This window comes from Megascapheus bottae, chromosome 9 (genome assembly GCF_031878675.1).
Source record: "Megascapheus bottae isolate mThoBot1 chromosome 9, mThoBot2.hap1, whole genome shotgun sequence".
Lineage (NCBI taxonomy): Eukaryota > Metazoa > Chordata > Mammalia > Rodentia > Geomyidae > Megascapheus > Megascapheus bottae.
Window position 1 is genome coordinate 53,698,948 of NC_143517.1, and position 121,896 is coordinate 53,820,843.

At 38.0% G+C, this 121,896-nt stretch overlaps 3 protein-coding genes across 4 annotated transcripts in view; 2 read left to right on the forward strand and 1 right to left on the reverse strand.

Moving 5' to 3' along the window:
• The window catches only part of Col14a1 (collagen type XIV alpha 1 chain), a 182,287-nt gene extending 151,732 nt beyond the window's left edge, over positions 1 to 30,555 (forward strand). The window contains exons 41-48 of the mRNA XM_090339326.1: positions 2,720 to 2,773; positions 3,487 to 3,558; positions 9,664 to 9,699; positions 10,614 to 10,680; positions 13,523 to 13,711; positions 26,924 to 27,001; positions 27,585 to 27,740; positions 29,740 to 30,555. Of these exons, the coding sequence (XP_090195452.1) occupies positions 2,720 to 2,773; positions 3,487 to 3,558; positions 9,664 to 9,699; positions 10,614 to 10,680; positions 13,523 to 13,711; positions 26,924 to 27,001; positions 27,585 to 27,740; positions 29,740 to 29,819 (732 nt within the window). The 3' untranslated portion in view covers positions 29,820 to 30,555. The remainder of the gene's footprint in view (positions 1 to 2,719; positions 2,774 to 3,486; positions 3,559 to 9,663; positions 9,700 to 10,613; positions 10,681 to 13,522; positions 13,712 to 26,923; positions 27,002 to 27,584; positions 27,741 to 29,739) is intronic.
• An 11,182-nt stretch (positions 30,556 to 41,737) lies between these two features.
• Positions 41,738 to 68,965, reverse strand: Mrpl13 (mitochondrial ribosomal protein L13). Its single transcript, XM_090339327.1, has 7 exons — positions 68,872 to 68,965; positions 67,695 to 67,818; positions 59,535 to 59,628; positions 56,133 to 56,193; positions 52,311 to 52,397; positions 49,554 to 49,675; positions 41,738 to 42,194 (listed from the first exon to the last, which is right to left on the reverse strand). The coding sequence occupies exons 1-7, from the start codon at positions 68,896 to 68,898 to the stop codon at positions 42,173 to 42,175; spliced, it is 537 nt and encodes a 178-aa protein (XP_090195453.1). The 5' UTR covers positions 68,899 to 68,965; the 3' UTR covers positions 41,738 to 42,172.
• Positions 68,966 to 69,229: 264 nt separating this feature from the next.
• On the forward strand, positions 69,230 to 121,579 carry Mtbp (MDM2 binding protein). 2 transcript variants are annotated; one of them, XM_090339328.1, is made up of 22 exons: positions 69,230 to 69,386; positions 70,460 to 70,540; positions 71,729 to 71,802; positions 71,882 to 72,033; positions 73,978 to 74,036; positions 76,410 to 76,554; positions 77,646 to 77,763; positions 79,647 to 79,781; positions 82,062 to 82,156; positions 84,654 to 84,726; positions 85,803 to 85,920; positions 94,253 to 94,426; positions 96,500 to 96,604; positions 100,362 to 100,523; positions 105,362 to 105,479; positions 110,220 to 110,375; positions 114,221 to 114,316; positions 117,481 to 117,762; positions 119,623 to 119,875; positions 120,464 to 120,577; positions 120,900 to 120,965; positions 121,490 to 121,579. In XM_090339328.1, exons 1-22 carry the CDS (start codon positions 69,269 to 69,271, stop codon positions 121,526 to 121,528), a joined length of 2,733 nt encoding a protein of 910 aa, XP_090195454.1. In that variant the 5' UTR covers positions 69,230 to 69,268; the 3' UTR covers positions 121,529 to 121,579. The 2 variants fall into 2 exon arrangements, with proteins under 2 accessions (XP_090195454.1, XP_090195455.1); XM_090339329.1 differs by lacking the exon at positions 114,221 to 114,316.
• Positions 121,580 to 121,896: the final 317 nt, after the last annotated feature.

A 121,896-nucleotide genomic window follows, 5' to 3' on the forward strand; every position in this document is an offset into this window, starting at 1 on the left:
TTGCCTGTCCTGGGCTTGAGCTCAGGACCTGAGCACTGTCCTTGGAATTTCCCAAGGCTAGAGCTCTACCACTTGAGCCTCAACACCATTTCCAGCTTTTTTTCTGTGTATGTGGCACTGAGAAATCCAACCGAGGTCTTCTTCCATGCTAGACAAGCACTCAACCACTAGGCCAAACTCCCGGCTGCCTTATTCTCTTTGGACTGGATAAATTAATTCTGTGTAGTGGCAGCACAGGGGGTTGAATTCAGGATTTTATAGTCCACCATGCTACTCACTCCCCAGGGCAGATCTGAAGAGTTCTCAGGTCTTTCACATGATCTGGTTTTTTTTTTTTTATGCTCTCGTCTTCTTAGACATGCTACATTTAAACTCCCTTTAATTTCTTTCAACAGTCATCAGTATTAATTTATGTTGTTCAAGTAGTAGGTACAAGGAAGATTTGTGTGTGTGTGTGTGTGTGTGAGAGAGAGAGAGAGAGAGAGAGAGAGAGAGAGAGAGAGAGAGAGAGAGAGAGAGAGAGAGAGAGAGGAACTTGATTTTTGAGACCAAGTCTCCTCAAGTATCTCTGGCTGGGCTGAAACTCACAATCCTCCTGCCTCAGTCTCTCTAGTGCTGGATTTACAGATATACATCACAACATTTGGCTCTGTTTTTTGACTGAAGTAGAAAAACAAATCCATCGTAAAACGATTGTGATACTCGCTTATATATGAGCATCAGATATCAGGCTAAAAATCCAAGTCACTTAATGCAGTGCACCTCAATTCAATGAAATGTTATAACATAAAATAATGAAATGGAAATAAAATCTTATTACTGTTCACATTCCAGTACTGTAGCAAGAGTGGGTGGAGAAGTAGGGACAGCTAATCTCTATCCCATGTAGTCCTTTCTGAACTCAGGGTCTTTATGTCTTGGAACACTTATCTTCAACATGTGGCCTCTAACGTGGCTGCAAAACGGGGAAAGAAAGTGGAGAATCATCCATAGAAAAGTGTCATAAGCCAAGACTGGAACTGGCTTCTTTCTTTGGCTAGAACATAAGGTTATGTGTCTCCTACCTAATTATGATGAAACCTGCAAAATGTAGTTAATAAGCAATGGACCCACGTTTTGGTTTAGGACTCATTAGAGTTCTGAGGCTGAGAGCATGACGAAAGGTCTATGCCCACTAGTACTTTTCCTACCCATCTACCTCGCATCCTCAGGTGACCCCTCTCATTCTTTCCCTCTGCCCACATATCACATATCCACCCAACCTCACCTTTACCATCTTTTCCTTGACCCCTGTGGGGGGAGGAAGATTATGTGAATGTGGATAGGGCTCCCTAAGAAGATGGATTTTTAAATATGCAAAAGTGGCAAACGTATCCAAAAAGGATCCAGAGAGGTTACAAGACAGTTGGGCCAGGTAGCTAGGAGTTTGTTGTGATGAGAAAGAATGATTCCCATAAGAGACAGATCCCTATGCAGTGACAGTCTGTTTGCCCTTGTAATAAGGGCTCGTGTTTTCACAGAATTTTATGAACTTGTAAAATTTAGATTGTAAGTCCCCTGTCATATTAACTGCTTTGGAAGTGCAATCCAGCTTTGATGAAGAGCTGTAGCTATTTAAGAATTAAGTTATTCCAGCATTACCTTTTTTCTTTTTTTTGCCAGTCCTGGGCTTGGGCTCAGGGCCTGAGCACTGTCCCTGGATTTTCTCAAGGCTAGGGCTCTACTACTTGAGCCACAGCACCACTTCTGGCTTTTTGCTATGTATATGGTACGAACAATCGAACCCAGGTCTTCATGCATGCTAGGCAAGCACTCTACCACTAGGCCAAACTCCCGGCCCCCAGCATTACCTTTTTTTACACTCAAATGAAAATAACATATATACATAACCAATAACTTGGGAAGATATTTTCATGAAGAACATTATTTGCTGTCTTACATTCTTCTGACATGAAATCGGAAGCAAGCATGTCCCTATTTATTTTTTTGCCAGTCCTGGGCTCCTGGGCTTCAGCTCAGGGCCTGAGCACTGTCCTTGGAATTTCTCAAGGCTAGAGCTCTACCACTTGAGCCTCAGCACCACTTCCAGCTTTTTTCTATGTGTGTGGTATCAAGGAATCGAACCCAAGTCTTCGTGCATGCAAGTCAAGCACACTACCACTAGGCCAAACTCCCGGCCCCAGTGTCCCTATTTTTAAGTCCATGATTACAGACTTAATGAACCCAAGTAAAAAATCATTACAGGACAAAACTCCCGTCAACCCCACATTTCCCTCCAACCTGACCCCCAGAGGCTTGCACAGTTTCAGATACTACCACTCTTCTAACACAGCATGGTCCCAATAGAAGTCTTTCCTTGCCTTAGTCTCTCAGGTTATGAAGGGTAGTAGTACATTTTTTTTTCTTTTTGGTCCAGCCATTAATTAAAAAGGATAGGTTCTCTTTCTGGTTTGTTATGTTTTACTTAATAAAACATTTTCTGGAAACAAATTCCCGCTTGTATTTGGAAGTGCCATTTCTTACACCTCAAATTCTTACATTGGATAATTTAATGGAACCAATAGATACAAAAGGCTTGCCAAGGACAATTCTCATAGAGAGTTTAAAAGCAATGAATCCTCAGTAGTCCAGACCAAATGGCAGGACTTACTCCCAGTCCCCAAATACTGAAAACCATGTAAAGCAACCACTTACTTGATATTCTTTTATTATTCTCCAGGGATTTCCTGGAAAGGATGGTTCCTCAGGCCCCCCAGGACCACCAGGCCCAATTGTAAGTAATTCCAGAAATTACTCAGGTAACATTTCATTTCTCTTGGGATTTCTTCCATCAGACCTTTTACTTATCAATTTTTTTTGCTGTGGTATAATGACTTGTCCCTTGATATAGAGCCTCCCAAAATCCCTTTAAAATATTTCAAATGGATGAATTATTCTATTTTGTGTTTTGGAGTCATGGTGCCTTAGATTACCTGCATTAATTTAGATTGGGGGGGGACACAGGGCCAGGGCACTCTTCCTTCGTATTTTTTGTTGTTGTTTGTCTGTTTGTTTGTTTTCACAAAGCTGATGTTTTACCACTTGAGCCACATTTCCAATGATGGCTTTTTTTTGCTGATGAATTACAGATACGTCTCATAGACTTTTCTGCCCAGGCTAGATTTGAACCATGATCCTCAGATCTCAGCTTCCTGGGTAGCTAGGATTACCAGCCTGAGCTATGAGTACCTGGCTCTCATTTAGTTTTTATTAAGCATAAGGAAAGCTTGAATTCTATAGAACCACACCTGACCAATAGTTCAGAGACTAAAAATTGTCTTCCCATTTTTGGTAGTGAGGAACAAGAATGAGCAATGCATCCCAAAGTCCTGGTGGTGAGGCCGAGAGGTACTATACTGGTATATTTGTTATCCCGACTTGAAAGCTGGCTGTCATCCATGAGGATGTTGAGTGTTCACTTTTCTTCATTTCTTTCCTTTGTTTTAGGGAATTCCTGGAGCTCCTGGGGTTCCCGGGATCACGGGTAGCATGGGACCTCAAGGTGCTCTGGGACCCCCTGTGAGTATGACTCATGAAGCCTGGCATGTCCTGTCTCCATGTCATTTATCTGTTCACATTTACCAGCATCTCTGCTGGTGAGAAGCTTGTATTCAGTACTGACTCTGTGGGATTCCGAAACAGCCGGGATACAGATGATGGCCATGGAATGGCTGATGCCAGATGGTTGTCGTCATATCTGGCTCATACAGGTTTCCAGGGCTTGTTATTCTGTATTTCCCTAAGTTAACTCATTATTGTCCTACAAGGATGAGGACAAGAGGCATCAAACAAGCCCGTGGCCCCCTAAGATAAAATACAAGGCTTAACGAGAGTGGTGATAGAATTGTTTTAATTTACTAAATTCTACCAGATTGACCAAATTTCTCATGAAAACACACACTGACATCTAAGTGAGCCATAGTGCAAGTGAAAGCCAATGACTAGAACTCGTTTTTCAGACTGTGGTTTAAGTAGGATCAAAGAGAGCAGGAATGGGTAAGACGGGACAAACCAGTGAGATATCAATACTTCAATAAGCATGACAACCTCATTTACCCACTGGCTCTTTTGTGCTTCCATGTTAGACTAAATATTAGGCACTTGGGAATATCAATGCATCCTCCCCCCAATTAAGCACTTGATGATGTTATTTTTGTTAGAAATCAGCAGAAACAAAAAAGAAGAAGACCTTGATGGTGTCATGACATCAGGTCATTGACACTTTTTATTGGTGGCAGAAACCATTTGGTCTATCGATGCTGGGTAGGGCACCATTTGATTTGGGGATTTCCCTGGCAGAGCAAGCTGTTCTCTGCACTGTCCAGCCCAGGTTTTTCTCTATGTCTGGGCTGCCAGCTCCCCCACACCTGCAAGCTGCCAGGCTGGCACAAAGCAGATTCCATGTCATGGTGCTTAAGGCCTGATTGATTTCCCATGGATGTCTGTCTAGGAAGATGAGGGAGAGAAACCAAGAGGGACAGATTGTACCACTGAAAATAGCAACAACTTTCCTACAACTGGAGCCAGAAACACTTGTTTTCCTGCACTCTGCTGCCAGCTGCCAGCTTCTCAGGGATGAATGTGCCTGGCTGCTGTTGAGGTCCTAATTCCTACCTGAGTTTCAGTCCCTCCCCTGACGTGGAGCAATGTATGGTAAGGACTGGAAGGAAGCGGGAAGTCCCTGCTGGGGCTAAGCATTTAGCCTGACCTGAATTCAGCTTAGGTGGATCCTGTCTACATCATTTATAGAGCCCTATTTTCTAGATGTTGTCCACACATGGTCCCTCCCTCCTAACCAGGGGAGTAAATCTTTAGTTCCCTGAATTGATTCATTGAAAATAGGTAATATGTAAGTACAATATGTACTAGAATACAACGGGAAGGGCTTGGGAGGAGTTTTAATGATTTACATGAGAAGGTGTATCAAAACACAGTGTGAAATGTCTTCAGGGAAAGAAATGGAAACTGCTATGAAAGGGGGGGTGGTAAGGGAGGAAGAATGGAGGGACTGGAGAGAGGAAGGAAAGAGTGAGAGAAGAGGGACAGAGAAAAGAGAGAGAGACAGGGGAGAGACATCCCTCTAAGCTGGCTGAGGCAGGGAATATAACAGCCTTGGAAGGGTACAGTACAGCAATGAAATCTTGAACTACAGATGAAATTAGTACCACAGAGACAGGAAGACGACATGGCCTAGGTAGGGATTGTGCAAAACAGGACAAACACAGTGTACATGTGTGTATTTTACTGTCTTTCGACTCTTTCTCTAGCTTCTTCACAGTTACCATGCTTTTACTTCAGGCCCTTCTCAGTTCCCGTGAAGGTACTCTTTAATTGGGCCCTAAGACTCTGTTTTAACCCTGGTCTGGTCCAGTCGTTAGCTGTTGGACTTCCTTTGTGTGTGTGTGTGTGTGTGTGTGTGTGTGTGTGTGTGTGTGTGTGTGTGTGTGTGTGAACTGATCCTGGGGCTATCCTGGACTTTTTTTTTTTGCCAGTCCTGGGCCTGAGCACTGTTCTTAGGCTTTCTCAAGGCTAGAGCTCTGCCCTTTGAGCCATAGCATCACGTCTGGCTTTTTTCTATGTATGTGGTACTGAGGAATCAAACCTGGGTCTTCGTACATGTTACGCTAGCACTCTACCACTTGAGCCATAGCTTCCCTTCTAGCTTTTTGGAAATAAAAGTTTCATTGGCTTTGAACTATGATCATCAGATCTCAGCCTCCTGAGTGCCCTCTATGCTGGACAACTTTTCGCATAATTCTGTGTCCTTCTGTGGTTTGAGTTGCCCTAGTAGAGATCCTCATCTTCAGATGGTGGGGTCTCTGTCACATGTTCACAAGTGTTCAAGGCCATTCTCCATGCCCCTAACCTTCTTCTGCATCCTGGTCTCGCATCATCACCCACAAATGATTTAAAGCTCTTCTAGTGTAGGCTATTATATTCCATACCCTTTTCCATTTGGGCATGCTTTGGTGCCTGTTTGGGTGGCATTGTCCTCCAGTCGCTCCTGGTGTGCTTCAAGCTAAAACCGAATACCTCTCATGTAAAGCCATCCTTATGTCCACAGGCTGTCAAGTATGTCTTCAGGTTGTTGATGTCTGGCTCTCCAATGGCTCCTTGAAGACGGAATTTGATCATGCTTATGTTTGTATTGCTACATTTCAGCCCAGTATCTGATACATAGAGTACTGTAGATGTATTTGTGTGTGTGTGTGTGTGTGTGAGAGAGAGAGAGAGAGAGAGAGAGAGAGAGAGAGAGAGAGAGAGAGAGAGAGATATGAGACAGAGACAGAGACAGAGACAGAGACAGAGACAGACAGACAGACAGACAGACAGACAGACAGACAGACAGACAGAAGGGAGGAGGAAAGGAGAAAGGGAAGAAAAAAGAAGGAAACGAGGGAAAGGAAGCTGGTCTTGTGATTAGACTGATGACTGGAATAGGAGAAGGCTAGTTTTACAGATTGGGAACCAGGTGACCTGAAAACCTCTGAAGACAGCTTAAGAGATGTGGCGTTTGTTTAGCAAGTATCTTTAGTGCGCAGGAGTTGGCCCAGGAGCTCATGCCCCTCCCTTTCGGCACTAAAGTTCTGTGAATCTATGAATGCAGCTACTGTATTTCCTTTTCTTTACATTTCAAGTGTTCCTAAAATTAAAGAAAATAGGTGGCACTTTTTCCTACCTTCACATACAGGGACTGTGTGTTTTACATCAAAGTGTACTTTAGTGTAGTTATGGGCCTTCACTTGCTCAGGAATTTTTATTTTATTTTACTTTGAAAAAAAATCAAAGGAAAGATGGCAGAGTAGTTTCTTGCTACACTGATATTTCATTACAAAGATCTTTCATTAAGGCTGCTTAGCATGTCCTTAACTACTTAATAATGAACATCTTGAAATGGAGTATGAGGAATTTCAGGCCCAATTAAGCACATCAATCTCAGCACTCTAGAAAGAGCCAGTAGCAGGCAGGCTGTCCACTAACTGCAGTGCAATCAGGCTTGCACTAGAAATTCCTTTCTTCAAATGTGAAGCATTTTCAAACAAACCACTATAATACTTGATAGTAATGGAAATGCCCCAAGGCAGAAATAAAGTGTTTAAGAGAAAATAGATTTTTAAATAATTCAAAATAATTAAAATCTCACTGAATTACTAATTCGGTTTGGGGAATAGTATATAGAAAGATGTACTTTCTTTCCTTCCTTCCTACCCCCATCTCCCTTCCTCCTTCCCTTTCCCTATCCTCCCTTCCATTCCTTTCTCTCTTCCTCTCTCCCTCCCTTCCCTCTTTGTCAGAACTGGGAATTAAACTCCGGGTCTTATGCTAACAAGCACTCTATCACCCGAGCCACACCCCAGGTCCTTTTGGCTTTTAGTTAGTGTTAAGATAGAGTCTCACATTTTGCCTGGACTGATATCAGGCCACTGACTTTCCCCTTTTGAATTGCTGGGATTACAAGGATGCCCCATCGTGCCTAGCTTATTTGTTGTAATTGGGGAAAATATGATGTTTACTGGACTGGGAGGTAATAATCAGCAGGTATGTGAAGCATTGTCCTTGTTCCACCATCAGTAGAGTATCCTGACAGTGCACAGATGCTGGAGCCACAGTCCTGTGTGTCATCTTCCTGTCTGATGGGAGCAAATACTGTCCCATAGGGATTTTGTAAGGAATACTTGAATTACTCTTGCACGAGTGATAAAAGCATATGATGTGCTATCACGCAAGGCTGTTAACTTGAGTTAACATATCAAATGTATCCAGAACAAGGGTTGGGCCATGGTAAAAGCAATTTAAATACTACTTATAACTTAAGTGCAGAATGTTCATGTATTTGCTGATTTTTGCTTTTATTTTGGACATCATGCTTGATAAGCTATTTCTGTTAAAGTTTTATCGAATGATAATGGAAGAATCTCTTATTTCCAGTGGGACCTGCAGGGAAGACACCTCTGTCTCTTTAGAGAATTGTCTATTCGTGAAATCTAAGGCATAAGGGAAGATGTCTGTTCAGAGAGACAGCCACCCAAAATAAATTGTTGCCAAAGGAATTTAAATCAATAGTTGTTCTATTAGTGTAGGTACTTGCTACAAGATATCTGAGGCATTTTTTTCTAGTCTTTTTTCAAAGTACTTGACATGAAACACAAGTGGGATAATTATGCAGACTTGAAGTAATAGCTAGCCATACAGTGCATGTGTTTGAACTGCTGCCATATCTCAGACCCAGAAATGTATAAGCAAGACAGACTTGGTTTTTTGGAACCGTATTTCAGGAAGATTCTGTTTTCTCTGTAGAGACTGAAATCATGGGTATTTTTGTTGTTGTTGTTGTTTAAGGGTACTGAGATTTGAACTCAGGGCTTTATACTTGCTAGTTATTAGCTCTATAACTTGAACTTGAGCCTGTTATTTTTGAAGTAGAGTCTTGCTTTATGTCTGGGCCTGGGACAACAAATGTGTACCCGGATAATAGCTGAAATGGACACTCACAAATATTTATGCCTGGCTGGCCTCAAACTGTGATCCCATGATCTCTGCCTTCCAAATAACTATGGTTACAGTTTATAGTGACTCAAACTATGGTCACTTTGCTTGTTTATTTATTTATGTATTTATGTATGTATTTACGGTGCCAGTCCCGCGGCTTGAAATCAGGGCCTGGGTACTGTCCCTGAGCTTCCTTTTGCTCAAGGCTGACACTCTATCACTCAAGCTACCATATCTGACAATTGTAGTTTAGTGGGGATAAGAATCTCACCTACTTTCCTGTCCTGGCTGGCTTTAAACTGTGATCTTCCTACTTCAGACTTCCAAACAGCTGTGGTGGAAGCAATCTTTACCTCCAATAGCTACAAATACTACATGTTATAGCAGCCCTTTCTTCCTTTCCCCTCCCCCCGACACTTGAAATTAGCTGAGATTTTTTCAGTTTGGATAACTTCTAATAAAGCACACTTGGGGAAAGTTACTGAGTTGGGATTGGTGCCATTAAGATTGATGTTACAATGAGGAGTCGTATGACATGTGAAGAGAGGAATGGTGGGCAAATAAAGTTATAAACTCAATGTACATATATGAAAGTGGAATGAAGGGTTTTAGAGGTCTTGTGGGGTTGAGATAGGAATAACGGAAGGGGTGCATTGATCAGGACTCATTCTTCTCATAATTGACATGTGGGACTGGAACCCCTTTGTACACTACTTAAAGACAATCTTAAAACTTAAAAACATTTTTCTAGTCAGAAGACATTTGTAAAGTTAGTTGTGGAATATTGGTAAAATCCAGTAGAATTTTAGTATTTAGTATAGAAACTTGTGAAGGCCTATTTGGTGAAAACAGTTTACAGTGGAATATACTGCTATTTCCAATTTCATAGCCAAAAAATAAGAAAAGAAAGCCCTATATGTACATGAAGAGGCTGAAGGAATAAATGTTTAAAGGAGCAATTTATCCTTGGTTGGGATTACAGTGTGCTGCCACACTTGGTTTGTATAACTGTTTCTTTGTTTGTTTGTTTTTTTATCAAAGCTGAGAAAGATTTCTTCAATAAGAAAAAAATGTACTACCATTACTGGAGCCAAGCACAACATCCTAAGTAACTCACTTTTTGCACTTTTACAGGGTGTTCCTGGAGCAAAGGGAGAACGAGGTGAACGAGTAAGTCTGGGCATGTTTTCTGGCTGCACAGAAGCCATGGCATTAGCTTGGTAGAAGGTAGCCACTCATCACCACAGTCATTCATTATCATCACACAATCCCCTCTCCTACCCTGTCCCTTGCTCACCTGATCAGACCTTCAGAGCTATTTTCCAGTTACACATCTCCCGCCATCTTGTTCAATGACTTTGGGTTCCGTTCTTCAGAACAAAAGGGAAAAGAGACAGACTTCTAGCACTCACAAAGTGGATTTGATAATTCAGTTATATAGTGGATGCAAATGAGTTTCAGTAAGAACCACATAGTAGCATGAGGTTGGTGTCTTCCTGATGTTGAATATCAACACTCAGGGAGACAAGGGATAGACAGAACCAATGAACTAGCCAGCCCTAAAACTGAAATCCATGTATTTTAGGTATCTTCTCTTTGCTTAAGTAAATGGCACAGCTTCTAATAGAATCCTAAAAATGAGTCTGAGGCTCAGCCAGTTACCTCAGAAACGTTCTGAAGAATGTGGTTAATGTCAGTTATAAAACGAGTCTAGCAGTTTTACCTTGAGCTCTTAGTATTAGATGAACCACTGCTTGAGAAAGCACTGTACTTTATAAACTCTAAGGAACTATAAATGCCTCATTTGTGTATATATATATATATGTATATATATATATAGGTTTGTTTCAAAGCTATTTTTTTTTCGAATCTGGGATCTTAGTTGCTTACTTTATAAATCTAATATAGACTCTGATGCCCCGTACCATGTATACACTTTTTTCTCCTCCTCTGTAGGCATCCTGGTTGTTGGCCTATCCTGTGGCTAAGAGCTCAGAGCCCTGCTGATTGCAGTGAGTCAGGTCCTGGCTGTGTGGCTGTGCTGAGCTGTGCTTGACTGGCTGATATCTTTCTTTCTCCTCTAGGGTGATCTGCAGTCTCAGGCCATGGTGAGGGCAGTGGCACGTCAAGTGTGTGAGCAGCTCATCCAGAGTAAGTGCGTTGCAGTCACCGTAGAAGTGACACATGGTGACTGGCCTTTCCTATGACCACAGTGACAAAGGAGGTCACCCCTGATCCTTCATAAATTTTTTACCAGTAATCCATCCAGCACAGCCATAACAGATTATTCCCCAGCTCTAGATCAGTGGTACAGAAGCCAAACTCTTCTGTCCCCAGCCCAAGGACAATAGATTTGCTCAGATCAAATCTGTTCTATCTTTTCCCTTCCAATAAATAGGCTATTCTCTTAAGTGTTCAGCACTTCAACTACCAAGATGCATCTCAGAAACTACCTTCAAAAAGATCCTTCAAGATATTAATTTCTACTAATTCATAAGGTTTAAATCTTGTCCAGTTTTTCATTTATTTTGTTTTGGTAATCCTAAGGTCTTTCCTTTTATTCCTTAGGCTTAGGCCAAAATATATACAGAGAAAAAAAGGAGAAGGGGAGAGAGAGAAAAAGTGAGAAAGGGAGGGAGAGAGAGAGAGAAAGGAAGAGACAGAGAGGAGGGAGGGGAAGAGAGAAATCGGGTCAATGTGATACTTAATATGGCATGTATAATGTTGGGCATGTGGCATTGTGCCAAAAATTATACTAGACTTTGATACAACACCTGTTACACTTTTCATTTTATACCTGATCAGCATTGCATTTCAATTATTGATACCTTCCTATTTATACTATGTCCATCTATTTGCACATTTGCCACTGTCTGCTGATGCGTTTTGCCTCACTAATGTAGCCAGAGGATTATTAGGGTGGATCCTTCTCTTTTCCCGTAATTTGGTCAGTTCTAAAAGAACTGAGGCCAAGTAAAGGCAAAATATTCCTCTCAAATGCATCCAGCCTTTGTCCTGCTCAGCAGCCATCCATCCTCTGCTCTGCTAATGCCCTTCCCCTTCCAGCCTGACATTTGCAGAGTCATTCCCTTATCAGATTCAGGGTTACAGTTATTTTAACCCAGGAAGTTTGGGAGTCAAGCCAAGGGAGTCCAACATGTGTCTAAGAAGACTCTCTTGGCCTGGTCCAAAAGTCCCACCTGCAGTTCTGAGATAGACCCTACCCTGGGGGAGGTATGAAAATCTCAAACTTGCAAGAGTTTTCATTAAGATGAAAACATCAGAGCAAAAAAGGTCAAAGCTACAGACACAGCAGTCCTCCTCCTTAATGATTAATGTTATCTAATGTAATATGCAAAATAAATGTACATGAAGAATTTACCATTTTTATGAACTGTTTCAGTTTAGTGCCAAAATAGGATATTTGAAAACAATGACTTATGGAACTAAGGAATGATTCAAGTAGTAGAATTATTTGCCTAGCAAATCTGAGGCCCTAAATTAAACCCCAGTAGAGCCATTTAAAAACAACAGCAATAGCAACAATACATTACCAGAGGGAAGATTTGTATCCCAAATTGCTTCACAGATTTGTCATTTCAAATGAACAATGTAAATGATTCTGAGTGATTAGTATTAGAAGAAAGCACAAAGGGTTCAATGTTCCTATGACTAATACTGCCTATGAGAAGAGTTCAACAGTGTTCACTGTCTTGTTCCACTAGCAAATGAAAACCTTGAGTAAGTGAATGACTGTTTAGAGCATCCCCTAAAACAGAGCATTCAAAATTTAGCTTTTGCCCTTAGTAATTCTCAGACATTTGTGAGAAAGTTCTAAGTAATCAAGTCAGTGAGTTAGAGCCTAACTGGCATCTTAGGAAATCAGGAGGCCTTGTCTGTTGGTGTGGAAGAAAAGGAAATTAAAGACATTGTACAAAGTTGTCCGGCTGTTAGCTCAACTGTTTTCCTTACCATTGCTCTGGTTTTCCACTGCACTCTTTATTCCTCAGGCCTGCACACAGAACTTGAACCATTAGTTTAGATACTATTCCTTACCAGCTTGGCCATCTGGTTTATAATTCTTAGTTGATCAAAATAATGCTAAAAAGGATTAGAAAGGAAACTCTGATGCTAAGGTGAGCACAGCTGGGACAGTAATGAAGGACAGCCTTCTGCCAAAGGCAGAGCTGAAATAACTCCTCTGTCCAAAAAGCCATAGACAACGTTCTAGTCCCACACTTAAGGAAAGAAAATATTTTAGGACTACCTCCTAAATGTAGTTACAATTTTCATTTAGATTTAAATATCTGGGAGGGAATAAATAATAGCCATCTAGAAAATTCTATTTATGTGAAGAATATTGCACCTCTATTGGTGCTGAAAAAATATTAAAGACATTTATTTATTACCAAGTAGCAAATATTTTATAAATCTATACTTATAATTACTAACATATATTCTTTCTGGCTTAAGTTGAATTATGGGAGATAGTGCCATAATTTTTATTTTATAAAGCCAGTGGAAGTTTCTACAGCTGAAACCCTATGAAGGTTACTTTAAAAAAAAAAAATCTTGTAACTGAGTGGAGACAGGGCAATTGTCTGGGGATTTGTGAGCAAAAGGGTGGAGCAGACTTTGTGGGTTGGAAGAAAGACAACTAACAGGAAAGGAAATTGCAGGAGAAAGGCAGCTGTGTGAGGTTTTCGGGGTCAGATAAACGTTGGGGGGTGAAGATAAAATTTATGATTTCTGCTCAGCGATGTTTATCGCTGTGCTGACGTTCGCTGCGCAATGCCGAACCCATGAGATGCGACTGGAATCCAAGCCAGGCGTTCATCTCGCCCTAAGTGAAACAGAAAATATTCAAGGCTGGAAATCGGTGTGTCTCCACGGGCTGGGCTTTTGGCCATTGGTGGATATTGAACACGGCTTTCTGGAATAACAATCTGGACTTCCCTTCATTGATCGGACTGTTCTTTGCATGTTTCCACAGGTCACATGGCTAGGTACACAGCCATCCTCAACCAGATTCCCAGCCATTCCTCACCTACCAGGACCATCCAAGGGCCTCCGGGGGAGCCGGGGAGACCAGGTTCGCCTGGAACTCCAGGTGAACAGGGACCCCCAGGTGCACCGGGCTTCCCAGGAAGTGCAGGTGTGCCCGGGACCCCAGGAGAACGAGGTAAGCCAGGAGAGTCTTGATGAAACTCTCCAATGGAGAAGACAGGGCGGCAGTGCAGGGCCGTGGTGCTATAAAATCAAATGAGGGGCCAAAATGGATTCTACCCCCTACTCTGTACTTTGGTTTCCTCCTTATTTGTCCCCATGATTGGAAAAAAAATATATTGAGCAGTGTGCAGCAGAAGTCACGCCTGCCTAAAGGCTCCGACTCGTGTGTAAGAGGCCTTGAACTAACATAAAACAGATGTCCCAGCTGTGCAATGATGGCTCAAGGCCTCTTACACATAAGTTAGAGCTATTCAGGAGGCTGAGATCTGAGGATTTTGGTTCAATACAGCCTGAGCAGGAAAGTTCATCAGACCTTTATCTGTAATTAACTGGCACAAATCCTGGAGACTGGAGCTGTGGTTCAAGTGGTAGAGTTCCAGTCTTGAATGAAAAAAAAAACAACAACTAAGGGCCAGTCCTAGGCCTGAGTACCAGCACACACACACACACACACACACACACACACACACACACACACACACACGCGCGCGCGCGTGCACGAGCACACATGCACACACTCTTCCTATAATGCAAATTGATTTTAAAGAAAGGGTTTAATTGGAAGAGTTAGAAAATGGTGCACTCCTCTGGACAGAAGTGTCTTCACATGAATCAAAGCTCTGTATGTATGTATAGATATGTGTGTGTGTGTGTGTGTGTGTGTGTATGTGTGTACACTGTACACAGAATGAGCAGCAGTTGAATAGTTTCATGGGCCCAGGTTTTCACTTTCCTAGACAGACCCTACTAAGTCTTTCTTCTGTGATCTATTGATCTTCCAAGCATTGTATAAATCATTGATGATTCCTTTGCTTGAATTTCACCTAATGTCAAAAGTGAACCAAGATCGGTCATTGCAAAAGCAGCAAAAGAGATTTGAGAATTTGTGGTGATGTATTAATCATGAAGACAATGACAGGGAAAAGAGACAAGTGACAAAAGTATGGCCTAAGACACGATTTTCAGAATGTAGACCCAGGGTAGCTAACTTAGTACCTATCTGCCCTTTTTTTTGAACTTGGGGTATAGATGTAGACCCCAAAGGCAGCATTTCGTGTTGATTCCTGAGCCATGCCAGCAGTATATTTCTGCCCATTCTGAAAATACATACTGCTTTCTTCCTTTGGAAATATCCTTTTCATTCGTTGTCTTATATTCAGAGTTTAATCTAATTCCTGTCTCATGAATTAAGGTTTGGATTTTTTTTTGGTCTTGTGGCTTGACTCAGGACCTTGATGCTATTCCTGAGCTTTTTTGCTCAAGTCTAGTGCTCTACCACTTGATCCACAGCTCCACTTCTGGATTTTCTTTAGTAATTAATTGGAGAGCTGAGTCTTCCTTGTTTTCCTGCCTAGTCTTTGAACATCAATCCTCACATTTTAGCCTCCTGAATAGAATAACTAGGATTACAGGTGTGAACCACTGGTACCTGGCTCCTGAGTGAAGTTTTTATTAGCCACTGCAAACCACAGGTATCTCTGTCCTGGACATCTGATGCTTTCAGCGTCTCTTTCTCTCATGTGATATACTCCAGATGTTAGTGAACAGCCACATGTCTGCTTTGTAATTGGTAGACACTCACCGGTGGTTGTATGGATTGGGATCCAGTTAGGATTTTTCTTTCTGGATGTCCTCTGGGTGTCAGCAGCCATAGAGAAAAAAGTCATTTCCTCACAACTTTGCAGCACTCTGTGAGCCTGGGAAGTGGCCACCTCTGTTAGCAGAGCCTGCTCCATGGCGCCAGGCAGGGAAGCTGTCCACTCAGGACTCACAGAGCCAGAGCCTGAGTCACTCCAAGCAAATCACAAGTTGTCTCTGCTCTTTTTTTGGAAGCCCTAGGCTCTGTTCTTGCCAAACTGAGTCCTTCTGCCTTGCAACATTATTTGAGTAGTTAAATGACAGAAAAATACCACCTAAGAATTCTAAAAAACAAAGGGGGGTCCCAGGCAACCATTAAAAATATGAACTTTCTGATGTAAGAATCAATGTTAATAAATCCTTTAATAAAAGAAACGTGAACTTTCAAGATATAAATGTCTTACATGCATGGAAATGTGTATTCCCTAAGAGTAGAAAGCAATGCCTTGTGTCTCATAAATACAAAGGGGGGGAGAGAAAGAGAGCGAGAGAGAGAGAGAGAGAGAGAGCGAGAGAGAGAGAAAGAGAGAGCGAAAGAGAGAGAGAGAAGAGAGAGAGAGAGAGAGAGAGAGAGAGAGAGAGAGAGAGAGAGAGAGAGAGAGAGAGAAAATGAGAGAACAGTAAGAGGGTCTGAGTGATTCCCAGGAGAAGGGAATGCTTGGAGATTAGCAGATTGCAGTTTATCATCATTTCCAGCAGTGTTTCAGGGTTCATTTTTGTAAGATGGGCACTGAGATTCTCTTCTTGCTCTTGTCATCTATGTACCCCAGGAAAAATAAAGAGGGAAATGATACTGTATAACAATAGACTTTTGTCACTAAAGTCTTTAGTCATCTGTTCTCTGATCCTCCTGTTTTTATATAAAAGGATAAGTATAAGAGAATGAGGCCAAAAGAAGATCAATGTCAGGACTAGAAATAAGAGCTAAACACCACTAGACACTATTAAATTTTTTCTGCTGTTTAAACTGATTATTTTGATACTGTGTAAGACAGGCTTAAAAGAGACATTGAATTATAAGGAGCAAAACTAATTGTTATGAGCAAGCACCAACAGAAACTATGGAAGAAGGATTAAAAACAATATAGCTTAGCACTTAAAGGAGCCTTACTTTCTATCCAGACTTCCTGACTCTACAGATTTAGGATGTCAATTGCCTTGGCTAATTTTTTTTTTATCAGAACTTGTTTCATCCAGTGTCTCTGTTATTGTTTCCTAAAATTAACCAAGACAGCAATGAGTTTTATTATTTACTAAAATGTGTTTATTTATTTAATTGAAAAGAACCAGAAATTTTTTTCTGGTTTATGTCTTTGTATAACTCTTTCAGTTTCTATGATTCTTCCAAAATCATTGCATCAGAGCCATCAGCCACCTAAACACTTTTATTTATATTTTGTCAATCTACAACAGCTGGAATTCATATCTGGTTTGTGTTATAAGTCAGAAAATATTTATTGAATACAGGGTTTATGTAAGGCTTTTTGGCTAAACTGTATATGAGGCAACACAATTATCTGTGACTTTCACTTATTAGGCACCAAATGCATCTGCCAATATTGTATTCAAACCTGTACACATGCTGTTTTTTTTTTCTTTCAAATGCTGTATTTTTTTCAACAGTAAATTCCAGTTATTTGGTGCTAAGCATTCATGGTGTATTTTTTAAAATCACATTTTCTCCAATGTTACTGAGATTGTACAAATGAAAGTAACCACTTAATTTCTGGCGGGCAATTTGAGACATGTCACATTGTTAAAAATGAACATCTTCTTTTTAGCAGTCTCATTTCCAATGTCATATCCTAAGGAAAAAAGTATAAGAAGTTTTGATAACCTTCAGTCTTAATTACTAACATATACAGCCTTTAAAATGAGACATTTTGTGAGATTGCAACAGGTTGTCAAGTCACATGCTGTTTTATTTGGAAAAAATAGATTTGTTTAAAGAAGCAATGGGACGTGTGACTGAAGGTGCCAGGTGAGAGACAGAAAATGCCCAGTGCATTCATTATGTAGAAAGAAAATGGTGTCAGGATTTAATCAAGGCCTTTGCTAAGAAAAGGTGTTAGAAGTGATTAAGCCACTAGTGTATTTCTGTTGCATATATATTAGGTTCATGAAACTGCTACACAATGAGGATTACCTCCATTTTGGGGTGAGAAAAACGGAAGTTTATCTAGATTGTGAATTGTTCAAAGTTACACAGTAGAACAAGGAGACTAGGTGCTGAGTGCAAATTGGCATGATTCCTGGACTGCAATATCTGGGGAGCCCATTCTATTCTATTTTACTTTTTGTACTGAGAGCCATCAAATTCAGAACGTTGTACCTGCTATGCTAACCAGAATGACTAGGGGGCTGAGTTCATACTATTTACCTTCTCCCACACCCTGAACTCCTTAGCCTAGGGCATCTGTAACTTCAAATGTCACAGTGAAGCTAGGTGATCTGTTAGGTGAACATAAAGGAACCTTTTGTAAGGTTACACACTTTGACAGGCTATGTCATAGGTACCTAAATATAACTAGGGGAATTACCTATGTGACAGATGGTTGTAGATCTAGGTGTACAATTAAAGAAGTTATTCTCCTATGACTTTGGGGGCAAAGAGAGGAGAAAGCTAGAATGGTGCAATTTATGCTTGCTACACACCTGATATTTTAGATGAGAAACCATTGATGCCTCTGGAGCCTCTCAATTTGGGATACTAAATTAGCTAGCTTCAGCATAATGGGATGGAAAAAATGTGGTTTGGAAATTCATAGGAAATTATGGGAATGGGTAATCAATGTTATGTAAATGAATATAAATGCTATCCATCAAAAGAACCCACCCTGCCCCAGCAAATGTAAGAAGAACTAGACTTATACTTGGTCTGAGAAATGACTGTAGAGACCATACACTCTGTCCTACCCTGACCCTTATTTATATCTCTAACCTTAATGGTGTGAGATGGCAAGGGTGACACATCTAGAAAGAAAAGAGAGACCCAATTTAAAGAGAAAAGTAGGGTTCTGGTGTTTCATATTCCTCTGGTCTAATGAAGATAAATTTGGCAGAATACTTTGGTAGAAATTAGTCTAAATGCAGAGTAGCTCAGAGCCAGGACTATTGGAGTGGTGAGAAGCAATTCTATGAAACTTCTGGTTTATTGCTGGAAAAAAAATGAGCTCAGTGGGACAGATCAGTTTGATGAAAGGTAAAGCATGATGCAGAACCATGATTTGCTGCTTGGCACTTAAGTATATCTAAATCTTTCTGTGATTTTGTATTACAATTGAGATTCAATTATATCTTATCCCCTGCCTCTCATTTCTTGGGTGACAGTGTATTTTCTTTTCTCATTCAATAACCAGTGGCTTAAAGTCCAAGGTAAATTGCTTTCAAGTCAAACCTTTGAAGGTTTGATGGGCTGTTTTTTCTACTGTGCATCTATCTTAGTTGTTGACAATGACAGTTCTTTCCTTTATTCTTTCCCCATTACAGAGTGACGCTATGCAATCATGGTGGCTGCTGAAGTCTCTTTTATTAGTACTCTATTACTCTATAACAAATTACCTTAAAACTCAGCGAACATAGATGGCTTATATAAGAGTTTATTAGAGTTTAGTTTGAGCCAATCATGAAATTGAGATGTCAGGCAAGGCTGCTGTCAGTGGGAGTTTTGTTTGGAGTTGGAGGATCTGTTTCCAGGAAAACTTGTTTTCCCCTGAGAGTATAGGCAGGACTTTCAAGCCCTGGCTGCGTACTGACAGGAGGGCTCCATTTCTTACCGTGGAACTCTCATGGCCACTTGCTTTTAGAGACAGTGACCACAGCCAGTGAATTAGACATTATAAAGCTGTTGAATCTTGTCTCGGGAGTCACAAGCTTTTGCTTCAGGGGTTATGAAGTTCTTCACCCACTCAAACACAGGGGGATTTGAATTTGTATGTCCAACACCACTCTCCTCTAAGTGAATCTCAGACACGATGCTTCCGTCCCTGACAGTGGCTCTTCTGCGGTGTGACTTCCAGGACCCTGAGATTTGAAAGGCTTGAGAAGGACAACCAACACATTGTTTGTCTGTCTTTACCATCTATCTGTAGAATTCTCTGCTGCAGTCTTTCAGATCATTGCGATGTAATGTGTCCATCCAGGTATCAGTGTTTCTTGGTCAGAGCCGCCCTTTGCATCTTGCTCTCCAGCCCCATACTTCATTTCTCATTTCCTTTTCCATTTGCAACAGAAGCCAATATAATTGTTTCCATAGCTTAAAAACATTAAAAACCTTAGGTATCCTGGTAGCTTATGCCTATATACATTGGTAGCTCATACCTGTAATTCTAGCTACATAGAAAGCTGAGGTCTCAGGATCATGGTTCAAGGGCAATTTGGGCAGAAGAGTCTGTGAGACTCTTTTCTTCAATTAACCAGCAAAAAGCTGGAAGTAGAAATGTGTGTCAATGGCAGAGCACGAGCCTTGAGCAAAAAAAAAAAAATCTCAGGTATAGTGTGCCAGCGTGACACAAAACCCATCACCACCACAACGACAAAAATACACAAACCAAAATGCTTAGAGGATGAGTAGACTAGCTCTGAATAAATATGCAATAAATCAATCATGTCTGAGTTTGAGTTAGAGGAGAATGATAGCTGAAATATATACTCACAGAATATTTGACAGCCACCCCCCCCAATGTATAGACCAGCTGTTCTCTATCCTACTTCATTAGTGCCTCACACATGCCATTCAATATCCAGGTAGACTTCCTCACACTGGAGTTGTAATGATTTACCAGCTCATAATCCTATCTGAAATGGCTACTTTGTCTCTAAAAGTCAAATTTAATGAGCATTTTTTATATTATGCAGAGTACCTGAAATATAATACTTATTTCCTAAATCATACATGATTATGGTGTTGATTTGCTCTTGGCTAGCTTTGTAACTGTCATTACTCATTCACCCCAGGGCCACATTAAAAGTCAAAGCCTGTGTGGTTATGGTGCCTCAGTCCTGAGATTTCGCATTAATAGCACATTCCTGAGTTAACAATGTAAGCATTTTCTTTCAAGTTGTCCTCTGGTGCAGAGTTAGTCAGAAAGTAGATTAAGTAGATTTGGAGCATCTGATGTGGGAAAAATCATTTGGATACATCCAGGTTCCCCCTTGTACCCTGTTGTCCTTCAGGAGCAAGGCTTTTCACAGAGGTCCCCTCTGCAGTCTAGAGAAGCATGGCTGATGCTGCTTTTGTCGATTTCCTATCTGCAGTCAGACATCCTGGAAAGCCTCTGTCTCTCCATGGATACATTCATTCCATGCTTTCTACTTCTGTCATGGCTCTTCTCACTCTTTACTATAACCTCGTTCTCTCTGTGTGTTTTCCCCTACTCTGTGGCAACGTGCTATGAACAGGCAGTGTGAATATGAGTCTGGATTCTTAATTCATTTCTATCTTCTTTTGTCTCTCTTCCTGTTTTCTTTATAAGTGACTTAGTTGTGTGATACTGTGAATCAGTACCCAACCCATTCTGGAGATGATCAGCTTATGAGAGGCACTGGCACAAATTAGAGGATATGAAGAAGGCAAAAGGCCAGAAACTCCTGCCCTCAGTGCTACCACATTCTCCTCTCCAGCTCCACTGATGGCCAAACCCTTCTGCAGTTCTTGATTCCACTGGCCAACCTCTCTATTTCTAGATCCTACTGGCAGGCTCTAGGCTTTAGGTTCCCCTCATACAAAGTTATCATATTGTTCTTACATTCCTATGGGTGTTAGTGGCTTCCTACTGTTGCTAATTTAGGTGTTGCATCTTTGTTTGACTCTAGACATTTCTGTGGCCCATCTAAGTATGTGAAATTCTCTCTGCCATAGAGATCTAGAGTGATTTATATGATTAAACCCTGAATAATAGAGACAGAGTAGATGGCCAGTTGTTAACATGAGAAAAGTAATAAAAAGAGGGATCATTATTTACTTAAAGTAACTTGATTTTTCTATCTGGGACACCTCCACACAGGGAAATGTAAAGACCAAATGTAGAAATAGCAGAACCTGGCAAAGTACCTAGAATATTTGTTGAATTGAGTCTAATTACTCTGCTGTCTTTAACCAGGTATTAAGTACTTTTTACCTGGTATCATGTATTTAAGCACACATTAAAGTAGCAACAGACGATGCTTGGAATTGATTGCCAGCATTTCCCAGGCAACAGACAAATATAACACAGCTGAAAGCTTTGCTCCACCGTCTCGGTGACTTTCTTGGTACAATGACAATGAAAGCATTCCCCAGGCCTTGCATATCTGCCTGGGCATAAATCCTGGGAGTTCTTCAAAGGGCCTGGACCCGGGAAGAAGTGACTGTGTTCCGTGGAGCAGCATGGGAGTCCAGCCTGGAGTGCTTGATGTGGCCAGGCAGCCAGAGGAATGAGCAAAATCTTCCTACATGGAAGCCAACAAGCCAAAGAAAATAGGAAACAGACACCAAAGAGCCAGCCTCAGGACATGTAGTGTGAGCAAAAGAAATCCTCTTGAATACAGTTCCAATATAGCTTATAAGGAAAGGCCAGTAGCAAAGGTAGCTGAGAAAGTGTGATAAGTGTAATCTAATCACCCAGTGTGGAGGCAGAGAACAAGCCAAAGCCTGTTGGCAGTTGGTCAGGAAGACAAGAAACACAGCCCACAGGTCCTGTATAGGGTATAAGACAGTGAAAACAGGTTAAACATAGAGATTTCTATACTAATGAATGCTAATTGAACTTAGCATTCATCCAATTGTTGGGCAGATGTTTTAAAAATTATTTTAATAGTGCATATTAATTATACAGAACAGCAAGTATTTTTTTAGGTATACCATAACTTTGATCATATCCACTCTTCCTTATCTTTCCTATTTTCTCGTCTGACTACTTTCTTGGGGACTTCATTTGTGGCTTGCTCTGGAGACACCATGAAGAATTCAGCTAAGCAGATCCATGCTTTGGTGAATCAGTAAATATTAGAGGATAGTGTTAGGAGCTGTCTGAAACAGTGCCAAATGAGACTCTAAGGGATGAGTGAAAAATAACAAATGTGGACTGTAATGGGAGATGTTGGTAGGGGAGGGAAGAGAGAGGGAGGAGAGGATATGCATTAAGCAAGCAGGGGATATATTTGAAATCTCTAGACTTAATGCTTAACTCTGCTGTAAAGCTAAAATGACTCTAATTATTAGAAAAAATTATGAGGTCAGACAAAGTCAGAAAGAAAGAAGATTTCAAAGAAGACAAGAAGAAAGGGAATGAGTGAGAAAGGGAAAGAGTGAGAAAAAGGGAACGGGAGGAGATATCGCTCTTATAAATCCTAAATATTTTGGTAATTTCACAGGAAACAATATTTTAATCTTTATTGAGTTGTATTTTTTGATATGTCAGCTCTTTATCTTACTTACATAAATGACAAAACAGCAGAACTTTTAATCTCAGTGGAACCAATTATATTTATTTTCAAAAGGCACTAAAAGTAGACACTCCACACCAGGAATTTGGTATTAACAAACAGTGTTCACATAATTCAGGAGTGGGAAAGTTCAGCCTAAGGACTTCTGTCTGCTGAGTCTTCAGAGGCTCTGTTGCTTATAAGGTGCAACAGGGGTGTTTGTCTGGACATTCATTTGTTCAACCTTCCATGTTTACTGAACCTCCTCCCTATCTACCATGAGATTCTTTTTGGGTCTAATGCTAACTAAAGAGATCAATACGAAATTATCTTTTAATTCAGAGTTTGGGTCAGGTTGATATGAGAATAAATAATGCAGTAGGGTATTTGGTACCAAGGGAGACACAGATACCTTGGGAGGAAAAAAAAAACATTAATTCATTTATTTATTCCTTTGTAAGTGTTCGTTGTGTGGCTCAAGTAGTAGACTGCCAGACCTACATAGAAAAAGCTAAGGGACAACATCTAGGCCCTGACGTTCAAGGCTTAGAATCAATGTCTGTCTGTCTGTCTCTCCCCCCCAATCAACTTTTAGGACATTAAAGGGTCTAAGTTTACATTTTAATTTCAATTCTCATGATTTAATATGATCCTTTTCACTTGAAAGAACAGACAGAGACAGGGACAAAGATACATACAGAGACAGAGGGATAGAAAAAGATACAAGGAAAGAATGAAATTTATAGCTATGTTTAGTGATGGCTATGAATATTCCTTTGGTGTGAGAACCGGATATGTGCACAGGGGAAAATATTAATATGTCAGGCTACAGATCGTTTAGAATGTATCGTAGCTTCATTTGGTCTTCCTCATGAATCAGCCAAAGATAGGAAGATAGGTTCAAAACTTTAGCACTTTTCTGGATGGCCCTTATGGATGCGCTTAGAGAAAGTCAGGCAGAGTCGGTGGCGCAGTCGGGTCATTCTGATGAGGTCGTGAGAGGTCTCTGAGTCACCTCAAATTAATCAGCAACAGCTTGGAATTAGTCATCAGTATATTTTATTATTTTCTGGTTCTTTCAAAATTAGTGATTCCCTGTTGGGGAAGTAATATGAATTTTAACAGATGAAGAATTTGGGCCAAAGTTTCAGCTATATGTAAGGGAGCAGAGACCACCCATCAGCTAAGAAGAACAGACCCTAAGGCTGGGCTCAATAGCTTTGTCCATAATCATAGCAGCTTGGGAAGTAGAGCTTGAGAGGATCTGAGTTCAAAGCCAGCCTGGGAAAAAGGATTAGCACTAACACTCCCTCAAATGTTGGGCTAGCACTCTGGTGTATGACTGTGATGTCAGCTACTTAGGAGGTGGAAAGACAAAAGTCCAGGGCAGCGTGAGCAAAAAAAAAAAAATGTAAGATTGTTCCTGAAAATTAAGCTACAGCCACAAAAGGGCTGGAGGTATGGTTCAAATATTAGAGTATCAGCCTGCCAAGCATAAGGCTGTGAATTTAAACCCTGGTGTTCAAATAACAACAGTCAACCATACCGATGATAATAATTACTAATAAAAAAGAAGCCAGCTTCAAGGAGCTCTGAAGGGAATATCCAATAGATAGGTTGTTTTTCTGTCTCAATAACTCGATGAGCAACTGAGCATTAAATAATGACTAGTGTGAGTGAATCATATACCTGCCAAACTCAGGAGATTATATTTCTACTTTTGAGAAATCACTGTCTTCCTTATGGGCTCCTAAAAGGCTGACCTGTGCCCTAGTCTAACACAGGAGCAGTGGTCTTCGGGGAGCTTTCATAGTATCAGCAATGCTCCATGCAGTAAACTGGGGGTACCTGGGGGGCACACTGGTGTTTAAGCTACATGGGCTCACTCCTAGCCAGAAAGAGCACTTGCTATTTTAAAGATGCCCTGTAGTCTGGACCTTAGTAGGTAATTATTAGGAGCAATTCACACTGTGAGGAGAATCATTACACATGTAGTATTAAAAAACAACAGCAATAACAACAAAGTTCCCCAAACCTGTTACCTACTACTGCTTATTTTACCATCTGCCTCCAGAACAAGTATATCACATTTTTTTCCTCTTAGAACTTAGAAACAATGAGATCAAAATGATTATTTTCAAGTGTCAGGATTCTTGCTCATTGTGAAGTTCTAATTTATTTGTGAATAGGTATTACACTTATTGTAAGGGAAAATTATTTTCAATTTAGATTGTTTATAAATATTTACATACATGCCACCTACCAAATAGACTATTCTATATTTATAATTTCTTCTAGACTTTGCCAATTTGACATATTTTTAGTAGGTATGAATTAACAGAGATACAATATTACATTGAGCTGTTTCAAAGAGTTATTACTTCACCCCCCCAAAAAAAATATAGCAGGATTTTTTCCCTTTTTAAATTTACTTTGTTGTTATTATAGAAGTGATATACAGAGGAATTACAAATTACATGTGTCAGGTAACAAGTACATTTCCTTTCATAACTACAGTGCCTTCTGTTCCCTCATTCTCTCCCAGCCCCTCCCTCCCCATTTCCACCCATGAGTTCTACAGCTTACTTTTTCACCTTCCTTCCCTTGAGTTCTGTGCCTTACCACCTCCCCGCAAAGATATGCATGTAAATACATCATATATATGATAAAGAAGACAGAATGATTAAAAACTAAAAAAAGAAAAATAAGTCTTTTGTTTCCATACCATGGAGTTCATTTAAGTATGAATATTATTTTATATAAACATGAAGAGGCACGTAGGCATTGCATCTTTGCAGTTGTCTCCTAAGACTATTATCCTCTTTTAGTCACACTGTATGTGAGTATCTAGAATCCTATATAATTTGTCATAGCTGGGCTGGGAGTTTGGTCTAGTTGTAGAGTGCTTGCCTAGCATGTACAAAGCCCCAGATTCGATTCCTCAGTACCATATATATATATATACACAGAAAAAGCCAGAAGTGGTGTTATGGCTTAAGTGGTAGAGCACTAGCCTTGAGAAAGCACAAGGACAGTGCCCAGGCCCTGAATTCAAGCCCCAGGACTGGCAATTTTTTTTTTAATTTGTTAAATCCCAGTACATTATAGATCTAATTCCCGCCTATCAGAGCATGCGCCATGGGTCTGTCAGACAGCAGGATTTTCTAGGATGTTATCCAGAACACCCTGTGGAATCTAACATCATCTAGTCTTCAGTTAAGGCTGGGGCTCAGTACAGGTGTTCCCCCTGTCCAGTGATCTCAAGATAGGATTTATTTGAATGATGAGGTGTTGAAGTATGTATCAGGTTCTTTTTTTATAATTTTCCTGTGAACATGTATAGTTTGTTAATAGTACCATAAATTATTTGGAATTAGAGTTCTGTTTGATGGAAAAGAAGCTCAAGCAGGTTTAGATTTTTATGGGGCTGAATCAGCCAAATCAAGCACAGGCTTTCCTGAAGCTTCCAAGTTTTTAAATGGAAACTCACGCTTGTCAGAACTTTGTTGCCTAATGATAATTCGTGCCTCTTGCAGATATATTACAGGGTGGACCCAAAGGAAAATGTTAAGCATGTCCACTTCAGATTTCTACTGTGCTATTTGTGGAGTGCCAGCTGCATACGTCAAGTGCCCTGATTCATGCAAAGACACCAGGCAGAGCCTGACAGGCTAACCTCCTTCAGTAGAAGGAAAAAGATAAGCATAGTTGCTGTGTTCCAAATACAAACTACATTCAGACACACAGAACTGCCTTCTGAAATGGGATTTTGCATAAGTTACTCAGGCCAGGATTAAACTCCCAAATCCCATGATACCCATAATCTTAAATCAACAACCTTCCATTATCTACGTCAGAAAGATAACTGTTAAAACCCATATAAATACCAAGTACCAGAATAGATAGAATTCTTAAGAGGATTTTTCCCTTCCTCCCTCTCACCTTCCCTTCCTCTCTACCTACCTCCTTCCTTCCTCCCTTCTTTCCTTCCTTCCTTTTTCTCTTCTCCTTCCTTCCCCTTTTCTTATCTTCCTTCTTCCTTCTCCCTCTCCTTCCCTTTTCCTCTTCTCTCCCCTTCCTTCTTCCACTTTTCTGACTTCTTTTATCTTCTTCTTTGAAACAGGTCTCACTGGTTTCAAGGGCGAGAAAGGAAACCCAGGCATTGGAACTCAAGGTCCAAGAGGCCCACCAGGACCGTCGGGTACATTTTTCTACTTAACAAGAAACTGCAGGATACCAATCATTTCAAGTACTAATATCACAGACAAGGGGAATGGCTGTTTTACATCTTTATATCTAGCTCACATGTCTAGTTCTCATCTATTCTATTGACAGGCCAGTTTATTACTAACAGTCCACCCTTGACTGCTTCAGCAAGATCTATAGATACAGAATTGGTGTCCTCCAATGCAGGCATAGAAATCAAAATGCCCAGAGCTAAACACTATCTTCAGAATTATTTATGTTAGCTCTGTTTTCATTTTCTAATAGGAGTGCCTGGGCCAGGGCGCTGTCCCTGAGCTCTTCAGCTCAAGGCTCCTGCTCTACCCCTTGAGCAACACCACCACTTTATGTTAGCTTTTTGAGAAAGCAAATGCGTTAATTACGAGATGATCTTCTACCCAGAGAATCATGTTTAGGCAAAAGACATTAATGAGTAGAGAGAGATACCTTACCCGAGTTGTGAACATGTGTAAGGCTTCTTACAGACATTAGGTTACTAGGTGGTGATCTCAAAACTCACAGCATTGTGAACAATTCTTTTTTCTGTGACTGCCTCTTAGGACCTTCAGGGGAAAGTCGTCCTGGCAGCCCTGGGCCTCCTGGCTCTCCTGGACCAAGGGGGCCACCAGGGCACTTGGGGGTACCTGGACCACAAGGTCCTTCTGGACAGCCTGGATATTGTGATCCCTCGTCATGCTCGTCCTATGGCATTGGAGGTAAGTGTCATCTTCTTATAGACCTTGAACAGTTTCTACTGTGGTTAGTACCAGATCTGGATGAGCAGTTAAGAGGAGGAGACAGCCAGGCGTGGTGGCTCAGGCCTGTAATCCTAGCTTCACAGGAGGCTGAGATCTGAGGATCAAGGTTCAAAGCCAGCCCAGGCACTAAAGTCCTAACGTCTGTAAGACTCTTATCTCCAATGAATCACCTGAAGTGGCGCTGTGGCTCAAGGGGTAGGGTTGTAGCCTTGAGCTGAAGAGCTCCAGGACAGCGCCCAGGCCCAGAGTTCAAGCCCCACTGCTGACAAAAACAAACAAACAAATAAATAAATAAGAGGAGGAGGCATTGTACAGACTCCTCACTACCTCGCATCATCCAAAAGTATCTTCTAGACAGTGAAATTCAAATAACTACACATTGAAGTCTTCCTCTAAATGGAGATCCACACCTAGTTCAACTCAGACTTCATATTGCGTCATTTGGAGGATATAGGTGGACTTTTTGGGGGGGGGGATGGAGGAGTTCCATATTGCATTACTTCTATGGTCATTGCCATAACACCCAGTGAAATGGAGTTTTATTTTTAGAGGAACCTCAGTCCATAATTAGTAAGGTCTCCACGATTCTTTCTGGGTGGCATCCTGCCCACCCCATGCATTTTAGGTAATGAAGAGTAGTCTGAAGACTGGTCTGGCTGGTCGAATCTGAAAGATTCTTCCATACATCTCCTGTGGTGGGCACGTTGGCATGTTGTTCAATGGGATCACATCGGTCCAGTTACTCTTGAAACTTAAAAAGTGACTGGGAAAGTGGCTTAGCGGTAGAGCACTTGCCTTGCATGCATGAAGCCCTGGGTTTGATTCCTCTGTACCACATATACAGAAGAAGTGGTGCTGTGGATCCAGAGGTAGAGTGATAGCCTTGAATAAAAAAAAAAAGAGCAATCAAGGACAGTGCCAAGGCCCAGAGTTCAAGTCCCGGGACTGGTAAAAACAAAACAAAAAAAACCCCAGCAGAACAACAACTTTAAAAACTAGAAAGCTAGAGGGTCGGTGATGAGTATGGGGTTAATGAATGTTTTAGTTAATGAGTTTTCCACTTCAGAAGAAATTTAACTTTAGTTGCTAGGGGAATTGGTCAAAGTTTTGCTGATGTGTTTTTCTCTGTTCATCTTTTCCCTCCCTGTTCTCTCAAATCCCTCTGTCCCTTATGAAGACCTGATTCCTTACAATGATTACCAGCAATGAGGCAAAAGTCCTTTACAGTAGTCACATTGGCCCAGGCATTGGTCTATATAGATACAGAACTGTTCTGTTCACCTCCACCACTAAGACCCTGTCCCTAACAATGGGCATTCCCCTTTCCTGCCTTCCCACCTTTAAAACTCTCACCCACCCTGGTCCAAATGAATTGATGACAGCAAATCTTAACCAAATCATCCATCCCAATTGTAATTGAAATTGACTGTTCCAGGTCAACCTGGACAGAGGTCTGTGATGATAAATTTTCTCCAGAGGCTCTGTGAAAAGTCGCCCTAATGTGCTTCTCCTCTTTCCCTCTTTCACCCCCACACAATGGGTGGTTATTCTCCTCTGCCCTTGCCCTGTCTTTCCTTCCTGCCTGGATCCCATTCCTGCCCTCTCATTCCCTTGGTGAAGGACTTCTAACATGAGTTGGTTATTAAATTTTATTTTTCTTTTATAATTCTGCGGTGTTGCCAGGGTTTCTTTTGTAAATAAAACATACACTATTTAAGCAGTTGGCTCCCATTTCACTTTCCTAACCATTTCACTCTCTTCACCTTCCTCCTCTAACTGTGAAAGCCCAGGGTGACGTGGTACAGTGGGGGAGATGCCACCAGCTTTCTACCAACACAAGGAATCTCTATAGTTTACTGACCAAATCAGTGTGTCTAAGGACCCAGGGGAGGGGAGGATATCAATTTATGGTTCCTGGGTCCTATCAAGTCCCACCCCTCCCACTTTTCCTCTTTAGCTCCCCATCCAGATGAGCCTGAATTCACCCCTGTCCACGACGAGCAAGAGGCTATGGAACTGTGGGGCTCTGGGATCTGACAGCCTCAGGACACGTTGAAGACCAAAGGCAAGACCTTGGAGGAACCATACTCAAGAAAATGTTCTGTGGTTTGTATGTTATTTGGGGAAGGAGGAGTCATTTCAACAGCTTCTGTTTCCTCCTCAGATTACTTTATTACTATAATTGTCAACCAAAAATAGTTTTTTTTTTAAAGACAATCTCCTTAATTCATGAGGGCACAGAAATGATTTCCCTTCACTGTTTTAATGACACACCAGACGACTTGTTTTTCCAGAGAAGAGTCTACTCAAAAGATAAATTGGGATAGATAAGTGGAATCTTAGGATGTTTTCTCTGAGAAGATAGATAATGACTGTGTTGGAGGGACATGGGGTCCCAGCAGCAGAAGAATGACTCTCAAAAGATCCTACCCCCAAGGAAAAGGATTATCATTGGTCAACTACCTCTTGCTTAATTGATCTGTCAAACTAAGATTCCCTTAGCAACTGGTTTCACGGGTATTTAAAAACAAGTGCTAGAAAATAATTTTTCTGGATCTAATAATTTAAAAGATAGATTTACTGATAATTTTGGCCTCCTGTCATGACTTTCCACCAGCCCATCTTTTTTTTATCAACAATTTGTTTAGTAGTATGTACGTTCCAGGCTTGCCATTCTTACCTACAGGGATTTGTTTGTACATGCACCAGATAAGTTTTCAAGGACCTGTTTTTATTGTTGGTGTTTTGTAAGCAAATAAAAGTTTTAAATGAAGTTGTGGATTCTTTTCATTGTGTTTCTAAATTTCAACTTCAACTTCTCTAGTTTTAAAGGTGTACTCACCTGGAAAACTGCAACTGCCTTTCTTTGGCTAAATACTCCAATGTTCAGCTAGAAAGGAAAAGGAAAGCTTCACAGAAAAAGGAGACAAGACAAAGTGACTGGCAGATTTTATTATTTATTTATAACACCAGACAGTGAAGGAAGGACAAATGTATGAAGACTGCTAGGTACACGTTTATCCACGACTGATCACAGAGCCCTTCTGTCTTCCAGTACTGAGAAAAGTTTGAAAGACTCTCTACAAAGACAGAAAGAGAATGTAATTGAATCAAATAGACTTTCCCTAAAACTAGAATACGACTTTCTCTTCCAAAGGAGAGCACTTAAATATTTCAGAAATACCTGAATTATATTACTTGCTGGCTGAAAAGAAAAAATAACAAAGAACTCTAATTTAAAGTCTGTTCCTTTTCCTCTGTTGCATCGCTCTGGTAAGAGCACATTTCATAAAAGTTAGGAGGGCATGATTTACAAGCAGATGCTGTATCCTTACAGGATTCAGAGAAAGCTCATAGAAACAGAGTGTCTGTTAGATGCCTAGGTTCTCTTTAAAATTACCCAAGCTTGGTTCATAGAAAAGATTTCTTTATTTACAGAATTCTACCAGTAGGTTGTATTAGTGTGACTTTAGAAAAAGAAAATAGCTCTTTGATGTAACAAGAGAAGACAGTGAACAGATAACCAAACACCATCCTTGGCCAGTTTTGACATATGAGCACTCCCCTACACCCATAGAAGCAGGAGCAAAGAGGAGAAAAACATGCACAAGATTAGTCGCTATGGGCTTACCCAGGATCCCTTAGGATCTCTGGTCCAATGAATAACTGGCAAATTTGGTTAGTCTTGCATAGCCTTGTGTCTCAGATTTCTCAGTCTGTCACATTGAATGAGAGGCTATAGAGAAAGATTTTCTGTGCATTTTAGTGTTTGGGCTCTTGCAGACAAATAGCCTGAAATGTCACTCTAAAGACTCACAGTTTGTTTTAAATTGTGAAATATAAACACCAGAACCGTAGGTTCTAGTCTATGCACATCATGCTTGAGTTGTACAAATACACAGCATTGATTTTACTTAGAGTCTTAAATTTATTTAAGCTACAGGACAGTTTCTTTAGTATAAAATGTGTCATCACTTGGATCAGCATATCAAAATTTTATTGAGCTAAATGTTCAGAATAAAAGGTATAACTCAGATTCTGGATTTGTATGTCTATAATATGTTGTCTGTAATAAAAGCTGACTTTGAAGTGCATTTTTATTGACTTGTTTATTCAGGCAAGCATAAATCTTTATTTTTTTTAAAGTTTCAATTTGTATAAAATACTCAGCTATCAAGGAGGAACATCATAAGTCTTCATCCCTTATAAATCTCTATTTTTACATTGTATCTTTTTAATGTAATAAAGCATCATTTCATAAGAAAGACATTACTTTTTGGGGAGCTCTTCAGCTCAAGGCTACCACCCTTACCCCTTGAGCCTCAGCCCCACTTTCCATTTTCTAGGGGTTAATTGGTGATAAGAGTCTCATGTTCTTTAGTGCCCAGGCTGGCTTTTAACTGCAATCCTCAGATCTCAGCCTTCTGAATAGCTAGGAATCAGGCATGTGTCACTGTGTCCGGCTGAAAGTCATTACTTTTAAGAAATTTATATCTCTTCTAAAAAAAACTCTCGATTTCTTTTGGGACTAGTCATTTTGAGTATTATTTTGTATAGAAAGAAAGAAAGAAAGAAAGGAAGAAAGAAAGAAAGAAAGAAAGAAAGAAAGAAAGAAAAGAAAAGAAAAGAAAAGAAAAGAAAGGGAAAGAGAAAGAAGGAAAGAAAAGAAATAAGAAAGAAAAGGAAGGAAGGAAAAGAAAAGAAAAAGAAAGTGTATTGGTGCTCATATCTGTAACTCCCTGCTACTCAAAAGGCTGAGATTTGACAATTGTGGTTTGAAGCCAGCCTGGGAAGGAAAGTCTATTGAGACTCTTCACTCCAATGAACCACCAAAAAGCTGGCCTTCCAGCTGTGGCTCAAATGGCAGAGCAAAAAAGCTAAGGGCCAGGAATTTAGCCTAGTCATAGAGTGCTTGCCTAGCATGTGCACAGGTCCAGGTTCGATTCCTTGGTACCACATACATAGAAAAAAGCTGGAAGGGGTGCTGTGGCTCAAGTGGTAGAATTTTAGCCTTGAGGAAAAAGTCCAAGGACAGTGTTCAGGCTCTGAGTTCAAGCCCCACCACTAGCAAAGAAACAAACAACAACAAAAAAGCCCAAATAAAAAAGCAATAAAGTTTTTAACTGAGGAGTTATCTGATCTGGTACATGTTTTAAGTTAGTAGAGGGAAAATAGTTCTCCCTTCCTGGGCTCCATTCTGTCAGTGTCATTGAGCAGTCATTAAAAGCCAAACCTACTAAAAGAACTTAGAAACTGTATCTGTTAGAAAGTTGTTACAACCATCCTTACAATCTCAGGAGCTTAGCACAATGTACATTTCTTTCTTGCACACATAGCAGGACAGCAGTCTACCTGGTCTTGGACTGATATTCTGCATGACCTCCATCTTGGAAATTTATATTAGCAACCCTTCCTTCCATGATTGCTATACTGTGAGAAAAGAGTATGAGGAGCCATAGCTTAATCTTTCAGAGGTGGCATGTGTTGGGTCCACTCATGTGGTTTTGACCTAAGAAAAACATTTTATAACACATGGAATTTCACATGTTATTGAGCTCCATCTCCACTAATTTTTTTTCCATTATACTTTGAGGATTACCAGCATTTGTGACAGATTAGTCTAGAGGTTACTAGGTTCAAACCCAAGGAAAGAAGGAAAGGAAAGAAAGGAAAAAGAGAAAGACACAAAGGGAGAGGAATGAAAGAGAGGAAAGTCCCATGTGTGGTTTAGGACAACGTCACATAAGCTGTGAAGAATATGACAATCAGAAATACTAATGAGAAACAATGAAAACATATCATTGTGGTTTTATTCCATTTGGGACACACAGTAGTTAATACTTTTTTTTCCTTTTTCCTTCCTTCTTTCCTTCCTTCCTTCCTTCCTTCCTTCCTTCCTTCCTTCCTTCCTTCCTTCCTTCCTTCCTTCCTCCCTCCCTCCCTCCCTTCCTTCTCTCCCTCTCCTTCCCTCCTTTCCTCCCCCATCTCTTCCTCCTTCCTTTTTTTCTCCCTCCTCTTTCCTCCCTGTCTTTTTCTTTCCCTCTGTCTCTGTCCCTTTCTTTCCTTGAGTTTGAACCCAGCACCTCCTGTGCTTTCTAGGCAAGCACTCTACCACTCAAACCATACCCCTACCTCTCAAATCTAGACTTTTTGGCCAAATGTATGTACTCTTAACCACTAGGCTACTCTCACAAATGTTGGTAATCCTCAAATTATAATGGTTAAAAGAAAAAGTAGTGGAGATAGAGCTCATTAATGAAGACCTTCAAGATCGGTTTTAGTTGTTTGAATTTGAGAACAGATATTGACTGCTTAATTTTCACCTAAGCACCTCAGGTGACTCATGGGCTCCCGCTGGGATTATTCATGTGGTAAAGAATGAACTGGAGGAGGTCATATCAGATTAGAAAACATAGCTGTGCTGTTTTGATGGACAGGTGGTGGAAAATGGAGGACTGGCAAGGCTGCCAGAACCAACACTGCTTACTAATTAATGGGAAGAGGAGATTAAAAAAAAAAGTCTCTGGATTCTAGTACCTTTATCACTCTGGGGATTGCAAATCTGAGACAGGTTGAAGAGTTCACTTGAGAAGATAAACTGAACATGAGGTTTAAAAGAGGCAAGTTGGAGCTTGGGGAAGAAATCAGGCTAGAGATAAATTTAGGAGCTTCAATCTTTGAGATGAAGTGTGGGTGGTGGTGGCAGGGGCGTGGGGGAGAATGTGATTACCAGAGAGAACATCATACTTTCTTCAAACTCTTTGGCTGGTTATTCATATTTATGTTTATTAAATATGCTGACATATCCAAACCAAATATTTTATTATAAACTATACCCCCAGTGAATGAGCTGCCAAACCCTTTCTGCATGTTCTCTCCTGTTTCTGTATCTTTGATGTTTTTTTGCTCTACATTGGAAAAGCCCTCCTCTGCCTTGCCTTGTGTAAGATGACAGTCATGATTCATTTGAGGCTCCTCTTCCCATGTGATGATTCTTGTAAACCCCACCACAACCATCTTGCCACCCGAGTTTCAATCCCCTTTTTGCTAATTAACTTCTGCACTCCCATATCGTGTGTGACGCTTAACAGGCTTCAGGCTGCTGGGTGTGTCCTTGACACTTGATAGCTGTTCCATAAATGTTTGCAGAATACTTCTAAGAATCTTCACATCCTGGCACAGTTTCATTATTCATCTGAGCCAAATCTCATATTCTGCTTATAGCAGGAAGTCTCTTCTCTAGGTAGAAGGCAGAAATAATGCCTTCGTAGGAACGGTCAGCTTCATAGTTTTCAAATTCAGATCTAAAGTGACATAGATGTGTGAGAAAAGAATGATTTGATAAGAGATGGTTGGGTTTTCCTACTTCCTGATGAATATGTACATAATTAGTAGCAGGTAACAGACTTTTGATGTATGGAATGGTTTGGGGATGGTCAATTTAGGCTATGATAGCCAGTCACCAAAAAGGACTGTTCAGATGCAGAATGAAGGTTGCCAAGGCATGAATCAAGAATACTTGATTTTAAAAAATTCTAATTTTGAATTTGATGTGGTGTCTGGAAATGCCGATGGAAAGGAATCATTTGTACTAGACAAGTTCAAACTCTAGAGAGCTCCTTTGCTACAATTCTGGTTCTTCCATCCTCTCTAGAATAGCAAATATATATATATATATATTTGTATATATATATATTTTTGCCAATCCTGGGCTTGAGCTCAGGATCTGAGCACTGTCCTTGGGTTTTTCCTTAAGGCTAGAACCCTACCACTTGAGCTACAGCACCACTTCTGGCTTTTTCTGTGTATGTGATACCAAGGAATTGAACCTGGATCTTCATGCATGCTACGCAAGAACTCTACCACTAGAAATTGATTTTCATTTATCTGACATAATTTCATCAGAAATTTGGGTGGAACAAAATATTCATGTAGACTATTTAAATATGAAAACACTAAGCTCCTGAACAGTGTATATGTTTACCCATTGTGTTCACTAGTCCAAACACAAAATACTTTACCATGACAAGTATTCTTAGTTAAATCTCCTGACTGTGAAGAATTTTGGCCTTTCAAATGTTAATTGCAATGCATAGCTATTAATATCTCTATAGTGATTGAAAAATATTGTGCAACAAGTGTGTCCTCTTAAAGACTGACTTATGAGACAATTACAAAAGATTTCAGGGCCAGGAGTGTGGCCTAGTGGTAGCGTGCTTGCCTAGCATGCATGAAGCCCTGAGTTTAATTCCCTGGAACCACATACACAGAAAAAGCCAGAAGTGGTGCTGTGGCTCAAGTGGCAGAGTGCTAGCTTTGAGCAAAAAGTGTCCAAGGACAGTGCCCAGACCCTGAGTTCAAGCCCCAGGACTGTCAAAAATTTTTTTTTTCAAAATCAAATGCTATATGATAAAATGATGTAATAACTCCTCAATCTGTCAAGAATGGGTTGTTGGTATTTAGAAAAATAATAGACAATAAGAATTTTGAAAGCAGAATAAAAGAAGCAGTAGACCAGACATTGTGGAATGATCTATTTGGTTAGTTGCATATACTAATGCATCCATGTGTTTGACAGTGCTCTATATCTTACTATGAATAAAAATATATGTGGGTGTGAATAACCATATTTTGTTGTTTGTAGTTTTATTTTATCTTCTTGGTTTAAAATAGTTCATTTAGTAAAAGCTCACTTTTCTTTATTGTTTAATTTTATCAGAAAGGTCATGAGCAGGGGGTCTACAGTTACACACCTAAGGTAATTTTTGTTCATTATTATCGCATCTCTCATTGTCTCCCATTTACTCCTCCCTACTCTCCTCCCCCCCAAATTTTAAGGTTCATATCCAACATAGTATCAGATGAGTATCAATGTTCATCCCTTGTCCTGCTGTTTCTGGGGTTCCCTTTCTTTTCCACACATTGAATACTGTTTTCTTTTTCTTTTTTTTTTCTTTTTGTGGGTCATGGGTCTTGAACTGGGCCTGGGCCCTGTCCCTGAGCTCTTCAGCTCAAGGCTACTGCCCTACCCTTGAGCCAAGCCCCACTTCCATTTTTCTAGAGGTTAATTGGAGATGAGTCTCAGGTCCTTTTGTGCCCGGGCTGGCTTTGAACCTTGATCCTCAGATTTCAGCCTCCTGAATAGATAGGATTACCGAAGTGAGCCATGGCACCGGCCTTTGAATAATCTTATATACAAGATACAAGGTACAGAAAACTAAGAGAAAGAAGAAAGAGAGTGAGAAAAAAATTACAGAGAGGACATAATAAGAACCTCTTGCTTCCATGTCATTACACATGCACTAAGCAATTGGGTTACTGAGATCCCCTGTTAAGATATCCTGTATATATTCTGGTTCTAACAAATGAGGGAAATCATGCAGCCTACTTTTCTTTGGATATGGATTACTTTGTTTAGTATAATTTTTTCTAAGGTTTTCCATTGGCTAATAGGGCAATTTCATTCTTTCTAAAGGAAAATGTATATATACATTTTTTTATTCAATCATCTATTGAGTGACATCTGGATTGTTTCCATATCTTAGCAGTGGTAAGTAATGCTGCAAATAACATGGTTATGGTGGTAGCTTTAGTATGGTCTTATTTGTGGTCATGTGGGTAAATGCCCAGGAATGGGATTGCTGGATCAGAGGGGAAGCTGTTTAGTTTCTTGAGGAAGTTCCATACTGAGAAACTCTCTTTATTAACCTAACTTGAAGTTTCATAAAAACCAGAGTAGTCATAATATATATTTTTAACATTCTATACTATCAAAGCAAAAAATAACACGTAAGGCAGACAAGGGAAGTCTGCTTAATGAAGATATATAGGGTCTTGCCATCTATGAAATCATGATGAAATATTCCTTTAAAAACCATGTCATAAAACTATCTGCCAGACCAACTTTCACCACAGTGTTCAAATGTGCTCAGTTACTCAGTGAGGTGCACTGGGAATTTGTTTCTGGAGTACATTTCTTTATACATTTGTGTACTATTGTATTATATGTAACACATATCTGTTATCTACAGAATGCTGTTATTTAGTTTCATTTTAACAAGCTTATTCCATAACTGGGAGAAAGTAACACAATGGAGGATATTAGATGGAAAAACAACACATTTTCACTTTACCTATTCTTCCTATATTTGTATGGCAGCTTGAACTGAGAAGTTTGGAGGCAGAAAGAATTGAGCTTTACAAACAAAATATTCTGTTATCAGATTTGGAGCCCTCAAGTGGAAGTCATGCTAACTTGATCTCTGTGGTCACTTGCTGGTATTCTTGGACGGTCGCCCAGGCTCTTCTCTATCTCTCTTCCACTCTCCAGCATGAGTAGGTCTTATCAAAAAAGCAGAGACACACCTCTGGAGACTATGAGAGAAACTAGCAAAATGTGCAAGCAGCAATAACAGCTTTGGTGAAGTTTACTTTTCTTCTTCAGAAATGTCTACCTGACTCCCCAATCTATATCTGGATATAGTTGCATGGCTAAAACATTGTATTGGGGTGCTGTGATGCAAGAGTACCCTGGCAATTACTGAGAGATCCCACATTATCATTTACTAAAATAATTCGTATAGACTTAATATAACTTACATAGAATGCCGGGGCCAGCCGGCAGCAAACCAGGGTTCGCAGATTGGGGTTCCTGAAATAGGGGGCAAGGACTAGGAAGAAATAGAAGAGAGACAGACACACCGGGTCCGGGATGTCCGCAGTCCAGGTAAAGACTGCCGCGTTTATTTTTCACTCCAGCTTCTTGCCGCGTTTATTTTTCACTCCAGCTTCTTCCCTTCTTGAGACCCAGGGCACTTCCAGGTGTTACATTCATATGGTAAATCTCAGGTCATTTAAACAGAATAAGGCCAGAAAATAATAAGACAATAAAGCCATTGTCTGATGCAAATCAAGGTACAGTTTGATTCCACTCTGGCTCCCAGCAATAGAAGATTTTACTTACCTCCATTCCTGTAGCTGAATATAGCCCCATAATGAAGTGAGACTTGGATTTAGTATCTCAAGCACCCTAGAAAACTACTCAAGCCACCTTAAGACTGGGGTAGAAATATTGGATGATGATTGACTACAGTATGGCAGCTGATATTTTGTTAACATAGATTACAGAGTTGGCAGCTTGATGCTTCCACAGTTTAGACTTCCAGGTTCAGTTTTCTGAAGAATACCATATTCACATTGCTCTCTATGAATTACTGGATGTGAGTCTACATCATGCTTGTGACAACAAATGGATAGTAAAAGAGCTGGTAATATTCTCCCGACACATCATACTAGTATTTTATTTGCACTGGGTGACTTTGCCAAAGAGTAAAAGACAGATGCTTTAATGCTGAGAATTTCCTCCAAATACCAGACTCCTTTCAGTTTGGTGATTACTAAAAAAGATGCCCAAGTGGTATCATAATTTCCAAGCGTTGAAGTAAAATGGTTTGATCCAGGTTGGTGAGCTGGAGCTTCACATGAGACTATAAAGCACAGGTCTTAGAGCAGCTAGTGGGTGTACTTTTTTAGTAAGTATTAACCTTGGATCTGAATTGTGAGGGTAGTGGAATCAGATTTAAATCCTGAAGCGAAGATCTGTTTGAAATTCAAGAGAGTCTCCTAGCCCGGATGGAGTTGTTACAAATGTGTGTCTCTTCAGAGGCTGTTTATACTGTCTCCATGTGGAAAATGTATCCTAAGGCTTGCTGGCAGCCTGCCTAATACAATCCAATCCTCAGGTGGCATTGGGCATCTGTTTGAACTGTGCCCATCTCAGATTTACATCTTCCAAGGGACAGCCCTGAGCAGTAAGAAGCCTGCAAATGACGCACTTGTCTTCTTTTAAATGTTTTGGGCAGAATAGGAGAAATAGCATTTCTCTGCAAGAGCTTATATTTGATAGGAAGGCTTCATGTCTGTGTTTGAAAGCTCAGACCTTCTTAATCACGGTTGTATCCAATTCAAACCCAGAGTTGCGGAATTTGGCAGCAGAAGGCCCCAAGGGCCCTAAGGCTTTGCAGCTTTTGACCTTGCTACCTGTTCCTCAGAAGGATTTTTTTTTTTTTAGCCAGGAGAGAGCTGAACTTAATGTTGCTCTTGGCTGAATATGATATCAATCCTCTTTCCCAAAAGTGAGGAAAATGAATCAGTCAAATACAGCATAGAAAGATGATGAAGTGCTTGCCTAGTCAGTAGCTATCTGAGGCTTAGTGGCAACTGTAATATGGGAAAAGAACCAACTGAAAGAATCTGCTAACCACAATGTACACATGGGTATTCTTTTTTTTTTTTTAAGAAAGACTCCATCTACATTAAACTTTATAAGCAAAACAAATTTCTTTTCTTAAATCGCTTTAAAAGATGGTATGATAACCAACCAATTCCAGCTTCTGGTCCAGTTTATTTTGCTCACCTTTACCACTCCAGTTTCCATTTTCTTCCAGTTTGCCTAAACTGAGGGAGATCATTTATCAATCCCAGAAATTTTAGTTGAGGTCTTACTAGGGTAAGAATTAAGAGTTAATGAAAGTCAAGGCAAAGGATACTTGTAAAGACCATCTTTAAACAACTTTATCTCATCCCTTGGGGTAAGTCCTGATTGAATTCGGGAGATATTCTGTGCCTGGTGACAAGGAATGTTGCTGACAACAATAGCAAGCGCGCAGTACCAGGCACTGCTGAGTGGCCTTGTATGGTTGGAGGGGAAGTGTGATCTTCAGGATTCTGTAAGAGGATGTGACAGATCAGTTACAGCTGGAGTCATCACTTATCCCCTTGCAGGGTATATACAGTCCTGTATAGCAAAAATCTGTGATCTCTCACCCATCTCTGTTCAAAAAGCCAGAAATAAAGCTATGGCTCAAGTGGCAGAAGGGTAGCTGTGGGCAAAAAAACTAAGGGGCAAAAAAGCTAGTGCTTAGGCCCTTAAGTTTGAATCTCATTACTGGCACCAAAACCAAACCAAAACAAAACAAACAAACAACAACAAAAAAAACAAGGATAGAGGAAAAATGAAGTTGAAGCAGAAAACTCAAAGCTTATAATTTTTCAGGTAATGCACTATAAGAAATGTTATGGCAATTATAAACATCAAACCAGACTATTGCAAATACTGAACGTTATTTATTAAGACATGAAATTGCTCAGTGGAAATATGTGGGCAGAGGAATAGTCCTGCGTTAGCTGGCAGGGTGGTGGGTGCTCTTTCATGCCACACAGAAGTTAATCATTTTGTAAATGACACAAGTAACTTGATATAGGAACTTGGCTGCAGACTGTTGCTCTGCTTTCTACTCTTCCACTAGCTTAGAACAGAAATGCATCATTGTTTTAAGTACACTCTCTCACAGGGATGTTTTGTTTGGCCCCAAATGAGACTAAATGGCTTTTTTGTTGTTATGCGGTACTGAGGCTTCAATTGAAGGCTCTAACACTTGAACCATTTCTATAGTTTTGGCTTTTTGCTAATCATACAGTCTTTCAGTTTTATATCCCACCTGGCTTTAAACCTTGACCCTCAGATTTCAGCCTCCTGACTATGTAGTATTTCAGCCGTGAGATATCAGCCAGCCCCCAGCAAGACACAATGTATTCTTGTACTACATGAGGTGAAAACACTTTGTATTTTCATGTCTCTGGAAAGCTGATGACAGAGGCCCTTGCTTCATTATTTTCAGTGTTGTCACCTATGTTGATCCATAAAGTCACATTTTCCTTTGTTCCCAAGCTTTGCAAGTTGGAATAAAGTGGAACAAACCACATAAGGCCATGGTTTGGGGATCAGAGAAGTGGTAGATCTGTTCTGCAAGGTCAGCACACACAGATGGCCAGTGCTCCCTACATTTACTTGGCATTAACTGGTGAAAAGTTGTTCAGGAACAAGGCTGACTCTGTGAGGGATTTGGTACACTATATACACATGTATTTATCAGTTTTCTTTCCGTACTGTTCTAGAGAACTGGACTGGCTATCTAGAACACAGAAATCAATGACAGCACTTTGCAAATACTTTAAAGGTTACAATGCTAAATTGGAAAGATGAGCTCAGCGGGAAGGGAGAGTAGGTAAAGTAGCCAAAAAAAGGAAACAGAGGGGAGGCTTGCTCACTGGGCATAAGAACAGGGATGCAGAACTTGAGAAAGACCCACAGTGATGGGCACTTTGGCAACTGATATCTGCGAGCTACAGACATGAAATGTGGCAATAAATAGTTAACCAACTCGGCAATTTCATTATCATTATTTATGACTTTGAGCTCAGGTTACATAAAATAAAGTATTTTATTACAATTTCCTGCCGGAGCCTTGCTGGGCACAGAAGTAGTCGTTTCATCCTTGTCCCAAAGGCAGACAAACTTCAGGAAGCAGCTTCATCACCTCACAAAATTTTTACAAACGGTAATCTTCAGGTCTGGAAGATAAAAGTAATACTTAAGTTTTCAGGAATCATGATTTCACTTTCTCTTGGCTGAGGACAAGATTTTTTGTCCTATTGAAGGCAAAAATAACTCTTCACTGAGAAATATCTATGAATAGTGCATGTAAATATTTGGTAAAAACATTCAAATCAAAGAAGAGTTAAGTAATAATTCTATATACCTTTAGAAAATATAAATATGGTACCCACTGTTTTTCATATTTTAGTAAGTTCAATTTTCATAAAGCTCTTCTCACAGAAAGGACTATTATGATCTTAAGAATTTGAAAGCTACCAAGATATGTGAAAGGGTATCAATGTATGTGAATTAATGCACCTTCTATCTGGCAAATATCATGTAACCCTTTTATTAATTACAATAAAAAAAAGAATTTGAAAGCCATATAAAATATACATTGACTTTATAAATACAAATTTTGAATAAGCAATCTCCCTGTGTTAAATTTTATTTTATTCATTTATCTTTTGAGATTGGGACAGCCAAGGCTGGCTTTGAATTCATATCCTCTTGCCTCAGCCTGTTGAATGCTGAGATTACAGGTGTACACTCAGTTGTAAATTTTCATTGTGGGGATGGGAGTTTGGCCTAGTGGTAGAGTGCTTTGCCTAGCATGCACGAAGACCGGGGTTCGATTCCTCAGTACCACATACATAGAAAAAAGCCAGAAGTGGTGCTGAGGCTCAAGTGGTAGAGCTCTAGCCTTGAGAAAGTCCAAGGACTATGCTCAGGCCCTGAACTCAAGCCCAGGACTGGCACCAAAAAAATATTTTCATTGTGATATATATGTACGCATATGTATGAATACATGACATATATATATACACACATATACCACAGGTATTTTGTCTTTTTACATACATATAGTTGTTTTTCCCATATTTATGTTTTTATAGGGTTATCATAACTACAAATCATTTCCCTTAGTAAATAGAGTATTTCCAGATACATGCTAAAGATCAAATGATGAGCAGAATCATAGCAAAAAGAAAAAGGAATTATATAAAATGTACAAAAGTAAAGTGTGCTGTTATCTTTCAATAGTGTATTGTTGCCATTAGGTTTTCAAGGAGTTTTCTACAGGAGGACGGTAACATATAACATGAACAGATAATTTTGAAACAGTTGTCAAAATATTTGATAGTTTAGAGGTCCTTCAGAAAGGAGATAGACTCTGACATCTAGCTTGAGAAAACATTTCCAGTCTGCTATTTTTTTCTCAAATTGAATACTCACGTGATACCAGATAACCCAGATCAGATGACCTAAATAGTATATTGCAACTTGAAATTGTTTAGTGTTAAACTGACAAGCACAGGCCCTGACCCAGGAAACAAGCCAGAAAGTCTTTGCCACATCAGCCATCCAGGACAACATGAAGAGAAGTTTGTCCCCGTGTTTATACGATGTCTTTCTGAATGTAAAAGCTGAAAACAGGGTCTAGGAAACAACATGATGTGATCCTTCCCAGCGGCCCCAGACCACCCATGCAATGCCTGCCATGTGACTGTGCAGACACTGCAGACCCTGGTGAAGTGACCCACGCATGCGAAGAAGCCATTTCTTCTCCCACCCCCCCCTTCCTGAACAAAGGGAGGTGGTGGTGCAATTGGAAAGAAATATGACATATGGTTCTATAAGCAGCTTCGGTAACTCCACTGGAGGAAACTGTGTCTAGTCACAGTCTCTAGCTGTCTCTCCATCAAAGGTAGTTGTTGAGTCCACAGGATGACGTACCATTGTTCTGGTGGAATTCAGAACTGGAAAGGTGGGTGAAGGGTGCCACTTTTTAGGTGTGTAGATATTGACCTTGGGAAAAGGGGGGCAAACAATGGCCCCATTTAGTTCAAAATAATTTTGGAGGATGAGAAGGGCCAGTTTGCCCTGGCAGAATGAGAAGTGAGAAGAAAGGCTGGGTTCAGGATTTTGAAAGAGGAATAACACACTGGGGAGAGGTGACTGGGAAGGGAGAGAGAAGAGGGAGAGAGAAGAGGAAGAGACAGAGGCAGGTGCTACAGAAAGACAACTATTCAAAGACAACTACTAATTTCCAGCTTCAAGAACACTGAAGATGGCAAAGTTATTTTTTCTGGATGGGAATCAGAAGACTATTTTTGAGTAGATGATAAGCTGGTAGACATTAGGGTCTGTAGTTTCAGGAAAATTGAGTGAAGTGGGGGCACATTGGTGTGTAACATTAATCCTTTCTCTCCCATCTCTCTTCTTTGTATCACATTACCCTGCTTAACACCTGACCATGGTCTGCTCTTGGGCAAAGTGGACATGTTTCAGAATAAAACACACCATCATCTGTTACAGGCCCTGGCTAGCCTTTCTGGGTCATTGTTCTTAACCTCCCTGGTCCCTCTGTATTGCCCCCGATGCTCGATAAAACTGTCACACTGAAAAAAAAAAAGAAAAAACAAAAACTGTCACACTGCAGGACTTGGTGCTTGAGATCTTCTCTGCTTGGTAAGACTTGAATCTTTTTTCTGCCTGACAAACTTGACTAACCTTCCAGATACCACCTGAAAGCACTATCTTCTGGCAAGCTCTTTATGACTTTTCCTTTCTAACCCTCACAGGCCACCTTTATCTAAGGCCATGGAAGAAACTCATGTATACTTCTATCTGAGATTTTGCAACCACACTGGCTCTCTCTTGTTCATAACACATGCTGAATGAACTAGTAGGAGGCACAAATGATAAGAACTGCTGGGAGACATTTTACTCACAACCACTTCATGAGAAACTTTTTTTTTTTTTGCCAGTCCCTAAGCTTCTATTGCTCAAGGCTAGCACTCTACCACTTGAGCCACAGCACCACTTCTGGTCTTTTCTGTGTAGGCTTTGTGCATGCTAGGCAAGCACTCTACTACTAGGCCGCACTCCTGGCCCTGAGAAAGTCATTTTTTAAAACACCACTTCACTCTCATAAATTAAGGCTGCATGTCTAAGGACACACACACAGTGAGGGAGTCGAGTGGATTTACAAATTCCCCCTTTCCTTTCTTTCTTTCTTTCTTTTTTTTTTTTTTTTTGCCAGTCCTGGGCTTGAGCTCAGGGCCTGAGCACTGTCCTTGCACTTTCCTCAAGGTTAGAGCTCTACCACTTGAGCCTCAGCACCATTTCCGGCTTTCTTCTATGTATGTGGTACCGAGGAATTTAACCCGGGTCTTCGTGCATGCTACGCAAGCACGCTACCACTAGGCCAAACTCCAGGCCTCCCCTTTCCTTTCTTTTTTCTGACAAGTAACTGGGAGCTCTGTGAGATGATCAATTTGGTCTTGGAAGGGACTGGGAAGTTCCATGGCCAATACACTGCACACTTGCGATGCTCACATAACCAATGGTGTGCTTTCACACAGAAGACAATCAATACTCCCTGGATTCAGGAGGCTCCCCGGAGGCAAGTCAGGCTTACACTAAATATGCTTCTATCTCGTTCTGTCAATGAAGCAGAAGCTGGCGCACGTATAACATATTTGTCCAGTATATTCCTTTCCACTTAGAGAGGGAGACCTAAGTAAGACATTAGCAGAAAAGGGGATAGCCCCTGTGGTTCACACCTACAACCTCAGTACTTGGGAGCCTAAGTAGGATGTGCTTTTTAAAAAAATGCCTTAAAAAATCAAGACTGAACATTTTAGAACAAATTATGACTTTTGTCCCTTTAATTACAATAAAATGGTATTGCCATTACATTCAATGAATACTTGTTAAAGTCAGAGTCTATAAAACACAGGGCCTGTACAAGGTCTGGGTTTTGTCATTTAAACAGATTGCTTTTTTGAACAGCCAGTCCAGTCCTGATCTGCTCCTATCCAAAAGAATCCTACAATGTAGAATGCCTAATCCGAGCAAAATTCAGTCCTGGAAATACTGAGGTCTATGGTTTTTGCCAATATGAACTGGTTGAAATGGATGGAAGCTGGAAAGTAGCCTGCTCTCCAAGTCCAGCTAATAACTTTTGACTGTGAAGGGGAGCAAATTAAGCTCGATCTCATGGGGAAGAATGCCACATGACCAGACCAGCATAGGATTATGGAAAATCTTACAGCTGGGCAGATCTCTGCTCTTGAGCAGATTCAGAACAAAGAAAAGAAAAATTTCTTGAGTGACTTTAAGTTTCTGATTTAAAGTGTATTTTACACAGACATAGGTGACTTTTTCTTAATATTACTTTAAGTAAAACAGAAGATTTTTTTTCTTTGTTTGGAGTAATAGTGGTTAGGTCAGAGGGTATGCACTGGGCTTAAGTCCTTATTTTCTCTTTCTCTCTCCTTCCCTCCTGCCCTCCCTCCCTCTCTTTTTCTGGGTCATGGGGCTTGAACTTGGCCTGGGCATTGTCCCTGAGCTCTTCAGCTCAAGGCTACTGCCCAAGCCCCACTTCCCATTTTCTAAGAATCTCAGGTACTTTTGTGCCCCGGCTGGCTTTGAACCTTGATTCTCAGATCTCAGCTTCTTGAGTATCTAGGATTACAAGTGTGAGCCATTGTGCCTGCCTGGCTTAAGTCCTCATTCTCTTTAAGAGTGGCTTAGTACAAGCTCATTGAATAAGATGCTTGCCAACAAAAGTCCAGGCTACTCTTCTTAGCACCAGAAATGTTCAGTTCCTGTACACATGTAAACCCTACAAATCTAATCCATTTCTTTGAAAAGACATTCCCAGATGACTTTCCCAGAAAGACATCATTCTTTCTTACCCTCACCACCCCTCCACCTCTGTTCACTGTGTACATTTCTCATAGAATATTCTATTAAGAGTAGGCCCCAGGAAGATAAGATATTCATCATAAATCTCTGTTTTTAAGCATTCATTGATGCTAACACTGAGTTCCTCTAAAAGATGAAAGTTTTGTTTGAAAACTCTCCATTCACAAGTAAGGAATTACAATGTATATCAATTCAAGTTGAGATTTCCCAACTACCTTTTAGTTTGTTTGTTTTCCCTGAGAAGCTCTGGTACAGAATTTTGTAAAACTTGAAAATAAAAAGTTTTATATGATCCAAATTAAAAAAAAATTAGTCTACACGAAAAAAAAAATTCCATTACAATCACAGCACTGTAACTTCCATGATTTGGTTTTGTGATGTGCTGGCAAAACTGCAGTCATTATAAAATATTTTTTGATACTGTTGAAGTAAGCTATCTGTCTGAAAGCTATAATCTCAGGCACGTGACCCACAAAGAAAGCAGAGTACTACAACCTTTTCTTTTTTTTTTTTGTCAGCCCTAGGACTTGAACTCAGGACCTTGGCACTGTCCTTGAGCTTTCTTAGGCTAGCGTTCTACTACCTGAGCCACAGCACCATTTCTAGCTTTTTCTATGTATGTAGTACTGAGGAATCAAACCCAGGTCTTCGTGCATGCTAGGCAAACACTCTACCACTAGGACAAACTCCTGGCCCTGCTTTTTTTCTTTTTCCCCTTTCTTAGGAAAGAAAAATTCTAAGGGCAAACCCTATGATCACCTCTTGTATAAGGCAAACACATCTATCTATTCCACCAAGAAATGTAAAACATAGCTCCATTACTATTGTCTCATAAGGTTATGTACTTGTGTAGAAGACATCAAATTACATATATAATTACATATATAAAGTAATTTAAGAAGTGAAATAACAGCCAATATCACCTATATGGGAAAATGGCTTTTAGTTTTTTAAAAATATATGGCTTGTCATAGATATTAGTTTCCTTCTTTATCTTCTACGATTATTTTAAAAAGTAATGAAGCATTTTTAGTTAGGAAAAGCAAACCTAATATGTTGAACAGAATATAACCTCTGTAAGTGATTTGCAATTGTTTATATAAAATCCCAATAATAGCTGTTTTTAATTAAAAATTAAATAAAACAATTTTGTTATCTGCTGGGTACAAAGCTTAACCTGACAATTATTATTGCCGTCTAAAAGCTCTTAACCTATAACAGAATAGCTAATATTTTACCAAAAGTTAGAAATACAGTAGTCCCAATTATTTTATAAACCAGTTAAAAAAATCAAAGCAGGCTACTTGGATGTCTATTTGCTTGTGGAGCAAGCCAGGGACATCTTTTTCAGTCAAGTCTTTGCACATTCACTATCAGGTCTGTCTTGAATAAATTCCAGCAACTACATTCCAAAGGAAGATTGCACTCTTGGCTTAGCTATTTTGGGTGGAACAAAGGCATATTTTATGTAGGTTCATCTTCCAGCAGATTTTATATATTTGTATAAAAGCAAGCTTGCATAAGCACTCTCCTTTTCAGTGCACTGTATGGCACTGTGTACCTAGCACTTATGAGAAGAACACTAGGAAGCAGAAACAACTAAAATGCTAGGCCAGTAAGGCAATGTTTTGCCACATGTGGCTATTGAAATTTGGATTTATTAGTTCTTAGTCAAAGTGGGTGCAGGGCTAGTGTTCCGTAACCACTTGTGGCCAGTGGCTACTGTATCTGAAGCTCAGGTAGAAAGCTTTCTCATCAATGTAGAAACTTGTCTGGGACAGACTGAAATAAAAGGCTTCTATTCCTTAGACAAGATTTGGTTAGGCCCAATGACTATCACATGTTTTTCATGTTGTAACAGACTAACTTGATTTGATGTCAGCTCTATTATGTGGGGAGAAGAAGATTTTGAAAGATTTATTTTAAATGACTAGTATTCCTATACCATGATACATCCTTAAATTTCAGAAAATGCATATCTACTTTATTATTTTGGCATTGGCAGCTAACATATGTTATTGTGTGACTACTTAAATGGAAAGACCATAACTTTAATAAACCATAAAGAGAAGCCTGCTGTTTAATGCTAATGCATATTCCTGCTATACAGAAATGCAGAGTAAAAAGGGTAGGAAAATCCATTCCCAGGGAAATCTCTAAAAAGCACACCAAGTAGTTCTAAGTTTCCTCAAAAGTCTCCTTTAAAATCACCATAGAAAAAACTCATTCTACTTCTATTCATATATAACAAAGATATTCAGTGATCTAATCAGTTTTTAAAAATGAAGCAGCAATTGCTTATTGAAGTAAGCATTTTGATCACACATTTTGGTTTTCCTAAGAATGATAATCTGTTGTGGATGGATGCTTGTTAGAGACATAATGCTTTGGTTAAACTGCTTTAGAGTACATTTGAGAATAGTCATGATCTATAACTGTGAGTGTTACAGATTTAAAGGCATCTTTGATAGCTCTAGTCTTTAGAAAAAGGTGTCACAGGAAAGGAATATAAACTCATTTATGTCAGCATGTCTGCAGTAATGAATTCCTTCTTCCTGTATCAGGGAATATTGAATTCCACTTTAAAGATGAACAAAAACAAGAGAAAGGACACTTACGGAGACCACAGTCTGGGGAAAGCATCTATTTCCTCCTGTGTATACTCATCCAGTCGTCTAGGCACTTTCCGTGGCTGAGGAAGCTCTTCCACTAAATTCTTAAGAATATCCTCTGGAATATCCTGTATTAAACAAATATAAGACTTAGTGTCTTTACTATATCGTTCAGGAATGAATTATTAACACTTAGGAACTAAAAATAAGTGAAAGTAACTGCTCTGTACATCACTATTAATAAAACATTAAAAAAAGGATAAAAGTATGCATAGAATGAGCAAATACCAGCTTTAATTTGTATAAACTTTTAAAACAGTTGACCAGCAATCTAAGTAATACCATTATAGCAATACACTGTAAAAGAAAAACAAAAACCCTATTTATAGAGCCAAATATGGTAGAACATGCCTTTAAAACTAGCCTTGGGGAGGTTGGGGTAGGAAGAAAGTGAGTTCAAGACCATATAGTAAGTGGTAAGACCCTGCCTCAGAAATATAAACAAACAAACAAACAAGCAACAACAACAAACTCAAAAAATTGCTTATTCCCTTTTTTGGCTGTAATCAGGTGCTGCTGGCTCACTGTCTCACTTTTTCTCCTGGTGAGTGTGCACATCTTCCCCAGGACTCGTGCACCCCGGGCCACTGCCTTTCCATTTGCCTGTCATGCTGCTGGCAGCTCCTAGAAATGGATCATGTAAACTGTGCACAGACTGGGTTGTTATCAATCTATACAAAACAAAGAGATAGGGCTGGTAGTAGATTGTATTGAGAACTATTCTAAATCTGTTTATAGTTCCCTCCTATCACTTCCACTGGGCATTTAAATAACCATGTAAAGCTGCAGATTCAGAACCAGCAGAGATGATATGTGACATGAAAGTGACAAGATTTACTTACAGAAAGGGAATATGTGATAGCTTTGTATTTATGAAAATGAATGACTCTTTCACAGTTCAAAATTTTGGAAGCCATCAGCAAAAGCCCGAGATCATTTGTAAAGACAGTTCCCAGAGCTGCTCACTCTGTGGGGACCACAGGGTCACATGGTGGCTGATAAATGTGTGCCAATCAATGGCATTCTGACAGACATGACTTTTCCAGACTTCCTTACCATTAAGAGGAATTTACAACTGATATGATTAGGCATTACACAGAACGAAAAACCCTCCTTTAGTCTGTACGCAGAAAAGGTGCCCAGAAATGTTAACTGAATGAATTTAGTGATGCTAAAAGTTCTTCACAAAGGGAGGCGTAGCCTAAGATGATCAAGCAGAGAAAAAGAATTAGTGTAAGGGCTTAGCCATTGCTTGCTTTGTTATTACTGTTTATGTAGCATTTTTTTTTTCTCTTAATGACAGGGTGTTACTATGTCTATCAGGCTAGCCTAGAATTCACTATGTGTCCTAGCTGGCCTTGAACTCATTATTCTCTGCCTATGTTGGGACTATAGGTAGGTATCACCACAATGTGCTGCATTTACAACTTTTCGTACAAATTCTAAAATCTGTAGAAGAGCTGTGAGACTACAGAGACTACTCATCAGAATATAGTGAGATCACAGTGAATACCTAAATTCCCAGTGGTTAACATGACATGTCTGTTTACTGGTTTTGTTTATTAGTATACTCTTTCTGGATGAACTGATTTGACAGTAACCTGCAAATTATTCAACCCTAATTTTTTTTTTTTTTTTTTTTTTTGGTCATAGGGCTTGAGCTTTGGGCCTGGGCACTGTCCCTGAGCAATTCAGCTCAAGGATACTGCCCTATCCCTTGAGTCACAGCGCTACTTCTAGTTTTCTAGTGGTTAATTGGAGATAAAGAGTCTCATGGACTTTTTAGTGCCCAGGCTGGCTTTGAACCATGATCCTCACATCTCAGCATCCTGAGTAGTTAGGATTATAGGCATGAGCCACTGTGCCCGGCTATCAACCCTAAAAATTTCAACAGGTATCTCCTATATATAAATATAGTCTATACATCTATGTTACAAGTGTATGCTTTACAAAGTGAACACCAATAAAATAATTTTTCATCTAATAAAAAAATAACATCCAACTTCGCAAAATTGGCATCTTTTATATAACTTTAAAACACTCACAGTTCGGTCAAGGATGACACAGTCCTTTAGTATGAAGAGTTCCTTTGCCTTCTTTTTATACAATTAGCATTTAGAAAAGATTAGGCCTATTATGCTTTAGAGTCTCCTTATATTTGGATTTTCCCAATTGTTTGCTTATGATAAAATACAGGGTTTTTTTTTTTTTGGTAGAAGCTATATGGTTTATTTTGAATTTTCAGTGTTTCAATAGCAAGTGGCAGATGATGTCACATACCAAGAGGGGATGATCTTGGGTTTGTGATAAAATAATCTCGAACTGGCTCACAGTTTGAGTCTTTATTTATGAGTTTGTCTGTTATTTTACTATTATTATCAATGTGGAAAGTGAAATGACCTGTGCAAGTGTATAAAACCCATAATAACATTGCCCCTTTTCTCAAGAAAGAGTTCCTAGTTAAAAAGACAGCAGATAATAAAATGGAAAGCACTTGAAGATTCTTGTTAGTCTAATGATGGCCTGTTTTATGGCTTAAAACAGAATGACTTATCATTTTATATATGTGCATGCTTTATATGAGTATATTTAAAAATATAAAATACAACAGAATTTGGGATAAGCCTAGCAATATGTAAGGAAGAGAAAATGTCTACTGGAACATTAGTAAAGGCATCTTTTTACTAATGATTATGGACCCACCTCATCTGGGAAAAGATGTAGCCTTTGCATCATTGTTTTCCTATGAAGGTTTTTTGGCAGCATGCCATAAATAGCCAGTTTTACAATCTGAAAAACAAATACACTTAGTAAGAAAAAGTTGACTTGGGATATAAAGAAAGTAAACAACTAGATAAGCTGACAAAAATTCCTTACTGTGGTTTAGCATGAATGTCAGAAAGAGAAATATGTGAAAGTTGACACAAAAGGAATATATGCTTGTATATTATCATTTTTTAGACTGTAAAGTATTACATAGTTTTTTTTCATTTAAAAAGAAAAGACAACAAAAACTTAAAACAATTTACCTTTGTGCTACTTTTAAATAGCCGCATAAGAAATTCTCTAGCTTTATGCAAGAAACTGTGGTTCAAATGATCTGTCATACACAGCAGAATTTAGGGTGCTTTCAACTTGTTTCTTCCTGGTTGGCAGGTTTTCAATTTATAAATTAAGACTAACTACAGCTATGAAACATACTCTGTAAGACACAAGCCTACAACAGCAGTCATGGCTGACACTGTAGGAAAACTTACCATGTGAACATTGGTAAGTATTAGTCAACATTTTGAAATGTTTCTTATGATGTGGGGAAGCAGCCATTGTATCTACTCATTTAGCAGATAAGGAAAAGGATTTAGTTAAGATAAAAAATTTCCTTAGTTTTCTGTACCTAATAAATGTAGGTGTTGGAACTCAAAGCAAGCATTGCACCCCCAGAAACAGGTACCCCATATATGCAATCCACTCTCTGTAACTTACACAGATGCCAATGCCCTTTTCCCTTCTCTATCCATTCACAAAGTGGTAATTTAACTTTTCCATGACTTATTTCTTTTATGGTTCTATGTATTGCTGAACATAATTCCATGTACAATTGGTCAAGGCCTCAGTTTTCCCCTGTGTCCCACATCTCCCGGGGTGGGGGAGGTCTTCCGGGTATATAATATATACAGATATACTGTCGGTTCTTCATGAAAGTACTGAGACTTTTGAAGTATTAAGTAGATTTATATCACTTGCACAAAAAATTCCACAAGATAATCTGACGTATACTAGAGTCAAACCACTAAAAGAAAACGTATTAACAGGACTCCATTGTAGAGGTTCCTATCTCTTTTACTCACTTATTAAATCAGTATATATCTTAGGACAGATAAAAGATAATGACATCACATATATTTTCTGTGTGAGTTCTGTATAGAATCTATGTTGTAGAGACTTAGAATTCACTTGCTACTGTCACATATACCACATTTCAAGTAGCTGAAAGCCAAGTGGCTACAGGCTATCACAGCTGGTAGGACAGAAAGAAGATTTCCATTGGACATTTCTATTGGACAGCACTGATCTAGGGACTGTTTACTTGATCCTCTTAAACGCATCCTCATAGTAAGTAAATTCTATTGATTGGATACATGGAACTTATTTTTCATGACCTTAGAAAATGTAGTATTTATCTGAATTACTATGTTGACATTTAAAAAATGTGTTCAATTAAAATGCAAACATCGTACTCAAAGTAGTGAAAGTGAGAAAATATAAAAATGTCACATACTAACAAGGAGGAAATGATAAAGGAAAAACATGTGTAGTATCATGTACACATAATCTAGTTGATATACATCAAGGATAAAGACTTCAGGAAATCCAGAAAGTAAAAAAGACAGGACAAGTATGTGTGAATTAATGTGAAAGACCTTCTTCATAGAGCCTTATTACAGGACATGTGCCATTTATTTCGCATAAAGGAATTGTATTAGGTATAAGGAGTTAACAGTGCAGGAAAACTACACTAAAATTAAAGTTTTTCTGTCTAGTTATAATATTTAAAAATATTAAAGAAAGTTATTACCTAAATATTAAGTCTATGTATTTTATGCCAAGCCTACCCTTATAATCAGATGTCTACAATAAGAAAATTCTACAATAAGTCAGATAAACCAAGTACTAAATTAGCAAATTACGTCTGTAGACACACTTGACTATTCCAAACACAACTAGAAATAAAACAACTGACCCCTTCCTTAAAAAGATAGTTTTTTCCCAAAATTAAAGTCAAAGTTAAGTTTTCTAAAATAGTAAGATCTTTTAATGAGATAATAATAAAATACATTTAACTGAAATATTTTCTGTACCTACCTCAAAGTTATAATTCATTTCAACATTTGAAATATTTCCTGCAAGGGCCATCAAATTCTAACACTGTCATCAATTCTTTATGTTAAAAAGTTGGACTATGGTGCCTCCTAGTGTACAGTTAAATTTTATGAGTAAAAATAGAAATGAATTTTACAAACTCCCTAAATATTTGTAAAGTATTAAAAGTACAATTCATTGTAATAGTTATAGTATATATTGCCAGCATTCTTTGCTATAATTTTCAATATATGTTTTGTAAATCATATTGTTAGAAAGATTACAATAACCTGTAATAGTCTAAAAATACTAGCTAGAAAGCAACATTGAATCCTATTTTCTGAACCCACTTCTGAAAATCGATATAAATAAAATCAATAGTAATGAAACCTAAACTACTACAAGAAAACAAAAGGAAGATTTAGAAATACATAGGCATATTTTCTGAGTAGGACTGCCCAGAAAGTAAACACAGGAATTAAAAAAACAAAAAACAAATAGGACTGCAGCTAGGTGCCAGTGATTCACTCCTATAATCCTAGGTACTCAGGAGGCTGAGGTCTGAGGATCACAGTTCAAAGCCAGCCCACATAGTAAAGTCCATGAGACTCTTATCTGCAACTAACTACTCAACACCAGAAATGCAGTTATGGCTCACATGGTAGAGCGCTGGCCTTAAGCAAAAGACTCAGGAACCAGGACAATGCTCAGGCCATGACTTCAAGCCCCAAGACTGGCACTTACACACAGATGCATGCAGGCACATACAACCTCCCTTCCCTCCCAACACACACAAAAAGGAAAAGGACTACATCAAATTAAAGTTTCTGCATATCAAAAGAGCCAGAATAAAGACACAATTCACAGGAGCTCAGGAGGCTGAGACCTAAGGGCTCAAACTAGTGTGATCAGAAAAGCCAAGTGGGAGTGGGAATCCTGGAGCTCAAAACCTTGTTTCAGTATTATGAAAACGAAAACAAAAAACTAGAATAAAACCTTGATCAGAGAAAGTATGTAAATTGGGAAAAGAGTAATGTAAAGAGTCCATAAGGTCTACACAACAGAAAATGACAAAGGCAAATACATATCAGAAAGTGGCTGATGTAGTCTGTATTAGGAAAAAACAGACTTGTTATAAAGATAAAGAAGGTTAGTATACATTATGCTTGACTTATTCTTCAGGAAAGATCAAAATTGTAAAATTAATCTGACTCAATTTTCAGAATATATAAAATGAAAACCAAGATTGTAATAATAATAAACTAACGTGATAATAATCAAATACTGATAAAACTTACTTAGCATGTTTATTTATATATATACATATATACATAGTCACATAGATATAAACACATACATTTGTCTCTATCTCTTCTCCAAGGTATTAAGAGTAAGTTAATCATATTCTACATAATTTACAGACGTTAAGAAATCCCAAAGGAAAGCACAAGAATTCTTCGATTAAATGTATAGCATAATAGAGTAATTTGAAAACACACATAGAACTGAATGATGAGACTAATACTTATCAAAGCTTGTGAGACATACTTAAAGTGAAGCTTTTATTACACTGAATGGCAATTACATTAGAAAAGAAAGATTATTTAAAAACCAGAGCCTAAACCCGTCTTCCCCAGATAGCAAATAAAAACTCAGTAGACTTACAGCCACTGGATCCCGTTGGTGAAGCTGAGCGGCTGTTACTTGTCTAAATCCACCGGGGTATCTGTTAAAAGAAGCAAAGATAATTAATCTGGGCATAGGCTATGGTATTGTAACTTAAACCGATCATTCTTTTTAATAAACACTTGTTTCTGAACTAAGATAATTATTAATGAATTAAGTAGTAATCCACACTTATGGAAAGGCTACCTCCTAAAATGAGCAACTACCTCATAAGTACTTTTAACTTTCTTGGTATAATTCTATTATTGTTTGCATTTTTAGTCATTCATTCATTCGTTTCACATAGGTAGCTTATTACTTCTTGATCGATAAAATAGCAATGACTCAAATATATCATGGTCACAAAATATTAAATTTGAAACATTTACAATTTGAAATATTCAAATTACAAACGGTGGAAGGGAAGGCCTAGAAAGGCTTAGATCTAGAAAAGTGGCATGCCATTTGATTCTGAAGTCAAGCTCACGTTCCAAACAGATAATGATTCTGATTTTTTTCTTCCGTTGGGGTGTGCGTATAGGTGTGTATGTCTGTGTATGTGTATTGGGGCTTGAACTCAGGGTCTTGCACAGGCACCAATTTTGTTCCAGATTGGCATTCTACTATTTGAATCATAACTTTGCTTCAGATTTAGCTAGCTGATTAGAGATAAATCTCTTGGATTTGTCTGCCTTGATTGGCTTTGAACTCTAATCTTCAGATCTCAGCTTTTCGAGTAACTAGGATTATAGGCCTGAGCCAATAGCACCTAACTCCTATTTCTTTTAATGGCTCCTAAAAGATTACTACTTTAGATTTTGCTCAAATAATAAAATATTTCCTGTGTTCATATAAAATTTTATTTTAAAACATGGATAAAATGGGATAGTACACAGTACTGAAGTAAGCTTAGTACCATGGGTGTCTTAGATCCAGGTCTAAAAACTATATTTTGCAAGTGGTTTTCCCAGTATAATAGGAGAAACTTTGTTTTATCTTTCTATACATGATTTTACTCAAAACAAGCAAAACAATACCTGCTAATTTACTTCACAATGCTGTATGAATCAAATAAGAAAACATTTGTGAAAACCAAAACACATTGATATACACAGATGTAAGGATTTTTTTGTCCTGAGAAAAGTTTCAAAATTTTAGGGAATGGAAAAAAGTAGAAATGCAAGAAAAATTTAAGGTTACATAAATGTGATTTCATCCAAGAGAATTTAAAAACATTCTAAAAATGACTAAAGGCATCAAATTTTAGGAATAAAATATAAGAAATAAAATTTAGAGATTTGCTGAGAAGGATGGTTTGTTTTCAAACTGATTTGACTTCCATGGAATTTGTTTTAGAAAATGAAATAGCCAACTAGGCTTCTATTTCTCTCTTCTCTGCATGGGAAAACTACCTTTTATGCTAAAAAAAAAAAAAGATAATTAAAAAAAATTTAAATACTGGGATGGCAAATTCTAAGGCAAAATGCCACTTATGCTATATTTTTGGAGCTTGGATTTCTTCCTGAGTATCTGGAAAGCTAATGTGGAATTCTGAGTTGGGAATGATTTGAGTAATGGAATACTCATTGATTTTTACTACTGAAAAATAACTACATTTTTCCCCTCCGCTATGAGATATCCTGGACAGAGTGGGGTAAATCGATTTAAAATACTAGCTGTGGGTTCTTGAAATTAATGAACACTTACTGAATGTCTATTGTTTGGGTACTGAGGATGCACAAATACACCAGCATCCTGTCCCCAGTCTAAAGATGATGAAATATTCTGTAGCTACAACTAAGAGTAAGCCATATTTCTAAATCATGCCAATATTTTTAGATGGCAAAGAGTGAGATGCTAACATTAACCTCCAACTCATGTAACTTTTAAAAAAATTAGAAGTGAGCATTCACAAAAACAAAGATTTTGAGATTCTAAGTCAGAAGAAATTGCAAAGGAAAATGAAGAACTAATTATACAAAGACGAAAAAGCACCATAAGGAAAATTTATAGCAAGCAAAAAATATAACAGTAGATTAATAATGGCTAAAATATTCATAGAAAATAACATGAAAAGCAGGGAATCTCATTACTGTGCAAATAAAAAAAATCAGAGTTTAAGAGAGGCTGGGTGTGGCAATGCATGTCTATAATCCCAGCTACTCAAGAGGTGGTGATCTGGAGGATTCTAGTTCCAGACCAGGCAAAGAAGTTAGTGAGCATGGTGTTTTATCCTATCTTCTCAGCTAAACAGGAGGCACCAGCAGACCAATCATAGTCCAAGGCTGTTTCTACAGAAAAACATGAGCCCTTAACAACAAAACCAGGTTGCTTTTTTTTTTTTTTTTCAAATCACGCAGTACAGTCCATGCTTATTAAGTGTAAGGCCAAGATCCAACTCCAGTTCTACCCAAATAAACCAACATTGGGGGAGAGTTCTTAACGATTATTTATAAAGACAAACTGTATCAGAACAATGGTAGATACCTCATAGAAACCATGAAAGCAGGGTCAGGAGTTTGGCCTAGAGGTAGAGTACTTGCCTAGAATGCATAAAGACCTGGGTTTGAGTTGAGGTCGGTGGTGCTGTGGCTCACTGGTAGAGCGCTAGCCTTGAGGAAAGCCTAAGGACAGTGCTCAAGCCCTGAGGTCAAGCCCCAGGACTGGAGGGGGGGGGGGGGGAAAGACACCTCAAGAGCAAGGAGAGTTCAATACATTCAACAAGGCAATCCTTTATCCTTTATTTTATTATTAAAATACAGTCCGAGACTGGAACCTGAACTTGGTACCTGCCATTCTCACTCACTGGCTTATGGTCTACCAAGTGAGTCAGGCCTCCAACCCTAAATCATCCTTCAAAATCAAGAGAGATCTTCCATCATCAACACAAACTAAAGCCCTTTTCCTTCCTTCCTTCCTTCCTTCCTTCCTTCCTTCCTTCCTTCCTTCCTTCCTTCCTTCCTTCCTTCTCTCCCTCCCTCCCCCTTCCTTCCTTCCTTCCTTCCTTCCCTCCTTCCTTCCTTCCTTCCTTCCTTCCTTCCTTTCTTTCTTTCTTTCTTTCTTCCTTTCTTTCTTTTTCTTTCTTTCTTTCTTCTAAAGCCATTTCTGACCACTAAGCCAGCAGTGTGGAAGATACATAAAGGAATACTACACACACAAGAGGAAGAGATACACAAATGGATTTACTAACTTTTTTTAGATAAACAAATACGGCCAGGTAGTATGGCAGAGTTTGGAGTTTGGTTTGCTTGAGTAAATTATACATGTGATGCGGGTAAAACCAGTACTTTCTTAAATGGCAGTATCTGAAAAATAACTTTTTACCTTGTAAATAAGAGCAACTGTGTTTTAAAATCCAAACATTTTCAGTGTCTACTTTCCTTGACAACATGATTTTCTTACCCAGTATGAGAGGAATATACTTTTTGTTCCCATTTATTTCCAGAAAATGCAATATGTCTTGTGTTCATTATGACAACATGATCCCCACAGTCACCTAGATTTAAAAAGAAATAAAGCACTTGATTAAAAAAAAAAAGCTGGGTATGGTAGCTCATACCTATAATCCTAGATATTCAGGAGGCTGAGATCTGAGGATCACAGCTTAAAGCCAGCTCAGCACTAAAGAATGTGAAATTCTGTATCTCCAATTAATCACTAGAAAACAGAAGTGGGGCTGTGGCTAAGGGGTAGAGTGGTAGCCTTGAGCTCAAGAGCTCCGGGATAGCACCCAGGCCACAGTTCAATCCCCATGATCCACCAAATAAATAAATGAATAAATAAAAATTTAAAAAAATTTGAGAAGTAGTCTTTGTTATTTATAAAGTTATCAACCTGCAAACAATATATTGGAGAAAGAAAAAGCAAGTCATAGTATAATGCAATCCTTGAATAGTTATACTTTTTAAAAATACAATACCTAAGCATAGAAAAAGTTGGCTGGCAATTTGGAAAATTCCAACATAGGAAGCTATAAGAAATTTAATAAAGATGCCAATAACAACAATACATCTTTTAGAGGCAAATGATTATTATACTCCATTCTTTACACTAATAATTCACTCTACCAAAATGGTTATACATTAGTACTCTGAAAAATCTGATAGAAATTTTCCTTTATAAACAATGGAAAAAATAGAAACATTATGTGTACAGATGTAAAAGAAAGCATGGTTTTCCAATAGGCAAATTGAAAACAAATGCTATACATTATAGTTGATTATTATTTTCTTTAAAGTAAGAGAACAATGGAACATTTACAGCTTTATGCTTGTTTAACAACTGCTAAAGGCTTTTTCCAGCCATATTTAATGAACTTTTAACTGTCATTCTCCACTATGATTATAAACATATTTGACGGAACACATGACCTCAAAAATTAAGTGCACTGTACTAATTTCCTCCAGAAAAATATTGCTAAGTGTGCTTGTGACCGTTCCTTTTTTTTTTTTTTTTTGCCAGTCCTGGGCCTGAGCTCAGGGCTTGAGCACTGTTCTTGGACTTTCTCAAGGCTAGCACTCTACCACTTGAGCCTCAGCACAACTTCCAGCTTTTTGCTATGTATGTGGGGTACCGAGGAATCGAACCTGGGTCTCCGTGCATGCTAGGCAAGCACTCTACCACGAGGCCAAACTCCCGGCCCTGTGACCATTCCTTTAAGAACAAACTTTAAAAATCGGCAAGGAGTTTTTCTTGTAAATTACTACTCATGACAAAAATCGGGCAATCTGAAATGTTTACTAAATGTCTATTTTATGAAAAGGAAAAACTTCAAAGGATTCTAGAAGTGTATTTAAAAACAAATGCTGCTGAAGATAAGAAGTATGCCTAAGTACAGTATATAAACTCTGAAGATTACATAGTAAAATTTCATGCACATTGAACTCAAACAGCAAAATGTTCAGAGACAGACCATATTCTACATGGACAAGGAAGTGGATTTTCATCACTAAAAGACAGAGAACATGGTGGTTTGAAGGAAAGATCTCAAAGCTTGCTGTCACTAAGACTCTAAAGGAATCTTCTAATATTTGGAAAAAGAAATGGCAAAGATTCCTAAAAGTGATACCTGGTGGGTTCCTAAGGCAGGTGGATTGCTAGCAGATCTCAGTTCTGCTCTTTAGGGGTTTGGTTCATCTACTTCCATAAGGAAGGACTCACAGTTTTTCTCCCTCAAAATTGCCTGGGAGAGTAGAAAGTAACATTGACTCCATATCCTCCAGATGCATGGTAATAACTGAGGCATTTCTCATCACTTATACTGGAATTCTCACTGCAATCAACTACTGAGCCACTGGTTTTGGAGATGTAGTCTCAAGGACTTTTCTGTGCAAGCTGGCTTCAGGTCTTGGTCCTGAGATCCAACCTCCTGTGTAGCTAGGATCACAAGTATAAGCCACCAGTGCTCGGCTCTACTTACAACTGCCTTATTAGCCTGCTTTCTCTATCTCTAACCTCTACTTTTTAGGACACACATGTGTGTGTGCACACACACTCGAGGCACACTCACACAACCTGAGTTTCTTTTGCTTGAGCTAGCGCTTTACTGCTGAGGCCACATCTCCATTTCTGGCCTTTTTTTTTTTTTTTTTTTTTTTTTTTTTAATGCGGGTGGGTAGGGAGGTAGTTAACTGGAAGTAAAGAGTCTCATGGACTTTCCTACCCATGATTCTTAGATCTCAGCCTGAGGCTCCTTCATCTACCTTCACTCCACTTTTATATTTTAATGAGCAAAAATAAGTCCAAGGTTAAATTTCTCATCTCAGATTGCATGGCTTGTAAGTGGCAAATGTAAAAATTTGGAACCCAACACCAATGACTTAAAAAACAAGTTCTACCCTTTCACTATAGCCGGGATGGCAAGAAGTGGTGACACTGTCATCAGATGGCACTGACTCAGATGTCCTTCCTAACACAGTATGTCTAGGTTAACTGACCACTCTGTACTTTACCACATCTCATGTACCAATCCTTTCTGAGATATTAGAAAGGGTAAATTTTTTTTCCCCTTTAATCAAGTTCCTTTAGGGGAACTCCACTTGCTTTTCCTAGATGTGTTATTCTAGGGTATTTAATTTCACTAGGAATGCCTGCATGATATAGCTTTATTTGTATCCATATATTGGAGCATCAAGTTTCAACATACCTACTGACTGGATTTTTCCAATATAAAAATCAGGGCTGGGAGTTTGGCCTAGTGGTGGAGTGCTTGCTTAGCATGCACGAAGACTGGGGTTCGATTCCTCGGTCCTACATACATAGAAAAAAGCTGGAAGTGGTGCTAAGGCTCAAGTGGTAGAGCTCTAGCATTGAGAAAGTCCAAGGACAGTGCTCATGCTTTGTGCCCAAGCCCAGGACTGGCCAAAAATAAAATAAAATAAAAAATCAGCACCTTAATTCTACAAATACAAGTAAATTTATCTTTGGATTAGAATGCTTTATTTTAGCAAGGCAATTGTATGATGTTATTTTCTACTTAAAGTTAAATCCCTTTTGGATGGGAAGCCTTTTTCTGTGAAAGGCCATTTAGGTATTTACATCTTTTAGGGCTATATAAAATGATCAAATGACAGACGGGTCCAGGTAGCAATGAGACACATTGTGTTTGTCCTTTCAAAAAGCAAATGATTTCCACCAACAGTTGTAAGGCTTGATGTGCTATATAAAGGGTAGGCTGTACAGGGCTTGACGCGGAAGAACAAAAAGACAACCTCAAGGACACATATGTGCACGCTTGCATGGGAGCATGTACGCATGCAACATGGGAAATCACCAGAAATGCATGAGAATTTGTGTGCATGTGTATCACAAGGAGATCACAGGAAAATGCTTCAGGAGAGGATTTTGAGGGCTATATAAAGGCCTGATGTTCCCTACTCCTGCCTTATATAATAAGAGTAGTATATAATGGCTAGTACTGTAACACTACTCATAGCAAAAGTGTTAAAATTATTCCTGTTGTTCACATTACACTCTTTCTGAGATAATACTGAGATTCCTTATGTAGGAAGATTTTTGAGATACCTGTGTTAAATCTGGTAGAAGTCTCAAATTCTCCCCAAATCCGATAATTCTTTTTCACTAATGAATATCCCAGTCATTATTAAACTTATTAGTGTCAAATATTCATCTTGCTGCAGGGAATATAGTAAGGAATATCACTTGATTCTTTGTTCTTTATGGAGGCTGTTGGGCAATAAAGAACCAATCAAATAAGTAAATATACAAGGTGCCAGTAGCAGGTAAAATTAGGGAAATAAAGAATGGGAGCATTATGAATTGGCATAGTGTTTTTCCATTAAGTTTTCATTTTTTTGGAATAGATTTCTAAGAGTGCAACTGCGATGCTATATGGTAAACTCATGTTTAGTTTTATGGGAAACTGCTCTCCTCTTTTCCAGTGTCTGTATCATTTTACATTTCTACTGCATGAGATGAAGACTCCAGTTCTCTGCCTTCTCATCAGCATTCACTGCCACTATTTTTTTTATTTCAGCTATTCTGGTGAAATTTCACTGTGACGTAAATTGGCATTTCTCTGTCTTATGTCAGACATCTCCTAATGCATTTTTCCCATTTCCTAATTAGATTGTGGGGATTTTCCCCCGCTAAATTTCAACAGACATCTTTACACATTCTAGATATAAGTTTTTTGTTGGCTTTCTCCTGGTCTGTATTGTATCTTTTCATTCCCCTCAGAGTCAAGCTCCTCCTTAGAAGTTCTTTATTTAAAGTCTTAAGAGTCCTTAGAAGGTAACATGGGGAGAGGAGCCGGGGGTCGTCTCATTCCTTCAAATAGTGCAGTATTGCTTTTAGATACTCAAAAGATTTGATGTCAGAAATGTTTGAAAAATAGCTATTCCAAATGAGTGATAACTAAGCTTGGCTTTGGCCTTTATTCTCATTTCCAAATTTTGGAAGGACAGATATTCAAATATCTACTTCACTATTATTTTTGGCATCCCTACCTAACTGAGACAGTGACATGTAGGTTATCATAAAATCTGAGGGTAAAGATTTATTGTGATATAACTTAATGCCAATTTTCAAATATTTACTTCAAAAAAGAGTTAAGTATTATAGATACAACCTGAAGCAAAAAAAAAAAATCTCCATCAGTGTTTTATTGAATGAAACCCTAGGAAAAAGGGGCAAGATAAACATGCAGTTTACACTGCAAAGTTAAAACAATCTGACAATCATGATTTCAAATGGACACAACTTAACTAAACAGTAAGATAGCTACTCTAGTTAGGCAACTTTATAAGAGGCATATACAAACTATAAGGCAGAATAATGGATCAGACCATAAATCTGAACTTTTCTGAATTACGATATGTTCTCATGAGTAGCATTACCCTTTAGGAACTGTAACTTTTATTACATTCCATGCAGGCGAGGACAATTATATTAGATAATATAACATTAGGGAAAAGCTCCCCTGGAGCAAATCTATTAGAAGTGAAGCCCTCTTGAAGAGCAAGTCATAATCCACAAATTAGCACTTGCTTTCTTTTGACTTATCAGTTAGAAAAATTAAACACATTAAGAAACATTCGAAGTTTCAAATTTAGGACAGTTTTAATCAAAAGCATAAAAAGAACTCTTTTTTTTAAATAAACTTATAAAATTTTTAATTGTAATTAATAGAAGGGTTACATTATATTCACTAGATAGAAAGTGAATTACTTCATAAACATTGATACCCTTTCTCATGTTTTTTGTCCCCATTTCCCTACCCTATCACTCCCATCTTGTCTTTCCCCCTTCCCTATTCTACTTCAAATACACAAATAAACATATATACAATATACCAGATAACAAGGTAAGATACTGTAACAATATGAGAAAAACTAAGGGACAGCAAAAGAGATAAGAGATAACATAGTACATTAAGAATAACAATCACTCATTATATGGTTTTGTTTCTATATCCTGGAGGTCCTTTCATTTAGCCTCATCCTATATGGCCTTATGTATCTAGGTTTTGCCCTATTGTAAACCTCTACTATACTAATTATGACAAATGAGGGAAACCATTGAGCCTGTGTTCCTTTGAGTCTGGCTTACTTCACTTAATAAAGCATAAAAGAATTCTTTAATTCTTTTTCTAATTTCCTATCATTTGCATATTCATCCACATTTTCCACAAAAATAAGCTTTGTAGGAATTAGGGGTGAACATCAGTGGCAAAGAGCTTGCTTGACATGTGTGAGGCCTGGAGTTTAATCCTTAGTATCACACACACACAGATAATGAAAAAATAAGAGAACAAAAACCCTTCTAAATGGACAGTTAATTGATTTTCTTTCTATAACACTTTACCAAGGTCCTTTGACAAATAAGGTTCAAATACACACACACATACATATATACCCAAACACACACACACACACACATATATACCCAAACACACACACACACACACACACACACACACACACACACACACACACACACACACGCTGCATGCTGATACATTATTGGCCAAGTTTTACAGGCATGCCTACAAGTATAACCATTTGTAATAATATTTTCCTGAGAAATTGTAGACGAATTTTCAAATAAACAGTTTCAGCAATTATAAGTTTGGTAAACTAATAAATGTAGAAATAAACTCTTAAAAAAAACCAGAGTGTTTGTCTAGCATGCACGATACCCTAGGTTTGATTCCTCAGTATCACATAAACAGAAAAGACTGGCTCAAATAGTAGAGTGCAAGCCTTGAGCAAAAGAAGCTCAGGGACAGTATTCAGGCCCTGAGTTCAAGCTCCAGGTCTGACAAAACAAACAAACCAAAAAACAATGTATGAAGAGATATGGAAATTGTTTTCAAGCTGCGGAATGTGGCCCAATTCAATTGAAAACTTGATTGTGGTGACATCTTGTGGCCATGAGCAGTTCTGCTGATGTAAGTTACATATTCAATATACTGAGACTAAAAAATGAACATAGTCTTTAAAAAGTAAATTTTCACAATAAACCTGGTTTCTATTATTGGAACAGATGTTCTGACAGGTGTCCACAGCAGAGTCCATATTCATTAGTACTTAGTGAGCGGTAAGATATGTGTATACTGGTGTGTAATTGAAAGGACAGATGGTAACTGCTCTACTTGGAGATGGAAATTAGGTGACTATTACAGTTCTATTTTCCCTCAAATTTTATATCATTAGCATTTCCACGGAAAGCCTTGCGAGCTACCTTGTGGAGGAAAAGCAGGGAGTGTGGCTATCAATCACCCTCCAGTGGACTGTGACTCTACTTCCTTGCTTCACCTTTCATTTTTGGTCTATTCTGTGTCATATTTCCAATTGTTTATAATGGGTGTGAGCTTCAAAATCCTCTGGTATGTAATAGACACATACACTCCTTCTCAACTTCCCAAGGCCTTCTGCCTCTATTGATAATTTTGTATGGCCCAACAAAGGATCTTATAAACATTCAAATGGCCCTTGCTTTAAAATATTCCCTAACTCTGGTATTACAGGGCTGTATAATGTTCCTAGGTCCAAGGAAATTGTGGTACACCTTAGGACAAAAATGTGTGCTGGCCAAGAGTTAAATATTAGAGAATCAGATTTCTCTCTCTTTCTCTCCCCGACCCTCCACCCACTCAATTTCTTTAAACTGAAACCCATACCAGTAAGGTTAGGTACTGACTGACTGATGAAAATGTAGCAACCAGAGGCTTAAAGGAATTTAATCCTGCATTTCCCTTAGAAGCAGTGGTTCACTGTTCCTTAATCCAGTGTTCATGATGACATTATAGAACATGACTCCTGGGAATAACAAGAACTGGCTATGCTTAATAATAATCATTGTCATTAGTTACTATTCAACTCTATACACAGACACATGCATACCTTTGTATGTTTAGTATATCTCTAAATAAAAAGGAAGGCCAAAACACAAATCAGTGGAAGCAAATGCTATTGAAAGGAAAAGGGAGTTGAAGATTAAGAACTGACATGGGACCTGGTAATGAAGTACCTCATTACCTAAGGTTAAGTTGAACTCCTTACTCTTCCAGATTAAAAACAAACTCTTCTGTTTTAGAAAAAGATACAAAAAGGACAAATCTGTTCATTTGAAACAGTGAACTATACCTAGGTAGCTTTCCACATACTGGGAAAGGAGTTTTTAGAAAAGATAACATGATTTATTTTCAAAGGCTCTATTCACATCCATGAAATAATGTGTACTATGTGTAAAAAAAAAAAAGCATGTTCAATTTATTATTAATTTGCACATGTGTGAAAATGTCATAATAAAACCCAATAAAGGGCCGGGAGTTTGGCCTAGTGGTTAAAGTGCTTGCCTAGCATGCATGAAGACCCGGGTTCGATTCCTAGGTACCACACACATAGAAAAAAGCCAGAAGTGGTGCTGAGGCTCAAGTGGTAGAGCTCTAGCCTTGAGAAAGTCCAAGGACAGTGCTCAGGCCCTGAGCTCAAGCCCAGGACTGGCAAAAAAAAAAAAAAAAACCCAATAAAACAATAAAAAAGATTCTATCAGAGGTTGAAAAACTATAGATGCCAATGACAAGTGTAATGTACTTACTCAGTTGATGGTACATGGGTTTATGCAATCCCTGAAGTTTTACTGATGCCACGGCAGCAAGTTTGCCAGGAGGCTGCATCTTCCCATCTAAAAGATACCACATCCGAGAAAAAGTGGCCCATTGCTTGAAAACAAAAAAGAATACAAAAATTTAGATGTATAGTCCATCATATGTACATTTAGTTTTATACTGAGAGTAGGTCAGTGTTCCTGAAGACAATTCAGGAACTGAGTTCTAGGGGAGAGTTAAATAAAATCATGTGGGCAAGAAAGTTTGGCCGAAATTGAACGTATTTGACTTTTAAATTACCTTTTAATTACATATCTTTAGGTTGCTTCAAACATAGGACACTGTATTTATATTTAGTATTTATCTGAAATGTAAAAAAACAACAACAAAAAACCAACCTATAAAGATCTGGACTGAATGCTCTTATTAGTACTAAATTCGTTACTTTTACTGAAAACAAACAAACAAAAAAACTTCTTCCATAAAAAATACAAATGCAGGGCTGGGAGTTTGGCCTAGTGGTAGAGTGCTTGCCTAGCATGCACACATTAAAAAAAAAAAAAGTGACACTGTGGTGCAAGTGGCAGACCATTCGTCTTGAAAAAAGCCCAATGACAGTGCTCAGGCCCTGAGCACAAGGCCAGGACTGGAAAAATAAAAAAATAAAAAAAAAATTACAAATGCATGGCCACAATGTGAAAGGACTGTAACATATTTTAAGTGTTAGCTCTCACTTCCTGTATTTGCCTTGTCCCAGGGGACACACAAGGCTGCAGGACGTATACTTGAGGTGGCCCTGGGCCAAGTCATGTTGAACTACCAAATCCAAAACCAACTCCTACTCTTCACTGCTTCGTAAATCCTTAGAATACGCTCTTCCGGCTGTTCAATTTTTTTTTTTAAGATAACCTTCAAGCAAACCCTCGTTTCTTCTTTAATGTAGACCAACAGTAAGTCCTTTGAGATAGTCTACTGGTTAAAAAAAAAAAAAAATCCCTGACCACTTTGCAAACGTTGGCGGGGTCTGACCGGTTCAGTCGCATGTCTAGCCTGGTTGACCGCAAATAACCTTTCTGATTCTGCCCTCCGCAGACCCCCATCTCTGAAACAATGTATTCCCCATCCACCAGCAACGGTGTTCCCCCGAAAACAAGGCCCCAAGCTCACCTGGTGGGCCTTGGAGAAACTCGACATGGTCCTGCCTTCCTCACCGGCAGGGCGGGACCCTGCGTTTCCGGAAGTCCAGCCAGGTGTCACCCATTTCAGGCGCCGGGCAGGAAATGCATGAGTGGAGCTCAACAGTTCCTAGCCTGTCACGCTCTCGCGGCTTCTCCTCCTTCTCTGGACTCCCTTCGAGTCCTCCTGAGGCTCGGTTAGCAATTCCATCGTGAGAGGAGAGAAAGAGAGCAGTCATGGAGATAAGCGTTCTCTAGTGTCACCCCCTGAAAGTGTATGGGAAACCGACGGGGAGGAGGAGGGGAGGGGGTCACCATTTCCAGAGGCTCCAAGCGGAAGGCGGCCGGAAGTGGCCGGAGCGCGGCTGTGTTTGAGACCCGCGGGGAAGATGGATCGCTATCTGTTGCTGGTCATCTGGGGCGAGGGCAAGGTTCCCGCGGCCGCCGGTGGGCAGACCGAGCGGGGACCCGAGGGGTCTTCGGCGGAGGGCTTCGAGAAGCCTCCCGGTGAGTGCTGTGCGGGGAGGACGGAAGAGAAAAGGCGGGAAGTGCGTGCCGGGAGACGGGGAGCCGCTGGGGCCGAGGCCGGGTCTCCGGAGCGGGCTGCGGGTCGGGGGGTCTCGGGAGGCTCCGGCTCTCTTCCGGGGTAAGCGCCGGGAACCAGTTATCCCGGGGAAATGGCCACCGACGAGTTGTTCCCAGCCCTAGAAAAGTTAACTGGCCTTGTTTGTTTGTTTTTTGGAGGCAGTTAATTGGAGATGAGCGTCTCGTAGGCCGCCCTGCCCAGGGTGGCATCGAACTGTGACCCCTCAGATCTCACCCTCCCGGAGTAACTGGGATTTATAGGCGGGAGTCACGTGCCCGGTGTCATTTTTTTTCTGTTTTTTTTTATGTTTCCCGCGTTCCCAAGGCAGGTGATACAGAAAAGGGACAAGATACATAAAGGTCTTGCCGGCGAATACTTTACATGTTAGTAAGAGACATCTAATTTAAAAAAAATAAATAATACGTTTAAAATATATATATATATATATTTCCAGTCCTGGGCTTGAGCTCAGGGCCTGAGCACTGTCCTTGGTCTTTCTCAAGGCTAGATCTACCACTTGAGCCTCAGCACCACTTCCGGCTTTTTTTCTATAGGTGGTACCGAGAAATCGAACCCGGGTCTTCATGCATGCTAGGCAAGCACTTTAACCACTAGGCCAAACTCCCGGCCCCTTAAAATATATTTTTAAATCCATATTGAATTTTTTTTTCTGGAGTTCGACTCTGTCATTTTAATTTGTTTATTTTGATCAAGAAAGCACTTGGAGGAAATGTGCATGATTGCACAGAAGGTATTGTGAGTTTTCCTGTTTTTGTTTTTGTTTTTTTTTCCTGGGGTGAGGTGGGAATTGGATATGATAAAGCGAAGCAGACAAAAAAGTTCTAGGTTTGCTATGATTTATTGTACATATGTTTCAATAGACCTTGGCCAGTGTGTTATTTGTTTTACTTATAATACAGGTTGGTGAAACTGGAACAGGCTTAGATTATGTAACCCTTTAACCTGTGGACTTAGACTGTCTTCACTTTTCCAGACTTTACAGCAGCAAGTATTTATCATCTCCTGAAAGGAAGCATTAGTGCTGCAATCAATCCAGATGACACTAGTTTTCCTGGTAAGTGTCATGGAAGGGCTTCTACAGCATAGCATTTGAATTGGACATTAATTAATGTGATCACCAATGGGTATAAGAAATACTTGTACACAACCTTGAGTTTCATCCTCTTAATGAAATTCTCTTGCTCATCTTTAAGTATAGATAATAAGAGACTGATATAAAGAGAAGGGTTATCTTGAGTAAGAACACATGAATGCTACTGTACTGACCTCTTTCCCTTTGTTTTCTTGTCCTCTTATTGATTCTCTTAAAATTAAAAAAAAAAATCTGCTGGGCACTATGGCTCATGCCTGTAAACCTAGCTACTTAGGAGGCTGAGATCTGAGGATCACGGTTCAAAGCCAGCCCAGGCACTAAAGAACAGGAAACTTTTATCTCCAGTTAACCAGTAGAAAAGGAGAAGAGGGACTGTGGCTCAAGAGTAGTAGGGTGGTAGCCTTGAGCTGAAGAGCTCAGGGACAGCACCCAGGCTCAGAGTTCAAGCCCCATGATCCCCCCTCTAAAAAAAAAAACAACCGAAGAAACCAAAACTTTGTAATTGTTAAAGGAGCAGTCTTGTTGCTATTTTGACTTCCTGTAGCATCTTACTTCAATGATGATCTATTTACACTAAGTAACATTTCTAGTAACATTAAGTAGCATTTCTAGTGATGCTATAATTGGCATGTCAGGAATTCATCTAATTACTTGATCCTTATCTTCTCTTTTGTTTCTTTTTCATGGTTTCTATCTTATCTGAGCATGTCCCCTAAAGGCTCCGAAGTAGAAATGCCAAAATAGATAAAACCTTAAAGCTAAGGGAAATTCTGTATATACCTGGAGAACTTGTTCATTTTGATAACTTTGTGCTTCTTGTGACTATATAATTGGCTCCTTTTCTTCTTTAATGAACCTTTTGTTGCTCAGTGTCAGTTATCACCATTGGTAAATGATTTGTGATGTATTTATGCTCCTTTAGCCAGTCCAAGGAGATCTGGAAGTATGTTCTGACCACATAAGCCACTTAAGTGGCTTGTTCTTCAGGCAGATTGTTCTGTTTGAAGTTTTATTAAGATACATAAATATATGTAATGACTTGGAGAACTATAGAATATATCTAGAAGTTGCATAATTCTCGTGTCTCTACTGTAACACTTGCTGATTTATGAACTTCTTTCTTCTAATGAGTGTGATTTTGTCTCCCAGCCTGTTCTGTTGGTGGAGTTCCCCGTGCCAGGAAGTGGTTCTTCGCAGTCCAAGCCATATGTGGCTTTTATCAGGTAATGGTTACTAGTCAATACATTTTCTACTCCACAGAATTCCACAAACCCATTTCTAAATGCCATTTGGTTGTGTTAGTTTTGTAGTTCTGATTGGGAGGAGATACATTTTGATGCTGAGAAAGATACGATTGAAGAAGTTCTTCAAACTAACATCGAGGAATGTTTGAGTGCTGTCGAGTGCTTTGAAGAAGACGATAGTAGCAGCAGAGAATCCATATCCTTGGCTGAGTATGTTTATATATATATTTTTTGATTTCTTTAACATTGGACAGTTATTTTAAGACTAGTTGTATATTTTAGCAGCTATAGTAAGGAAATGTTAATGAACTGAACTGAACTTTTTATTTGGGAAGACATCCCAAATAAAGTTCTTTTAAAATAGAGATTGAAATGTTCTGTCCTTTACGCTTGCATTATGTATGTGGGTTTCAGTCACTCACCTTTTTTTTTTTTTTTTTTTGTGAATCATGGGCCTAGGCGCTATCCCTGAGCTCTTCAGCTCAAGGCTACCACCCTACTCCTGGACCTGGGTGTTGTCCCTGAGCTCTTCAGCTCAATGCTACCACCCTACTCCTGGACCTGGGTGTTGTCCCTGAGCTCTTCAGCTCAAGGCTACTGCCCAAGCCCCACTTCCCATTTTCTAAGAGTCTCAGGTACTTTTGGACCCTCCAGAATAGCTAGGATTACCTGTGTGAGCCACAGTACAACTGGCATTAAAACTCACTTTTTTTTTTTTTTTTGAGGCATATGAACATTATAGGGTTTGCTTTTAAGATTTTTTTGAATTGTGCTATTTAGGTGATGATCCAGGTGCTAGATGGTGTTGGCTTTTTTTTTTCTATAAAATACTCCTATGCATCAACTACATTGCGTTTTAGTCTTTGTAATATAGTATGACAAAAGAACTGTCTTTGCTTTTAGTATTCATATATCGTAAAACACCTATAAGGTCACAGGTTTTAAAGATTCTCTTTTCTCATTTCTAGATCATTAAACAGTACTGTTTAATGAAGGAAGAAATATTAGAACCAGGGAAGAACACTTACTAGGCCAGAAGTCAGAACCATAGTCTCTACTTCCATGATCTTAGTCCAGGCAATTAACTTCTCTAGTTCTTTTTCCTTTTTTTTTTTTTTTTTTTTTTTTTTTTTTATGCCTAAAGTGATGCGATCCTTTCCAAAGTTGCCTTGATTTGGTTGTAGTAGCTAGATTACAGGCCTGAGCTACTTGTGCCCAGCAACAACTCCTTTTTTTTTAAGTTGGTTGGGGGGCTTGAACTCTGGGCCTGGTTGCTGTCACTGACCTCTTCAGCTCAAGGCTGCCACTCTACCACTTTGAGCCACAGTGCCACTTCTGGTTTTTGGGTGATTAATTGGAGGTCCTCAGATCTCAGCCTTCTGAGTAGCTAGTGTTACAGGTGTGAGCCACTATTGTCCTACTAATAAGAGCTCTTAATCCATGTTTTCTATCACTTGTTAAAAGATAGCAAGTAAAAAGTCAGTCCGTGAACTAATAATTATTTCCACAAGAGGGAGCCTGAAAACTGGAGTTTAATAGCATGCTGTCAGTTTTTTTTTAAGGCAAAGTTGGTTAACAATAAAGAGTTTAAGTACTTTTATGCGATGTGGCAAACTGTTTTGTGAAAAAAAAAATGCCTTCCTTTGGCTAAAACTGACAGGCATTGAAGAATCTTAAAAAAATACATCATAATCATAGTGAGGATTATTAAATGTGACTCAGAGACAAGCACTGTCTTTTCCTAAATAGTTAGAGGTGTCTTACTTTGATGGTTCAGAAAGAAAAGGTTTGTTTTGTCGTTCATATATAATATGGTAAATATAATTTAGGAATTTTTATTTTCTATGTTGTTGATTACATTTGTGTGCGTGCGCGCGTGTGTGTGTGTGTGTGTGTGTGTGTGTGAGAACATACACACAGAATTTAAATCCTAGCTTCTACATGGGCTAATAACATGATTTTAAGCAACTTATTTAAAGTGGAGATACAGTAGCATTGTATTAAAAACCCTCACGGGTTTATCATCATAATCACCCAAAAAAGATGGTGCGGCTGACATACTTAACTTTGTCTGGTACAATAGGTATTATTACCTATTATGAGAATATGTAATGTATTGATTTCTTTTTCTCTAAATATACCCATTTATTTTAGACTATATGAAGAATCTGCAGAAAATTTACATCAGTTATCAGATAAGCTTCCTGCTCCTGGTAATTTATGAATGCATTTAATAATTTGTATCTTACCTTCCACATTGTATGAGTGTGTAATGAATTTAGTACATTCTGTATAATATTAATCCTATAAACTCCATGAGAGATAACTTTAACCTAAATTCTTGGGTAGTGTTCTTTGGTGAAGTTAGTCTACACATCAAATGGACTGTGGTGCAGCAAAATAAATAAATAAATAAAAGCTCTTTCCTCAGTACTTTTCAACTAGAACCCACTTTCCTTCCTGTTATGGAAAGCATGCTTTGTGAAAGACTAATAAAAATGCTTTTTGGTTGTCCTTAATTAATCATTCTTTGTACTAAGTACCTAGAGCTTTTCTTTTCTGAATGTTTTCACAATTAAATATTCATATTTGTCTTTTTCGATGGTATTGGGGTTTGAACTCAAGGCCTTATGCTTTCTAGGCAGGCTTTCTATCACTTGAGCTATGTCACACTCCCAGCCCCCCCCCCCACTCTACTTACCCTCTCCTTTTCTTTTTTGCTTTAGTTGTTTGTTTGTTTTTTCCAAGATGCTCCTACTTTTTGTTCAGGGCAGGCCTTGAATCATGATCATTTAGGCCTCTTGCCTACATGGATTGTAGGTATGAGCCACTGTGCCTTGCTTATTTGTTGAGATGCAGCCTTGGTAACTTTTTGTTTTGCTCCTCTGTCCCAGAATTGATAACCCTTTGGTTTCATCTCCTCTTCCACAGTAGCTGAAATTATAAATGTGAGTCACTATGTCCAGGTTGATGGCCGTATCTTAAGCAGAAGTTTGTTGCCTATATGTCATGTATATTACCAGGAATCCAATTTGTAATTTATTATAATCTTACAGCTCACAATGAAATCTTTATATGAGAAAAGTACATTTAATGCTTTTTGTTTTGTGGGTCATGGGGCTTGAACTCGGCCTAGGTGCTGTCCCTGAGCTCTTCAGCTCAAGGCTACTGCCCCACCCTTGAGCCAAGCCTCACTTTCCATTTTCTAGAGGTTAATTGTAGATAAGAGTCTCAGGTCCTTTTGTGCCTGGGCTGTCTTTGAACCTTGATCCTCAGATGTTAGCCTCCTGAGTAGCTAGGATTACAGTCATGAGCTACTGCACCCGGCTAATGCACTGTTGTTGTTGTTGTTGTTTTAACAAGTGGAAAGGTCTTTATTTTTATTGCATTTTATTGTCAGGATGATACATAAAGGGATTAGTTACACTCATCAGGCAGTGGGTACATTACTTCTTGAACATTGATACCCCTTCCTATGTTTTTCTCTCACTTTCCTTCTCCTCCCCCATTTCCAATCATCTTGTTATTCACCTTCTGTTCCCTAATTCAAATAAATAAACCTATATACACTATATTAGGTACCAAAGTCTGATACAGTAACAGCATGAGATAAACCATAAGGGGAAAATAAAGAGAAAAGAAATAACTTTACATAAGTAAATTAAGAAAGTCAATTACAAAGATAAACCTTTTGTTTCCATATCCTAGAGTTCATTTTGCTTAGCCTCACCCTATATGGCCATTTGCACATATCTTTTGAGCTATTGTGATCCTCTGCTAGGAGAATCCTGGATCTGTACTAATTATTACAGATGAGGGAAACCATGGAGCCTATATTTCTTTGGATCTGGCTTGCTTCACTTAATATCTTTCCATTTCCTTATGAATGGAGTGATAATGCAAAATTTTAATGCAGAAACTCTCACATAGGAAATAACAATGCATAGATAAATGTAGTAGTTTTTAAAACTTTTATTGTTGAGAATTGAACCTTGGGTCAATCTGAGTTCCTACCCCAGTCCTTCAATTGCATTTTTACTAAATGTTTCAGGTTCAAAATAAGTACTGAAATCTCATACATTTGCTGTTTTGGAAAGTTATATCATTGCCAATTTTTCATTATTTTTATTCCATTTTGATTTTGAGATCTTTGGCTTAACCCATAATTTTATAAAATTTAAACTGAAATGTTTGCCATCTCTCTCAGAGTCTAATGATATCATCATAATTGGTTTTTCTGAGTGTTTTATTGCCCTTTAAAGAGAAACAATTTATTTCAGCATTACAGTTCTATACTAATTCATTCCCTTTCGGATAACCAAATTAAGTATAGAACAAGATAATGAAATTGCACAGGTCTTTTTTTCCCCCTCTCTGAATACTGCAGTAACATTGGTGATCTCCAGAACAATGTGTAAAATTAATGACTGCCACACAGTTGGCAAGTAATTATGATATACTTCGTTGTTTTCTAGCATAGGCTAAACTATCACATGATAGTTTGAATGTCAGTGGATATATGTTGTTTTAAGATTTTTCAGAAATTGGAGTTAGATTTAAAATCTTTTGTTTCATTCCCCTTCTAGGCAGAGCAATGATTGACATAATGCTACTGCCCTCTGACAAGGATCCTCCTAAGTTGAAGGACTGCTTACCTGCTGTAGGAGCATTGAAGCATCTGAGGGAATGGCACTCCGCAAAAGTCACTATGGCTGGAAGTCATTTTGAAACGTAAGCTCCTTTGGTCATATTTGCCCATTGTTTTTGTTGTTTAGGCATGCTAACCTGCTGGGAACAGATATAGCATTTTAATATTAGAAAGTATAATTTTATGTTGTAATGGCAGGGTTACATCTTGAGAAGAACCTATATCTTTCTTCATTTGTATCCCCAAGATCTTTAAGTTTCTGGTAAATGTTAATGATGCTCATTTATTACTACTGCTGAACTCACCAACTTCATCATGTACCTATGTAGTCTTGAATCTTCCAGTCATTACCAGAGTTACCTAGATAGAGTGACTTAAAGACATACTGATCTCTGTTGTATTTTTGACATTGTGGTAGGGATCAATTGTGTATTGAACTGTTAGTTCTTTTTATTTTTATGTTTTGCAAGTTCTGGGCTTGGGTTCAGGGCCTGGGCACTGTTCTTTGGGTTTTCTCAAGGCTAGGCTCTACCACTTGAGCCACAGAACCACTTCTGGCTTTTTTCTGTGTATGTGGTACCAAGGAATTGAACTCAGGTCTTTGTGCCTGCTAGGCAAGCACTCTACCACTAGGCCAAACTCCCGGCCCCTGAACTGTTGATTCTTAAGATTGTATTCTAATTGGACTTGTCAACAACCTGGTGGTTTTTTTCTCAGCATGTTTTTTGAGCACAGTAGTAGGTGCTAGTGAGATGAGGAGATGATGAGGTGACAGTCTTTGTTAGGGAAGAACAGGAGAGGCATGAATGCCAGCAATCAAGACAGTTTGAGAATTGCTGTCTCAGGATTACATGCAAAGCTCTATGGGAACAATGAAGTCTGTGTGTCTGTGTACATCATGAAGCCAATAATAATGTAACGTCTATTTTTTCATCGTCCTTAGTAGTAAGGGAAACTACTTTTACTTTGTGGGAATTTGTCATTGAACCAACCTATGACAGATCTTACTCAGAGACTGTGTAATTGTTACTTCTTAATAGGCAGGAAAAAAAACCCTCCAATGATCTACATTTTACAGTCTTGCATTTTCAGTTTATAATAAACCATAACCATTAGATATAAGTAAAATATAAGACCATGTTTTTAATTTTACTGTGTCTGTATATTTTTACAGAAATTGTCAGAAAATTGCACAATACCTTTCTGCTAATGTTGTATCCTTAGAAGAGCTCAGAAATGCTATTGACTCAAAGGAATTATGGAGGGGAAAGATTCAGATATGGGAAAGAAAGGCAAGTGGAATTTTCAGTTACTGCAGTGTACAAACTGGGCCTTCCAACTATATTTATAACAAAGGTAGTTTAAATGTTTATGGAAATGTGCTCTGTTGAAGGTGTTCTAGACTAGCAGGCAGTAGAGCTTTTTGTGTTCTATAACATTCTATATCTGCTAACACTGTGGCCCACTAGCTACATATTACTTATGACATCCTTCATGTGAGTAGCTTAGTTGATGGACTCGCTGGTTCATTTTGTTATTTAATTATTTGATTTTAATTAGTTTAAATTTAATATTAACTGTGATTGTCTCTTGTGCACTTCAGTTCTAGAAAGTAATACTTTTGAAACAATTGGAGAAGTTCATGTTGTTAGTCCTAACTGCTTTATTTTACTGCATGTGTGGTCTACTGGAAAACCATGTGACAGTTTCTTCTAATCGCATCTGAGGCGATGTCTGCTCTCTAATTTTGAACACTATTTTTTTTTTTTTAACTTTGTTAGACCAGGCCAGGAGCATGGCCTAGTGGAAGAGTGCTTGCCTGGCATGCACAAAGCCCCAGGTTCAATTCCTAGGTGCCACACACACAGAAAAAAGCTAGAAGTGGTGGTATGGCTCAAGTGGTAGAGCACTAGCCTTGAGAAAGCCCAAGGACAGTGCCCAGGCCCTGAGTTCAAGCCCCAGGACTGGCAAAAAACACCCCAAAACTAAAAAAACTTTACTAGACCACAGATGTTTCAGCCATGAGACCATTGGGTTAGATTGCATCATTCCTAAATTTCTGAGGGTCATATTTTACCATAAATGAATATGAATAGAATCTTTTATTCCTTTGAAGTATTTGGGTACTTACTGAAATTTCTAGTAAGACAAGAGGAGTTAAGGAGTATTTGCATAATGGCTGGACCTGATCTTAGGAAGGTTAAATTGGTAGGTGAATCATCTTTCCAGTCTAGCCATATGGAAAAGTGGAAAATGTGAATAGCTAAGAGAATCATTTTTGTATACATTTTTGAAATTGTGTGTTTACATACAGGCATGTACTTTTTATGTGATTCTTTCATCCCTTTTCATGGGAAATTTTATGTCCATTCATATACAGTATGCATTTAAAATCTGAAGTCACTGATTTTAGTAGAGCTGATTTTTGGCCAAGAGACAATACAATGAATAAGGATATCAATTTTGTAGTTACAGTACTGGCATTCATATCCCAACAGTTTTTAAGTTGCTGGCTTTTTGTGATGTTTGGTGTCAGTTGCCCTCTTCTATAGAACAAGGATGATGGCCTCTATAATAGTCATCTGTGAGAGTTCAGTTCTTTAAAGCACAGCATAACTTCACAGAAAAGTGTTGGCTGTCATTCTTTTCTCTGCCATTACTGGTATCACATTTACTGCCATCACTATCATAACATCTACACTAATTTTCTTTTTAACCAATATATTTTAAAGGCACATTATGTATGAAGCACTGTACTAAGTATCTAGTAGTGAATAAGACAAACCACTTGCACTGTTTGCTTACCTTCCAGACTGGTGGGAAGCCAGGTATTGAAGAAGCCTATGTAGAAGAGGTTGTTTGGTTATGTGCTTGTGTAAAATAGACAGTATAATCTTGCTGGCAAATTGTCTGTGAGAGCTTTTCATGAAAGAAAATAAAAGTTAATAACTTGAATTAAATAGAAGATTATTCGCCTAAGTGGAGAACTGACTTTTGATCTAAGGAATGAAAATATATATATATATATATACATATATATGTATTTATTTATTTTTGAATCTTACGTTTATATGAAGTTGAACTTCCTCTCAACTTTTACATTAAAATGAAATGCATGAATCTTTATACCTTTATTCTCAGTGATTTTAATTGTGTACTGATGATTTCTTTTCAGTTTGGATTTGAAATTAGTTTTCCTGAATTTTGTTTAAAAGGAGTCACACCGAAGAGTTTTAGTACATCAAATTTAAATACTAGCTTTCTTGCTCCAAAGTTAGTTCCACCAATGGATAAGAATATTTTGCCCAAGGTAATGGTGTGTTTATTTATTTTTTTGCTATTCATTTGCATGATTTTCTTTCTATTAAAATCTTTGAATCTTGAATTACTGTTACTAATAGGTGTGCTTATGTAGCTCATAGTTCTTGCATATTATTTTTTGTAATTCTTGTAAGTAAGCACTTGAGTTATACTGTGTTATCAGGATTAAATGCTGGTGAAACTGATTGCTATAGATTCTCTTTAAATGTACTAATCCCAGCTTTAAAATAATAGGCCTGAAACTACCTTTTGTTTGGACTTTACAGTGTAACTTTTTAAAGTTCTGTTTGGAGAGAATATGATACAATATAAAAGACTACATATTAATCTTTTCTAGACTGATACCAGTTAGAATTGGGAATGAAACTTGACTCTGTCACCTGATAGGTATTGACATAACTTGGATGGATGATTAACCTATTGGTGAGATGGTAGCAGTACTAGCACAGCTATATTACAGAGTTATTGTGAGAAATAAATGAGATTACCACCTGACACTGAGCCTGGTAAACTAGAACCTGATAAACTCTTAATTTGTAGTTTAGTCATAATTTTCATATCTTTTATTTATTTTTCTTTAAAATGCAAGTAAAATTATGAAATACAGTGATTAGAAAAAGATACAGGTGGCTATTTTTTAATTGGAAAAATAACATTAGAAGAGCTACTTTATAGGCGCATAAATCCAGGTTAAAAGATTCCATTTAACTGTATGAGACACAGTGGTTAGTTATAAAGTTACATGGATGTGAAATTCATGATCCATATTTTTCTGATGAAAGGGTTAGCAGAAAAGAAGATGTACTTTTCCAGTAATAGTTTAGAATTACTTAGTTTAAGTAACTTTCTGTGGACCTCTTTCACCAGAACTTACTTTTCTAAAAATTAGTATAAGATTGCTAACCTCAGCAACATTCAGGTATAACAATAGTGTATCTAATTTTTTTGTTTCTGTTGAAAGCTATCTTAGGATAAAACCTCTGTAGTAAATGTATATACATATACCCACCCTTATACACATAGTATATGTATATCTAATTATACCATACATACATATACACACAAAAATCATATATGTTGTAGTTACTATACTTTCTATAGATCTTAACTATATAATTTCTTCATGCAAGCCATTTGAACTCTAGCTATTGAAATAATTGTCCTTTACTAGCTCTCTCTCTATATTTTTTTGTCGGTCATAGGACTTGAACTCTGGGCCTGGGTGCTGTCCCTGAGCTCTTTAGTTCAAGGCTACTGCCCTACACCTGGGCCTGGGCGTTGTCCCTAAGCTCTTCACCTCAAGGCTATCACCCTACCCCTTGAGCGCCACTTCCAGTTTTCTAGTGATTAATTTGAGATAAGAGTCTCATGGTCTTTTATGCCCAGGCTGGCTTTGAACTGTGATCTTCAGATCTCAGCCTCCTGAGTAGCTAGGATTATAGGTGTGAGCCACCATGCCCACTTAGTAGCTCTATTTTTATGTTAGTCTCTACCAAGGAAATACAGGTTTTGTTTTTAAATGAGACTCCATGTTAATTAGTCCTGTTAGCTTCGTTTTTCGTCTGTATGATTTCCCAAGTCTTTTCTCTAGAATATCTTTTAATCCAAGTTCATCTTGGAGTTTCTTTTTTAATTTCTTTTATAATTTTTTTATTTAAGCCCTGCAGATCCTACTTGCAGAGGCCAGTTACTAATGTGTATCTTCAACACAAGCTTCTTGAATCACCTGTTTTACTGGGATAAAAAGCAAAAGTAGGGAACTAATATCAACTATCACTTGCCTCTTTCCTCACTTATTTTCTCTCATGGAAACTTTTGCTAATTATGAGAAATCTGCATAACTTTCTATTCTGGAAGATAGAATTTAAATGGAAGAAAGTCAGGCACAGCAGCTCATGCCTGTAATCCTAGCTACTCAGGCTGACATCTGAGGATCAAGGTTCAAAGCCAGCCTGGGCATAAAAGGCCCTGAGACTCTTATCTCCATTTAACTTCTAGAAAACGGGAAGTGGGGCTTGGCTCAAGGGTAGGGCAGTAGTCTTGAGCTGAAGAGCTCAGGGACAATGCCCAGGCCTAGTTCAACCCTATGACTCACCAAAAAGAAGAATTTAAATAGAAGAAATGCCTCTCTGTTATAGATAGTTTCATGTTTGGCTTGCATAATGCATGCAAGATTGCTTTGTAAAGATAAATCTTAAAGTTTTAAGCTCAAAATCACTAGTTTGCTTTTATTTCAGAAAGCAGTAACTAACTCCAATTTCTTTTGTAGGTTTTCTACTATTATTGTCCAGCTTTACAATTTGTGCAGATGATAAAATTATCAGATATACCCTCCTGTTACATATCTGATGTGGAATTTGAGTTGTATCCTTTCATTTCCGTGTTCATTGTAGATGACACTTTCTGTGTCAGATGGAATGTGCGAGTGTTGGCAGGTAAACATGTATTAACTGCATTTTTTAAAATTTTATTGTGTTTGTTGTTTTAATGTCATTGCTCAGTGGGACTTTCTATGGTTTGAGTTGCTGGGGAAGGAAGTTCTTAGTTTTACTACATTCTGAGTTCTAGTCTTTTCCCAACAGAAATCTTTCTTTCTAGGCAAACACCCATTTTTTTTTTTTTAGAATTAATTGTGTACTTGTTATGAGTGCAGTTAGGGGGGTAAGAATGCAGAGGTGACTGAGCCTTGCTGCTAAAATGCAGTATTGATGTTTTCTGACTGTATAGGCTGGAATGTCGACCAGAATGTTGGTTGGTTTCTTCTTGCAAGTCTCTTGTTACAGAAAAGATAAAGACATTTATGTTTTAAACATATTGGAGATCTTCACCAGAAAACTGTTGTCTAGAATCACTAAAAATAATGGGGTTTTGCTTTCTTTTGTTTTTTGAGGTTTTCTTTTTTTTTTTTTTTTTTTTTGTTCTGGTTTGGGTTATTTTTGGAAGGTGGGGATCTTGCTGAGAAGAATTGGAAAGCCTTTCTCGTCACACTGACAAATAAATCCTCAACTCTTTTTACCATGATTACAAGTTAAATTTTATTCTAAAGATGGTAAGGAACTATATAGAATGGTAATAAACTAGGAAGTGGCCTAATCAAAAAAGATTTTCAGATGTACTTCTTCTATTTGAGGAAACTTCTTAAAGTTTGAAGAAATGACATTTTGGAATAAAAAGCCAGGATAACAACACAAGGTCTCTGGGATCTGTGGAATCAGCACGATATCCTGTTCTATCATGTACGTTAAAGTAAGGAGGCAGGATAATGCAAGATGGTCCCCACATTGACACTAGTGCTGCTGATTGACTTAACATAGCGGATTTCCTAGGGAAAAAAAGTTCAAGTTTGGGTAGTAGTTTGAATAATAATATACCAGGGAGAGTTCTGAAAGTTTCTGTTCATTGCACATTACTGTTTAGATCTGTTGTAGTGAGCCTGCTCGCTGGCCTTATAACAGTGGGAAGTGCTTCCAAATATTAGAGCAGTTATCTGTGAAAAGCTAGAGCATTCGACAAGTCTCATATGAGATCAGTGGGCTTTGAATGTCCTAGACTTAGAGAAAGCTTTCTAAGTTTTGGGTTTGTAAAGTAAGTTAGATTGCTATAGGCCTCCTGGATCTTGGACTTCTAGGTCTCATTTTCTAAAAACCATTGACATCAGAAAAGCTTTAAAATCTGCATTTTATTTATTTATTGGAGTTTGAACTCAGGCCCTTGTGTTTAGGTGGCTTGCTGGTTTGGCTCTCTACCTCTTAGACCATGTCATCAGCCTGGCTTTTTGCAGGTTAATTTGAGATGAAATTTTGTAGATTTTACTATCTTGGACTGACTTTGAACTATGATCCTCTAGATATCAGCCTTTTGAGTAGCAGATAGGAGACACCAGCATCTGGATACTTTAATCGTTTCATGATTTTACTGCTCATTTAAATATTCCACATTTTAAAATAATATTTACTGTGCTTTTTCTTGTCATGGTTTTTATAAAGTGTCTATATTTTGCAAAAAAAAAAAGACAAAGATCATGTGGTTTTGTTATTTATGACTTATGAGATAGAGAAGCAAGAAGAATGTTAGGAATCTTGGTGAATAATAGTAATTTGTAAACTCCAAAAATGCTTGTATCACCATGATTGACATAGTCCTGTTTGGTTAATGTGTTGTTTTAATGCTTAAATAGTTATAAGTGCTATCATACATCTACATATATTCAGCATATTTTAGATTCTTTTAGAAAATGTTATGAGATTTTTAGACATCTCAAATACAGCATAGTATATAAAATGAACTTGTTGACAAAAAAACGCTGTGTTAACAAAGTGCTCCTGCATTTTTTTTTTTTTTTGGTGTGTCATGGGGCTTGAACACGGCCTGTGCACAGACCCTGAGCTCTTTAGCTTAAGGCTACCACCTACCCCTGGGCTTGGGTGTTGACCCTGAGCTCTTCAGTTCGAGGCTACCTGCCTACCCTGGAGCCAAGCCCCACTTCCATTTTCTAGAGGTTAATTGGAGATATGAGTCTCTGGTCCTTTTGTGCCCAGGCTGGCTTTGAACCTTGATTGTCAGATGTCAGCCTCCTGAGTAGCTAGGATTACAGACATGAGGCACGGGGCCCGCCTGGCTGCTCCTGAATTTTTTATTGAGAAATGTTTTCATATTTTTTCTTTCAATCATTTATACTAATCACATTCAGAACAAATAACCAGGAAGATGTGTAAGGAAAGGAGTCATTGTCCATTCCTATAGTTGAGCTTTTAAATAAGTGATTTAAATTCTGGTGAGAAAACTGGGATCCTCAACTTGTATTCATGGAGTAGAATGATTTCATGGCATTACTTCCTCTTGTCTTTAACTCATGATGCAGAAGAGTGACAGTAAACAACACCAGGGAGAATTCCAGGCTGTTTTTGGAGCAGATTTCATCTCTGTGTGCCCAGGTATGGAAGGCCTTTTTTGATGTTTGGCTTTTATACTTAACACTTAAGGATGTGTTAAAAAAAAAAATGGAGTCTGCCTGTTGATCTGTTCTTGCTTGTTAATTTGGTTCTTTTGATGTAACAAAACATAATTTTGGCTGTCATTCATGTTAAGATACTTTCTTCTCACAGTAATTCTAAGGTAGCAGATGAGATGGCATGTCAGCTTTAGAAGAGATTTTTAGATAAGCTCTGTGAGTGGTAATTTGAGTTTTTACATTTAGAAGACATTATTGTCCACTGTTACTTAGCTACTCCTTCAGCATCCTGTTTCCATTCTCTGCCTTCACTACCTTTGTCCTGGTAGGTAGGATAGAACAAAAAAAAAACTTCTAAAGTTTCACTGAACTATGATTTCAGTTTTCATTTTTCTTAATTCTAATGATACTTAGGTGTATGAACATACAACTATTAACTATTGATTATGTATAATTGAAATAGAGCTATTACATATATGAAATATAACAAAACTGGTGTATCTTTAACCTTTTGAAAACTAAAATAAAGAATATTTTAAGTAGAGTCATGCATGGAAAGTCATACAATGTTTGTTTGTTTGTTTGTTTTGGTTTGGTTTTGCCAGTTCCTGGGGCTTTGAATTCAAGGCCTGGGTTCAGTTGCTAAGCTTCTCTGTGCCCAAGGCTAGCGTTCTACTTGAGCCACAGCCCCACTTCCGGTTTTCTCAGAGTAGTTTTATTGGATAAGAGTCTTTTGTGCCCAGGCTGGCTTTGAACCACCATCCTCAGATCTCAGCAGCTAGGATTACAGGCACAAGCCAGTAATGCCCGACATACAATGTTTCTAATAGCAAAATGAAAGCTTGTATATATATTTTTTTGGTTATTGATTCAATTTGATGTTTCTATGAAGATAATTTTAATGCATAAAGTGTTTATTAATTTACTATGTTTACATAAATTTATTGCTATAAGATATTATTCAATGCTTGTTAAATATGAGACATTTGAATGGAATGTTGTCATCTAAATTGCATCTAAATTTCAGTCTTTAATCAATAAAAATATCTACTTCTCTAGGTTGGTGCTCTTTTTGTGTTGCCATGTACTGTTAGTAACACACTTGTTCCACCTCCCAACCAGCTCAGTTCGAGGAAATGGAAGGAATATATAGCAAAAAAACCTAAGACAATTGGCGGTAAGTAGTTTAATCTTGACATTGTTTTAATGATGCAACATAGCTGTTTTATTGTGTCTCTGATTTGGAAATAGTATTTCAATTGTATCTAACCATTATCAGAAAATAGTACTTAAGGATATCTAACCATGTTCATTAAAAAGTATCTGTAAAGGTATACGTTTGGTTAATTAGAGGCTAGTTGTATTAAACATTGGTTTCTTTGACACATCTCAGGAACTCATAGTGTCAAAATACATTTATTATATGATGTACAGAAAATAAGCCCGTAGCTACAGTTTTATGAAAGAATGAAAACCTTCTTAGGAACTTAACAACATGCTACCCAGTATTCTATGTTCTTCAGAAATACTGATTCCTTTGAGTTTTATAATAATCTTACAGGTTTATTTTTTTTCTCATTTTATCCATGAGGAAACTGGTGTTCAAAGAGTTAAAGAGTTGTTCATGGACAACCTTAGAGTAATCCTGGCTTTGCCATGTAACAGTGCTGTATCTACTCTTAGGATTTGAACCTGGACTTTAATATGTTCCATATTGCCTTTTTAATAATCTAGTTATGTTCACTATAAAAGTGAAATGCTAACTTCTGTTACAAAGTTTGAAACCTTTTAAGTGCAGATCATAGTATTTTGTTATATAATTGTGGATAAAGGTTAAAATTATTTCCCCAAGTTCATATAGATAGCTAAGGTGTATTTACCTTATAATTTGCCAATTATTCTAAGACGTATCCTCATTCACAAAAGTGGGGAGGTTCTACAAGGTTCTGATTACCAAGAATCCATAAATAGAAAGGCTCACCACTGGTGCATAGAGCTGATAGTTAGGAATGACTAAATAGAAACAACAGCACAAGCAGAGTATAGCTAGAGAGGAAAGCTAAGGATAGAATCTTTAGAAATGCCCACATTGATGTGGGTGCTGGGGGTTCACAAGCCTGTAATCCTGACTAACTTGGAGATCTGAGGACTGAAATTCAAAGAGAGCCTTGGCAGATTTCATGAGACTCTTATTCTCATATAACTGGAAAAAAGCTGAAAGTAAGAGGTATGGCTTAAGTGATAATGTGTCAGCCTTAGTGAAAAAGCCAAGCAAGACTGTAGAGCCCTGGTATCAGCACAAATGCAAAATAGAACAATAAAGAAATATCTTTGTTTCTGTTATATAGAAGGCAAGGTTAGGAAGGATTGACTATATGGAAGGACCTTCTGGAAGATTCTGCCATGTTGTAATCATAAGTGGCACCTGAGTACCATTTGTTGCATTACATGGGATAGGGTACAGGATGTGGCAACAGTCAGACTGGGTCATTACATGAAGAAGGCTGGCTCATAATGCTTTTCTTTGGGAAATTGATAATCGAGTGAAGAACACATTTTGGAATAGAATTGAAGTTTGTTTAACAGTGTGAAGGGCAGTCCAAAGTTTATGACCATATAGTAAGAGCTCCAAGAAGTCTTCCTAGAGGAAGGGTGATTACTAATATTGCTTACTAATATTTTATGCTAGTATATGCATCATTGCAGCCTTGGCCCTTTAGGAAGAGAGAAAGAGAGAGAGAGACAGAGAGAAAGAGAGAGAGAGAGAGAAAGAAAGAAAGAGGGGGAGGGTGTATGGTAATTTAAGATGCTAATGCAAAATCAGCAACAGACATACTGAGTGGTAATATAGTCAGTTTCACTTTACATTAGACAAAATCCTGGAATAATATTTGTTTCTCAGCACTACATATGTCTAAGACTGAAATTTTAGACTAAATATTAGCATCTGCTAAATAATTGAGAATATCCTGGATAAGCCCATCTGTTTATTTTTCTTCTTGTAATTTTCTATAACTTCATATGTCTTTTTGTTTGAAGTACTAATTTTAGTTGATTTAGAATTTCTTCTTAGATTTTTTCATGATTTTTTATTATAACTTTAAGAATATACCTTCTAGCTTGATTTTATTTTATTTTTAAATTATGGCTGCTTGAAAATTTAGGGGTTGAATAGCAGTAGCTTCTGAATAATAATAAGACACAAATCACATGATAATATTTGAAGCTGGATTGTTGATTACTGATTAGGTAGGATCATTAATGCCTGATTGAACTGTTTTCTCACAGTGTTTTTCTTTTCATTTTGAGAATAGCTATGAGACCAAATTGGATAGTTTATTAAGTTCTTCTCTACCTATTACCCTCTCTGAAGGGGAAATCTGGTACTTATCCCATTGATAAGTAGTTCAGAAGAAGTTTTCCTTTTGTAAAAATGAGAGAAGTTTTTATTTTGTCTAATAGTTATGCATCCAGAAAGCCTCATATCCCTGCCCTCACACAGTTAACAATAGCATCTCTCCTCATCCCTGATAGCAACTCACATAACAGCCCCCTAAGTCAGCATTGCATTTCTTCATAACCTAGTGAATTATGCCCTACTATTATGTATAGTTACCCTATGTGTTCCAGAATCTCAAAACTAAACCTAATCCTTTCTAAAACTTAATACTTTGTAACTTTGTCATTCATTGATTCATTGATTCATTGCACTTGTCATTTACTCATTCATTCAGTTTCTCATTTACTCATTCAGTTTCTCATTCCCTCATTTGTTGGAATATGGAATAGATATTGGGTACCAGGTGCTGTATAATATGGGGGGTCAATGCTCCTGGACATAGTCTTTATATTCCTCCCCTTAAATTTATACTGTAGCATAACAAGTGGAAACCGAGAAGTAACTGAGTCAGTTACCATTGGATGTAATCACAACAGGCTATAACCAACCATCATTAGATGCTGCATATAAATAGTGCATTGTGCTAAGTATTAAGGTATGCTTTGTGGTAAAAATGACTCATTGTGTTAGGACCCAGTACTTAAACATATTTTTACATGTATTCATTTTTAATAGATTATTTTTATTGAGAACCTATAATATACTAGCCACTATTTTATATGCTGGACCATCAGCAATAAACAAAACAAAAACAAATTCATTGCTCTCGCAGAGCTTACATTAAGGTGAAATTAATTCTTCCCTCTACATAGACAGTAGCTAGGCCTTTCATATATTTGAATCCTTCACTATGAAGTTATTTTCTCATCCAAGATCTATTTAGTGGATTGTCTATAAGACCCAGACAGACTCTTCTGATGTTACTCATTTCTCCCGTCTTTGCACTTGTATGGTCTTCTTGGTCCTTAATGCTGTCATGAAAGGGCCTACCTTTCATAGAGTTATTATGTGAAATTACATAAAAAACATCATCATCATCACCACCACCATCACCAGAAATTTTCATCCTAGGTAAATAATAGAAGTATTACCAAGCAATATTAAAAATCTACAACGTGCTGTATACTTTGTGTTCATTGTCCTTGATTCTCAAAACAATACTGAAAGCACATTAAAAATTTTTTTTCTTGTAAATGACAAAACTTAAATGACAGAGAAATCTAGGAACAAATGTCACAGGACAGAATCAGAACCTTCGCTCAGTGTTCAATGTTTCTAAAGGCCACACATATCAGCTTGCATTGCATTATGTTCCTGTTGAGAAGAATAGCTAAAACATCGTCTTTTCCATTTTGTGCTTTGACATTTATAAAAGTCATTTATTCCTAGACAGCAAAATAATAGTGTTTGATAATTGTATAATTCTAGAGTGCTGATAATTTTACAATCCTAGATACATGTTGTCTTGGCTTTAAGAATACATTACTTTGAAAGGGAAAAATTTAAAGAATCTCTTGAAGAAAAATTATGTCTTATTATCTTTACTTGACAGACAAATATAATTGAAGAAGGACTAGGCTAGACTGACTCAGTGGTTTGAAATGATGAGACATGTGCCTGCTTATACTCACATCAGTATGATGAATTTGTTTTGCAACCCTGAGCTAAAATGGATAAGGTTAATATGATACCACATAACTGACATATATAGTTTCTGTCTTAAGAAGTTAAGCATTTGGTGAAGATTTTGAAAATAATTTTAGTGGCAGAGACATACCCTTTCAGTTAGGAGGGCCATATAGGTGCTAAGTCATGAAATGAATCAGGAAGTTTAGAAGTCAGAATTATTCTTAGTATGTTATCTGTCACAATAAAATTAAATTATAAGTCAGCAACAAAAATCTGAGAAATCATATACTCCTAAGTAACATTTAGGTTAAGGGGTAAAACAAAGGAAGTTAGTAAATAGCTTTTCTTGACTAAAACTGAAAATAAAACAACACACATATGGAAAACACTTAAAGCAATATTACGAAGATTTAAAATGTTCATTGTCAGATGGAGGAATGATCTGAAATTAATAATCTAAGCACCAACCTCAAGAAGATCTGATCCAATGAATACAAAGACAAAAATAGGCTAAAGAATAAACAATAAACTATTGTGAACTGTATCCACTGAAATAGCACAAATATCTGTACACTAAAAAACACAAATATGGCTGAGGAAGATAAATAGAGAGGTCCACTTGTTTATAGATTAAATATCGGCATTTTATTAATAGATATAATGATGTATATATAACAATATTTATGTCCAATTATAGATTATATAGTTAATTATATTTAAATTTTATTTAAAAGTTAAAATTTATTTTATATCCAGACTTAACTAACACTATTTCTTTTTGACAATCCTGGCGTTTGAACACAGTGCCTTATCAGGTACTCTTATCAGTAGCACCATGTCCCCTCAAGCCTTAAAGCCGATAAATACAAAAAGCACAATGTATAAAATCTATAAATTTGAAACTGTCAAAATCGAAAGTGTCCATTTTTGAAAAACAGCTAAGAATTAAAACAAATTCCTTACTAAGTAAAATCATTCGAGCCATATGCTTGACAATGGATATATATATATGTATATATATATGAATTCTTTCAACTCAAATAAGACAGCCCAGTTAATAAGTGGGTAAGACTTGAATAGAGATTTCATCAAAGAAGATATGTGAATGGCTAATAAAGCCTATGAAAAGATGTTCACCATAATTAGTCTTTTGGAGAATGCAAATCACAACCAAAATGTGATCCTATGGTACATGCTCTAGAATGGCTATAATTAAAAACAGTAACTACAGAATGTTGACGAGAATATAGAGAAATTGTAGCTCTCGCTCATTGGTGGGGATGGAGCAGTTCCTATGGAAGGCATTTTGGCAGTTAAACTTGCACATAATGCTATCTCCCAATATTTTTGTGCCCGTGCAGAGAACAACAAAAAAAAAGCATAAGATCACATCGAAATTTATGAGCAGATGTTTCTGAAAGCATCATTCATAGCAACTAAGAATTAGGAACTAAACATCCATCAACATGTGAATCAATAAAACTTGTTTCTCCCAGGCAATAGTTATAATGCTCAGTTATAATAATGGGAGGAAAAATTTGAGGTATCCCTGAAAGTGTTATGCTGAATGTATAGATAAAGCCAGATAAGATTATATAGTTCCTAATCTGGAAAACTTCTGGAAGAGACAAAAAGAGACAGAACACAGATGAGTGGTTTTCTGAGATCACAGACTAGAAGAGAGAAGGGTTACAGAGGTGTGGTGGAAGTTTTCCCAGGCTGATGATAGTGATGAGTGGTCAGTTTTACACATTTCCCAACATGTGAAAGTTTAATATACATATGCGCATACACACACAAATTAGACTTCATTACAGCTTTTCGATTCTCTTGATTTCCATGTTTTTGTGGTTTTTTTTTATTAAACTTGCTATAGATTTCTTGAAATTTATCTTATAAATTTATCTTATGAACTGTAAGATTCATATATCCTTGTACTTCTGCTTCGCTAACTTTACTTCCTAATAACACATGATTGATATTATAATAAGCCATACAAATTTAATGTGTCCAACTTGATGAGTTTGGAGATAAGTGTGTAGATCATGAGGCTGCCATAGTCTGCGGCGCAAACATAGTCATCACCTACAAAAGTTTCTTCCTGTCCTCTTTATTTGTTATCTAACACAGCCAAACTCAGAAGCAGTGAGTAGGATGGTAGGTGGCAGGACTGCCAAGGATCCTATTCAGAGGGTACAGTGTCTTGGGCAAGAAGAATACCTCCTCGACACCTTCTGTCCTGCAATAACGTTGGCTACTTAAGTGTTCTTATCATGAGTTCTGGTAATTTTCCTGTTGTAGAGTAGCTGGGTGGCTCAAGCCTATAATTCTAGCCGCTCAGGAGGCTGAGATCTGAGGATTACAGTTTGAAGCCAGTCCAGGCAGGGAAGTTCGTGAGACTCTTGTCTCTAGTTAACCAGTAAAAAGCCGAAAGTGGAGCTGTGGCTCAAGGGATTGGATGCTAACCTTGAGGGAAATCAAAACCTTTGGGACAGCACCAACTTCCTGAACTCAAGCACCAGGACTAGCACAAAAAGAAAAGAACACAAAAGCAATAACTATTTCAATAGTAACTACCTTAAACATTTAAGATTTGTGCTTGCTACATTCTCTGTTTCTCTACAGGTTACTTTCTTCTGTTGGTTTATTTTGGCATCTGGCTTTCACACTACAGGCTTTTCTTGAGGGCTTATTCACATTTAGTAGAGAGATGCAGAAAGATGAGTAGAAAATTCAGAGCCATGGGTAAAGCTTATTAATTGTGGTCTTTAATTTAGGCTGATCTCATTAGGATATTTATTAGGTGACCCTATATTGAAGTTTTTTAGTCTTTCCTCTAGAATTACCTATGTTTTCAAAAGATGGGGCCATTCAGCTAACTGGCTTCCAACAATTTAAAAATTACATAAGGGATGAAAGATGAAATCCTTGATATTACATGTGTTTAGATTCACTGATAGTTGAGAACTCCAACTCTCAACTATTGTTTTTAATTTGTGCTAAAAAAATTATTTGATTAATTAAAGTATAAGGAGCTCTGTCTACTTTTCAAATAGGTTTTCAGTCAGTCTTCATTCTAGTATCATTTCACTTGCCATGGTGTATGTTCTAGAGCCTTTGGAGGTCACCTGCATAATTTGGTTGCCCCGAGGTTAGCTCTGTTATTTTTCTCATCCTCCTTAGCAAGGGAGAGATCAAATATCTCACAGTTGTGCCGATGCTTTCTTACTTTCAAATTTAATCATGGTTGTCTTTTCTCTCAGATAATAGTTCTTTTGATTTCAAAATCTCTATTTTTATGCAGTAGGATTTCAGAAGATAGTGAAAATGGATGTTTATGTCCAGTTCATCATCGTCAATCAATAAAAATAGTACTTGTATTTTTCTCTTGAAGTCTTCACAGCTTTTCTTCAACCTTCACTGTAACTTTCACTTGATTTGTTTTTAAAATATATTGGAAGCTGTCTTAACTGACCTTCATACAACTGACATTGCAGATTAATGGATACTATGTATTCCCTCTGTAAAATACATTTTGAATGACCATTGCTAGAAAGAAAAAGCTACTTTTCATTACAGCCTTCAGAATCCAGCAGCTGTTTCCAGACTACAAAAACCCAGTCAGAAGATACTGAAATCTTAGATCCTATGGTCTAGTATTTGCATATGGCCTATATAGAATCTTTGATATACTTTTAATCATCTCTAGATTAATTATAGTATTGAATGCGATTCAGTATTGTGAAAATAGCTGTTATGGAATAATCACAATTTTTATGATAAAATAAACTTGCAGTTTTTATTCCTTTTTTTTTTTTTTTTTTTTTTAATTTGTTGGTTGTGGGGCTTGAACTCTGGGCCTGGGCACTGTGCCTGAGCTCTTCAGCTCAAGGCTACCTCCCTACCCCTGAGCCCCATCCCCACTTCCGGTTTTCTAATGGTTAATTGGAGAAGAGTCTCATGGTCTTTAGTGTCCAGGCTGGCTTTGAACTGTGATCCTCAGATCTCAGCCTCCTGAGTAGCTAGTATGATAGGTGTGAGCCACTGTGCCCAGTCTGTTTTTATTTCTTGATATTTTAGGTCCTGTGGTTGCTTGATCCAGAGACAGAACCTGAGGAAGGTCGATTCTTTTTCTGTACACCATCACCACTTGAGTTGTGAGACCTTATAGGGGTCAGAACCCTCTACTTTTAAGAAGTAGAGCTAGAAATAAAAGATATGTGTATGCTGTATAAGAAAGGTTATGAAATTTGAGTGAGTTAGATACACAGAGGACACAGTTATAATTAAAAATAAATTTAATATAAAACCTATGAGTATTGTGTGTATGATTAAATAGACACCTGCCCTGGCTATCTTGAGGATCAGCTGGTTTTGGAATACCACAGAGACCTGATTACACTTCATGGGGGTGGAGCATTTGCCTGGTTGGACCGTGTGCTCCCTCTCCACATGTTCATTGGCGTCCTCCTGTCTCCAGTTCCAGATGTTGAAGTGAAAGGAGAGCATTCTAGCTATTACCTCTTGTTACAAGGTAATGGCAGTGGGAAATGCAAGGCCACATTGATTCATTCAGCCAACCAGATAAATGGCTCATTTGCACTCAACTTGATTCATGGAAGAATGAAAACAAAGACTGAAGAAACCAATTCATGTAAGTTTATTTGCACATAGAAAAAAATTCTGTTGTGTGTTTGAATGTGTCTTTTACTTTGGTGGTTCTTTTTGTTGTTGTTTTGGTCAGTCATGGGGCTTAAACTCTGGCTGGGTGTGTGCCCTCAGAGTGAGTTGTCTCTGAGCTTTTTAGCTCAAGGCTAACGTTCTACCACTTGAGCCACCGTGCTACTTTTGGCTTTCTGGTGGTTAACTGGTGATAAGAGTCTCATGGACTTTCATGCCGAGGCTGGCTTTGAAACAAGATCCTCAGATCTCAGCCTCCTGAGATCTATAATCCTAACTAGGATTATAGGCATGAACCACCAGTGCCCGACACTTTGTTGGTTTTAAGAGAAAGACATAGTAGATATTTAATGAACTTATTTTTCCAAAACTCTTGCAATTAGCCTTTTATTTCAAACATATTGTAACATTTTTATAGTTTAAATTAACTCCTTTTGTATTATACACAGTGAAATTTAATAGAACAGCTTTCAGTTCTGAATGGAAAGTTTTGAGTTTTCTCTGCTTTAACCATATGTGATTTTTTTACATTGACTTTTTTCATTGACTTTCTTTGAGCCCTCTTCTGATTTACTTGCCTTTCTCTCTTTTTCTCCATTTTGATTATCTATTACTGCATGAAACTACCCAAATTTAGCAGGAAATAACAGAGTGATCATAATCTCTCCTGACTGTATTTGCCAGAGTTGGGTCAGTTACATATTTCTCTTTTGAGTTTCCATACAGTTGTTCCACATAACAAGGATTGCAGTCACTGGGAACTCCAAAGGGCTTCCATCCAGGATGGCTTCTTTACCATCATATTTGGTGCTTTAACTGGCTTGGCAGATGAGCTGCCTTTTCTCTCTCCCCAAGGTTTGCTTGGTTGTCATTACAAGACTGTGGTCTTAGGATAGTCTGACTTCCTTTAGAGCAATTGTTCCAAAAGTTTACAGTACTTCATGTGACCTAGCCTAGACGTCCTTCAATGTCACTTTTGCCATACCTTAATGGTTACAGGGTGAAGTGTTTTAGTTGATCATCATTCTCAAGGGAAGACTCGCACAGCATGGAGAAGAACAAAGATCAGCCCCATCAGAACTAGAATACAAATACCGTTTGTTATATACTGGGCCACCCATCGTTTACATCCATTATCCACTGTTTACTCCTTTGTCTAACTCCATAGTTTTCACACCAGGTTATCCTCACAGATTGTCAGCAAAGGGACACAACAGCATCAAGGTTTGAGAAGGCTGTACAGGGCAATATTGACCACATATGCTGTATGTGTACCACAGCTGAAACACATGGAAAGCTGCATGTTCAGAGTTAGACATGTCAGGGGTCATACGATTCACTGGTTAAGCTTTTGGGGACATCCTATTGGGCAGGGGGAGACAGCAATAAAGCCTCCCCATCCTGGGCACATTTAGTCTTTTTTTTGCCTGTCCTAGGGCTTGAACTCAGGGCCCAGACACTGTCCTTAGGCTTTCCTCAAGGCCAGTGCTCTACCACTTGAGCCATAGCACCACTTCCAGCTTTTTTTGTTTGTGTGTTGTACTAAGGAATCGTACCCTGGGCTTCATGCATGCTAGGCAAGCATTCTACCACTAGGCCACGCTCCCAGTCCCCATGTTTAATCTTAAGGCAGTACATTTATAGCTACCCTCATATTGTAGATAAGAAGAAATAGGGAAGAGACAGAATCTTCTAAGTCTGTCACCATCTTGTTGAAATAAAACCTGGATTGACTGTTCAAGAGACTGCCCAAGGGAAAGTAAGAGGACGTGTGGTTTATTGTAGGGGATTTCCTATTTTTATAGAGCAAGTCCACACTCTGTTTTCTGAGTTAGGTAGAAGAAAATATGTAGAAAAGTCTCTAGTGCTCACAGTCCCACAGAGATTAAGAAAATGGCCAAAGCATAAAATGCAAAACAGCGTTCTAATTTCTTTCTGCGTAGTTGTTACTTTGAAATATATAAAATCAAGAACTTTAAAACATCTTTTCATAATTGAACATAGTTAAAGAAGAATAGCTTTAATGTAGACCTTTTCTGTTTCTTAGGTTTTCCTTTTTACTTACCACTTCCATGCTTTTCTGGAGAGCAGATTTTACAGAGAGAGAAACAGTTAGCTCATGTTCAAGTTTTGGCTTTGAAAGAATGCCTGAGTAAGTAACAATTCCTACTTTTACTGTATGAATGTTGATTTGTTCAAACAGAAGCTGGTCTGAAGCACATGTGTTCTTGTACACTGTGTCCTTTAGCTCTGACACCTTTCTATAGAACTATTCATGATATAGAAATGATGAAGTATAGAAGAATTCTTTGGCTTTATTTCTGTTCCTTTATACATTGCTGATCACATTAAAACATTTATATTTTAAGATATGTTTAACTTTATTAAACATGATTTGTGCTATTCTACTTAATGTATATATAGCCTTCATACCTTTTTGGGAGCAGGAAGGTAGGGACTTTATTAGAAAAGGTAAATTCAGCAGGATATTTTAACTTAAGCATCAATTCTTGATTTCAGTCATGACTGTCAATAAATGTCCCCATTCTGCATACAAGCGGCCACATGATAGATCTTGTCCTTTTGAGTTTGGCTTATCTTGTTCTACATAAAAATCTATTTCCTTATAGTGACATAATTTCATTCTTTTTTAATGCTTGTATAATTCCCCATATGTGTACATATGCCATATATACCACATTTTCATTTTCCACTTACTTGCTGATACACACCTCGTCTGATTCCATAGCTTGGCTATTGTGAATTTCTTGGGATGTATGTCCAGAAGTGAGATAGTTGGATCCTATGACAGTTCTAATTTTAGGTTCTAGAAAATCCACCATACTAATTTCCCTAGTGATTGCTTTCATTTATATTTCCACCAACAATGTATGAGGGTTTCTTTTTCCTTCCATGCCCATCAGCAGTTATTGTTGTTGTTATTATCATTGTTATTATTATTATTGGTTGTGGGACTTGAACTCTGGGCTTAGGCACTGTCCCTCAGCGTTTCAGCTCAAGGTTATCGCCCTTGAGCTACAGTGCCATTTCCAGTTTTCTGGTGGTTAATTGGAGATAAGAGTATCATGTACTTTCGTGCTGGGACTGGCTTTGAACTACAATCCTCAGATCTTAGCCTCCTGAGTAGCTACGATTATAGGTGTCAACCACCAGCATTTTAAAGTAGCCATTTTCCCTGGAGTGAGAAAGCTGCTTAGTGTCCTTTGTATCATTCACATGGAATCTGAGGTAGGAAGTCATATATTCTCAGGATTTAAAGTCCATTGTCCTGTGCTGTCTCTGATCTTTGGGAAGAAACCTAATATTCCTATTCTTAATGGCAATTGTGTTTTCTTATTTTGGTTTGTCTACCTCTCTCCCTGAAAGCTTTATTTCTGCAAGCTTTACTCTGAATTACAGTTGTGTATATCTCCACTCCTTATTTCCATCCCATTTATTGAGTAGCTTGACATGCCTTTTTGACTCACAGTGAAAAGTCTGAAAAAGTTTTTTTTTTTGTTTGTTTGTTTTTTTGTTTGTTTGTTTTTTTGCCAGTTATGGGCTTGAGCTCAGGGCCTGAGCACTGTCCTTTGACTTTCTCAAGGTCAGAGCTCTACCACTTGAGCCTCAGCACCACTTCAGGCTTTTTTCTATGTATGTGGTACCGAGGAATCGAACCCGGGTCTTCATGCATGCTAGGCAAGCACTTTAACCACTAGGCCAAACTCCCGGCCCCTGAAAAAGTTTCTTGACTTACCGTTTTAATGATTTCCTTCTGCCTAGTTTTTTTCTGTTCTTGTAGAAATCTTACTATACATACAACTAATATATTACATATATACATAAATGCCTATATTTTTGGAATGTATTTGTTTTATTTTTTTGGTTGGTACCAGAGTTAGAACTCAGGGCTTTTCACTTGTTTGGCCTGTTTGTCTGGCATGCTACTGCTGGAGCTGGGTAGGCTTCAAGTGGCAGTCCTTGGGATTTCAGACTCCTGAGTAGCTAGGATTGTAGGTGTGAGCTAGCTACACCTGTCTCATTATATATTTTCCTAAACAGAATGCTTAATTTTTTTCGTATGTTCATATTATCTTTTTGTTCTAGTTTTATGCATGACATCTTCCATTTCATTTTGCAGTCCTTTTGTGGACTATTTAAAACATTTGCCCTCATCTGCTTCATTGTGATAGTCCTTTTTTTCTGGATTGTTATATTCATTTATCAAACGGTTTTGCACTTGTTCCAATATCTTCTCTTATTTCTTATTTCTTGGAGATTATTAATTATAGCGAACTTTCTTTTTTTCTCTACAATATTTTTTTCTGCTGAGTCCTGTTTTTCTTTTTGGGTGCACTAAATTTCTCCTTTAAATCCTGGACTGTTTTTGTATGCATGCCCAGAACTAACTTAGACATTTAATAACAGGACTAGCCTTGGAAGGGAAGGTCCCTCGCTTCCCCATGCATTCAGAAAACATACCACCTGCAGACTGGCCACCCCTGGTGAAAGAGAGGAAGGGTTGACAGGGGCATGTCTCATTGTTGTGAAGCTCAGTGAGGGATGGGAGGGTGAATGGTGGAGAGTTCAAGTGTCATTAAGAGGAAGTCCTAACCTGTGTAAACTTGGGCTTGAGAAATAAAATGAAGAACCATTCTCTCCCTGTAGTACTTGTTCTTACTTGTCTGCTCATTCTTTTCTGTTCATCCTGCCTAAAATGGCAAGTTTTAGTGTTTCTCATTACGGTATCTGATAAAATTCATTGGAAAATAGTAGGGTGAAAACATTGTGGTTCTGGCCATGTATGCCTCTCCTACCCTAGAATTAACAACTGGAGCTCTTTGTTCTGTGGGTGTTCAAATTCCCATTCTTCCCTCCCTCCCTCCCTCCTTCCCTTTTCCTTTCCTTTTTCTTTTATATATATATATATATATATATATATATATATATATATATATATATATATATATATATTGGTTTCAGGCCTTAAGCCTGACTCAGGCTTGACTCAGGTTGATCCTTTATCCTTTGAACTGTGTTTCTAGCCCAACTTTTTGCTGTTTAGTTGAACATGGAGTCTTGAAGACTTTTCTTCTCGGGCTGATTACAAATTTTGATCCTCTAGTTCTCAGCTTCATAAAATGCATGAGCCAGTGGGATTCAACATGTTCAGACTTGCAAAAGGACAATCTTCTGCTCTTTCTGATGCATCATTTGTAGCTGCTATCTTTCTAGTGACAGACCATGGTATCTGAGTTTTCAGTACTACATGGACATTTTCTGTAGTCTGAGACTGGCTCTGGGGGATGGGGGTGGGTCTAGATCTGACTGCTTCCTGTATGTCCAGTCTTGTTTCAGGCCAGCACATCACTGCACTGTGTGTCCTTTATCTTCTTCATCATGTTTCTCTGCGGGCACCTGAGGTGACCCCTTCTGTACTCTGCCAACTCAGTTTCCCTATCTATTGTCATTTCTGTCTTCCACCAATGTGTCCTTGTTTGTCTTATTTGTTACTCTCTTGTTTTATTTATTTGCTGTGATTTTAGAATTGGAAAGCAAAAAGCACAAGTGACTGTCATGAATACAAGTCTAACAAGTTTTAGTTTGACATAGATACCACCATAAGCTCCTTTCTAGCAGTCTGCAGTATATTTCTGAAGAAGGTCTATACACTGACCTCTATTGTGTATTGGTTTGTGTCTGAGCCACAAGTCTGTTTCTCCTCATGTTACACAATGGGGAATCTACAACATAATGGTCTACAACATAATAAATATGGAACTGGTGGTTTGCTGGTGATCTTCACTTGGTTAATTGTCAGAAATGTTTTCTAATTTAAAAAAAGTAGTGAATGGGCTCCAGGGAGGCCTAGACAGTTGTAGGGTGAACAGTGTTCATGTGTCCTGCAGAAAGGAGAAAGCTGGCCAAGAAGCCTGAAGCCCTCTCTGCCGAGGAGCTCAAAAGACTGTTGATGCTCACAAGGGAGCGGGTCCTCCAGCGTCTCGGTGCACTAGGTCCTCAAGCTTGTCGACCACAGACAGATGGAGTGAAAACGTCCCACGTGTCACATGGTACGTTTCCTGCATTACTGCTTGAGATGTTATTTTGTGGATGTCCCATTTGTTATTAAAACTCAAGATAAATTGTTCAAATCAAAACATTTTGTCTGGGTTCTGATGGCTCACGCCTGCAATCCTGCCCCTTCAGGAGGTTGAAATCTAAGGATCACAGTTTAAAACCAACCTAGACAGGAAAGTCTGTAAGATTCTTACCAATTAACTATCAAAAAGCCAGAAGTGGTGTTGTGGCCTTGAACAAAAAAAGTTCAGGGACAGCACGCAGGCCCTGAGTTCAAGTTCAGGGATTAACACACACACACATATATAAAATGTATTTTGCAAATTTAAATGATGGTGCATAGGTGCGTGTGTGTGTGCACGCATGTGTGTGAATGGTATTTCTCAGCATTTATTAAACTTTAATACTTTTAAACCAAAGTTTTTATTATTATCCATAAGTAGTTATACAAAGGGGTTTCAATTCAACAATGTCAGCTTATGAGTACAATGCATCTTGATCACTGTCATCTCTTCCATCATTCCAAACCTGAGTAGTTTTGAACAGAGGGAGAAGTATTACAAAGTAACCCTTCCTACTAGGTTTACTAAGCTGATAGAAGGAATGGATTTCTGTTAAGCCACATTTTCAGAAAGGGAAGAGTAAAATCTATACAGTGAATTTAATACAGGCAAAACCATGTAATGGCTGGCTTCAGTTTACACCTTTTAGGGCTGGAGCAGTTAACTATACCTCACCAAGGGAACACAGAATCTGTGTTTGTCTGTCTGATATGCCAGTACTGGGTCTTGAACTCAGGACCTCATGCTCTTGTTTGGCTGATGCTCTACTACTTGAATCATACCTCCGCCTTTGGCTTTTTGTTGATTAGTTGGAAATAAGAATTTTGCTGGGCGTGGTAGCTCATGCCTGTAATCCTAGCTTCTCAGGACTTTGAAATCTGAGGATCATCGTTCAAAGCCAGCCCGGGCACAAAAGTTGATGAGATTCCTTATCTCCACGTAACCACTAGAAAATAGGAAGTAGCACTGTGGCTCAAGGGGTAGGGTGGTAGCATTGAGCTGAAATGCTCAGGGACAGAGTCCAGGCCCAGAGTTCAAGCCCAATAAATAAATAAATAAATAAAAATAAATAAATAAATAAATAAATAAGAATCTCACAGATTTATCTTCCCAGGCTGTCTTTAAGTCATGATCTTTAGATGTCAGCTTCATGAGTAGCTAGTATTGCAGACTTGAGTCACCAGTACCCAGCTTTCATTTTTTTTTTTTTTTTTTTTTTTTTTTGCCAGTCCTGGGCTTAAGCTCAGGGCCTGAGCACTGTCCTTGGACTTTCTCAAGGCTAGAACTCTACCCCTTGAGCCTCAGCACCACTTCCGGCTTTTTCTATATATGTGGTACCAAGGAATCAAACCCGGGTCTTCGTGCATGCTAGGCAAGCACTTTAACCACTAGGCCAAATTCCTGGCCCCAAAGGAAGATTTTATTTATTTATTTATTTATTTAGTCAGTTGTGGGGCTTGAACTCTGGGCCTGGGTTCTTGTCCCTGAGCTTTTCAGCTCAAGGCTACCGCCCTACCCTTGAGCCACAGCGCCACTTCTCTAGCTTTCATTTTTATATTTAATTGAATTTTATTCGTTTTCCTGGATTCTTTCATTATGATGAATTTGAATGGAGTGAAGTCTTTTAATATCTGACAAAAATACAGTCAAGATTACTTGACAGTATTTTAAGTGAAGAAGACAAGTGTTTTCGTTTTTATTTTGTGAGATTCATTTTACTGCATAGGTTAATGAAAAACTGGTTGCAGAATCAAATCAGCGAAGTTTGTTGAGTGCCTTTCCTGGGTTTGACACTGTGAAGGGCACCAAGAAATGATATGGTCCTTGGCTGTCGACAAGCTGTAAAGCAAGGCCCAGGAAGTGCATGAAAGCTGAGGTAGGAGTGTAGAGTTTGAGGCCAGCCTGGGGTAGATAGGGAAATTTTGTTTCAAGAAAAGAAAGAAAAAGCCACCATTATCATGAAATATTCTGCTATAAATTGTGATTTTTGCTTTATTAGATTGTAACTGTTAAAATAATATAACCTTTTATGTGACTCAGTAGATAATGTAAATTTCTTTTGCCTTGTCATCAGTGGTAGAGGTCCTTTTTGTTTGCTGTCATTTATAATTCTGTAGGGTAGGTTTCTCTGTTTTTCCAGTATATTGATTTAGTTTCTTTTTTCCTGTAAAATAATTGACTTGAAAAAAATATATACAGAAAACCAGTTTTGGTTTCTGAGAGACCCTTTCCATACCTTTCAGTATGGCAGTATCCTTACACATAAAACAATGGATTTTATTTTGCTGTAAGAATGACAGTATGTCATTTGCCAAATCACAGAACACTTAGGAATATGTTAGCCTGTGTCATTACTATTTACGTGGGCATGCAGTGAGTTAATAATTAATTATAGTGTGCACAGGCAGTTCGTTGTTCCCTTTTGAAGATGGCTTGCTTTCTCCCATGAGCCCACAGCATGAGGCTGGGGTGCAGTACTGTTGATTTTGTTTTCTTTGTACTTGTAGCATAAAACCATGTTTCCATTGCATAGTAAAGCTCAGTACCCTGTAAATAATGCTTCATCACTCCTTTGAAGAACTCGGAAGCATGGTGTGTTTGGATGCTGTTTCATGAGGGTAATCTAATATAGATAATATGTAGAAAATATTTTGAAATACTCAAGGTTAAATGGTTTAAAAAGTAAAGAGAAAATGATACTGCTGTTTGCCTTTTTTTTTTTTTCCTCCCTTTGGCCAGTCCTGAGGCTTGAACTCTGCCTGGGCACTGCCCTTGGGCTTTCTCAAGGCTAGTACTTTACCACTTGAGCCAAAGCGCCACTTCCAGCTTTGTGTATGTGGTACCAAGGAGTGGAACCCAGGGCTTCATGCATGCTCGGTTAGCACTCTATTGCTGGGCCACACACTTGGCATTGTTTACCTTTTTTTTTTTTTTTGCCAGTCCTGGGCTTGAGCTTAGGGCCTGAGTACTGTCCTTGGACTTTTCTCAAGGCTAGAGCTCTACCACTTGAGCCTCGCACCACTTCCAGCTTTTTTCTATGTATGCGGTACCAAGGAATTGAACCCAGGTCTTCCTGCATGCTAGGCAAGCATTTTACCACTACGCCAAACTCCAGGCCCCTGTTTACCTTTTTTATAAAAAATTCAGTAGCTATTATGACATCATTATTCTGTGACTTCCCTCAAATTTAAAGTAGGTGTTTTTTTCAGTGGTGATGGGTCAATAGCTATCATTCATGAATTTATAATCATCTTTTATAACAGTGATAGTTCAGTGCCTTTCTGGGGTGTGGGAGTGGCTTACTGGGGTTTAAACTCAGGGCCTTACACTTGCTCAGCTTTTTATCACTCTAGTGCTCTACCCTTTGAGCCATGCCTCTATCCTGGCCTTTTTCTGGTCATTTTGCAGATGGAGTCTTGGCTGACTTGTCTGCCAAGGCTGCCTTTTAACCAGCCTGGATCTCAGCCTCCTGAGTGGCTAGAGCTACAAATGTGATCCTCGGTGCTTGGCTTCAAAGCTGCTTTTAAAAAGCTCATTAGCTTTAGAGTTGGGAAAAAACTTGTTCAGGTAACAATTTTTCCAGTGTTAATGCACTGTAGATGTGCTAATACTGTCTAATGGAAATGGAAGCTGTCCCTTTGTTGAGCATTCAGTATAATCTTATATAATTACAAGATTAGCAGGAAAAGTAAACAAACGCTTACATTTTATTAAGTTATATATTTGCCTTGATGTTGAGAATGAAGGAATTTCTTTTTTAGAAGATCAGTAATTTTTTTAGTCTTCTTGTATAAATCCCCTTTTCTAGTATGAAAATCACATATACATCCAATATGTTCTCATTTAAAACTAATTTCCACCATAAATGGTGAAGTCATGCTTTTGTTCTACAAGAATTCTAATACCGCAAATTCAGTTTTCTAAATTTTACCTTATATTATTTGAGGAAATAGTTCCTTCTTTTCTTCCTTCCTTCCTTCCTTCCTTCCTTCCTTCCTTCCTTCCTTCCTTGCTTCCTTCTCTCCCTCTCTCCTTCCCTTTGCCCCTTCCTCCCCCCTCCCCCCTCTCTCTTTTTGTTTTTATTTTTGTGCTGGTCCAGGGCTTGGATTTGGCCAGTGCCCTACCCTTGAGCCAAGCCCCACTTCCCATTTTCTAGAGTTTAATTGTAGATAAGAGTCTCAGGTCCTTTTGTGCTTTGAACCTTGATCCTCAGATCTCAGCCTCTGAGTAGCTAGGATTACAGGTGTGAGCCACTGCACCTGGCTCCCTGAGCTTTTTTGTTCAAGGATTGTGTTCTTCCACATCTGGCTCTTTGGTGGATAAATGGCTGGCTTTGAACCATGATCCCAGATCTCAGCCTCCTGAAAAGCTAGGATTATAAGTGTGAATCGCCAGCAGGAGTTGGTTTATTTCCAACAAACCTCTTGGCATTTTCTGTAGTTCTGTTCATTGGAAAGGTCTTTAATGGATGCCTATGTAAATATTATATAACTAAAACAACATACCTTTTAAAATATGTACATTTGTATGTGCAACATATCTATACATTTTGGCTTGGTGTTTTGATAGGGGATCTGTGTAATTCAATCTAGCATCAAATTTGAACTGGCTAAGTGTTTAGTCTCCCTCCCATCCCTGTGCTGGGACTACAGATATGAGCACTTTATACACACATACACACACACACACACACACACACACACATCTTATATAGCAAAATTTAGTATGTTAGTATTTTCCAATACGTATATGAATTTCTTTTACTTTAGCTTCCAGGTCAGTAGAACCCTTGTCTTCAAGTTTAATGGAAACCAATCCTGTAGAATGGCCAGAAAAGCATGCACTTCAGAATTTGGAAACTTTTGGAACAGATAAACAAAAAATGAGGTAATGTTTGAATTTTTAGTTATGTCTGCTTATAGATCTGTAGTTTTAAATGAACTCCTTATTTATTGTCATATAGTTTTATTACAAAGCAAATATATACTTTAAGTCCATAGATAACCAATGGAGTTACTTATCAATGAAGAAGGAAATGCTCCTGTCTGCAGCTGATACTTTCCATTCACAGTGGATATTTTGGATATGGCCTTTGAGACCATCTTCTATAAGCATACAGATAAGCAGGATATAAAGAATATATATACACCTATACAGGATACACAGTACACAGATAGGATATGCAGTATACATGCATACATAGCATATACAATATACATACATACACATCTACAGAATATACAGTACATATGCATACATATGTATACAGGGATACAGGAGACATCTTAGGACAGGAGCATGTAAAAGGATGAAAGTGCTCTTTACATTATAGCCTTTTTTTTTTTTTTTTTTGCTCTTCCCATTTTCTACCCTTGTTTGTTCACATTAAACAACTTTGTGAACTAACCCTAGCAAGCAGGACTTATTTTCACTTGATTTTTTTTTTTCAGTACTGTGAGCATGATTGTTAAATGACTGAAAAAAGCCATCCTCTTACCCTTCTCGTAAATATTACAAGTCACTTTCTTTTTTGTTCTTCTGTTGATACCATGTTATGACTTGTTTAAAATAATTTGACATATTTTCAAGAAATACTGATGAATGAGCATGAGTGATTAAGAAATATTGAACAATTACCATTGATTGATCACCAAATTCGTGGTGGGAGGGGTTGGATATGAGGAAATGCCTTTTAGAGCTGCATGCCTTTGCACAGGAGAGACATCAGAAGAAAACAAGGAGCCAAACAAGTGCCAGCTGGGGTGGCGCGCTGGCATGCTGGGATGCTTTGACAGGTCCATGGTTCTGTATCTTCAGAGAGCAGTGTTTATTTTTAATTTGAAGATAAAAAGTACAGGGGAAAAGTGGGGTGCAGAAAGATGTCCTATGTATAGTTCTTAGGATGTCTTATTTTGTTTATATCCATTTCTAATCTTGTCCCAAATGAAGAGCCTCAGCCCTCTAGCTTACTGAGAAGGGAAACAGATAGTAGACTCCATTTTTAATTTTTTAATCTTTATTATCTTCAGTTGTACAAAGGAGTTGCCATTCTGCAGAGTAGTTTATGAATACCGGGCATCTTAATCAATGTAGTAGTCTCCTCCTAACCAACTCCTACCCTTCACATCTCTTTAATTTTAGGTTATGTATTATTATTCATTATTATTATCATCATTTTGCCATTTTAGAAGGCAGTTTATATGTACAGTGCATCTTTATTTGTGTCATCACTTCAAACATTTCCCTGCCCTTTAATCCTCCCTTAACCATTTTTCACCTTTGTGGTGGAGTCAATAAGTTCTTGCTTGTGTTTTCTACCCTTCCCTCTTCATTCTTCTCTCCTCTGTACTTAAGGCCCCCCCTAACATGTTGCAAGTATCCATTTTCTGGTACTTATTTTGTTGGGCTTTGACTTAGTTGTTTTTTGCTTATTTGTTTGTTTGTTTTTTTAAGAATTACATTATTGGGGGCCAGGAGTTTGGCCTAGTGGTAGAGTGCTTGCCCCGGGGTTCAATTCCTCAGTACCACATGGATAGAAAAGCTGGAAATGATGTTGTGGCTCAAGTGGTAGTTAGTCTTGAGGAAAAAGCTCAAGGATAGTGCTCAGGCCCTGAGTTTAAGCCCCAGGACTGAAAAAAAAAAAAAAGAATTACATTATTTGTAATGCAATTATTTGTAATTTCTCCATAGGTTTATTTATGCATATAGATTTATTCTAGCTGCCACAAATGAGGAAAACGATGTAACCTGTGTTTTTTTGGGTGTAACTAACATAATGTGAATTTTTCCAGGTATGTCCATTTCCTCACGAATGTCCAGTATTGTTCTTTCTGAGTCATGAGTAGATTACGTTTTTTGTAGACCTCTCCTTAGTTCTTATGCAGTGCTTACTATCCTGTTTTCAAGTAATTGAGCTCTTGGGCCCACCACTTGTTCCTCCTTCTCACAACCCTGTGATGAAGTGAGCCTCATACTTGAGCACTATGATTTTTTTCAGTTTGTCTGAGTAGGGAGCCTCATGTGTATGGGTAGGCCACTGTCATGAACCATGAACCTATTTGTCATTCAGAGTACAGATCACACTATACTTTCCTATTAAATACTTTCTACATGCCGCAGCTCCGCAATTCATTACTTCTCTAAGCAAGTAAAGGCTATATTGGAACATATTATGTTGTTCCTCATTCTATGCTGATATACTTATCTCTCCCCACTCTCCTCACATTCTTCCTCCTTCCTTCTGTGATGTCTGAACAATGAATTATGAACAGTGAATAAGAACATATAAATTAATGCTATTCACAATGTAAATGCTCAGTAAATACTAACAGGCATTTCACAGGTACCATCAAATTCTTGATTGAAAGCAAGAAGTCAATCATCTTCCAATTTAACTAGATCATTATATAGTGAAAGTCAGGAATTGTAAGAATTTCATTTGAGACATATTCAGTCATCTGCTGTTTGACTTTGTTATCTCAATTTCAAGATGGGACTAAAAGTCCTTGTTTTATCTACCTCAGAGTTTTGAAGTAATTGGGGGGAGTATATAAAAAATGCTTGATAAGCTTGAAAGACTGAAAAAATCAGGTGTTGTCAGTGTTGTTGCTGTTTTTTATTTTGTTTTGTTTTCTACTGAAAGTGTTCATTGATAGTGTGCAATTTATCCAGAGCTCTAAATAGCTTTTGCGTCTTGTGTTTTGTGATTTCCCCATTGCAATGAGCTAGAACCTGTTGAATGAATGACAGGACTATTCATTAAGAAACTTTGCCTAGTGGCTCACACCTGTAATATTAGCTATTGCTGGAGTCTCAGATCTGAGGATTGCAGTTTCTAGCAAGCAGGAAAGCCTATGAGACCCTTATCTCCAATTAACTACAAACAAAAAACAAAGCTAGAATGGAGCTGTGGCTCAAATGGTGGAGCTAGGCTTGAGCTCAAGCCACAGGACCTGTACAAACAAACAAAACAAAAAACAAACCTTTGGGAACAGGAGTTTGGTCTAGTGGTAGAGTGCTTGCCTAGCATGCACAAAGGCCTGGGTTCTATTCCTCCGTACCATATACATAGAAAAAAGCCAAGTGGTACTGAGGCTCAACTGGTAGAACTCTACCTTTGAGAAAGCCCAAGGACAGTGCTCAGGCTCTGTGTTCAAGGCCCAGGACTGGCAAAAAAAAAAAAAAGGAACCTTTGTAATTCATTGCTATAGAATAGCTATTAGAAATTAAACTAAGTTCATATTGGAGTTCCTGCCCATGTAGAGTATAAAATATCTGAGTGTTTTCTGATTTGACTATTTTCATGATATTAATGTTTTCAATATAATAATAAAGGGCATAAAATTGGAAAAAGGGTCATAGTACACAGAAGCCTTAATGTGGGGAAATGCAAATCTAACTCACATCAGTATTTTAATTATGTAAATATCAGTAAAAGTGCTACTTGGAGTAATGAATGGGTAATAATTAAATTAATATGTAAAATTAGGGAATTAAATTTCTGTGTAGGCACTGAAATGAGTCTTAATTTTGTTATATGACAGCAGTCATTAAGTGCTTGATGTCATTCTCTGAAATAAGGGTTTATTTTATTGTTCTTTTTAATGATGATAGTTGGGCTTGAACTCAAGGCCTCTATGTCTCACTTGGCCTTTTTACTCAAGGGTCGTACTCTACCACTTGAGCCACACCCCCATTTCTGGCTTTTTGTGATTAATTAGAAATAAGAATATCTGTGAATTGTCTACCTAGACTAGCATTGAACCACTATTTTCAGATCTTAGCCTCCTGAGTAGCTAGGATCATAGTCGTGAGCCACAGTGCCTGCCTTGTTACAGTATTTTAAAGGCCTGTGAGTTTCTTTTTAAATAGAAAAGTCATACAGAATTTGTAGTTATTCTAGTTGTGACTCATTTTAAATAGTTGTGTCACCTTACTATATGTCACCACCTATTGTGTGCTAGAATGCCTAGCTGAGGAGGAATAGGAATACGGAAAGAATTTAGGCTTGAGTTGATTTGCACTTTGAAAAGTACTCATCAGGTGAGGCTTTACTTTCAAGGAAGACTTCATCTTTTTCAAGGAAATTTGTGAGGAATATATATATACTGCATGTAAAGTAGTTTGAATACTAGGAATTCCTGCATTTATTTCAGATGTACTAATGACTCTTAATATCATAGTCATTCCTGTAGGAGACCTTGGAAAGAATTCTGATTACTGTCTCATTTCATGGTAGTGCTTTAAGAAATCTTTCAAAGGCCTAGAAAATTGGAACATTCAGTACCTGGCCTCAGAAATTAAATATTATGGGGTTTCAGAACATATAAGATTTTTAGGTTTAAATTTTATAGTATTAGCAACTTCACATTAAAGTACTGTGATGCCTTTTATAAATAATGCAATCATTATTTAAAGTTTTTAAATTGTTGGCATGTTCCTTCAAGTTTCTATGTGATCTGCCCCTTTTTTTAAAAATATAACTTGAAAGTAAGTTGTTCACCAAGAGTGTACTTCATTACTTTCCTAAATATGAAATCTTTCTCTTTCCTTTGTGTCTTTTCCTGAATTGTTCACATCACTAAATTGCCATTAGTAAGTTGCTTGATAATATGTTTTTTTCTCTAGAACTGGTTCATTGCCTCGTTCATCTGAGCAGTTGCTGGGCCATAAAGAAATCCCCCGGGATTCACTCACACTATTAGATGCTAAAGAATTGTTGAAATATTTCACCTCAGATGGGTTACCAGTGGGAGATCTTCAACCTTTACAGATTCAAAAGGGGTAAGTTTGGAAGTTAATGATTCCCAATTAACTTTGAACAATCTTCTTGAAAGGAAGTTTTGTCCCCTTTCCTCAGTTAAGTGATGCCCTCGGCTGCTTAGGTAAAACTCACAGGTTTGCTTCTAGTATCCATCGCTTGGCATAGTTGTCCTCATTTTTATATCTTCCAAACACCCTGCAGCTCTGAAGGTTGTGAGGGATGGTGGTTACAGCCCAGCACAGACTCCACACAAGTCAGGAGCTTCCTCCTACAGGAATCACACTACTTCTGTTTGCTTGTTTGTGCTGCTAACTGGTACTTGAACTCAAGACTTAAAGGAATCGAACCGGGGTCTTTGTGCAGGCTAGGCCAAACTCCTGGCTCTGTCCCTTAGCTTTTTCACTCAAGGTTTGTTCTCATGGACTTTCTTGCCTCACCTGGCTGTGAATCATGATTCTCAGATCGCAGCGTCTTAATTACGGAGAACAGTACTTTTTAAGACAAAAATAGACTTGAAATACCTATTTAAAAATTATCTATTAAAATTTTTTCTTTTCTGTGTTACTGTCCAGTTTTGAATTTCCCAGTATTTGGCATGCTGTTTGTTAGTCATGCATACTAAAGTATAACGCCTAGTAGCACTGTATATGAAAAGAATGGAAAAGTGAAAAAATGCTTTTGAAACTTTACCAAGTCAAAGCTAAAACCTACACAAATGACTTACACCTAAATTGACTTCTAAGACAATTTCCATGAAGTTGTTAGTTTAAAAATGTTGGATGTTGCTTTAATAAGTGGACTTAATACATAAATTACTTGTGGAGGGCCAAGAGTTTGATCGAGTGGTAGAGTGCTAGCCTAGCATGTATAAAGACCCGGGTTTGATTCCTTGGTACCACATACATAGAAAAAAAGCTGGAAGTGGTGCTGAGGCTCAAGTGGTAGAGCTCTAGCCTTGAGAAAGTCCAAGGACACAGCCCAGGAGTGGCATAAATAAATCAATAAATAAATAACTTGTGGAGATTGAATCACATGCTCATTGCACCATTTTCTCTCTAATCATTACTCCATTACTTTGTAAAACACTAAAAAGACCATAAGAATTGCACATTTTGATCACTTTTATAGTCTGATAAATGTTGGTTTTAAAGGTGAATTTCAGAAAGTCTTTTTCTTTTTTTGGTGGTTGTGGGACTTGAACTCTGGGTCTGGGTGTTATCCCTGGCTCTTTAGCTCAAAGCTACCGCCCTGCCCCTTGAACCACAGCTCTACTTCCATAGAAAGGGTTTAAAAAACAAACAACAGAAAAAGCATTGTATCTCAAAAATATGACTGGAGCACTATTGTTGATGTATGCTCTCTACAGAGGGAAGTAGGGGATAACTTGGAAAGCATGAGGATCTCATTGATTCTTGAATTTAATGATCTTAATGGCATAAAAACTGTATAATTTTGGAGTTATTTTCTTTTTTTATAGGAGGTTGATAGCTCTTTTGATAGGATTTAAGACACAATGAAGCATACAGATACTCCTCTTCTTAGTTATTGAATTATCATTTTTTCATATTATTGACATCACCTGGCAAAGATAATTGGTTGTGCCTAAGCCTGAATTCTTTATTTATCCAGGTTGTGCTCTTTGGCTAGAATATATATTCAGTGTAGAAGAGATATAAGGAATTCTCTCTGTAGTTTATGAGTCGCTGATTTAGACAGTGATATTGGGGAAGAAGTACGGTCTTACCAAATATGTCTTCTGTTAACATGAAAGTTGAAGGGGGAAATTTCTGTTCTCATTAAATATCTACTTGTGCAAGGATCCATGTATAATCCTATGTAAGTTACATGAAGTGCAAACACTTCCCATAACTCTTTTAGAAAGCACAAGCTGTAAATAAATTCCCTGTGTTGCAAAATTGATTAATTAAAAAGTAAAAATAAATATGAAATGTGATGCGGATTAAAATCAGAAATGAGAGACAACTTGGTAAGGAAAAATAACGAAATGGTACCTGGGCATCACTTGTTTTTGCCTATAATCCATGCTATTCAAGGAGATGAGATCAAAGCCAGTCCTAGCAGAAGAGCCAAAGAAGATACCATCTCCAAAATAACCAACAAAAAGCTGGGAAACATGGTCAAGTGGAAAAGTGTCAGCTTAGCAAGCCATCCTGAGATCAAACTACTTCTGTCATCTTCAAAATAGTGAGCTCACTGATATTTACTAATGATCCTTTGCAACACTTTAAGTGGATGCATTATTATGTATATAAAATCTGTGTTTTTGCAATAAATTTTAATTTAACTTAAATTCTTATCATTGGACTGCATATACTTTTCAGGGACAGAACCTCAGTTTTTGTTATTAATACTGTGAGGTAGGAGCCAGGTGGTAATAAATTTATTCTTGGTTGTCTAGTTTTCTAGGTTTGGTTTTGTGTCATTTTTGGTGCTAAGGCTTGAGTCTTGTGACTCTCACTAGGTTAGTTTACTCAGCTTGTAAGCTACTATTTGGATCATGACTGTAGTCTGAGAGGTTTGTTCTGTATGTGTCACTATTATACTAGTGCTAGAACTAGGCCTGTGTTCTTTCCTGGTTGTTTTTGCTCACAGATGGCACTATCATATTTGAACCATGCCTTCATCTCAGTTTTTGCCTTTTTTCATATGGTTCTCAACTCTTGTAAAATTCACACTAGTGGTATTTCTGCCTGATATCTATGTTAAGACTAACTACCGGTACACATTCCCATTTTACGAGTTTTGAGTTTCAAGACCATAGTTCATTATGTTAGAAATAATATGAGTCTCAATTCAGAGGTGGAAGGAGTCATCCAGAGAGAGCTGAGCTTGACTAAAGTGGTTTCCCTCCTCCCGATGTTGATGAACATCTGAACGTCTGGGTGTGGGGAGGCTCCTCATGAATATCTGGCATAGTCTTACATGGGACTAGTTCCAACAGTTTTTACACGGCTGCTGGTTGAAAGCCCACTTTTTTTTTTTTTGACAGTCCTGGGGCTTGAACTCAGGGCCTGGGACACTTTGTTCAGAGCTAGCCATCTGCCACAGCGCCACTTCCAGCTTTTTCTGTGTATGTGGTTCCAGGGAATTGAACCCAGGGCTTTGTGTATGCTTGGCAAGCCCATCAGCGAGCACACTGTGACTAGGCCATGCTCTGGACCCGGAAGCCTACTTCTTAAGAACAGAAGTCAGCAGTTAGTGATACCAAACTGACTCGTGTCTTAGGCAATGAAAAATCTGGGACCCATATGTGGTATAGTAGGAAAGAAATATTTCTGTTACCAAAGATTCAAGTTAACTTTATTCTGCCAAAAAAAAAAAAAAAAAAGCATTAAACTACCCATGGTCATCAACGGCTCTCACCTGTAATTCTAGCCACTCAAGAGGCTGAGATTAGAAGATAGGCAAAGGTAGCCGAGCAGGAAAGTCTGTGAGACTCTTACTTCCAATTAACCATTAGAAAATTAAAAGTGGCATTGTGACTAAAAGTGGTAGGGTGCTAGCCTTGAGCACAAATACTCAGAGACAGTGCCCAGGCTCTGAATTCAAGCCCCACAACTGACAAATTTTAAAAAAGGAGGAAAAAAAAGCATTTAACTAAATAAATAAAACTTCAGTTTGCTTCACCAAGAAATCTAAGAACTTTTCTAAATAACTCTGCTTCCTGAATTTCCATTACAGATCATTTCTCACTCTGAATTTATCTGATTCTCAGAATCATTTCCAGTAGCATCCTCATTTCAAGAGGAAGTTAGATTTGTTTCCTCATATACTTAATAACTTTCTTGGTCTCCAAATAAACCTAAGTACAAATAAATCTTTTTCTTCTTCCCCTTAATTTCAGAGAAAAAGCATTTGTTTTGACACCAGAACTTAGTCCTCAGAAACTTCGGGTCTTACCTTTTGAAAAAGCCTCAATTTGTCATTATCATGGAATTGAGTAAGTTCCTGTTTCCCCTTTGCTCTTCGTGTTTTGCTGATGGGGTTGACGTTGCCAAGATACAATATGAATAAAGTGAGCAGAGCCGAGACAAGAGTTTGTCACAAAAGCAGTATTTCCACAAACAAATTACTCTTGATGAAGAAGTTATGATAATTAGCTTTATAGCATTTAGACTTCCTCTGATTAGTTACTAGATATTTTAATCAAAGTTACTTTGGTTCAGACATTATTCCTATGTATTTATACTCTGGGTCACATTAATGTTCCCTGGTCACTAATTACACTGTAATTGCATAGCAGCTATTAGATGAAATGTGTAGCCATTTTAAACATGTTAATTGTGTTCATCTTTATAGAATTTTGATTGACTTTTCAGAATTCTCTTGCTTAGAGGTACTCGCAGATCTTAGTTCACATGTGCATGTACCATTTTCAGAAGAACAAGAGCTGGACACTACTGATACTATCTTTTACAATGAATTCTCAAAATCCTGGTGGTCCATTTTGCAAAATGTTTCACATTTCTAATCTAAAGTATTACTTTTACTTTTTATTCTTAATAAACAATAAAGGCCTTAATTCTCCAATGAAATAGGGATTTTGAGAAGAAGAAATAGTATCATTACTTTTAAATAACCTGTGGTTTTATAATGAGTATATTGTACTGTATGTAATAAGGTGAAATCATGAATGTCATTGTTGACATGGCAGAAAGATTGATGTTTATATGTGGTGTAGTTAAAAAGAAAAAAATGCCTGAAACCATACTGTTCATTTTTATGCTATTATAGAAATTTAATTTCCTTTTTATAAGCTGAATTGAAATATTTCAAGGAAGGGACTAGGACAAGGAAAACAGAAATGACAGAAACTAAAGAGCTAATAAGAAACTTAATAACTGATTACCCTTTTACTCTTTCTAAGCTAAAGAAGAATCTAAAAGAGTATTTTAGTAGTTACAACAGAAAAGTGGTTATGCTTCAGATTACAGGCTTGTGCCTATGCTCCTTACTATTCAAGAGTCTGAGAATTGAAGGATTGGGGTTGGAAGCCAGCTCAGGTAGAGAAGTCAGAGAGCCTCCATCTCCTGTTAAGCAGCAGAATGCTAGATGGGAGGTTATATTCAAATGTTAGTGCAGCAGTCATGTAAACCTAGTGAAATTTCGATGTCCTGAGGTCAATCCTGGATATCGGCTCCTGCGCGCATGCGAGCGCGCACCCCCCCCCACACACACACAATTCTATCATCAGTAGTTAACAAAAACATGATTAAAAGTCAGGATTAAACTGGAAAATGTTAACAGAAATGAGAAACTAAATTTCTTTTGTAATCAGTAGGTACTGAAGGTGAAGAAACAAAGACAAAGCTCACAACAATATAAATTAGTATAGCCTGCCAGGGGAAGATTCAGAACACCTGATTGATTAACTCAGCTTTAATGAAATAATTAGTGGCGTGCAGTGTTATTAAGGGTCTTGTTTAAAAGGAGAAACATTGGAAATAGTATCTTTAGAGACTTAAAGAAATTATAGTACATCCATAAGATGAAATTCTTTGCAGCCATAGAATGGTTAAAATTAGATGGATAAATATTGGCAGATATGTAGAACAAAACCCTTATACATTGTTGGTGGGAGTATAAAATGGCATCTTCAGAAAAGTATCTGATTATGCTTCAGAAAAGGATAGTTAATTTTATACACTTAATCAGAGTCACATCCTCTTTGGTGTTTTCCCAAGAGAAATGAAAGCAAATCCCATAAAAAGACTTGGTCAAGAATGTTGATAGCAATTTTCTTTGAAATAGTAGCTTGAAACTAGAAACAGTCTAGGAGTATACCAGTAACAGACAATAAATTGGTATAGCTACACAATGACAAAGAACAGTGTATTGCTGCAGATAATAAACATCTGTTTATATGAAACAACAGTACAGTTATGAATGAGAGACTTCAGAGTAAGTGCCAGGAGTATAACATTCAATGGTAAGTCACTTCTGAAGGAAGTGCTCTATGAAACGCTAATTTCAATCCTTGTGGTTCAGGTAGGAATTTTAAATTGAGCAAAAGGAAGACAATCCAGGGACACATTTTGCATTATAATATTTAATAAAAGTACCCTTTGTTGGGGGGCAGTTACTGTTTTTTCTTTATCATTGACAGTTTAAGGGTACTTCCAAGCAGCCTTGAATTTGTCTAAATCTTTTATTTGAACTATACATATTTTAACTATATCTCTTTTGTGTATTTTCAAAATTTGCCCTTTATTTGTACTTAAGTCAGATTTGCCTGAGAACTCCATTGTTCTGCTACCTAAAAGTCTGATTAACAGGGATATATTTTTTTCTGTACCATCATTTTGATTTTATTAATGGCCTAGTGTTAAAGATTACAGAAATGTGTATAATTTGAAAGTGTTCCCTGTTTTGGCGCTCTCATCACATGTGTGAAACCATTAAGGTGGTCACAAGTCTTGTGTCTTCTTTGCAGGTTTCCTATTGTGTATATTTTTTTGTACTTCAACATGGGATTTTTTTTTTTTGAGTCCTAAAGCACTCACTGAGCTAATAGGTCTTTGATTTCCTGAGACAGATTTAGCTGGAAACCAGATAAGCAGGTGACCAAAGGACTTGAAGAAAAATCTTTCAGTCTGGTAATAAAGTGAAGAGTAAGTTTCAGTGAAAAAAACTCAAAAGTCTTCTGAGCTGTTTGGTGCGCCAGAATAAAATGCCTTTATACCTATTTAATCTCCATGTTCAAAATAACCTTGCCCTTTGTAACAAAAAGTCAGCATTTCACATTTTTTATCAGTCATGCTGAGAAGTCAGAGGTTGCCACAATTTTACAAAGTATTCAAACAGCAGCTATATTATTTTGAGAATAAGACAAAGGATTAACCAGAAACAGTCAAAGAGAAATGAGATTGTACTTGACTGTTTTCAATCTTCCATGCTGTCATATTAGTGGACTTGAAAAATACTGAATTGGGGAGGGGAAATAGGTTATTTCTTCAACCTTCCAACAAATATACAAGAAGACTGAGAGCTTTGTATTGTATTCTATTTGTATTGTATTGTATTGCTTGTCATTTTCTTTTGAAAGGGAAGACGCTCATTGTTTTACTGGATGCTTTGATTTGAATGCCCTTCCTCTCATTTTAGGTATTGCTTGGATGGCCGAAAAGCTTTAGAGCGAGATGGAGGTTTTTCTGAACTTCAATCTCGTCTCATTCGCTATGAAACTCAAACCACATGCACCAGAGAAAATTTCCCCATCCCCACTGTGCTGAGCCCCCTTCCGTCCCCTGCCGTCTTGTCAGAGCCTGGAAGCGTGCCTGATGGAGAAACTCTACAAAGTGAACTCCGCAAACATGACCTCAGATCAGAAGTGTCCCGACTGAAACGGAAATCTAACGATCAGAATGGCCTTTGTCCCCCCAAAAGGTGATCATGCCAAGTGCATAAAAATAGTGTCTTGACAGAAAGTATTTTAGTTTTTAGGAGATTTTTGTTTTCATACTAGTCTTTAATGTTTTTAAGTCACTTTCTGCATAGATTTTATATTAATTATTTTATGCTAGGACCCTAGTTTTTATTGTGAGTATCACTGGTGGGGGGTTATTAACAAAAACTCACAGGTTTAGCTTTCTTTATACGTCAGTTAGCACAGTCTGTTGCGAAGTTTTTCAAGCCACAGAATACTAACGCTCTCATGCAGTTGAATGAAACAAAGCCACTAGAATGAAGCAGGTGAGCCACTTCCTCCCTCCTTCCCACCTTCTTTTCCTCTCCCTTTTCTCCTTTCCTCCCTCCTTCCCCCACTTCCTTCTTTCTTTGCTTCCCCTCTCATCGTTCCTTGGCTCTTTAGCAAAGGTTCCATGGCACCATTTAAAATTCATTTATTCCTTACATAATATTAAAGCCTACTTAATGACATTATCCAAAAATTTTCTAGGTATTTTTTTTTGCTAGAAAAATAACATTTCTTTTTTTTTTTGCATTTTTTTATTGTAATTAGTAAAAGGGTTACATGATATTTGCCATAGAAAAATAACATTTCTTAATATTTCATTTAAGCTTATGTTTATGAAATGAACCCTGAATTTATCTGTCTTCATACCATGTGCCAAATTTAAGTGTCTTGGTATGTGAAACCAGCTTCAGATTCTGCCTAGGTTTAATAAGGCTTTGGGGAGGAAATTTTTTTTATTTTTTGAAGAAGTAATAGTATTAGGATACTGATTCCCTGACATAGAACAACTAAATTAAAGCACTTTATAAAGTAAACTTTTGGTACTTTTTTCTTTTTATAAATGGTAACATTGAAAAGCAAATGTGTTTTATAACTGGATTTCTTCTTTCTGTACTACAACTAATAAAAACATACATATGGGGTCGTGAGTTTGGCCTAGTGGTTAAAGTGCTTGCCTAGCATGCATGAAGACCCGGGTTCGATTCCTCGGCACCACATACATAGAAAAAAGCCAGAAATGGTGCTGAGGCTCAAGTGGTAGAGCTCTAGCCTTGAGAAAGTCCAACGACAGCGCTCAGGCCCTGAGCTCAAGCCCAGGACTAGCCAAAAAAAAAAAAAAAGAAAAACATACATATTCCAGAAGAGAAAGCACACTGTGACCTTTCAGCAGAAAGCCATAAGACCAAAAAGAAAATTTTTTAAAGTTTTATTTACAGAATCAACGTTTTAGAGACTGATTCCAGTTTCATAGTTTTCCTTACATTTGATCTCATGCTGTGTGACCTGTTATTCCCATGTCAGTTGCATAGATTCAGTGTGATGCTGCTTTTCGTAAAGCGTGCAGGTTTAAGTAACAAGTGAATATTAAGTATAAAGGGTATACCTAGCCAGGCACATGTGGCTCGTGCCCCTAATCCTCCACTCGGGAGCTGTGACCCAGAAGATTGCAGGCAGAAGCCAGCCTGGACAGCACAGTCCATTAGAATCTATTTCCAGATAACCAGAAATACCAACAACAGTAAAAGTACTACCTAGCCACCTACCGTGCTATAGCTGATTTACGTTTACATGATATATTGTAGGTGTAAAGAGGCAAGGCTACAGTATTACTACTCAGCTTTCTCATTTAAAAGGACTAAAAGGACAACTGTAATATGCTGCTTGTTGATTAATTGCTTATTTAAGGCAAATTAACAAGACATTTCATGTACTTCTGAATTTATATGTGAGTAGAAATAGTTGTAACACATCAGATTTAAAAAATAGACTTCATTATTAGATTTGCTTAACCCGTGTTCTTGATTTGATTTTTTCCTCCTTTCACTGTATAGACTTATGAAATCTGAAAGTACAGATTCTCTTCTTTCTCAAATGCATGGCAGTAGTCATCCCTGTGGTCATCGTGTGGTGACATCTAGAAAGCCACAGGTGGAGAAATCACTACCAACGACTTCCCCAGTGCTTCCACTTCCTACCTGTGACACTTCCAAAGTCTCCACGAAGGCCCGTTCAGGACATAAAAGTGTACACGAGTCCAAAACATCAAAGCAAGGCAAGGAATCGAGATCACAGAAGCATACACGGGTAAGTCCTTCCCTGTCTTCTTTGGAGCTATATGTGAGGCAATTCACTTACTTAAATGTTTGAAAATGTATGTTGAAAAGTTTTACAAGTGAAATGAAATAATGTGTAGAATTTTCTTGAAAATACTCCAGTGAAAGATGATGGGAATATGGGTGGTTATAAATGAAACAAACTTAGACACCAATTGATTATCCTTAAAGCCAGTTGGTGGATGATCCCTCAAGGGATGTTATAAAATGTTCTCTTTCCTTTCTGTTTCAAATTTTCCATGATAAAAAATGAATACACTTGGACATATTCCTATTATATGTTAGCGCACATTTGTATTTCAATTCAGAACTAAATTTTAATTCCTTATAGATACTCTCTAGTCTTTTTCTGCTAAAAGCTAATGTTATGGCTATATGTGTCATGGATGTCACAGATGTCTTTTCTTCTCAGTTGTGTAGCTTAATGGCCTTGTTTACCTATCCTTAGTCCAGCCAAGTGATGGTGTATTACACAATTCATTTACGATTGAGCTGTAAAGATAAATAATATTTGAACCTTCCCCAAGAATTCTTGGTTATGGGTTATATTCTCTCCAAGATCCTGAAAGAAGTAGTGACTGACACCCTGAAGAAACACCGTATCACACAGACCCACGAATGCTACGCTGCATGCAGTCAGCGCCTCTTTGAGATCTCTAAGGTCTACCTGAAGGTACAGCATGTTTTGTGCTAACGTCACAGTTTGTCTGAGAATGCTGCTTCTATTTGATATAAACAGCTTTCAATGAGTATTTTTTTATATTCATAACATGTAACTGACTGGCAGATATTTTTAAAAAATGAAAATAGAAGTACTGAGGAAGAAATATCACTGATTTATTTGGACTTACTCTCTACATGGGGTTACTAATATGAACCACCAACAACAAGCCAAGATGGATACTTACAAGATATTTTAGGCTAATTACAAAAGTGAACTAATGAATTCAATTTAATGTACACATTTCAAAATGCTGTATTTTGTTAATGTTTAGGATCTTAAAACTTCAAGGGGTCTATTTGAAGAAATGAAGAAAACAGCGAACAACAATGTTGTACAGGTAAATACATTATTTCAAATAAGTCACCATTAAATTAGTGCTTTATTTCAGAGATGCAATAAGAATTAGTGATACTTTTTTAACTCTGACCTGGGAACTCTTTAAGATAAATATATGCTATTCTAGACAAAGTATTTAATATTACCTGATAGGTTCTTTTGTTAACAAAAGAGCTGCTGAATTGATAGTAAGAAAAAATATATACAACTAAGAACTAGAAAAATGAATCATTTTGATTAGCTTTTTTCAGTGTTTAATTTCTTTGGAGTGATTCTTTGAAAACATATTTTCAAAGAAAGGTAAGAAAATGGAACAGAATTTTGATTTTGTCTAATGAGCACAATATGAAAGCATTGGAAGTTCAGTAAAAGGTGTTTTTAGTTACAAAAGGAAGTGTTGTTAAATATAAGGTTTGGATATATTACTTTCTAAGTTTTCCACTGTGCTCTTTTGAATTTTTGTATTTTCTACCACTTGCACTTTCAATAGAAATGTAGGATTATTATGTATTTTTTCCTCCTTAGGTGATTGAATGGGTACTAGAAAAGACTAGCAAGAAATGATGGAGAACACTTCCCTGTAGGACAGTTACAAGTCAGTAATTTACTGCTACATTTCTGAAGATATATATATATATATACACACACACATATATATATGTATATGTTGTTTCCATAATGTTCTATTAATGTATCTTTGATTGTGTATTTGTTTTATACCATTTCTTAAGATTTTAATTTTTAAAGTTATTTTTATATGTTTTTAAAAATTTTTATTTCTGGTTATTTAACTATTACAATAAATCGGAGTATTTACTTCTTGGATTTCCCTGTCTCTTATTGTCTGGCCTGTTTCTGTCTCTGAGTCTTGAGCAAGACATTGCCCTTGGCTTCCACTTTACAAATATTGGCACAAAATAGGACCTTCTACA

Coding starts and splice junctions, on each gene's coding strand:
- Mtbp (XM_090339328.1), top strand. CDS start 69,269: ATGGATCGCTATCTGTTGCTGGTCATCTGGGGCGAGGGCAAGGTTCCC. Junction 69,387..70,459: donor GGGCTTCGAGAAGCCTCCCG/GTGAGTGCTGTG, acceptor TCACTTTTCCAG/ACTTTACAGCAGCAAGTATT. Junction 100,524..105,361: donor AACGTCCCACGTGTCACATG/GTACGTTTCCTG, acceptor CTTTTACTTTAG/CTTCCAGGTCAGTAGAACCC.
- Mrpl13 (XM_090339327.1), bottom strand. CDS start 68,898: ATGTCGAGTTTCTCCAAGGCCCACCAG. Junction 67,819..68,871: donor GTTTCTCCAAGGCCCACCAG/GTGAGCTTGGGG, acceptor TTTGTTTTCAAG/CAATGGGCCACTTTTTCTCG. Junction 52,398..56,132: donor ACCAACGGGATCCAGTGGCT/GTAAGTCTACTG, acceptor TTTGTTTTTCAG/ATTGTAAAACTGGCTATTTA.